General features: G+C 33.7%; 1 protein-coding gene across 1 annotated transcript; it reads right to left on the bottom strand.

Moving 5' to 3' along the window:
- Positions 1–33,213: 33,213 nt before the first annotated feature.
- On the bottom strand, positions 33,214–124,228 carry LOC145674794 (uncharacterized). Its single transcript, XM_081745010.1, has 3 exons — positions 123,262–124,228; positions 43,173–43,250; positions 33,214–35,359 (listed from the first exon to the last, which is right to left on the bottom strand). The coding sequence occupies exons 1-3, from the start codon at positions 123,445–123,447 to the stop codon at positions 34,118–34,120; spliced, it is 1,506 nt and encodes a 501-aa protein (XP_081601136.1). The 5' UTR covers positions 123,448–124,228; the 3' UTR covers positions 33,214–34,117.
- Positions 124,229–144,179: the final 19,951 nt, after the last annotated feature.

Below are 144,179 nucleotides of genomic sequence, written 5' to 3'. Positions count from 1 at the left end.
ATCTAGAATTCCAAAAATTTGCGCAATATAAGAAAAAGAAAGAACCAAATCATTATACAAGTATAATGTTAATTGCTTAATAAATAAATGGCTCGAGGCTAGAATGTGCTATAACACATTTGGATAGTTTCGAGATAAATAAAAATGTGTACAACGACTCACGAAAGGTAGTCGTCAACCCTGGTTCGGCTGATAATATAAGTATATCTTTAGTGGCAATAATTGTTTACACCTTAAAATATCTTCCGTAATTATATTCACTAGTATTATCACCTTTTATACTGAAATTACAAGTCCATGATAAGTATTAAATAATTTATTCGTTGATTCCCTTTTAACGTATATTCACACAAACTGACTTGCAATCAAAACATGTCCATTGAGTATCTATAAACAACTACATAGCAACCAACTATACAATAATAATGTATATTTCTTACATATATTAAAAACATTCTTCTTCTGTTATTTTTAAGTAACATTATATCAGGTATAGTGCTTGTGTAGAAGCACTTTCTGCCCAAGATACAAGTAATTATCAACCGATACAAAGTATCTCGTTGTATAAAATGTCGCCCGATAATGGGACTAAATATAAAAGTTACAAGGTAGCTTGATTTTTATATTTAAGAACCACTGGTCCGTTTATAATAATGGTATTATATTAATTGTGTCCTTTACATTTTGATCGCCCCTCGTATATAACTTCATTACGTTTCCTTTATATAAATACATTTATAATAAGTCTTTTATTTTATTAATATTTATCTTTTATTATAAAAACGTCGTCGCTTACTAATACAATCAACGAAGGGTGCGAAGTCAAAAACGTAAGAAATAATTTCATTTTAAAACACATTACAATGATCAACAGTTTCAATCACTATTAAAAACGGTGATGATAACAATGTTTGGTCTTTCTAGGGTAATTATATAGTAATTACTTTAGATGGTATTTTACAGTATACATCGTATCAATAAGGCGTCATAATACAGAAGAATCTTATTCGAGTAACATATAAGGTGGCGCATGTAGACAGTCGTCGAATAACTAGCTTAATAGAATGAACCTTATACTTAACATAATCCTTGATAATTAAGTTTCAACACAAATCAATATAATATAAATAACCTTTGCTTTTAATCAATTATAAATCGAACTATAATTCTTCACATTAACAAGAAAGAATTGAAATCATTTGAAAATTATCATTTATTGAAACAGAAGTAATAAAGTATCTACGGGTCCATTACCTACTCCTTTAATGTGTTGTACTTCAAAGTCATAAGGGTTGTTTTCATTATTGATATTAACACATAAATTTGAAGATAAATGTTCATAAGAATTTATAACTGATATGGGTTTAACCCTTACTACATCAACTGCAGTCAGTTTAAATTCGTACTTGCATATGATTCTAATAAAGTACATTGTACTGCACAATCGTGATTATGTTCCGCATTATTTTGTACATGAATTGCGTCATTGTTTTGATTTTGATACGAAGTGCCATCTCTTGAATTACGATTACGTTTATCCATGTAGTTTACTGTATTTCTGGAATTTCGCCATGTATTTCGTCTATTTTTGAATCTACTTCGATTAAGTGATCTGACATAATTATTGTCACGATTGGTTAGGTTAGGTGGATTACCATCATATCTTTGCCTATTTTGCTCGTTCTGATTGTTTAAATTTACTCGATTTAGGTTGTGTTCCGTATCGTTCACATTACGGATATTTAGATTTCGAACAGGTACAAGGTGATCTGAATTGTTTTTAATTTCGCCTAATCCCGCTTGATGATTCAGTGCCTGATATTGAGTTTCATAACATTGGACAAGCATTAATAAGTGATTAAAACTCATGCATTGCGTAGAAAACAGGATCTGTTGTAATTTAAACGGTAGTAAATTTCGAATAGATGCAATCACTCTAGATTCCGATTGCAACGGATTTACGACTTTTAATTCGTTATACGTATTTACAACAAAATCAACAACAGATTTGTGCAAGCGAGGATTAAAAGGTTGGTTTCTAATCGTGGCATCTCTGTTTGCAAGTAAAAAGTCGTTTTCGTAATTTGCAATCAGCGCGACTTTGAATTCCTCATATGTATTGACATGATCCCGTACTGCTTTAAACCATAAAGAACATGGTGGGAGTAATAAATGAGGGATTAGTTTCATATATTGCGATTTATCTATACACATTATACTGCACTCATCCTGAAATTTTTCTAGGAAAGAAGTAGCATTTTCATTACATTTACCACTAAACTTACTCATAGCACGTATTTCGCTCATCTTTACACTTAACTTTACATTCCTTTCACCGTTTCGTGTTCGTGTTGAGTGACAATTTCTACCTACTGCGTTATGCGTGCTTCCACCATCTCTTTTCCGCCCATCTGTATTCCTTGGATAAATTCTTTCCAAAATAATGTCCTCATCGGATGGATTACTTGAAGAAGAGATAACGTAAGGTCCACGTCGATCTGCTGCGGGTGAATGCGAGGGCATCTCTTGTGAACAAGGGAACTCCAAACGATCATTAACCATGTTGTTGTGGTATGCGTTGTCCTTAATCTGTAACGTCCTAATTTCCTCTTGTAAGGTAGATATCAATTGAGTATTTGCACGTATTTGGTTAGAATTATCAGTGACCTGAATCTTTTGCTGACAAACAGAAGATTCTATTACTTCCAAATCCTTTTTTACACAATTGACTTCTTGGATTACATGGTTGTAATTATCCTGGCAATCTTCAGATAATCTTTTTAGCTTTTCATCAAACTGTAATGTGATGTCTCTCACCGCCTGGATAACAGATTGTTTCGTCTCTTCTGATTTTTGCTCTATTTGCTCTAATCCTCTACTCAATTCTTCTGACTTTTGATCTATATGCTCTAATCTTCTACTCAATTCTTCTGACTTTTGATCTATGTGCTCTAATCCTTTACTCAATTCTTCTGACTTTTGATCTATGTGCTCCAATCGTCTACTTAATTCTTCATATTGTCTACTTGATTCTTTGGATTTTTGCTGGACCGTTTGTTTCAATTCGTTAGACATCTGCGTTAAATTTTGTTCCAGTCGTTGTTCTTGTCGCTGTAATGCTAGTATAATTCTGTCTTCTAACGTCAACATTCCAGGTGCAATAGGAGCTGTATTCTGCCTGTTGTCAACACTGTCAACAGTTTCATTCACTACTGTCTCATCAATCATGATTATTCTTGGGATTACTCTGCCACTTCTAAGAACGGTTGAGTTCGTATTCATGAACCTACTTACTGAGGTAAATTCACCCTTACTTTAGACTTCGGGATATGAATTTACAAGAATCCCGGGTGAGGTAAACCAAAAATTTTACAACGACTCACCAAAGGTAGTCGTTAACCCGGGTTCGGCTAATAATATATCTTTTAGTGGCAATAACCGTTTACACCTTAAAATATCTTCCGTAATTATATTCACTAGTATTATCACCTTTTATACTGAAATTACAAGTCCATGATAAGTATTAAATAATTTATTCGTTGATTCCCTTTTAACGTATATTCACACAAACTGACTTGCAATCAAAACATGTCCATTGAGTATCTATAAACAACTACATAGCAACCAACTATACAATAATAATGTATATTTCTTACATATATTAAAAACATTCTTCTGTTATTTTTAAGTAACATTATATCAGGTATAGTGCTTGTGTAGAAGCACTTTCTGCCCAAGATACAAGTAATTATCAACCGATACAAAGTATCTCGTTGTATGTGGAAGTTTTCAAACAATTCCATAAATAACAGTTTCATTCTCCTCTTGGAAAATGATGAAGGTTCCACATTTCTTTAACCAATAAAGTTAACCAATCTTAACCTGTTACTTAATAAATGAAAAAAAATATTAAGATTACAGTTGAAAATTCTGACATAGCACTTTATTACTCATGGGCTTTATTAAATACATGTATACGATGGACTCGGGGTGTGATAGAGATATGCCAAGATAATTTCTAGAAGAATATCGAGAATATCCAGAATATACAATAATTACCATTTTAAAGTTTTTTTTTGTTTATATGTTATTGGTAGGTACTTAAATTTGAAAGCCTAAGTGATATATATATATATTGTATATGTACCGACAAACTGTAAGAGGTGATTCCTTACATCAAAATAAGAGAAAAAGTTCATATGGACCTGTGGGGAAAAGTGCATAGTTTCACAGCAAGGGTTGTCCAAAATTGCGGAAAGGCCAAATTTCAACAAGCCTTATTTCGAATTTCAGAAGCTGTGGATGGTGGTCCTTATCAGCGTAAAGGAAGTCACGCATACGCAATCCAAAAACGCATATTTCATTAATGTTCAATGAGTGTACAGAGTTTTCGATACAAGGTGAAATTCCCAGACATGTCATCAACCGAATTTTGAGATATGCTCTGATTTTATGATTGGTCCAAAGTAGGAAAATGATAAGCCTTGATAGCAGTGAACACAGAATTCTTTGGCGCGATGTCGGAAGTGTTATGGATTGTTTCGGGAAAACAAATGCTGCAGTGTTTTCTTTCACGCTTATAAGTAAAGAAAACTTGAAATATACCATGACGAAATACATCGCATTACACATTATTCCGAACACACACACACACACACACACACACAAGACGAAGCTGCCTGTTCTAACACTTTCGGCTTTTCTCCGAAGCATTGGATGTTCACTGTTGTCAAGGCTTACCTTCTGCATACTTTGGACCCTCCTTGAAATCAGGGTATATCTGAAAACTCTATTGAGAGCATATCCGAGAATTACACCTGTAGGAAATACCTTGTATACCTATTGAAAATTGACGAAATATGCACTTTTGAATTATGTATGCATATCTCCCTTTACGCTGATAAGAACCACCATTCACAGTTTCTGGAATTCGAAATAGAGCCTCTCGAAATTTGGCTTTTTCGCGATTTTGGACAGCCCTAGCTGTGAAACTATGCACTTTTCGCCATAGATCCATATGAACTTTTTCTCTTATTTTGATGTGAGGAATCACCTCTTACAGTTTGTCGGTGTAGTTCATTAACACCCTATATATACAGGGTGTTTCATATAAAACGTCCAGTGCTTATAAAGACGAAACGGCTGAGATAGGAAAATGTCATAGGGCGCATCACATGGTGTTGTGGTGACCAACTTCAAATTTTCAAATGTATGGAACATGTATTGAATCATACCTCATTCAATAGTACTTAAAAAGCGAAACAACTTTTGTAGGAAACAATTTTCGATTTGGGCCACCGTTTTTAAGTGGCCGCAAAAAGTGGGTCCTATATCAGATAAAATGTCCAGTGCTTATAAATCCGAAATGGCTGAGAATAAAAAGATGAAACAAAAACTGAGATAGGAAAATGTCATAGGGCGCATCACATGGTGTTGTCGTGGTGACCCACAGGGCCCTCCTTCAAGGGGGCCCAGGGGCCAACTTCAAATTTTCAAATGGGAACATGTATGGAATCATACCTCAGTCAATAGTCCTTGAAAAACGAAACAACTTTTGTAGGAAACAATTTTCGATTTGGGCCACCGTTTTCAAAATGGCCGCAAAAAGTCCTGTATCAGTTTGAAGTTGGCATCTGGGCCCCCTTCACGGAGTTTCCTGAGGGTCACCACAACAACACCACTTGATATGCTTTATCATCGTTTCTATCTCGGTTTTTGTTTCATCTCTCTATTCTCAGCCGTTTCTGATTTAGGCCTATAAGCTCTGGACGTTTTATCTGATACAGACCCACTTTTTGTGGCCATTTTGAAAACGGTGGCCCAAATCGAAAATTGTTCCCTACAAAAGTTGTTTCGTTTTTCAAGTACTATTGAATGAGGTATGATTCAATACGTGTTACCATTTGAAAATTTGAAGTTGGTCCCTGGGCCTTCTTGAAAGAGGGCCCTGGGGGTCTCCACAACAACACCATGTGATGTGCCCTATGACATTTTCCTATCTCAGTTTTTGTTTCATCTTTTTATTCTCAGCCATTTCGGATTTATAAGCACTGGACGTTTTATCTGAAACACCCTGTATATATATATATATATATATATATATATATATATATATATATATATATATATATATATATATATATATATATACAGAGTGTTGATTAATTCGTGTGTCAATTTCATTTGTTCACTGCGCAAAAGTGGTATGAGGTAAATCCGTGGAATTTGGTATAACTTTAGACGAAGGACATAAGTTTTGTTTCGCCATAGAAGCATGTCACTTGTACTGAAGATTGAAGAGATATAGATTCAAAGATCAAATTTCGATTTTTTCCTTATGGGATTCCAATGTTAAATTCTGAAGGAGCCTGAAAAAAAGTAAATCGAAGTGATAACAAAGAAAAAGCTGTATGGTATGATTCTATGTTGCAAGCCAACCAAACATGCGTCAATTAAGTGCCATGGTGAGAGGTCACTATCAGATCAAGGTCACAGGTCACCTTGAGAACCCATTTGACATGATGAGGTACGGACATTTCGTTGTTTTCAGTGTATTCAAGTGGGTTCTCAAGATGAAGTGTGACCTTGATCTGACCGTGACTTTTGACCTTTACACTTGATAGACGCATATTTGGTCGGCTTGCGACATAGAATCATACCATACAGCTTTTTCTTTGTTATCACTTCGATTTACGTTTTTTCAGACTCTTTCAGAATTTAACATTGGAATCCCATAAGGAAAAAATCGAAATTTGATCTTTGAACCTGTATCTCTTCCATCTTTAGTACAAGTGACACGCTTCTATGGCGAAACAAAACTTATGTCCTTCGCCTAAAGTTACTCGAAATTGCACGGCTTTACTTCCTACCACTTTTGCACAGTGAAAAATGGAATTGACACACGAATTAATCAACACTCTGTATATATATATATATATATATATATATATATATATATATATATATATATATATATATATATATATATATATATGTATATATATATATATATATATGAAGGAAATACTATGAATACTAAACTTTTTATAAGTTAAAACCACAGTTTCTCTTCTATATAAATCCAGCAATACATTCAAAGCAAACTAATGTTTTCTGTAAACACTACAGAGTTATTTTTTCACATATCCTTAATACAAACTTAACTTGCATGTTTAAAAATTAATATTAGGATATTCATATCACACTTCTTATATGTAAGATTAATGTAATACTGAATTTCTTGAGTTAAGTTGAATTTAAGTTTAGTGTCCCTTTCAGCAACTATATATGAGGATTTATGAGATGTGGACCTACTGATTAACGTGGAATCCGAACCACATGAGCTCCCTCCTGAAATCGAACCCGGGTCTCCCCCACCAAAGGCGCGTACGGTAACCGCTTAGCTACGAAGGAGCTCAGCGAATTTCTTATACATAATTGAAATGATGTTTTAAACAATATATACTATGTTTTTCAAGGAATACTAAATCATAATATTTAACCATCTGTAATTCAGTTTAAGAGAAACTCAGTTATGTTTTTCTCTTAAATAATCTATTTTAATGAATTGAACTGAGTATTCTTTATACAAAGTATAAACTAGATTGGAGGAAATGACCTTAAGAGGGCTATCTCCAAATTTTGAACACATTGTATGTTGTTCATAGTTAACAAATTAAATCCCTGTGTGTTTTTCGATGTCATTCCTTCTGTGTACAACCAATGATTTTCCCACTGACGCTGTATTGTCTAAATCCTATTTTCTTCGAGGATGGTGTACGAACACCAATATAGTGTGAAACAAATCTTTTACATTTGTTGCTTTGAGTAACTTAGTTCTAAGCCCACATTATATTGCATTTACTTGTAATACCTGTCGTAATTAACTTGACATTGTTCATTGGTGCAAATAGCCTTTATAACCTTGGAAAGAGTCATCCAATTAAAAATTTACTTTATCATTTTAATAATTCATGTATAGTTAATTTTTAACATAGAAGAAGCATACGTTGAATTTGAGAAACCCAGTCCTAAGCCACATTATATTTAAAGAATGCTCCGCTTACCGTAAATTCGTTTTCTTCCAACAAATCATCTTCACTGGCATGGGAAACCTATTCCTCTTCACTGCTGTAAATTAAACCTTCAATATCACTTTCTTTGTCCATATAACATTTTCTTTGTGTGTATATATAACACAATCTTTTTCTTGCAAGCTTTCTGACACTTCTTGTACTAGCTTATGCCCAATTGCTTCGATACGTGGCATAGGCTCTTCATGTAGAAATGTTTATGGTCATACTTATGGGGTAACACAGATTTATGTAACTTGTGTTCTTATCTCTTATTTATTTTTTTTTTAATTTCTTACAGACTGTTAAAAGTACTACAGATGGAGACCCCTCAAGTAATTCTTAGTTTATTTTCGGTCAAAGTGTGACATAGCACTGTCTTGGCCCTAGGACTTCAAGTATAGGAACAAAGATAATGAAATATACTATAAATATGGTCAAATAATTAGAATGTACTATAAAACAAATTAACAGTGTTTCTAAGTCATTATTCATTGCTATATAATTTAACTGCACGTTCTATAACACAATCATTGACAGGTGGTCAAATTAGGGAGCAACAAAACAATGACTCAGACACATTGACTACTTTGGGATATTGTTTAATTAGCTGCGTGATTTGACCACTCGTTAATGAGTGACTTTTACATAGAACGGATGCAAAATTATGGTGCATGATTTCTATTTTCAAGAATTTTTGGCAGTTTTGACCTTTGTTTCCCAATCAAACCAACTTTTGGTCTCAACAACATCAATAGATATTACTATTGCCTACCTAAACCATCAGTGACTTTGAGGCCAAGTTTGGTTCAAATTGGTTAAGCCATTCCTTAGAACGTAAAGCTGTTGCTTTTGCCCTTTACTCACTGGAAAATCTCCCTGACTATATGGATAACGTACGCGCCTTTGGCACGGAAGATCCAGGTGCGATTCCCGAGAGCTCATGTGGTTCAGATCTCTTAAGCTGTAAGTCCATGTCTCATATAGATTCGGTGCTAAAAGGGACACCAAACTCCAAATTAACAGACCCTTTCCTCGCTTATCTTTGTCCCTGAACCTTACAAAATTATTTCCAGTGATTTGTCGATTTCGGCTTTGTGCCTTTATCCGATTTTGTATCTGTTCTTCAGTGATCTCAACGAAAGTGTCCAGTTATATAAGCTGCTATTAATGTCATTTCTACCAATTTTAATTTTAATCAATAAAGTGAATCTCGAAATAAAAATTTCACCTTAGTTTAGGGCTTTGGCAATAAGCAAAATATTGTATTGTATTGTATTTATTTATTTATTTTTGGATCATTGGATCATTGGATTTTGGTTTCCAAAAAGTGGCAAGAAACCAAAATCCAATGATCAATTACCTCCATATCAATTTTGTTCACATGGGTAAACTTATTCTTAAACGTTAATGTAGTTTCGAGTTTTCAACTTTCAACAAAATTTTACTTTTTTTTTTTTTTTGTACTATCTTCACCTTTGTCCACATTGAACTTCTATCTGTTTAGTATTACAGTTCTAATTCCATGTCAGTTGGCAGGTATTTCTTGGTTTTGGCATTTCATCTTACTGACTTTGGTAGATAATCTAAAATAACTGCACGAGATTTTTACACCGAAATGTGTAGAACCATTTCTCAAAAATAAAATTCAATTTGGTTTCGCACTTGGATTTGATCAAATGTACCTTTACCCACGATCGATCTGAAGGAATTTTGGAGGTCACATATGTTGGATTCAAAAATCATGCGGATTTTGCTCGATCAGAAGAAGGAATTTGGTATTTTCTCATCTTCGTCTACAGCCCTTAGAACTGGTGAGGCTTCTTATGATTTTCATTTCTCTTTTCATATCGTTTTCAGATATTTGTTGGTCTTGGACTTTCACATTGCCCAAACTTGAAGTTGGCTACTTCCACCTAATTGAGAACTGCACGAAAAGTATACTACAAATATATTTACAATAATCCTTGATCAAGTCTGTAAATCAGTTCTTAATGAAAATTTATGATGCCATTAACCTTGACAAATTTTGCCTAGCTTTTACAGCTTTCAGCTGAATATGGTAGGTTGTCAGTAACGATCGTACCGGTTTTGAGGCTAGTCGATTATTCAGTCTTTCCTTGATCAAATTTTGCATTTTGTGTAACGAACCAAATTTTAGATTTGTTTCATTACAGAAAAATAAACTCTGACATCTCTTTAAGTAGCTCCGTCCCGGAGAAGTAAGAAAAATGTTGAATTTAGTATTCCATGTCAGAGATTATTTATGCTAAGAAATACCATAATATGACCTTTTGTTTAATGTAAAATTTTAAATATTCGTACCATACTATATTTTATCTATACGATTTATTAATTATTATAATTGAAAGTATGTAATCCACTGAATGTTTACAAAATAGTCTTATAAAATTTATATCGTTAATTAGAATGATAACATATGCACAATATGTTCAATATGTATTGATTTTGACAGATTGTAAATCGGAAATCTAATTCACGTTAAGAAGAAAAAAAAGATATATAAAGATTGTCTTGATATACATTATTATAAAAAAGTTACAAGTTAAGTGATACTGCTTTCAGTGATTTCGCAATCTTATATGAGATATAGATGTGTTGTAAGTTAATTAAAGATAATTAAAACACTTCCCATAACGATTTTGAAGTTGTTGTGAAGAATTTAATGTATAATTTTGCAATGTGTACGATACAAAAGATGTACGACTAAACTAGTTCAGGGTCCCCTCAAATGATTCGATCTCACCTCACAAGATGCTATAATCTTTCTTTATTATTGCGATACTAAGTAATTTATTGAGCCAATGATACTTAATCCGCCTGAAATTACTGATGATGACGATATGCTTAATAGTTATTCTACTATAATTTGTTCACTAACAAAGTATGAGTAAATGTGCCTGATAAATTCGCATCTGTACACAACCAGGTAAATGTATAGTTAATATAGTCATAGTGATGCTATGGAGGGAAACCGCCTTGTGAATGGGTAGTTCGAGCGAAGTAAATGCCGAACCCTTTTATATGTAATTGTAAGTGCGTTGAATCCTTCATGAGTAATCACGCTTGTGGCGCCAGCGATAAATGTTACCTGTGTTGCTATGTGGAATCCTAGATGTCCTAGCGATTTTTGGTATTTCTCATACTCTAGTCTCCATTGTCTGTATAGCTGTCGTCCTCAGTTTAAGGTGAGATTATTTGTTCCTTGAAGTTCGAAATTAAGTCAGTCACAATTAGTTGTATGTATATATCTATGTAAGTATCAAAAGAAGGAAAGAAATTATGAAGCCAGTGATTACCGTTGACACTCAGGAAACCACATTAAGGGAATCTGGAAAAGCGATATCCTGAACATTAAAAAATTATGAGTCTGCACTTCATCATTCAAGACGTAATGCGTGAGGGAGTGACATTTGCTTTGATCATCATCAGTTAAAATTGCCACGGCATCTAAATGTGCAGTTGATGACTTTCATTTTAATGTAATTCTTCGAGAACTATAAATTCAAGCTCGTCTTGTCATTTAGTTTTGACCATATTTGGTCCTTGTTAACTAATTATCGTTTCTAATCTTTGCAAAAATCTGACAGTTTACTATAATAATTTCAATTTATACATTACAAGCAGTAGATGCGCAAAGAATATTGTGTCACCGGTAGAAAAAGAAGCAACAAAGGATGCCGTATGTTAGTCAATAGTGTGTTTTGCTACATATAAGCACATAAATAACAATTTCTTCCAGCAGAATAGTGCTGTGAGTTATAATTGGCAACAAACGACATACAAAAGTTCTTTTTTTTAAAAAAAAAAAAAAATCTCCGAAACTAAGCATAAGAATTATTTTATTCAGACAAAATTGTTATCTTGTTCAGCTCAATGTGATCTACCGACTGATACATGTCATATTTGGACAATGTTTCGTTAAACAGAAATTAAAATTTAAGAGTTAATGACAATTTTAAGCTATATCTAATTAACCATTAATTTAATAAATATATTCGCATCTTTTCAAAAATTTCATCTCAATATTTGGCATTGTTCTCATACAGCTTCAATTTTAGACTTCCAAACTACTATATGCATAAAAAGTGTCTGACGTCTTATAGAACAACTTTGCCCGTCAGTCCATCCGAACGTCTATCGACAGGAATCGGAGCAAAACCAGTAAGAGATATTGATATGTTGTTTTTTGCAATCAATTCAGCGTCTGAAATAGGTTCCATGTCCTGTATTAACTCTCTATCCAATCCGGAAGTAGTTCAAAATAGTAATTTCCGGTTTCAGCGTTTAACGCCATAGAACAAAAACGGTAACAGATAGTGAGAAGCGGTAGAATAGTAGCGTACTGATCATTATTGGATCGTGCTCAGCAATGACACAGTGTTGCATGCTTCGATAAATCACGATACTGTATTCATTACATCAATAGCTGTGTCAGAACCCATTGTCTTCCAGGGAAACAACTCTTCGAGATGTAATCAGTAAGACGACAACAGGCCTTGTGGCTCCATTGTGATTTTGGAATTGGGGTCATCCATGAGCCCAGTAGTTCATGTGGGGAATACTAATACGGCTCCTAGCTATCAACATGTCATTTCTGATCATGTACAACCATTCATATGGGACCATATTTCCAGCTACCAGTGGAATCTTTTAGGAGGACTGCGCTCCTTAACATAAGCACAACGATGTGCTGCAGGAATTTGAGGAGAATAATGGTGAATTTTCATTGCTCGAATACAGCCCATATTAACAATTCAATAGCCCAATAGTCCAATAACCTAAATTTACCAAATCTTAACCCAATTGAACTCTTTTTGAAGGCCATTGAAGATCAGATCCGAGATCATAGCTCCCCTCCGTGGGATTTAAGTAACTTGTGTATGCAGTTGTGGTACGCCATGCCTCCAGCCATCTACCACGGATGGTTTCATTGCTTCCATGTCAAATCGCATTGCTGTTATCCTGTTAGCCAAAGGTGGACATACTAGATATTATATAGGTGGCCTAATGTTTCTGCTGATCAGTGATTAAATAAAACAGTAACTCAACATAGAGTTCCTTTCAACGGCTGAAAACTTATCGAATAATTGTCTGCATCTTTGTTAATGGATAAATGTGAATGCGTCAAGGACGGGACAATGACAAACCATTTACGCCATATTGTACTTTTATTAATAAAATATTCAGTAGCGTACAAAGGAGGCTTAAGGAAGATACTATGGAAATATAAATATTTACTAAATACCACTCATTCTAGCTTTGGAACTTCTTGTATAAATTAAAAGACAAATTCTGACCAAAGCATATATTAACTAATAAATAATAACGCTATTATTTATTCGTTAATATATGCTTTGGTCAGAATTTGTCTTTTAAAATATTTATTATATTAAGATGGCTAGCCAAAAATCACACTTGTCTTGAAATTGTATGAGATTGATTGTATGAATCCCTTTTGATGAAATTATACGAACTCTACTGACATTTATAAAACGTAAGAATGGAAAAGTAATATACTAATATGATTTTTAAAAGATTTTTTTTTCCAAAAGAAGCTCCCGAAAGTAAATTATATCTTGTGAACTTTTCCGAATTAATTACTTTCGCCGTATTGTAGGGTTGTTAATAAACATTTGTTGAGGAAATACGAACAAAATCTCCATTTTCAAAGAATTCTATCTAGAACAAATATTCCGTCTCGTCTAGTTTCGTTTTATGAACGACTCTACTTTTCATTAACTTGCTCCATTTCTTTGTTGTTATACTAACTTTTGTGGCAAAAAGGGTTCAAATACTGCAACTTTTGAGATCTTTTCTAGATCGTAGTTCGCCTGAAGAATTCGCCTCTTCTGTTTAAATTTAAATTTTATTGTGTTGTATGTTTGTTTGTGTAATAATAATTTAATCCTCAGAAAGTTCTGAGTTAGTCGTTACCAATGTAAACAAATTTGAATTCCACAAGTACTTTTCAATACTGAAAACCAAAGTTATTGTTATTTTCAACTAGGTACTACAAACTAGATATTCAACTAGGTACATTTCAATTATCTTTTATTTGGTCCTCCTTTCCAAATTGCTGTAATGTTAACCACAAAATTTACCATATACGCTATTATTCCATCAACAAGGCTGTAACTGTGGTACATAAAACCTAAACTTGCACAGTATGTTTATAATTAGATAAAACATTTCCTCTTCCGTTCAAAGTCTATATCAATTGTTACTCAATATAACTGACGGGAATTTGATGTTCTTTTTTGAAGATCAGGGATCTATGTGATGGTATCTACTATTTAAATTAGAATCTGAATCAATACTTGGTATATATAAGAGCAAGTACACCCACCGAAAATCGAAACTGGGACCACGAGCACAGAAACTACGCGAGTAAGCCACTTACCTAGGAAGGAACACTTTCTACATTTCTGAGATATTGCAAATTTCAATACTCTTTCCCTTCTATTCACAGTTTCTTTCTTTCAGTAGGACCACTGTAGTTATGTTAGTAAGTCCGTTATTTCACATGATAACCCTTAAACGAAAGTGAAATTTTGAATTTTGTTTGTTTCACAAGGTAGATAGAATGATTATCTCAACCGACTTCGTTAATAGAATCAACCCATTAACATCTTCAGGGGTAATGGTGACTTTAACTGTGGCAATTTATTTCTCATTTTTTACTGTTGAAGCTAAGATGTAAGAGTGCAAGATGTTACACATCGAAACTTTGGATGACAACAAATATTCTCCAACGCTTGACACCTGCCTGATAAAATGATTTTCTGTGTGTGATCTTTTTCACACGGCTGTCAACTGTATGAGTTTCACCTGTGTTGTATGGATTTCAGAGTCTTCACTACAGCGAAATTAAACTACGGCTATTTTTTTTAGATTTTCTGTAATATTTTCAAAACAAATAAAAGATATTTGAAAAGCAACAACGTAGTGAACTATACAATACTATTTAGCATGTGATATTGTTATCACAACTCATCTATCTGCTTTCGACTTGCAACTGTCGATAGATTTATCAGTTTTTGCGGGTTCTGTAAATAGCGGCATACCAAAAGGAGATAGGTGAATTGTGGTAAAGGTATCACATGCAAAAGCGTATTATCTAGTTCACTTCGTTTATGCTTTTCGAAAATTTTTATTTGTTTTGTAGATATTACAGAAAAACTATAAAATTAGAGGCAGTTTAATTTCGCTATAGTGAAGACCCTTAACAACTCAGATATGGGTGGGTGTACAAGTTGTCATTCAAAATGTATGGGTAAACTAATAATTTTGACATTGTTTTTTTTTATATTGGTTAAAAGCAGCAATTCGATCGTTATTGTTATCATTTACCAAAATAAATAAATAAAATAAACAAATAGTCGTATTTGCCAACTCTACTCTGATCAGAATCACAAAGTCTGTTCAGAAATAAATGTTAATTACACTTTGAAATCAGCCTTATTTTGTTTCTCTAGGCTCTAATTTAACAAAATTGAATTTATAGGACTCAAGCTGTGAATGTACGGGTAAGCAGGTTTGAAAAGTTAGTAGCCTTGCTTTTTCACTGTCTTTAGTAGAATATATTTTTTACGCATTTTTTTATTCTAAGAGAAACAATGAATATATGAACACTATCCATTTCTTCTAAAATCAAATTTTAACGTAAAAATGTTATAGAGGTTCAACGATACGAAATTAGTTTAATAGAAAATAATCGTTCATGAATAGTACATTAAGTCTTCATTTTATGTTTTGATGTAACTTTATAAGTTGATTTGCTAAGTTTTCCACGAGTATGAACTTAGCAGGACCACTTTTGAAAATTATAAATATTTGCATACCATACGTTTGTACTGCAATGCCGGTTTGTACCGTAAAAATTTTCGTTTGTACCGGTCTCAAATTTAAAAAAAAATCGAAAAATAAAGTGGTCCTGCTAAGTTAACCTGAACATAGCAGGACTACTGATAAATTTCTACAAATTTGATTATTTTTCTGTACGAATCGTTTGTACTGCGTTTGTGCGTTTGTGTCGCAGTACTGTGTTTGTACTGCGTCCAAATTTCCCTTTGTATCGGTCTCAAATTTGAAAAAATCGAAAAATAAAGTGTTCCTGCTAATTTCACGTGAACTTAGCAGGACCAAAATACAAATTTCTACAAATCTGGAGATTTTTCTGTTCGAATCGTTTGTTCTGCGTTTGTACCGAATTGTACCGTAAAGTTTTCGTTTGTACTGGTCTCAAATTGAAAAAAAAAAAATCGAAAAGTAAATGGTTCTGCTAAGTTCACATGAACCTAGCAGGACCAGAATACAAATTTCTACAAATCTGAAGATTTTTCTATACGAATCGTTTGTTCTGCGTTTGTACCGTATTGTACCGTAAAAATTTTCATTTATACCGGTCCCAAATTGAAAAAAAAAAGAAACGTAAAGTGGTTCTGCTAAGTTCGCGTGAACATAGCAGGACCACTGATAAATTTCTACAAATCTGAAGATCTTTCTGTACGAATCGTATGTACCTCGTTTGTACCGGATTGTACTGTAAAAATTTTCGTTTCTACCAGTCTCAAGTTCGAAAAAATCGAAAAATGAAGTGGGCCTGCTAAGTTAGAGATAAGAGATGTAGAGATAAGATTAGAGATTAGAGATAAGATATATCCTAAAATTTCGATAACCATTTTTATAATTGTTGCAATACTCAACAATTGTTGTTATTATTTTGACATTAAAACGTGCGATCTGAAAATTATCGGTGCCATACAAATGAGAGAACTGCAATTTAATGTTTCTGTCCAGGATGGAAAGTAATAAAGATTCATTTTAATATATTCAAAACATCACTCGCAGAATTGATAAGGCAAATGCCGCTATGTAAAATTTCCACATTAGTTTTATAATTGAGACCGAATTTGTATCTGGAGTTACACTTTCAACTTGTTCCCTGAACTTCTCACTGTCACAATAGAGAGCACTAAATGCATGCAATAGAGAAAGAGTAGCACACATTCCGCCGTATGCTTAAATTAGTGGGCAATGGTGCAGTTGTGAGGTAGCTAATAAAAGGTATTTCGCAATTGGCACATCAACCCATTATCATCATCATCATAGATTTTCTACCATTATTGGCAGATCATCTACAGCAACTGAGAAGCTTCCATCCTGCACAGTCTTTGGCTAACCTCTTTGTCTTAACATACGATTTTTCTGTTTTGATACCGTTAATTAATTGTGGCTTCCTTCGTTCCCCCCCCCTGTCTTTCCTGCCACTATATCCTCTAGAACGTCCCTCATGGTAAATAAACTTCCTTCTAAGCCAATGTCACAATCAGTTTCTCTTCAGAGAGAAAATAATAATAATAGTAATAACTTATGCTCTTTCGCACTATCGTCGTTGAAAGTACCAATAGACGTATCTCAAAATTTGCGATTTTTAGTTAGTATTAGTACTTTATATGATTTTATGCTATCTGCCGATCGTTCCGCCTTCTCGGGGCCGCGGTGGCTCAGTGGTAGAGCGTTCACCTCTTTCGCATGGGGTCCTTGGTTCGATCCCTGCTCGCGCCAAGTGAACTGTGTAGTGGACAAACACCGTGTGCTTAGGATTTCTCGGGGTTCTCCCTTTTCTTCCCACTTTCTTCATTTCACCATTTCATTCATTTCTCATCATCACCGTCTCCTTTAGCGTATCCGGCATAAGTATGGGAGGTAAACCTTAAAGATCTCTAAAGATTTCGTTCCACCTTTTCGTCAACTCGATATCTCAGGAATGAAACCTTCGTCGCCTACGATTCTTGCTGGTTCTTGCAACGATCGGTAGATCTCGTAAAATCAAATAAGACACCGGTGTTAATGTCAAAAGGTAAATTTTAAGATATACCTATTGGTTATTAGTTTGACACTTTAGTCCTTTACATGATTTTCCTTTTAAAAAATCACAAATAACAGTATACACGCTGTCGATGGAGAGTAGGACGCATATGAAATATTATTATGTAAAGCAGGCTCGAAACCAAGTATTTGAGGGGTGAGGTTGATACTGGTACCCCTACATTTTCGTTCACTCCAGACCACAATATGCCGTTATGTGCTACATAATACAAAAAATGCAATTTAGATATCTACAAGAGATGTTTTATTTCAAGTTAATTTTAATTCCTTCAAGAAGATACCAGGTGAAAAAATATAGAAAACAGCTATATGAATGAGTGATACATATAGTACACATTTTCTAAACAAAATTTTCCACCAAATTTTTGGTAATTTCCAGTGGCGTATTTTGGGGTGGATATCGGGCTCAACACCCCATCCTCGAAATAAATTTCTAAGTTTTTCGCGTTCCACGTATAACAATAATCCTTCTTACCATTTCTAAGAATTTCATTGACTTTCCATTTTCTTATGCTCTTTGTGCAGAAATAATACTATATTTGTCAAATTTCATCCACGTAAGAACTGCGTTCTTTTTTCTTTCTTTCGTTCATTCAACTCTTCTGTTTCTTCTTCGTAGTTGTTACTTTCTTTCGTTTCTCCTATCATACTTTCGACCGTTGTTGTGATTCAAGCCGGCCGTCGTCAATAACACCAAAACTAAAAGGAGCTGATAAGCGAAACTGGTGTTCCACACCAACTTGAGTGGATATCAACATAACGGAACTTATAGCAAAGGAATATTTACATCGTTAAGTTATAAAGGTAAATGTTTGAATTAAAGAAAATCAAGAGGGGGGAATAAGTAGCCAGGGAAATCACTTAGGCCAAGAGGATGCTTCCTTTTTCTTCTATGAATAGAATAAAAGGTAAGATTCACAGCTAAATTTTTGGTGTGTCATATCGTATAAGATTCACCAGTTGCAATTCTTGGCATTAAAACTGCAATCAATATATTTAAGCTTCAATGTATCTCAACATTTTCTTTCAGGTAGAAACTTAAACAGATAGAACTGAATATTTTCATTTTTTTTTCTAAAATGAAATAAGTTAATCTGAAACTAAGGTGGGCAATTACCCCCTGCTTCCCCGTGTTGTTCATGCCCCCCCCCCAAAACAAAATCCTATGTACGCCACTTGTAATTTCTCAAAGACATCATAGATAAAATGCAGCGAGTGGAATTGAATGACCGTAATCGTAGTAAGCGGAATGGAGCTGAACACATACGGAAATAGAAAGTCCGATGCTGGGATATAAAACAAGTGTCAAAACACGTAAACTGCGACCAGTGGCGTAAGTCTGTCTTCAACATTTTAGGGGACAGATAAGACCATTCCCATAATCTTTTTTCTTTCTTTCTTTCTTTTTTAAGCGATGTTCAAACTATTTATGAAGTTGAAAAACAATGCTGTGGAGGATCAGGAGAGCGAACTTGTCTTCAACATTGAGAGGTGGGCAGATTTGAGGCTTATTCTTGGGGGGGGGGGCATAAATTTCATCTCACTTTCCTTTTTGGTAATCGAACACAAATTATCACATTAACTAACTAATTAACTAACTCTATGGCTTAGGGAACCCGGAGGTTCAATGCCGCGTTCACAAAAGCTCTCCACTGACTTCTATCCTTAGCCAATTGGATCCAGTTTCTCCCAGTTCTTTAATGTATTCACATTTTTTCTGAGAATATACAATTTTCTTTAGCATGTAATGGAATATAATCTTTTACATCTTTATTTTTTTTTTTTGCCACAACTACCAGTTATATTTGATTACATTTAAATATAACATTGTCAATTTGCATATGTAAAGTACATATTACTTGCTGGTTGCTACATATACTTTACAAAATAAATAATAAGGATAATGACAGTAACAATGATGGAAAATGCAACTAGTAATTTGTGTGTGTGTGTTTGTGTGTGAGTATGTGTACAGAACAAATTAACTTCATAACTAAAAATAGCGAATAAGTCCATCCTCCGCAAGTTTGGAAGTAACAGGAGAAAATATCACGGAGTTGACAAAATTTAGTTTACAAACTTTTCAGTCGAAAGTGTTCATAAATTCAGGTTCATCTCAAATAATAATAATAATAATAATAATAATAATAACTTCTTCCATTTTTCAAGAAGGGAAGGAACTTAAAATGCTGACCGCATTACCTCTCTGTATTGCTAAACTGATACGCTGAAGTAAAAATTGTGCACTTCTGATATCTCCCGTCTTGAGGCTTAAGTTCGACCCAATTTCCTTTAGGAACTCCCTAGCTTCCGGCTAAAAACTCCCATAGTTTCTGTAGCAAAGGCGATGAACATATGGTCTTCTTTTAATTTTGAATATTTGGTGTGTTTTCGTTTACAGGCTGTCTCAGCAGCATTCCCTGCCTCTTTACATGATGAAGGTAAATGAGAAGGTGCAAAAGTGTCAACACATGTAACGTCCCATACCAGTCGTTGCCCCATTTACCATGGGGTTAATGTTGCTCCATCTGGTCGTTTCCCATCATCTCGGGACATTCCAGATGGTTCTAAAATACTTGGGACGTCAATGCTGGCAAGAGCTCGTCTTATTATATTATTCAGTTCTTCATGACGAGAAATTCGATCTCTACTCCTAGAACATCTTAGTGCATGTAAGCCTTTTTCATCAACCTGTTCCTGACATGTGCATTTGAAACTATGACAGATATTTAAACCGAGACATAGAGCGACACAAATTTGAAACGTGTTGTTCTCCAAGAAAGTTCCAATATTTTTTGACGGTGTTGCCTGTAGCCATGCACCAGATTCTTTTCTTTGTAAGGATTTAAAACGGGCTATATCAGATGTATTTTCAGGGACCAATTCTTTATCAATTATTGCTGTTAATATAATTTTATCCCAATTCTGTTGTGAGTCCAACACGGCAGGAATCTCATTATTGTATATACCATTCCATATCTCCAATCCCTCCGTCAGGTGATGAATTTCCACTTTGTCAACTGGTATATTTAGTATGTTGGAGACAAGTGGATTCACTCCAAAAGATGAGGACAGGAAAGCTGGAAGGCTTAAATCAGAGACTTTTCTTACGCTTAAACCTCCTAAGCGAATTGGTAAGCTTGCTTGAGTCCATTGATTTTCATTCAAAGAATAATTGATGATAGACTGAAGTGCATATTTCAGGCAATTATCAAGCTGAAGTACTTTGGAAGGCATGGACCAAGTGGGAGTGGTGCGTAAAAAGTAGATAAGTTTCGGTATTCCCAGGCAATTCTTAAGTAGAAAAAAGGCAATATGCGCTGGTAAAGTCTTCAGACGCTGAGATATTGTTTTTAATCTATTTAAATGCTCATCAAAATTTTCCTCATATCCATCATGATCCCAAGAGAGTTAATTCACTTTTGAGTACCGTCTGTATCCCAGGTAGCAATTCTTGAAACTAGGATTCGACTTCTTTGTCTGGATTCCCAGATCCAGTTTCTACTTTGTATTCCTCTCTCTGCGAGATCCATCTTAATATTGTCCTCCCATCTGCGCCTAGGTCTTCCTAATGGTCGTTTTCCGATTGGTCTTCCAGTCAAGACTTTGAAAGCGTTTCTACTTTCTTCCATTCTAGCTATATGACCTGCCCACCTAAGCCTCCTAGACTTCATGACCCTAACAAGGTTGGGTAAACCGTATAAATTATGTAGTTCCTCGTTATGAAGTTTCCGCCATTCCCCATTCCCGTTCCTCCTGGGTCCGAATATTCGTCTCAGGATCTTGTTCTCAAATACTTTCAGTCTATGTTCTTCCCTCAGAGTAAGCGACCATGTTTCGCAACCGTACAGAACAACAGGCATGATTATCGTTTTGCATATTTTAAGCTTCAAGTTTCTTGACAGAATTCGCGACAAGATATTTTGAACCGAATAGTAACACGAATTCCCTGCTTTTAGTCGACATTTAATTTCTTCGTGAATATGATTTTCGTCTGTTTATATTGATCCTAGATATTTGAAAGTATCCACTTGACCAAAAATATTATTTAATATTTTAACGCATCCATAATTTGCCGTATTACGGTCCCGACGCACTTCCATGTATTTAGTTTTCTCTGCATTTACTTCTAAACCCATGTCCCTGCAAGCGTTTAATAAAATCTCTGCATTTCTTTCTATTGTTCTCCTATCATCCTCTATTAAATTTACATCATCAGCATATGCCATAACCTGGTGAATACCGTTCAACTCTAGGCCCTGGTTGCTATCTTTGATTTTCCTTATAGCGTATTCAAGAACAAAGTTAAATAATAATGGCGATACGCATCTCCTTGTTTCAAGCCATTTTCGACGTGAAAGCTTGTGGACAAAAATTTTTCTACTCGGACTTTACTTTGGGATTCATTTAAACATATCTTAATTAATCTAATTAGTTTTCTCGGTATTCCAAGTTCTGTAAGAACGATGTATAATGTTTCTCTCCTAACCGAGTCGTACGTCCTTCACATTTCTCTCCAAAAAGCACATTTCAAATCGGATTATTGGGGGGACAGTCCCACCAGTTCTAAGATTGGAGGAGACATGTTCCCCTCGTTCCCCCGGGATTTGCGCCAGTGACTGCGACTGAAGTTTGGACATTTTTTATGTGGCTGGGTATGTCTAGAAGCTAGCAGGTGAAAATGGTACTGACGATCCAATGAAGAGAACCTGGGATTTTGTTAAGACAGCGGTTTTTTTTAAGACTTCTCACAATTAAAGACCTAGGCTAGGAAGACAGTGATAATGAATTAAATTGTACAATGAGGAAGATGGGAGGAAGTGAGAAAACCATGAGAAGACACACAGATACACCATGGTTGTCGATCAAAAAGGCCATTTGGAAAAGGCTAGAATAGAGCCAGGGACTTCACCCACAAGGGACCCTCTTGCACTTTTTTTAAAAAAGAAAATTTCGTGACTCTTATTTTCTCCTTCTATCACTGTTCAGGACTAGTAGACTCGGCAGGGACACGAAGACAGAAACATCGAGGACAATTAAAATTCCAAAGGCTCTTCGAACTCGAATCGAACCCGGGACCACGTACGTCAAAAGCGCACGCGTTAGCAACTAGGTCAGTGTGAGGGGCAAAATACAATTTAGATATTTGTGAGATGTCTTGTTTCAAATTAATTTAAATTTCTTTAAAAGAAAGTACGAGACGAAAGAATATCGAAAACAGCTACAGCCCAAGAGTGAGTGATCCACTGAGCTACCGCGGATTCAAGACGCTGATAGTGTACTTGTGTTACTGCGCTGTAGTTGTACAGGTTAATTTGGTTAAAGAATGGATGTTTTCGAGAATGTCATACAAAATTGTGCTCCCCTTATTTTTGTAAAATTAATAACAGTGGACATTTTACATACTCTTTGTACTGTACATCCAATATTGTTTTATAAACTGTTTTATTTCTGTGTACTTTTACTTTTGAGCGACGATAAGAGAGCTGAAAGTGTTGAGGTCATGAAAATAATTGAATTCGAGAGTTCAACAGATTTAAATATTTCATGGACCCTATTACATGAAAAAAAAGAGTTTTTGTCTATTCGTCTACCTGTTCGTTTATCGCGATGTATGCACACACTCCAGAGACCATAGCGTTCAAGGTATCCAGACTGAATCTTAAGCTCATGGCTTTTATAGGATTTTTCAGAAGTGTTTTAGAAACTTTCTTCGTACCTCTCAAAATAAGGATGGTGTACAGAAGAGTGACCAAAATTTGCTATTTTCTAAAAAAAATAGTAATAAAATAAAATAAAATAAAAAATAAAAGATTATTTATATGTAATAAATCAAAATACTATTAACGTCCCTACACTATGTTATATGTCGTTTTACTAGGAAAAATCCAGAAGAAATAGTTTACAAATTGAAGTAAGTTCTCTTTGGACGATTGCCTCAAAAATGACTAGGTAAATTTGTTTATACTTCATATACATATTTCGTTTATTAATATATAATACAGCATAAGTCATTTCTTTGAATAATGGACAAGGGATAGTTTACTCTTGTAGGTAAGTCTTTTTATCTAGTTTTTCAGAAACTTTAGGACCATTTTGTTCATATTTCACAAATGCTGTATATAACATAAATGTTTTTTCATTCAAAGATCCACAAGAAATAGTTTACACTTAGAGGGTGAGTGTGTTCCGAACAATTTTCTTGAATACGTCGCCGGCAATTTTGTTCATATTTATCAAATAAATGCTTCATTAATTACCCTATAATATGATGTAAGCCATTTCCCCGAAGGGGTAGTCCAAATGATTCAAAATCTTAAACTTTCAAAGAGATTCATTAGGAGTAGTTTATTCTTGTATGTGAAAATTTTCGGACGATATTCTAAGAAATTTTCTCAGGTAATTTTGTTCATATTTCGTAAATGCATATTTCATTAGCGACTCTATAGTATTGCATAAGCCGTACCTCCTGAAAAAGTCACAATGTAGTTTACTGTTGAAAGTTAGTTTTGTTCAAAGGATTTTTTTCTACTCTTCAGCCGATTTTCTTCATACTTTATAAACAAATATTAACAACCTCCTGGAGTTATTTCTCCTGTGAAAACTCAGAAGGAGCAGTTTACTGCCGAATTTATTTTACCAGGCGCTTCTTCAAAAACAGCTCAGGCCATTTTGTTCATATTTCGTAAATACTTCATGAACAACCTTATAATGTGGTGTAATCTGTTTTTGCTGTAGATATCCACAAGGGGTAGTTTATTCTTAGGGGTAAGTTTTTTTCGGACGATTTTCCTGAAAACTGCTATTTTTGTAAATGTATCCGCAAGGCACAATTAATTCTCAGCAGTGTTTTCTCAGAGGGTTCACTAACATTTTGACATGTTTCATAAGTTAACAAAATAACAACCCTACAATATGTCCCATGTCATTTCAAATTAAAAATCAATAAGGAACAAGTTAGTCTTAGAATAACTTTCCTTTGAAGTTTTACGAAAAAAAACCTGTAATGATTTTGTTCGTATTTCATAAATAAATGTTTTAATAATAATTGCAGCATGTTTTGATATAATTTAATAAATTTGAGAGAGAAAGTGTAGTGCGATGACGCGCACCGTGTACTTTTTAAATATGCATTTACATACATTTCTGGGGTATCATTTAAATAGTAAAGAATATTAGATTATGCTTACTTCATTTAAAGTACTATATCTCCATTTTACTATCAGTTAATTAACAAGAGTCGGGTTAAGAGCCTCCATACTTACCTTGCCTAGGTTAAATAAATAGAGATGCAAAAAAGCCGGCTTTTTTGAATCGATGGTTTTTTGTACATAAAAAGCCGACTTTTTTTTTAAAAAAAAAAAACGAGAATTTTGGAAATTTTGGCTTTTTTCATTTTCATGATTTTTCTGTTTAAATAGCTTTCTTATAGTATACTCTAAAGTTAAATAAGATTCCATGACCTGAATGCCATATTTCGCTCTGGAATTCACCATAATGATGGATGGAGCACATGGTTTATGAATTAAAGTAAAAATAAAGTACGTAGTATTTGAGGGCAATTTTAGAAGCTATTTAACTTGATTTAAACTTCTAAATTATCGACATTTTTTCTACTCTAGATCATTTCTTTTTAGTCATCCGTGTTTCACTTCTTAAAGCTTAGTACTCTAGCTTCAAGCACATAATTAAACTTATGTTTTTCAATATATCCATCAGAGCGTACGTTTTTCAATATAACTGTCAGAGCGTACTTCTACATTTCCGTTATACTGTAGCTGTGCAATGATTTAACAATAATCTTCCAGACACAACCTTGAATACCGTTCGATAGAAATAATCAGTATCGGATTTAGAAAAATATTTGAGAGGGATTTTTTTGAATAATGTTTGGTTTTTCTAAGAATTTCTAACTTTTATTTAAAAGGAGCTGAAGTTTATGAGTACAGGCATAACAAAAATTTCGTTTCGTTTATATATTCAGCTATAATCTTCCAGATATAACCTTGAAGACCATTTTATACTGATAATCCGTGGCGGATTTAGAAAATTATTTTGAGAGGGTTTCTTATTAATGCTTAGTTTTTCTAAAAATTCCTAATTTTTTATTTGAGGAGAGCTTGAAGTTTATGAGTAAAGGCAAAACAAATATTTAGTTTGTTTTTAGAAATTCCGTAATTTCGGGGTAGAGGTTTCAATCCGAAAGACATCCCCACCCTAACCCTCTTCGTAAATTCATTATTGCTGGTAATTAATAATAACAAAAATTTAAAAACGATTAGAAAGTAAGTCGGTCAGGACTCACAGTACACGCACTATCTCTACATTTACAGATGGGATTAAGAAAATCTTTTGTCAAAATGGTCGAGTGCGGAGTTGAATCCCAGACTTCACGATAGAAGCGCAAAAGCTAACCACTCACTCATGTTTGTTGTGCAGTTGTGCTTAACTTAAATGTATTCACTCTCTCTCTTTCTCTATGATCACAAAAGCTCTCTATTGACTTCTGTCCTTATCCAATTCAATCCAGTTTCTACTCTGTATTTCTATTTCTGCTAGATCCATCTTAATATTGTCCTCCTATCTCGGCCTAGATTTTCCTAATGGACGTTTCTCGATTGGGTTTCCAGTTAAAACTTTGAAAGCGTTCCTACTATCTTCTATTCTGGCTACATGACCTGCTCACCTGAGCCTCTTAGACTTGATGACTCTAACGATGTTTGGTAAACCGTATAAATTATGTAGTTCCTCCTTATGAAGTTTTCGCCATTCCCATTCCCGTTCCTCTTGGGTGCAAATATTCGTCTCAGAATTTTATTCTCAAATAATTTCAGTAATCTTCCTTCAGCGTAAGCGACCATGTTTCACAACCATAAAGCATAACAGGCATAATTATCATTTTATATATTTTAAGCTTTAAGCTTCTTGACAGAATTCGCGACGACAAAATATTTTGAACTGAATAATAACAAAAATTTCCTGATTTTAGTCGACATTTAATTTCTTTGTGGGTATGATTTTGGTCTGGTAATACTGATCCAAGATATTTCAAAGTATCCACTATGTCGAAAGTATTAATTGATGTTAACACATTCATAATTTGCCGTAACTTCCTTGTATTTAGATTTTTCTGCATTTACTCATGTCCCTGCAAGCGTTTAATAAGGTCTCTGCATTTCTTTCGATCGGTCTATCAGATTTACATCATCAGCATACACCATAACCTGCTGAATACTATTCAACTCTAGGCCCTGGTTCCTATCTTTGATTTTTCTTATAGCGTACTTCGGAACAAAGCTGAATAATAACGGCGATAACGCATATCCTTGTTTCAGACCAATCTCGACGTGGAAGCTCGCATTTTTCTACTCGGACATTACTCTGGAATTTATTTAAACACTTAATAAATCTAGCTCTTTCGGAATTACAAATTCTGTAAGAATGTTGTACAACGTTTCCCTCCTTACCGAGTTGTAAGCCTTTCTAAAATCAATAAACATTTGATATACTGGGTAATATATGCCCATTTCTTTTCGAGTATTTGTCGAATGATAAATATCTGGTCGATTTCGGCTAAATTCAAACTGATAATCTCCAATAATTTCATCTGCTTATGGGGTCAATCTTATTAATAGAATGTTAAGAGAAATGCCTCGATAATTATTACAATCAATTTTGTCGTATTTCTTGTGAATTGGAACAGTGATTGATTCTTCCACTCTTTTTAAATGTATTCCATAGTTTTTTCTTTTTTGTAAAAAAAAAAAAAAAAAAAAAAGGTTTCGTAACTATATGTTGAATTTTCTTATTAAAAATTTAGAAACCTTCAGCATTGGGTAAACCGTAATGGTGGTTATACATTCTACAGCCTAGAAAACCATACGCTCAGATGAACCGTCTATTACGTATATGATCCATGAACAGAAAATTCGATACTTTCCCGATTCTGAACAAGCTTAAGGAGCAGTCAGTCCATTACAGAATTTGGAGCTTTACCGATTTTGCAAATCCGAAGCACCAGATAGGTGGTAACAGATTATTACGTATGTGATCAATCAGTGAAAAATTTGTTCGAATTATTCATACAATGTATATGAAAGTTAAAACTTAACTGAAAATTTCAAGAATGTACACAACCACCCGAAACGAAGCTCTTGATGTGCAGATTTCTCTCCTGTTTTTCTTTATTTTGCTTCAAAAAAGAGGATGTGTGATATTTTGAAGTAAAAATACTACAAAGTTGCTAGTTATTTGTGTATCATTTTTAAAGTACTTATTGTATATAAGAGGTTAAAATATTATTACATATATTGGTTAATCCCTTGGAATTCATAATGTAAAATATGTTAAGAATTAAAAAAAAATCTTTTTGAAATTCATGGTTTATTTTCGAGGTTTCATATTATTATCTGCATCAGTCACTATTTAAATGAGTTGTTTTGTTGTTGTTATTGTAGAGAAGCGAAAAAAAGTCTGCTTCATCAGTTTAAAGCAAAATTTTCAAAAAAGCCCAAAATTTCCCAAGGAAGAAAGCGAAGCAGAAAAACCGAGTTTTTTCCCAAAACAGCCGGGTTTTTTCCGAGCCCTTGCATCTCTATAAATAAATAAAAGTTTAACGATGTTTGGTGTGAAAGAAATTGTTACCAAAGGGAAAAAAATTAAAGATTGAAAATGGAAATTAATTGTTCCATTACTCTACCAAAACGTTGAACTTCTTACAATGTATTTTATTGAAGTACTTATCAATAAAATACATTAAAGAATCGATAAATGATGGTAAATAATTACTTATCACTGTACTATTATTCCACCATAAATAAGAGAATTTAGTCAAAGGAAGCCAATCAAGAATCCAATAACGAGGGCCGTTGAGGCTGTGTGATAAAACACTCACATCTGGCTGGTGACATTCTGGTTCAATCGCAGCCCACAAGTGAATTTTGTGGTACACAAACATTGTGAGGGTGGATTTTCCCAGGGTTCTCCCGTTTCTTCTCACTTTCTTTATCTTACCAGTATCGTCGATTTCATCCTCATCGTCTCCCTGAACCTTGATGCATAATCGTGGGACGTTAAGCTAAAACAATCCAATAAGAGTCTAAGACTTTGTACATTTTTATGTATACCGGTAACGGGTTAATACACATACTTGAAATATCTATTATTATTATTATTATTATTATTATTATTATTATTATTATTATTATTATTATTATTATTATTATTATTATTATTATTATTATTATTATTATTATTATTATTAAAATAGCTAGAAGTGAAGGGATAAATGAGAATTTTAATTACCACTCACATAAGATATGAGTAATTAATTATGTAGAGCCTTTTAGAATTTTTAAGGCTTGCACCTTCTAATATATTTATGCTCCCCTCCCTCCCAAATTTTGATGACTAGCTGCGGACCTGGTGTGAAGGGTATTTGATTCCCGAGTTCTTGGTCATATAACTTGGAATTTGGACGTAAAAAAATCTTAAAAAAGAAAAAAAAAACTCTAAGCGATCGATGAAATTCATCCGATCTTGATGAAACTTGGCATGAAATATTGTGGTAGATTTTAACAAGTTTCCCAAGCATATGAAATATTATGGTAGGTTTTGACAATTTTCTTACGCACATGAAGTATTATGGTAGGTTTTGACAATAAGTAGGTATGGTAGGTTTCGCATACGAAATGTTATGGTGTGTAATTAGGCCTTCGGTTTCCAAGTTTGCAGTTATCAAAATTGAGGTTTGGTTTGAATCAAATTTAATTTTAGAGGGGCAATAATCTTCTCTAATTACTTTTCACAAGAAAAAGTTTATGAAAGAAACATATTAAACGTCAATTTGAGCCAAAAGGAAGTAAATAATGAGATGGTTGATTAAGTATATTGTAAACAGTGTGTACTTACAATAAAAAAATCAACAAAGTACATTTTTTTCGCAGTACGATACCTACTAGTCATTGGTGTAAATATTTATTTGAAGACTTTATAGTGATACTCCCAAAATGATGATTTTTTTAAAAAATGTGAAACCAGCTTCTCTTTTTCTGCTAGAATACATAGCTCGACTGAAACATAAATTCGTCCAGCATACAAAATAAAAGAAAAAGTGGGATGTTTTATAAGAATATATTCATTGCTTATTTGACTCCAGCTGTTTAGAGCATTTCAATGATGATATGACTACAGAAACATGAGTGTTCCTCCAATTATAATACCTAGGTAGATCAACTTACAGTGATTTAAATTAACAACACAAGAAATCAAAAGAATACTTATAATTGGAGGAGAACATACATTTTATGTACACTTTGTACATAATGCATAAATAGTTTAATAATAATACATAATAATAAGGCAAGATAAATGATTTTCGATTTTTCGAAATAACGTCTTATAAAAGAAATATTTTTCATACAATGTTTAAATAAACAATGAAAAACACATACTTATTTATGTACAATTTTTCTCTTACCCATATTTTCATACTTTAAGAGGTAATGTCAAGATATCTAGGTAAAAAGAGATTCTCACAATTAACTATAAAACGTCTTTTATTCAAAGATTGAAGCACCATGAAGATGACTTACTTGAATACAAATCCAGCGTTTTTTTCTTTCTTTCCTTTTTATATTCTTTTGTAGCTGTCCATTTCTTAAAATAAGTCTATTTAACCACATCATTGTTTTATAACAGTGACAGTTTTTCGAATAATAATTATATCTTTACACAATATAAACTTTTAGAAAATAACAATAAAGCATTTTTTGTTGTTATGAATAGTACGTTTTTCTTAGAAGTATCGTAAACGCTGTATCAGTGGCGGAAACACAGTTTCAATTATTGTCTCTAAAAAAATTTTTTTTTTCTTTCTAAAATTACGTTGATCTAAAAGTAGGGCAGAATTGTCTGTAAAATTTGCTACTTTCCTTCAAAGTATATTGTGTTCTATTACGGGTAGGCATATGAAAAGTTATAAAGCAGTCGAATAAAGCAACGAAAAGATTGTTTGAAAGGAGTTGAAGACCACAGGGAAAAAGGAGGTAAGTCGAGAAATGGTCAAAAATAAGTTAACAACAGAATTATGTATCCTGAAAGGTAGGCCTATAGTTTGTATGGATTAAATCCCACAGTAAGAAGGTTAGCCACTATGAAACTTAATGCTAAATATTTCGATTACAGCGGGAAGGAGGAAAGTCAGTGGAAAACAGGGCAATTGAGTAAAGTTATATAAAAAAAACTGACTTGCCTCCTTTTTATCCTGTAGTCTTTATATAATTTATAATATTTATCTCCTATTAACAACCATTTTTTATTACAATATTGAGGTAGTTGACTAGGCGTTGTGTTTAAAGTTCTTTTCTTCTGCCCTATCCTTACAAATAATTCCCTCATTATAGCACTTCTAAATTCTTAATTTCTTGAATGATTAATATTTCCTAGGATAGTTAAAACATACAATATTTTAGTCAGATAAAGCTAAATGCTTAGTTCGATAGCTCTTTTTTTAAATTTCGATAACAGAATTATAGTTTAAAGTTACTTAATGACCTATTTAGTGAGTCTTATATTTTCATATTTTCTTTCTTTCTTTCTTTTTCTTTTTTTTTTCTAAAATGATGATCCGCCACTGTTTAACCAGTTAAGATTATTTTCAACTTCAAATGCACAGTCTTGATGCAAAATCTTGGCCCAATTTAATTAAGAAGATCATATTCTGGTAACCGTACATTGGAAATTCTAATGTTTTGTTTGGCTCTCAATCGGCCAAAAAAAAACTAGTTTTTTTTTTTTCACTTAATGCTAATTGGAATTAACAGAATAGGACTTTTGAACGACAAGTAGGTGGCCAAGTTTTCTTGAGCAAGACTGCATATTTCACGGTGTTGAATACCTTTTTATCTTCTTTATTTTGTAGTCCATTAATTTATATAAGGAATTATTTTTTTGCTTCTTTTGAAATACAGTGGAAATTTAATAGTTAGATTTTACTGACTTTTGAAAATCTATTTAAATGTCCCTCACACCTTGAAAAAAATCTCTCTCTGTCTCTCTCTCTCTCTCTCTCTCTCTCTCTCTCTATATATATATATATATATATATATATATATATATATATATATATATATATATATATATATAATCAACTTTAATTTTAGACATTTTAAATCTATATAATGCAAATTCATTTTTAAAGAACAAGGGACAATTAACATTGTAGGAAATGACAGAGGAGAGTGTAATTGGAAGGGAAGTTCTACAGAAATGCTGTATCTCCCCAATTATATTTAATGTCTATCTAGAAGAGAGAGTAAAAAAGAGCCTACAAAATTAAGACTGCATTTCAGCAGGAGGTAAAAAGATTAGGTGTATACGGTTTGCAAATGAAACGACACTTTTTCCGAAATCTGAAGAGAAAATCAGTAAGATGTTAGGAAATTTCAGGAAGGTCTGAAGAATATAGGATGAAAATAAATCGTAGAAAGACAAAAGCCATTGTTATTGCAACGAAGCGGTAGGCGTCAAGTAGGTGACTATAATAGGCGACTAGTTTTTGATACCTGGGTAGTATTATTAGTGAAAGTGAAATAAAAGAAATAATAGTAATGGCGAAAGAAGCCTTTAAATCAAACCAAACCACTTGGCTTAAAAGCCCATTTTGTGGGCTTGAGCCTGCTCCAGCGCCATCTGCTAGCGACTGGATGAACTACATCCAGCCTAGCGGCGAATACGTGATCAGTGCGCTGCGACGCCCAGTTCCTAACAGACGCATCAGGATCTTTCTAGACTTAGTACCCGTTACGTCTTGGACGCCGATAATTGGGGAGCACTGACCGGGAATCGAACCCGGGACCACACGGACTTGAACCCAACACTCTAACCAGTAGACTACGATGTCCCCCCACCAAGTGAACTTTGTGGTGGACAAACACCATGTGCGTGGGTTTTCCCGGGGTTCTCCCGTTTCCTCCCACTTTCTTCGTTCCACCATTTCATTCATTTCTCATTATCACCGTCTCCTTTAGCCTAGCCGGCATAACTGGGACGTAAAAATCATAGATTTAATTTAATTTTTTAACGTTTTCCCCCGAAAGAAGTCTTTAGGAGGAAGAAAAGATTATTTTGTGGGACCTTGAATAAAGAATTGAGAAAAAGACTCATAAATTGCTTTGTGTGTAGCATTGTATTATGGGGTCAGATACAGGACATTACGTAAAAATGATGAAAAGCGACTCTAAGCTTTCGAAATGTGGGTATGAAGAAGAATGGAGAGAATTCGCTGGGTCGAGCGGAAAACGAATGAGAGGGAGTTAAAATTGGTGAGGGAGAATAGACCAATTTTAGATATTAAATAAAAGGAAAAGAAACTGGTTGTTACATTGACTAAGAAGGAACTGTATCATGAGGTGCGTGCTAGAAGGTATGGTGGCAGGAAAGAGAGAGAGAAGACGAAGGAGACTACAATTAATGGACTACAATTAATTACACAAAAATCATACGCGAAGACGAAGAGATGGGCGGAATACCATGGAGCATAGAAGATTCTCAGCTGCGGCAAGTGACCTGCCATAGTGGCAGAATACTTATAATGATGTGGGACATTAAATCAGAAATATCGCGTCATTAAAATCCGAGTTCTTTTCAAAAGAAACACAAAAATAATTCCCCACACAAATGGGCTAAATACAAAGATAGCCGTTAATTAAAAACGTTTTATAACCACATACAATGATCAACAAAAGATAACCACAGCAGTTTGTTCTTGCGTAATTTCTTGAAGACATGGAAGATCTGATATTCATATTAAAACTGGACTTTTTCCTTCTCCAAAAGAAGCTTACATTCTCTTACGTGTATGATAAGATTTATTCAAGTACTACAGCCTACTCGTGTCTAAGAAAGCTATATGAATGGTAACGGTTACACCATTGACAACCACACTTGAAACAAAAATCATACACACCAACGAAAAAAAATGACAACCACTTGTACCACTTGTTTTTAAAACAAACAAAAAAATAAACATTTGTGCCTACTATTATTCTTTTGTATTTTATTAACCCATATTGCACACCCGACAAAGCTATATGTAAAAGAGTATAGGCCTTCAATTTCGTACATATGCCTCAAGTCTTTGTTGTCAAATCAAGTGGAGTGGAAGGTTTTACCTCTTTTCCTTCCACTTCGTCTTCCAATGAGTCTGACGAATCATCATCCTCATCACCAATAGCGTCTTCTTTGCCTTTTAGATTAGTATCACTGTCTTCCTCTTCATCACCTTCGTCTGAAAGATGATGCAAAGAACTGCTACTACCTTGGAGTTCTTGGTTAGCTTTTTCACGCATACCTTTTATAGAGAGGTCTATTGGTTTCTCCTGTACAGGACCTAAGATAGGTAATGACACTAAAGGTTTTGGACTTAAAGAAGACGGCCCTACTCCGGATGAGGGTTTTGGATGTTCTCGTAATACTGGTGGTTCTGAATAGCAATCTCTTTGTTCACATGAACTAGATGACGAGGAAGAGGAAGAAAGGCGGGGGAAAGATGCTGGTTGTTGACGTGTTGGTGACGATGCTGATGAGGTCGCTGCTGCCGCTGCCGCTGCTGAAAAATAAGGGAATAGAAGATTCCGTGGGTTTTGCACTCCTGCAAATCCTGCCATGAAAGGGTTAGGAAGAAACGGTGACAGTGGTACAGGTTGAAGAGCACTTAAGTCTGGAGGAACAGGCACTTGTAACGGTAGTAGAGGGTTTCTAGCTGCCCACAAAGAAGCAGCGTCTGCATTATAAGGAAAGTTTCTCACCAAAAAATTGTTATTATTGTGACTGTTGCTGTTATTGTTATTATTATTATTGTTATTATTACCACCACTTGTTATTGCATTGTTGGTTGACACGTTAACAACACTACGAGATCCTTGTGAGTGTTTGTCCACAGGACTTCCAGATATTGGTAATGGCACACAAGAAACACTTGCAGCAGCACCTCCATGTTTGTCACTGCCGTCAAACAATTCAGAGTGATGATGGTGTGGATGCTGAAGAACTGTCTTTTTGGCGACACCATTCCAAGGACCTTTAACCATTTTTTCAAGTCCTTCTCCGAAAACACCAATACCACTGCCTGCTCCCCCTCCTCCCCCTCCCCCAGACTGGCCACTATTTTGTTCTTGAAGAAGACAGTGGATTTTGAACCAGTTCGATCTGCGTCCATAACGAGAACCACTTTTGGACATCCCCACCATAAGGCACTTTCGAAGACGACAAGCTTTGCATGATGTCCTGTTCTTTTTGTTAATAACACACTGGCCATTGTTCTTGCAATCTTGTATTGTTGATAAGTTATTGTAGGTTCGCCCGAAGAACGACTGAAAGAAAATAGAATACAGTTAGAAAAGAAATGTTCCTGCATACATTAAGTATGCTTTTATACTTAAGGTATATCCTAAGTCATTACACCTTGGTAAATATATGAGTTGAAAATGTATGGAATTATATTATCTTGGGTACAAGAAACTTCTTTGCTGATAACATTTCCTAATAAACTATAATTACTTCAATTACGACTCAACTATGGCCTTCTAAAGTTCAAAGCAGTGTTAGGCTTAAAAATAAGATTAAGTTTAAAACTATACTGATGAACAAAGATGCACATACTTTTAAAAAAAAATATATGCAATGGTTATGACCAGCTACCAACTTAGCCTCTGTCAGAGGATATTTTAAAAATGAATTTATGAATTTGTTCGGTCACTATCATAGTTTAAATATGTAAATTAATGTTAATGGTCAACTTATAAAATTTTCGTTTCCTTTAGTATGGGCCATAGTTCTCAAACTATGCTCCTTGTTGCTTAGTATGATGTGACATGATTCCCTATTACGGAAAGGATGTAGTATTCATTAATATACAGTAGTTACGGACTTAGGTGGACAGACGTGAATTGAAGCTAAACACGCCTATGTGTTATTTTCTCCAGTACCTTTCTGTCTAGTATGAATTAGTACTTTAGTTCCTATAACGCCCTTAGATTCGCTGTCGTATGTGAATATGATTAACACTTTTTGCACAAAATTTCCTTGAACTAGGGATAAACTTTCTTTTTTCCTTTCTTAACAATTAAATCAAGCTAACCGGTCCCCTGGGTCTGTTAGGTACATAGGTAGTAGCCAGATGGGTTTTGGTTAATGTATAATTAGATCAACGTATTGTCTTTTCTTGACTTATTTTTGGCTTTCAGCCTAAAGTTCTCTAGCTACTAATTCAAGGTGCTTCTCAATTGTCTCTTGACGCTAGACAGCCACCGAAAAACTTGGAATCACTAGGATTCGTATCCGAGATAACAATCGTTAATCTTCAGTTATATGGGAATACTTCTATTGAATAATGGATAATTATATTTTTTTATAAAAATAAATCGTCAGAGTAGCATAATACAGTATACATTAAATTATGAGAAATTTAGTTCTTATTTCGAATTCCATAAGCTTGTATATTGATTATTTATATACTATCCCTACCTCTCTAAATTGCGTCTCTTGGCGTAACATTTAAAATGTTAACACTTGTAATTCAATATAAGAGCATAAGTACAAGATACAGATTTAAGTACTGGAGCTACAAATAAACTAATAAAAGACTATCTAATTATTTTCGTAAGTAACGAATATGCATAAAATGCCAATAACCTTATTTATAGATGGATATAATAGTATTTAGTACAGTGCTGCGAATGTGTATCTTTTAGAGCATCTGTCAATTACATAATTAGACGTAAAGTACCAGTCTCCTCTACACACAACACATTCAGTATATTCAGAATACTATAACAATTATTATTAACAAATATAACAATTGAGAAAAAAACGAACACTTTATTCTACAGCGGTTGGTTGGGTTGGTAGAAATGAACTTCAATATTCTTTCAGCTCCGAGGCTATATGAGACGTATATATATACAGCTTAACGTTGGATCCGAACCACATTAGCTCCCAATCAAACCTAGATTTGAGACCTGGAATCAAACCTAGGTCTCCTACACATTACACTCACCATACCTCTTCCACATGACAGCTTCGTATCATCTATTATATGTACCAATTTCACACTCAGTGGCGACTCTTAGGGAAGTCACATTAGTAACAATTTGAATATAATCGCTACAAGCAAAGAGAAGAAAGCTTCGTGTAGCTTCAGAAAACTGTATATAAGAATTTGATTCACTTGTAGCAGCGAAATTTAAATTATTTTTCATGTGACTACCTTCAAAAGCCGCCACTATTCAAACTGCTAAATATTATTATGATTTGGATTTTTTTAAAAATAATGTCTTTTAGTAATTTTTAACACGTCCAATGATGTCCTCAAGTGTTCTACAGTGAAAAAAACACATCTAGAATGCATCCTAACAGTAAAATGAAATGAAATGAAATCTTTAAGTTTTACATTCCACGGTTATGCCCGCTAGGCTAAAGGAGACGGTGATGATGAGAAATAAATGAAATGGTGGAATGAAAAAAGGGGGAGGAAACTGGAGAACCCCTAGAAAACCCACGCACACAGCGTTTGTCCACCACAAAGGTCACTCGGCGCGAGCTGGAATTGAACCAAGAACTCCATGCACCAGGGGTCCACGCTCTACCACTGAGCCACTAAGGCACCCCGCATTCTAACAGCAAAGAATAGGAACTGCCAAAAGAGTGTTTAAAATATATCTGAATTTCTGATGTGTTCAAGAATTATACGACTTGTAAATATGTAATTTCTAATGTATAAAATGCCGTAACACTGTTTAAAAGTCGTTTCGGTGCCCTTGTACTCATTGGACACATCTGAAGTTCAGGTACATTTTGAATACTCTTATAGCAATTCCTATTAACCACTGTTAGGAGGTATTCTAGACTTTTTTATTCACTGACAGAATACTTCGTGACACTTTTGGACATTTAAAGAATGTCAAAAATCGCTTCTACAAGTATTCAAGTCATGTTCAAACACTAACTTATTTGTTACTGTGTAAGAGACGATTACAGGAGAATTTTGTAGTCTAGTAAAATTTTTAGTTGCTAATTTGAAAAAGTTGACATATTCGCAAACGAATGCGAATGCTCCTGAGCGGTGCTGGAAAGCCCCGTGACACCGATATACACAAAACACTCCAGTAACAACACTGGGTATGCTGGTAGACCCCTACTCGCTTGGGTACGTTCCTCCACCAGGGGTCTATTTGACAGAACAACAAATCTTATAATAATGTGTTTTTTTTACAAGTCATAAAATATCATGAAGCAGAAATAACAGCGAATCATTTCTCATTTGTCATAATACAATAGTAAAATAATAGATTTTGAAAAATTTGATACCAGTATTTCAAAACTAGAGTTTTCAGAAATAGGTCCCAATATGTATAACTGAGGAATAGGCTTCAGTTGATATAAAAAAATGGGAATATTCCAATATCCTCTTAGGAAATGTATTAGCAACTGCTTTCAAAAGATGACGGGAGATATGTTGAGGGTAATAGTAGTGAGAAATAACAAATCATTTAAACCAGTGTGCAACTGGTAGGATGGCTTTCCACAAATCAGACATCTCTGGAGTCATGAATTGAAGGGGTGGATTCTAAAAGAGCCTAAGTCAATTTTTGTCAATTTTGAGATACCGGTTTCGTTAAGTTCCAGTTTAGTATCTTCGTATACTGAACTGGGTTCCATGCCAAAACTCCATAAATCAATTTAATTGTAGGCAAAATAAAACAAAATTTCATCGTTTTCCAAAATGTCCTTAGTCAACAGTATTTTCTGAAGTTATTTTCTGTCTCACGCCTAAAAACACTTATAAAACTATAGCTATAGATAATTTCACCGTTAAAATAGATTATTAATGTTTTCTTTTATTTAGATTACTTTCACTTCACAGAAATAGAATGATGGAAACACACACACACACACACACACACACACACACACAAAATCGTCTCCTGAAAAACTTACTGTTTTGACTTAGGCTTTTTTGGAATTGAGCTTTTCAATTATAAGGTACCATCCGTACTAAAGTCTGGAGAGAACTCAAAATACTCTGAGCAAAGATGGAATGGGTCAGTGGGTCGTGAGTCAAATGGTCAATATTTCTGAGTGGGTCAGTGGGTCATAAATCAACAGGACTTGATCCACTGCAACCAACTATCCACTGTGACCCACTCTGACCAACCGACCCACTCTGTTCAGTGCGTGCAAACAGCATCTTCTGAACACTTGTAAATTTATCTACGTTTTACTTTCAAGGCTTCCATTTTTCTACCCTTTTCACTTGTTTCTATTTATTACCTGAGATGAGTATATCTAAGTGAAAAAAGAACTTATTTGATTGGGTAATTGTAATAATAGCAATAGGACTTAGCACTTGGCAATTCGAGACGCAACCTGTACGTTTTTATAGGAGCTGACTATCGGAATAAATATATTTTGAATCACCTATAATATATAAATTATTGTATAAAAAGTTGAATGTAACTGCACGTGTGCGTAATCATCACGGCCAAATGGGAAAGCCAAATGAAATGACTATTGATGGATTGTTAGTCTATAATCCCAACTGCGATGTTATCATGTCACTTTCAATATAATACATACTCTAAGGAGGGAGTAGGGGTCCGAATTTTTGCGAAAAATTGAGTATCTCAGGAGCCGTTCAACTTTGGGAGCTGAAATTCAATATTAACTTTTTACTAAAAATAGACAGAATGTGTCCTAGCATTTCTCAAATTTCTCTTTTAGTGTGCGGGGGGAGGGTACACTTTCTATATATGGGAAGTTGGTAGTGGGTTGATATGTAAAAATCATCGAAAACGATCGATATTAGTTGACAATAAATTGAGAAACAAAAACTACAGTGCTTCGCATTTTATATCCATTGCTTTCTATTATATCTCTAAATATAATTGCTGATTTATTGTATGTATTGTATGGAGCGTTCAGAGCATAAGGCAATCAAACCATAACATTGTGAGAAAAATAGATATAATTTTTGCACTATAAGTTTAATTACATGGAAATTTTGTGTTTGTAGGTTCAGAGTGAGTTTGGGTAGTGGGTCAGAATGAGTCACGGTGGGTGAGGATCTGAGTGGATCACAGTAGGTCGTGGGTCACGATGGCTGGTAGGTCAGTGGGTCGTAGATCAACTTTTTATTGACCCACGCCATCTCTGACTGAGTTTGTTCATCATCTCAAACTTTCACAAATATCCATATTTAATTCATAACACAAGACTTCTTGAAAATAATGTTCTTCAAATGTCCTCAATCTCCATAAATACAACTATAGACAACTAGAGACAGCAACTGTGAACAATTTCAGGGAATTAATGAACTACACTGTTTAAAAAAAAACGTTAATTTATCTGCAAAACAGAAATGAAAAGCAAAAGATGTTTAAAGCTTAAAGATCTATTCAGACTACGCCATATTCATGAACACTTTTGTACACTCATATGTTGACGAAATGTTTATAAACTTTTAAGTGATATTAATAAATAATTTATATGTTTGTAATATTTTGACGTGTTTAGTGACTTAAAAATTGGCAAATGTTGGTGCTCGTAAGTTTATGAAAATGGATATTTTACTTGTTGATGAACTTCTGGGAATGATAATTGCGTTTGTGCATGATTCTCAACTTTCACCAGAATAGAAAGAAATAAAGAAAATGACTTGATGTGTCGAATATAATGAATAATTGTAGGAAATCTTAGTATGAGATGTGAATAAGAGAATTATGAATCAGAAATAAACGAACAAATTATACATAAAGAATATTGGGCATGAAACGACTTGTTGGGAAGGAAACAAAATAAACCGATTGAAGAAGAATAAATAAGAAACCTTTATGATAGAAGTGGAACAGAAATAGATACACGAGCAAATTATAGAAAAGGACAATATTCTCAATTACTAAGTGTGTATGCATTTAAAATTATTTTCTAAACTAATTCATATAGAAGTGACTAAACTTTTATTTCATCTCCACAAATTAAGAATACCCAGTAACAAACACATAATGATTATCAATACAGTGCATTTTACAAAAATCGTATCATAATGTCCAGTAGTTGCATCCTATGAGCGATTTTTTATATTTATTAGGTGGTTTGTAAAGGTTTCGAATAGCGAACCGTAAAGATAATAGCTACAAATATGAGTTTGATTTGGAAATGTTTTTTTTTCTATAAAATTGTCGTATTTTAGAGTATAATTGCTCTAGGCTAGGATAGCTTAGCGGAGAACATGACTAATTTTGTTATCTTAGGTCATTCTACATTATAATCAATTACAGTTATAGGCCAGGATGTAGGTAACCATAGATCACAATTGGAGAAATTTATTGCAATTTTAACTGACTAAAATCTAAAAGAATAATACTATGACAAAACGACCTGGCCCTGGCCCAAATTAATAAGAAAGAAAATACCGACTAATGTTTTAATCGTTGCGAATCTTTTATCACTTATCAATGAAATATTAACTCCTGGAAATTATAACTGAATAAATTAAAAATTAAAATTTTTCATTCTTTAGTTTAATCATTAATTTTAACGAATTAATTAAAAGCTTACACATAGGTAGAGCACTTCGACTATCTCACTATAGTCATGTATTGTTAAGGTGTAAAAAAAATTTGTATTTGCACGCGATTTCATTATACAGAACATATATTCATGTTCTTCTCAAAATGCCAAGTTTGTCCTAACAATTGTGGGAGAATTTTAACGCAATGCTCTTATCCGGTATAACTGTATCTCTTGAATGTAAAATATTCTAATAACTTTAGTAACTTACAAGAAGCATATGCGTAAAGTAGTATTTATGTTGTCGTTAAAGAAGGCAAACAACAGTAGATATAGGGGGGTACGTAACAATGTATTTTGTGTATATATAGTAAGTAGTAAGTCAGGAAACTTTTTTGTCCCTGGGTCCTTGGCTCAGAGGCATGATTTACGGTCCAGAGGTGCATAAGAGCACTATAAATTTTGGAAATCGATATGTTGGTCCATCCCGTCAAATCTCTGCAGTGGTGCATAGAACTACTTCTTAGAAATTAAACTAAAATTTTGATATTATAGTATAGGATCATGGAATGTATCTCTGTGAAATTAAGTGGTTCATATCGTTTCCTTTCATGGTAAAACATTTAAAATTTGAAGGCATTTGATCTAATTTAACTTCTTTAATGAGGATTTATCTCCTCAAATGGTTATATAGTTGAGTACAGGGACCCATGCTCTTTCATAACTCATAAGTACATTAACGCACCTGTCTAAAATTTCGGGGGGTGCATTGACCCACTGTTTTGACATCTGTCTCACAGTTTCAGTTTTCTGGGGGTGGCCATAGATTCTAGAATGACGTTTTTCTGATATTTTGACCGGCCGCCATTTTGCACAGGGTAATTTTAGAGAGCCAACACTTGTTCCATCTTCTTTCATTTTTCAACAGCTTTCCATCAATATCATACTTGATCCCCACTTACCATCTGAAATTTTTGAGTTGGACCCCACCTGGAGCCCTGCGGGTGGCCCTGGGATAACACCTTTTGCTTTGATACGCTGTACTTTTCAAAAGAGCAAACATATCTTTTCCTGTTTTTGCATCTGTCTCACCGTTTGAGATTTCAAGGGGTGGCAACGGACTTTGTGGACACCCTATATATTCACATAACTCGCACAGTATACGCATTCGGAAAAACTTTATTATAGTTTCTTTATAGGTGTCCTTAGTGTTTTTGATTGGTGTATAAACCATCTTCCACTTCGATATATAATCTCCCTCTCTTCCCTTGTAAGCTCTAATAGAATTTTTACTCTAATGAGTTAAGATAGTTGGAATGTGCATAAAAACTTGAAATATAACTCAATTGTCATATTGTGATTCTACTTTGTAGCTCAGTATATTCTTAAATATTCTACACATAGTACAGTTAAATAAAACACCTTTCATAGTAGATTAACTAATGTTGTATAGGTGATATAAGAGAATTCTGAGTAGTTGACTGTTTAGAACACGTAGTTGCTTTGGATTCAATTTTCGCTGAGGCAATTAAGAAGGCATCTTAACAAGAGTAAGCATACTACCGTCTATAAAGTCAAGTGTAAGGAAACTTAGAAAGAAACAGGAAAGAATTTTACCTTGCAACCTTCACATGTGAAAGCTCCAAAATGAAATCCAGCCGCTGGTTCTCCGCAAACTCTGCATAGCTGATTCATCTGAAATTAAAAGAAAAAAAAATCATTTCAATTTAATAAAGTTATCTGTATTATAACACCCGTAATCATCAAAATAAACAATTAAATTCAATATAAGATCATTTGTAAGAAGTATTAAAACTTTTTAGGGGTGAGAGCTACTTTCTGTTTCAGAAGTCACTTGCAGTGTACTTACCTATTCACCAGCCACTAAAGGGGATCATGAAACAATAATAGTGATCGATACAAACACTATGACGAAGACCACAGTGAACTACATCGTAGGACTTGCCGATCAACGTGTTGGCCAACCAAAATTTATAGAATGTACTCTGTCGGTGGAAGAAATAAATTAATGAATAATTATAATGTATATATTCGAAGTGTCTCTCAGTCTTTTCCTCAGTAATTCCAACTAACCTCGTGAGTATTTCCCATTCGAGCGAGTAGTAGTGACTGGGTGAATGATACAAAGATAAATATTCAGGACCTGGTTAACAACAAACCTGAATCTTGTTAAGCTAAAGACAGAATCCACGGTAAAGGGTATGTTGCATGAGGGAATGAACCTCTTAGTTTCATAAGACACAAAGATAGTATCTGTTTTATTTTTTCACTAATTACACGTTTCAAAATATTTTATTTATTTATTTATTAGCAAATGCACGCGGATGTGGCTGCAAACAATAATCCTCCCCCTCATTGCATGCAAGTAAGTCCAATCGTACTCTGAAACATAAACATTGACACACAATGTTTCGTAACTTTATGCCCAACAGTTCCAAACAAATTTGTGGTAATCGCATTTCTTCCGCTTTTCTTCTTCGCAGTTTGTAAAATATTTTAAATCTTTCCCTTCCTCCTGTGATTACTATCGTCATTCCTGAGATGATGCAAATCTAAAAATAGGCATTTGCTGTTGAGGTTATCAAAATTCTGAAAGCTAATAAATTCATTTCCATATAATCTTTTAGTCATTTAAAACTCCAGAATACATTAGGAAACTCATTTTAAAATAGTTTCTCTATTATGTTCAATGTTTCGTTCTAGAATTCGCGTAGTGGAACTGAAGAAAACCATGAAAAATGGTTTAGGATACCCGAAAACGAAATTATCTTTGAGTTTCTGTAACATTTGACTTCAAATAAGTAATAGGTAAAGTATTAAAGAAATACTTTACGTATTAAAGAAATAAGTAAAGTATTCAACAGAATGACAACTTTTACTTATGAAAACATATATCATAAGTAAATCTTCAGAAAAACATCTTGGCCACCCAATTTGCTTGAAAGATCACATTCTCGTAACCATGTATAGAAAATTCAAATCCTTTGGCTGTAAATAAAGATCTAAATTCACTTAAGTAAATTGTAATTTGTTTGATTTAATTTCGAATATGAGTTAGAATAGTGCACTTTTCAAAGGGAAGTGGTTGGCCAGATTATTTTGAAATAAGACGGTCTACATAAATCGCTAGTATGTTTTTTTTTTTTTTTTTTTTTTAAGCAATTTCAACTTTACTGTGCAAATTTGTTAAAACCACAGAATTAGCTATATGAAAGAAAACTGTTTCAGCATTGATTGTTTGCTTTATAAGAAATGGTATAAAATAAGGTTAGTTCACATAAATTTGATAGAGTCTACAATTCACCAAACCGTAACCAAATTATTTTCCCTCCCTCAGAAAATGAACCAAAGAAAGAGATGTACTAATGGACAGCTAGAAAGAGACTGGAAATATAAATCTACAAAAGACGATACTATAGTATTGCCAGTACGTACGCCTCTCATTATATAATGTTGACTTCGGATTAATTACTTTTCTACTATAACTGTTTAATATTCAGTATTGCTAAAAAATGAATCCATTGAAGACTGCAGTACAATTATGCGTAGGTAGGATTGCAATAATCATAGGGAGATATATAACTTGTCGCTTAGAAAGTTTTTTAATACAATCCGATCTCAGTATAAGACATTTTCTTAAATTATAGTGAATTACTGTCATAAAAATGATTAATTGTTGTTCATTCTTTATATTCTGCACTATAATTTATCAATATCATGACGCCATATTTATGAATAGAGATCAGAAAAGAATTAATGAAAATCTGAAGATTCTGCTGATGTATCAAACAGACTTCAAAAGGAACTGAGGTTCTCAAGCTGTCGTATTCCTCTACGATCTTTAAATGTAAAATGTGCGCTTAAATTAACCAGCTTCACAAAAGAAATTATTAGGACGTTTTAAAATGATATATCATGAGAAAGTATAACTGTATCATTTTTATTACTTTAGAAAATTTGAACTACAACCAATTATTTTTTACTTAATAAAAATACAAAAATTGATAAATTGTTTCCAAGGTATGGACAAATTAAGTAATATTCTCTAAGAAAACTAGTTTTGAAATTAATTCTTCTCTCCTTGTTCAAACTTTTGTTACCTGAATTTCGACTGAAAAATTTCTATAATACTCCTTTTATAAATATTGCGTGCAGTGCACTTATTTTGTACTGTATACGTAGTAAAGTGATTAGTACCACCGAGATGTTATCCATTTCATTAAGAAAAGTATTTTCAAATCACTAGTGACATCATAAATTTTGCCAAAGAACGTTCAACTCTTAACATTTCATATGCACAATTGATTTTTTCTTTACGAAAACTGCAAGTAATTTGTGTCATTTCATTTCATTTATTTGCTCCATCTAACCAGTACATGGTATTTGAAGGGTTCAGTTCACATGTACATAGTATTTATGTAAGATTATAAAAGAAACAATATGATTTACAGACGTGATTATACATATAGATAAAATATTTTTCATTGTTATACGTATACTTCTAGATATTCTTTAATACTATAAAATTCTTTCTCTATTAGATACGTGTTTAAGTTTTGTTTAAATTTATTTAGGTTTTTCTCTGTTTTTATGTGATTGGGCAAAGTATTGAATATTTTATTTGCCATATGTCTGGGGCCCTGTTGTTCCAGTGATAATCTAGTAAAGTAAGACATTTTGTTTTGATCTCTAGTATTATGATGATGATCTTTCACTTCATCTTCATTTTGCGTTAGACTGAAAACGGATGCTTCATATATATAAATAGATGGAACTGTTAATATCTTTAATTTTTTAAAGTATGATTTGTAGCTTGTAGTGTAATGTAAGTTTGCAATGGTACGGATGGCTGTTTTTGTTTAATAAATATAGATTTGCTTTCAGTTGCGTTACCTCAAAATAGGATGCCATACTTTATGATAGGGTATATGGATCTATAGTAGATTTGTATTAAGCCTTTTAGAGTTAAAGTGTCTTTTAGCACTGTTAGAGCATAAAGCCTCGAATTTAGTTTATGTGTAGTTGCTTCAATATGACTAATCCATCTAAAGTGCTTATCTATTATAATGCCTAAAAATTTTGTTTCGTTGACTAGCTGTATGGATGGATCGTTTAGATTTATTGTGGATTTATTGATATTTTTAGCGTGTGCTGAGTGGAAAAGTATATATTGTGTTTTCGTATTGTTTCAAACCAACTGATTACTATCAAACCAAAAGCGAAGTCTTTTTTTTTTATGTCATGTACATTGCTAACAAGATCTTTTGTCAAACCATTATGTCGTTAGACTGAGGCAATACATACATAACACAAACATGAAGTGAGGTGAAATCTCCAGTTTTATGTCTTATAGTTTAGGCTAAAGGCTAAGGATGATTAATGAAAATGAAGGATTAACAAGTAATTGGTAAAATGATATTTTGGGAGAAAACAGGCGAACTCACTGACACGAAGCACCAAAAACGTATGACCTGGTATCGAATCAGAGACTCCAGGCCCTAGAAATGTTACACAATAAAGACGATCAATATTAAATTAAAATTTGAAAAGAAGATAAAATAAATTGGTAAATAGATAAAATAAGTAAAACAAATTCTGTACTTTATATAGTATTATCTCAGTGGTAGACTGTTACTTCTGACGCATGGAGTTCCTGTTTCGATCAAGTTCCCTCCAAGTGGGCTTAGTGGTGTATAAACATGTGTTTTCTCGGGGTTCTTCCGTTTCCTCCACACTCATCATGACATTATTATCATCCATCACGTTATCACCATTTACCATTTCTTAGATGCATAAACATGGGATGTTGAAGTAAAAAATATTAGTATTAATATCAACTATTATTATTGTAAAATCAACCGTCATGCTTGTATTATAGTAATTCGGAAACTATAAGACACAGTACTTTTCTGTTAGTTTACTAAAAAAAGCCGTAACCGTAACCGTAACCGTTTTTTTAAACCGTAACTTAAGTATTTTACTGTTATATAGACTTTTTATTAGACAATTATTAGGTTATGATTAGACAATCACGAATATTGTACTATTATTCTTCATTTTAAAAAATAAAACACACTAAAAGGTTAGTGGGGTACTAATCAATAGTCTTTACTTTTACAACTACAAATAAACTAACTAAATTACCAATGTTATTTTCGGTTTACCTTATTTTACAAGTGAATAATTTATGCCAATTGTAATTCTCTTTTTGGCAACACTCAGGTAAAGTTGTTGTTTATGTCTCTAGTGTTTATGTTTTCCTTTCCCTCACGTCTTATTCCCCCTCCCCACCGTTGAATGCATAACACTTGCAATTCAAAGTAGCACAAAAAACCAGAAACAACGTGGTCGTTGGTGTGCAGAGGTGGAGGATTCACTTAGCAAGCACTTAATGGGCTTTTTCTCTTCTGCCTTTGTTAGAAACCTACAAGTGGATGAGGACACAAACCAAGATGTCCAGGCCATCACCTGACCTATCGTCTTCTCTATTCAATTTAAATCTTCTTTATACTATTTTATCTTTTTTTTTACGTAACACGATTTTTTTTATTTGTGTTTATTAGCATCTGACATACCACTGGCCTCACTTTCACTTTCTTTCACTGTCTTTCTTAAAGATTCGTTTTTATTTTTGCTTATTTGACCTAGTCCATCTTCTTTCGTACTTCTTTTCAGTGTAATAGTCTAGTGTATTATTTTTAGGTTCTGGTACAACACTGACTGTAATACGATTAATTTAACCAATTAAAACCAGGGTGCAGACAGAATTCAAGTTGAGTCAAATAGTAATTAGTAACATACGTGGAATGTGTAACAAGTGTTGAAACTTAAGGGTAAAAGACACCAATAATATTCAATCAACATTAAGTGGTATTTTAAGTGATTTTAAAGCCTTTAATACTATCCGATTTTATTATTATTATTATTATTATTATTATTATTATTATTATTATTATTATTATTATTATTATTATTATTATTATTATTATTATCATCGCTGGGTGGTCCCGGGTATAATTCCCGGCCAGTGCTTCCCAATTTCCGGCGTCCACCCAGCGTCGTGAGAAAAACTGGGGAGTAACGTGAAAACAAGACATGACGGCAACTAGGTCTAGAAAGCTTCTGATGCGCCTGTTAGAGACAGGACGTCGCAACGCGCTGGGAACGTGCTTGCCAGACTGGACGCCGTCATTTCAGCCGGTCGCTAGTGGATATCGCTGAACAAGTTTAGGCTCACAAAATGGGCTGTTACGCCAAGTGGCTTATTATTATTATTATTATTATTATTATTATTATTATTATTATTATTATTATTATTATTATTATTATTATTATTATTATTATTATTATTATTATTATTTGTAACTCTCTCAGCTCTGCACTGAGTATTCTGTTTAAGTATAGCCAACAGTATTGATGTAAGCAAATTAATATATTTTTGTGTGAAACAGTTTCGAATTGATTGGTCTGGTGGAGGTGAGGAGGGAAAAGGAATACACAAATTGTATAAATAAAACATGTAACATTAATTTGTCAGTCAAATTAAGCAGTTTTTCTACATAAAAGAGTAATGTGTGCGGAAAATGCAGCAAAAATAATAATTTAACATATTTTCTTTTAACATGTATCTTCATCCATTTCTTTGTGCATTATACTTGTCGCAAAAGTCGAAAACATATCCATGTGCACCTGTAATAAACAGAGTAGCTGCTACTCAAACACATTCTAAAGTTTCAAAGAATATTTGGTCAAACTATCAGGACAAATAATGTCTTTTAAAACAAATGATCTGACTTCTTAATCAAGACGTCTCAGGTCTATCGCCTATGTAGTTTATAACTTGGAGCACTTAAAAATAGTGTTTCTGGAGTTTTATGTTTAGGGGATTTGAAGAGTCATACGTTATGGAAAAATATCTCAGACATCTCTTAAATTAGATTTCTACTGTGTTTCAGGTTGCATACTCTTCTGTGCGAAGAATAGGCACCGAATTTCATCTGAAAATTAAAGTGATTGTGTTGACTTTTGCAAGAAAAATGACCTTGTAGAGTCAACGACAAAACTTCTTTCCGTTTGATAAAATTAGTTTCGTAAATAACTTCAGAATGGGAGGACAATTTGAATACAGTTTTCAGTAAATTAAAATGAAAGTAATTTTCTGTACGTTCCAGCCATACTACCGTTGTGCGTTCCAGCCATAGCACAGTTACTCCCAAAATAAATTTTACGATACGACAGGAAGTTTTGTGTCTGACTGTATGACCTAAATTATTTTTAAAATGAAAAATAGATCAATAACCAGATACTCGTAATTACTTTTTGTAGTGAATATAAACAATTGTTGCTTAGTTTACTCTCATTTTGTGTTAGCTTCACAAAATATGGTCATTTAGTGGAATTTAAAACAAATTCTATACCTATTGAGGGAAAAAGTATTAGTATATAATGACAAGAGATGTAAGGAAAATATCATATTTTTTAAAATTAACTCGCTTACTGTAAGCAGGAAAATTATGATCGAAATTCAGACACACACACCCGAATATATTCACGAGTGAATGTTAACTTCTTATAGTTAAAAATTTCTTATAGATGTGATAAAGTCCCGAAATTTTCAAAGCAACATTATTCGTTTTATTATTAATATTTCGTAGCTAGTGCGATTGGATTCTTCTTATTTAAATCTGCTGTTTATGTAGCTTGGTTTTGTTACCGACCAATATCCAACCCAGGCGAGTAAATGATTACTCTCTTTCTTTGGCGGGACTGTAATAAGAATTTTTGGATTAACTCATATACTCGTACATAGGTGGTCTAAGTGAACTTTTTATAATATAATCATATATGAAACAGAGACACCAAAGAAAGTTCAACAAAAGGTACGAGTCAACGCACTAAACTTCCTTGCTTCAACTTCTTGAACTGAATCACATCATACTGCAATTATTACGAATATATTTATTTTTGAAATATGAATAAAATTACAATAGGCGTTTTCCAAAAACTTTTTATCGCAGAACGTGATAATTTTCTTGCAAAATGATTTATGCTGGATTATAGGGTTATTACTAAAACATTTAGGTAAGAAATAAAAACAAATTTCTCAGAGTCGATTTCTGAGAAAATCGTGCGAAAAGAACTCACTCCCGAAGAGTAAAAGTTACCCCATTTTAAACTTGCTCATGAATAATGCATTATGAATAATACATTCATTTATGAAATACGAACAAAATCGCCTGAGTTATTTCAAAGAGAATCCTTCGAAAAGAAATCACCCCCATGAACAAACTAAACTAACTTCTTTTTAAGTTTAACAGCTCATAATTATGGGGTGAATCTAAAGGAGGCGGTGATAATGATAAAGAACGGAGAAAGTGTAAGGGAGCAGAAAAATCCCGAGGAAACCAGTGTTACGACTAAATATGTTAATTTCAGTTATTATTTACACTTCAATGTTAAGATTTTAATTAGAAAGAGCTTGTCGCTATTCTCTTACAAATCCCTAAGTCTTTGCCATTTGTTTCACAACTAAATTCCCAACATCTTTAAAGGCCACAGATTCAAAAAATGCCTGTTATCTGTATTTATCAAGGGTAACACTCGTTAATTTTGCAGGGGATAAATTAATAGAAAATACTTGCAAGATATGCATTTTTAAATGATACTTTTGATCAAACTCCATATTCACTCAAGTTCCGTGAACTCCTCATTATCACGTAATTCACTGCCATTAAGGTAAGTTCACTGGGATATTGCTGAGATATACCTTAGATAAAAATCCGAATGGTTGTTCAGATCTCGCTTTAAGCAAAAATTAAAATTTTGAAGTTCTTACAACTGACATTTTCAGAAATCTAATCAATGTCAGTAAACACTCAATGCTGCATTCCCTCTCCCCCTTAGGCCTCGAATTTCCCATAAGCCCATCGTAAGCACCAAGGATAACACATGTAAAAAAAGGGAAGAGCTCCCATGCACAACGATTTTGGAGATCCGAAAAAAGATAGCATTATATGCACAGTGTAGTCACTTTTTTTTTTTTTTTTTGTAGGCTGTAAGGATAGTAGAGATTTTTCTAATGGTTATTAATATCAATATTGTTTTGAGAAGCAAAGTTTCGTAGTTTCAGCTAAAATGGCGTCTATTTTTGTTTCTTTAATTAGACCATGGGACAGGGAGAGATTGGACACTGGAAGAAACTTTTACATATTTTATTAAAGCTTATAAGTTACAATGAGAAGTGAGTTTGCAGAAAAAGATAAGGGAAAAGTGGCAACGCTGTATACACTTCTGTCACTTTACTTTCTTTTTCACCCACTTTTTTCTACCAAGTCGCTCTCTCGGGCTATTTTTTTTTCGCAACCAAGATTTTTATGGATTAAGCAAAAATTATTATTATTATTATTATTATTATTATTATTATTATTATTATTATTATTATTATTATTATTATTATTATTATTATTATTATTATTATTATTATTATTATTACTTCATGAACTTTTAAACAACATGAATATCATGATATAATCCAAGAAAACATTTTATTCGTAAGGTGGTCAATACGCTCACTGATATTTCTTTCTGAAATACGGTGTAGGTATATCTTTAAAATATTCCTCTTTGTTTTGCATTTAGCCTATTCTATATTTATATTTTTAACATAGTATATTGCAGGAATATAATCCGGTTTCATCATTTGGGCCGCGGTGCCTCAGTGGTAGAGCGTTCACCTCTGGTGCTTGGGGTCTCGGGTTCAATCCCAGCCTCCGCCAAGTGAACTTTGTGGTGTACAAACACCGTGTGCATGGGTTTTCTCGGGGTTTTCCCGTTTCCTCCCACTTTCTGCATTCCACCATTTCATTCATTACTCATCACCGTCTCCTTTAGCCTAACCGGCATAAACGTGGGACGTAAAACTCAAATATTTCATTTCATTTCCGGTTTCATCATTTATAAAAGAATAGGCTATGTTAATAATTACAATATGATTCTGTTCTTTTATTTATTTATCGATTTATTTATTTATTTACTAAACAAACTAGCAGTTCCAGCCCGTAAAACAAATTTACAGTGGAACAATCAACAACCAACAACATCACAATAGTGCAAAAGGAAGTCGGCCAGGGTCTATGTTTACTGATATTGCTGTATTTGCCTGGTGGAACTAAGGAAAACTCTGAGAAAATCTCAGTCAGTATGCCGGACACCATATTTGAACTTGGAGTATTCCGATTGGGAAACAAGAAATCTAACCATTTTTTTTTAAATCCTCAACTGGGAGAAATTTGTTGCATGGTTTCTCTTCATTTTAATCACTTTTCTATTTAATCTATTCATTCACTTTCTACAGGGACTGAAGCACAGAAATTTCGAGAACCGTTAAAAGTCCACCCATGCTTTGTTGCGGGACTCGAACTTCCGACAGTTCTTTCCTCGATCGTTATTCTAACTCCTCACACTCTTCGACTACCGGTGCACTACATCACTTACCACTATCCTACGGTAGCTTGAGTTTTTGTTTCAACAAAGTTTAATACTTAATATTGTCAAATGAACAGTAGCTTACAGCTCAAAACGAATAAGAATTGATGTTGTATCCATCTACTAATTAGATTAATCGAATTGTTTCGAAGCGTGTCTGAATCGAGTTCAGCTTGTAAGTGAGTTAATTTTAAAATTGAGTTGAGTAAATTCTATAATACTGCCTAAATAGGTCTTGGATACTTTTAATACTTGATTGACATGTATTAACAATAAAGAACGTGTGATGCAAATTAAGAAGAAAACCTTAGATTTGTTAATAAGGCTTTAAGAAACAATGTGCTAAATTTTACTTCCATTTTAATTACCGTACTATTAAACATGCTTATTCCGGAAAATATTCGTTCTTCATTGATTATTTTTTAGCAAATCTTTTATATAACTACACTGCATTTAGGGTCTATAAGATACCCAATCAACCTTCTGAATTGTAAATAACATTTATTTTATTTTAATAATATTATTATTATTGCGAACCTTTTATTAACTACAAACTGCACAGTAGTATTGTCCACCCACGAGACGAGAAATTTCTCGTCTCGTCTCGAAAATAAGACGAAAGTCGAGACGAGAAGTATCATCTTAATTTCCAGACGAGATGAGAAATATGATAATTCTTGTCCCGTTTTTGAGACTAAAAATTTCATGAGTCTCGTAGGTAATACTAGTTATAATACTGATTTTCCTAAGTGATAGACTTTACACATGGCTACACGATTCATAGTATAAAATATAAATTGGTAATATGATTTCAGAAATACAGGGTGATTTTTTAAAACTCACGGATTTCATTTGGGTCTAGAATTTCTAACTGAAATCCGATTTTCAAGAGGTTTGTAGCAAATGATCAAGGAAGGATGGGAGATTTATGGAACTATTTTTACTGATTTAAATTTATCTGGGGGTAATATCGGTCACGCCTCAAGAAAAACAGCAAATATTCGCCAGAGTACCTTACAATTGAAACGAGTTGCTGTGCGGTGTGAAGATTTGAGTTTTCTTTGCTAGATGGCTACCTCACCACGGTCAATAAGAAACAAGAAACTAGGCCGTTGTATTGGGGTGCTACTGTGTGAGTATGATCAGGACATAGCGAGGATAGCATGCTGTTTGGAGCAACATGAGTTTATCGTTAAAACTTTTTGGAGAACGAAATCTGTTGTCGCTACGCAAAGGGAATTTAGAAACAAATTTGCCTCACATTCTGTCCCAGACAGGAACACAATATTGTCGCTAGTGAGTAAATTGGAAGAAACAGGATCGCTTCTGAGTGAGACAGGGAAGCATCGCACCCCGCAGGCTGGTGTTGTGGAAGATGTTAGTTATCGACTCCTTAGGTCGCCTAAGAAATCTCTCCTCTGTCATTAGTCGCAAGAAACCGGCTATAGCTATTCAACATGTGATTTATGGGTGTTACCAGTAACACTTAATTTGTATTTTCACCAACATTTAATTTGTATTCTGCAATTTCGCTTCAAAACTCCAAAACCTCATTCCAATTGTAAGGTACACTTATGAATATTTGCTGCTGATATATATTATCTCAAATGAATTTACACCAGTAAACATAGTCTCATAAATCTCACATCCTTCCTTGATCATTTACCACAAACTACATGAAAATCGGACTTAAGTTAGAAATTTTAGAGCCAAATGTAATCCGGTAGTTTTTAGAAAATCACCCTGTACAATGAAAAGCAATTTATCAACGTTTAAAGACACGCAAGCCATTACGCAATATACTTCAATAATAAATATGTTTTAAATGTTGTTATATTATTCCCTTCGTGTACCTGTCATGACTCGGAAGAATTCTAATAACTTATATTTGCAATTAAATAAAAGTCAGCGTCGCATAAATTTTGTGCATAATTTTATTAAAGAAGACTGTAAACTTTTGGAGACAAGACGAAACGAAAACACTTTTTTCGAGAATCGAAATAAGACACGAGAGAACTGTTCTAGAATCGAGGTTTCTACAAAATTTATGATACGTGGCAAGCAAACCTTATTTCTCGTCTCACATTATACGCAACACTAGTCCAAATTCCATTTTTGATGTTTCCTAACTCGAGAACTAAAGACCTGCACACTATAATACATACTAAACTAGTAACAATCTACCGGGATGTCAACTTTGGTTAAGATTGGGCGAGCTTCATCAATCGTGTACTACAGGCCCGCACCCACGTGAGTGTTCACCGGATCCGGACTTCCAAAACTTCCTAACATAACATACATGTGAACACTTTCTCAATAAAACTAAACTTGTTTAACACGGAAATGATTAAAATAGCATGAAAATTTGATCATACACTTCATCTGTCTTCTTTCTTTTATAAAAGCAATTTAATTCTATCATTTTTTTTTCTAAAAATATAGATGAAGGTATTTCACAATTACTTATCGTCTTTTCGGGTACAGAATAATACCCGTTCAACACTACAGATATAGTGGCTTGTTGTATTGCCTTTCCCCCGCAAAGGTTGAACTCCTCTCAACAAGTCTCTGAGTGCGTGATTTTTTAAAATTTTATTTAAAAGAATCAGAAGAAAATACTTCTCATATTTCGTGTACTCCCCAGTATATTGCCAAATTATTTCTCATCCCCTTTGCTTTCAATTTCTACAAAAGAAAGCTTGCATTATTGCAACATGATAAATACTTTTTAGTTATAAATACAGTTCTATCTGAGTAGGAAATATCCTTTTCTACAGAAACATATCCTTTATCATGATTGCAACATTAACACTATAAGTTACTCGTTACAAACTTCAAAATTAGTATTAGAATATAACCCTACACATAACAATATCGCTAATCCCGTAACTTGACAATGCATTATAGATGAGTGAGTAACTAAAAGGTCAACAGTATTTTAGCACATATTACTTCAGGAGAGACTATAAAAATAGAGAAAGCTAAAATAATTGGTAAGTCTATGGTATATTGTCTTCGAAATACATATATTTACAATATGCTGCTCCTCTTCTCATCAAACAACACGGATACAATAAGGAGCAAACACAAAACCAGTGGAAGGAAAAAGAATTTTGTAGGGCAAAGAAGAACGTTGATGGCAGTAGATTGTTTTGTAGATACAATATTCGTGGATTAATGATTAGTCATATTTTGGAAATACTTGTTTCATTCCATTTGACTGCTTGGTCCTCTACAATTTTTTGCTCAATGCATTTCTTACTGTCCTTTCGTCGACTGTTTAATCGTGAGCCTACATTATTCGACAGCTAGTTGGGAACGACCGCCAAAGATCATCCTTGCTTATTTAGTATAGATACACATTACAAAAATTCGATAGTTTACAGTAGGTGCAATCTTTGAGTTTAAGGTAAAATCATTGTACTTATTACAATAGTAAATTGAACAACTTAGATAAAGTAATTTAATTACTTATAAAGGAAGGATCTAATTTACGGAATATTTATTTACTGCATTTATTCACTCTTACAAAGAAGATTTATCGTTAGGAAACGAAAGAAACCGCTTTCTCGAACAAGAGATATGGTGAGTTAGCACTTACCATTTTATATCCCTTAAAAAAATGTTTTTCTTTCCGTTTGACCCATTCCGAGTTTACATGCTCCAGTGCAATCTTCATTTTTCAGCTGGTTATTGCATGGATAAAACTTGCACGAATTGTCTTTAGTCCAGTGTAAGTTATCACCACAGCTACGATTTATATGTAAATGCGTGTTTTTAGTTTGACAAATTATAACTGATATCTACACGAATGTTTGCAATCATTTAACACACTTTTTTTCATATTTCTATCTTTAATGCATATTTTTACATATAAGGAAAACTTACCCAACTTTATCTATATCAAGAGGTTTATTTTAAATATTGGTATTTCAATTCTCAACTCTGACACTAGTTCTTAGGAATTACATAAAATAAGGTTTCTTGTCACGCGTAATGCCACGTACAATGTTTCATTAAAACTTCGACGCTCTGATGAGTAGTAGCTAATAGCAGAAGGAAATAATATGTGTCTTATTGTTTGGCGACTATTGTTATTGTTGCGTGACGTAACAGTTGACTGTCTATACTCAAAAATAGAATTGTGATCTAATAGTCAAGGTATAATACGTTCTCAGGATATTTTATTTCTTCAAATCAGGAGTTGTAGTGGCTCAGTGGTAGTGTTCATCTTTGGTAAATAGGGTCCCTACTCCGATCACAACTCCCGCCAAGTGGGCTTTATGATGGACAAACACCGTGTGTGTGTGTGTGTGTGTGTGTGTTGTTGTTGTTTGTTTTTTTTTCTGGTTTGTCTTCCTCTCACATTCTTCACTCTATCATTTCATTCATTTCTCATCATCAATATCTAATTTAGCCTACACGGCAATACCGTGGGATGTAAACTGAAAGATTTCTCAAATCAGTGATAGTGGCAGCCGTACATTACTTGTAGTTTCAGTTTTTGGTACAGTTGAGACAGGGTTATTGGGAGAGAACAGTTAAAATGTCACCAAATCGTAAAACAACATCAGTTGAATTAAAATCTTATGTAACTGACTTTACGAACGAAAGCCTATCAACAAACGAAAAAATAATTTTCTGTAATGTTTGCCAGGCAACAGCATCAAGTTCCTAGTGATTTCTAGTACAGACATATTTTGACAACAAAACACCAAGCTAGGGAAAAGCAGTGTTTTGTTGTCAATATCCATTCAGATAAAAGAGACAAATTTAAAGGACTTCTGTCGAGTCCTCATAGGCGCAGACATACCATTCTATAAGCTGAACAAACCCGTGTTTGAAATAGTTTCCGGAGCAGTATACAGCACAGAATATACTAGAAGACTCAGTATTAAGGAAAAGTACACACAACATCTGCACGAAGAAACGTTGGTCATTATAAGACAGGAGAATCAAGAAAAAATCAATATTGGCCTAAATGTATGAAACTACAGATAAGAAGATAAATATTATAGTGAATGTCGTCATTGGTGTAATGAGTTGTGTGAGCCATGTAAACCTGTTCTTCTAGTGCGTGAGGTCATTCAAAAATGTAACAGCAAGATAACTGCCAAAGTATTCAATGATGCAATGTTTATTCCATGGCCTGAGGGAATCAAATGAGAAAATGTACCTCATGCTAAAGGCTGGAGAAGTGTTGAAAGTAATTTATCCGAAGATAATTCCCCTTATCTGTGCCGTTCATGCAGTTCATAGATGTACTTAAGTTACTCGTGCTAATTACCCCCAATGTGGACTTGTTAATATCCTGAATAAAGAAAATTTTTCTGAAGGTTCCCAGTAGGATTAAAAAATGAAATATTTCAGTTTAACGTCCCACGATTATGCCCGTTAGCTTAAGAAAGATGATGATTAAGGCAAGTGAATGATGATGGAAGAATTGGTGGAATGAGAAAGTGGTTGGAAAAGGGAGTACTTCGAGAAAACTCACGGACATGATGTTGCCCACCATGAACTTACTAGGCCAGGGATGGCACTAGGGACCCCACACACCAGAGGTGAGCGCTCTACTACTGAGCCGAGTAGGAAGTTGTTGTTGAAAGATATGTACTCTGACATATCACTCTCACCCAAACCTATTGTAACACGATGGGAAATGTGGTTGAAGGCAGTGAACCATTTTTGTTCACGTGTGGACTTTGTGGTGAACAAACACCGTGCTCGTGGGTTTTCTTGGGTTCTCCCGTTTCCTTACACTTTCTTCATTCCACCATTTCACTCACCTCTCATCATCACCATCTCCTTTAGCCTAACCGGCATAATCGTGGGACGTAAAACTTAAAGATTTAATTTTATTTTTCATTATTGTTCAGTGCTTTGTACTCTAAAAGTTCTGTTTCAGTTCAATCTGTTGTGTCTGTTGTTGGTGACAGGGTATTGAAAACTGAAATAGCGTACTTGATGCTAATTTCTCGTGCACTACACCTGCGTTTACAGCTCTCCAGAAACGAAGCGTTAAACTGAACTAGATCCTCGATATCCTGTGAAAAGTTGGCGAAACTCTAATATTGGAGAACTCGCAGAAACAGTGAGATGTAAGCTCAATGCAGTGTTGACCGAGAATCAAGGCTGCAGTAGAGTAAGTAGAATCAATGCAATCTTAAAAGGTAAATCAAATGTAGAACTAGATGCAGATTTAGCGCCTCAATATACAGGGTGTCTCAAAAGTCCCCGAACATAGGGTAACTGTTATTATCAGAGTTACAACAAAGTGTAAGAGGAAAAATCTACAAATATGATATTTTCAATCTAAAGTGAAAGATTTTTTTTAAATAGGACAAGTCGTTTGGATTGTTCACTCTTTATGTTAAATGAAAATGCAATGTTACCATTTATTTGGACCCACAACATAAGTGAGTGAAGTTACTGTCTTTTACGCTAACATGTCGATGATAAACCCTCATCTCAAACAGTAACTTCAGTCATTTATGTTGTAGATCTAGGTAAATAGCAACGTTGCATTTTCATTTAACATTGGGCACATAAACAGTGTATACCCCAAACGGCTCGTCCGATTAAAAAAAAAATCCTTCACTTTAGGTTGAAAACATCATATTTGGAAATATTTTTTCCTCTTACATTTTGTTGTAACTCTGATAATAACAGAGTTATCCTATATCAGGGGACTTTTGAGACAACCTGTATTGCTAGCTTTAAAAATATCCCTCTTACTGCTTGTGGTGTAGAGCGATCTTTCAGGCAGTACAAAGCACTATTAATAAATAATAGACAAAATTTTACATTCGAAAACTTAAAACAGTGTTTTGTAACCCCTGCTTGGGGAATAGTTTAGAATGTCAGTTATTCGATTAGGTTGGGTTTGACATATATAACTTGTCATTTTAAAGCGTTAATGTATTGCAATAATAAATTATTTAGTTTATTTGAATTCACACACGAATTAGGAAATCACTGTGAAAATCTCCTTGATGTATTATTTACACATACGTTAGCCCATATTTGGCCAAGTTTTAGTCCATATGTTGTACAGTCAGAAACCATGTCAATTGTAGATTGGAGGTATAAGAAAAGATAGCTTCAACCTATACTTAATATTGTTTCTGACCATACATATACTAAAATCTCTTGTTAACATGCAAATCCTAGACTTGGTTACCACGGTGTGCTAAAGTAAAATCAGCCATTTTTCTCATGTGTTATGTATTGTGTTTGAGACTATGTTAGATCCTAAATGTAAGGTTAAAAAAAAGAAAAACAGAAGCGAAGCACTATGAGAAAAATTAAGAACCCTCCTCTTCAGCAGGTCCACGAGTTAACTTCTAGGACTTTTCTTTCATTTATTATTACTTTTTCTAACTGTCAATTGTATTCATAAATGTACTGGTTACATCTTTGATCATTTCTACTTTTATTCAGTTGAATGTTGCTCCCATTCACTTTCATCGCCTTTCAATTTGAGTAGCAATATTTTACGTACAGACATTATTGAAAGGTTGCAAAATAAATTGGTACTAGATACAAGAATAGGGGAGAGTAGCCAAAATCGCACTACTTTTTACATAAATTCTTTTAATTCGAAACTTTTGAAGCAATTAAAAATGATCTTTTGGTCATATTGAACTTTATACTTTCCCTATTCTTTCACGGTAATTCCATAACGACATCTTATCATTATCAGGATAAAAACTATGATATTTTAGAAGCTAGCGATTGGTGCAATTTACGCAACAGGTTTTTCAAATCGCACTATATGAAGCCAAAATCACACGGTCATTTCAATGCATGCAAATGTTATAGTAACGTGTATGGATGAAACAAATTATCATTTCTATGGAATATCACATTATGTTATTAATGTTTTATTAAGATGGGGAATAATACATTTTTAAAGGGAAAAATACTGCAATGTAAATAACCAAGCAAAGAAATAACACATTAGAAATAAGCTAAGTAGAAATGCAACTACAAGTAAAACAAATTAATATTTCTATATCACATTCTTTTATCTCACTGTTATTAATACGAGGAAGAATACTATATCATGATAGAAATAATATCCTTATTGTTGATTAAATGTGCAATATTGTTCATAATCCTGTGAAACGTAAACGTATCTGTATTTATGGAATACACGGAGAGCTACACTTTATGTACACGAAAACCACATTGGAAAGCACCATTAATCTCCTGAAACACCCGCACAATACTCATGTATCCAGACTTTATACAGAATACAATGTACCATATCTTCGACTAAATTTTGTTGACGAAGGAAGCAAAACCAATCTTATTCATTGATTTCAATAGTTACATTTGAAACATTGCTAATATGTAGCTCGGTGCATTGTGATTTAGATCTATCTACTTTTTGAGTACAATTTTTGGTGTTCAGATACAATGCAGACCTAACGGACAGTCAGAAAAATTAGATATCTCCACCCGTTTGGATCTCTTGATTTCCTAGTTAAATAATTTCTCACGATTTACAGATACGTTTTCTGGTTGGCGTAGACTAAGGTATGGCTGACGCTTCATAAAAGCGTAATAGCATTTATTCCCTGTCATCTGTTATTCAGTGTTAAATGGATTTGGGAGATGAGGATTTTTCTCAGTTACGTGATACGCTAAACGACAAACATCAAACGCTGTAAGTCCAAACAACTATGATTCTAATTGTAAAATAAGGGTAGCCAATTCTTTTTCTGCTTCAGCAGGCAAGGCTGGTTTATTACCCCGGCACGTTCCACGTGCCACCTCACCGCGGTAATGTCGCAAAAATATTTTCTTTAGAATACAATACTTCCTTTCTATTTTATTTACAACAATTTAACTTTATTTTCTCTATACTCTTTCAAAGCTCGATTCATAGACTCTGGATACAATTTTCCATATTGTCGTGTACCCACCTTATGTGAACGAGAAAGAAACCAGGAAAAACAATTACATCCCAGGAGCCAAAATCACATTGGTGTGATTTTGGACACACAGAGTAGTGAGATTTGGGAAACTACCCCATTTTTTTAAAGAGTGATACTTTACATACCTCACAAATTAAGAAAAAAGAACAACTTGAGTTTGTCACTATAATATTAATGGTATTTTGTTTATTACTACTTAGTGAACATATGATAATTCTTTTACCTTAATTCCTATTTTATTGTGAAATACCCCGAAAATTAGTAAGAAAGTCCCAAAGTCTCGCAATGTTGCAAGATAGGAAAAAATTTATTTCCTCACCGAGAATCGAACCAAATGACCAGTACGAAAGACATGGCTATTCTGATACACAGAAGCAAGCTCATAATGGCATTTAAGCAAATATATGTGAAATATATAAACTATTGCAAAGAAATAAGAGTTATAACATGTCTTACATCTTACATTACAAAAAATAGGTTTGTAATTATATTTAAAGCTTAGAAAAGAAGAATCCAAAAGAATGGTGAGGAAAACGCGAGAAAATGTATTAGCGAAACTGTAAAAGGGCGGGGACTTAGTAGTTGGTAAAACACCCAGAAATCCTCTGCTATACATACAAACACAAGGAAACGAAACTCAACAGGTGATGAAATATTGAGCACGAGCGAATGACAAATGAGTAATGGAGTGGAAAAAAGAAGAGAATTCTTAACAAGAATGAGAAAAGAATACGCGTTTTTCCTGAATGAAAGGATCAAGAAATTCTCTATCGTCACATTTCTTAAAATGTCAACAAATGAAAGAAGAGCAAGAAAAGGAAACTTTTTCTGTAACCTGTTTATCTTTTTATTTAAGAGCAACAAGGTGATGCATGGATTGTACTTTGAGAGCTTCCATATATGTTACCACTGCGTATTCATGTCTGAAATATTTATTTGCTGTATAGGAAGCGGTTAACTAGTAAGAATATATGTACTTCTTTTATCCGTGCCTGTCTTCTTGCCATTCACGCATTGGTAATCCAATAAGTAAACTTAAAGGTGAAAGAAAGAATATGAGAAATAAGGAAAGGTCAACAACGGGGAATTACGCATAAATAATAAACAGGGTGTTTAAAAATCACTTCAAAACTTCAGAAATTGAGATATAGGAAATTAAAGCTAGTAATGGTAATATGAAATTATAAATGTTTGATTTGTGGGGATTACACGTTTTTGTCAATCGTATTTCGGAAATTTTAACTCTTTTACTACTAATTTAACTTTTTGATTATTTGCTGGCAAATTTTGCACTGTAATTGAACTGTAGGAAAAAGTTGAGATAGTACTAAGAATATTAATAATTATAGTATGAGTCATATTATCTGAATGATACACTATTATAGAAGTTTGACAAATGCGTTTCCATGTTGGGCATATGCCCCACTGGTATTACATAACATAAATTCTTAAGAATACCTATTTATTAAGAATTTACAAGTTTACAAAGTTATTTTGTACTGAATAAATATCTTTAAGATCTCAAATATCTATCACAACACTTTGCTGATCTTAAAATAGAAGAAATGGAATGGTGCTCTTCTCATTTCAAATACTGGCAAATATATTTCCGAGCAACAAGTGAAACTCAACTAAAATATGACCAAAAATATGATTTTATATCAGTACAAGTTCAAATGCTAAAATATGACAATTCTTGACCCAATGCTAAAATATGATTCAAATATGTATTTATATGACCAATATAAACCGTATTTTTATGTTCACACGAGTGAGCAATGTGCTTAAGCGTAATTAGATATGTAGAAAGATGCCAGGAAAAAATGTGGCATGCCATAGAAATTCTCGAGTCTTATTTATCACTATTTAGCATGAATGACAAGAAATACCAGTGTAGAGTTTCTTTGATTAGAATCAGCCTGCCGCTAACAAATGCCATATCCAAGTTTACACTCTACTGAAATCAGAAGTGGTATATAATTACTAAAACTTCTTGTTTCAATATTGATCCTCAAAGAGCAAATGGGGTAATATACGGCGACCAACTATTTTGTCTATGAACTGATGAATGGAATATTCCAAAAATAGGTTTAATTTCGACCGTGTCTTTATTGAAAGCGGAAGTGTTAGAAATATATCACATCAGTTTCTAATATTGCATCTTCACAGAACAAAAACAATTTAACAAAACTAGCAAGTAACTGTTTCTTGATATAGATTCAGGATTCTAGGAGTAGTTTTTATGTTTCCCTTTATCCATATATTGAAATCAAAAGTCATAAATCTATAACTTCTGGTTAGACTATTAGGCCCTTATAGTTTGAGCAGTTTGTTGTACTTGCACAATGCATAACGACATTCAATTGTTTATCAACTTTTTTACTCAATTGTTTATTAACTTTTTTAATTTCATTTACTACATTTACTAGAATTTCTCTTTTTCAAATTTGTTAAGTAAGATTTTATGTTGAATTTTGTCTTATTTATTTTACTTTAGTTTCCCTATAAGGACTTTTCTAATTAAACGATTAGCATATTCAAGAGCACATTGTTAGGTTCTGAAGAATATATTAGATTCCCAACATTAATGTATTTTGAATATATCAGCGACGGTTGACCATGGTTCATTTTCTAAGTTAATAATCTTCTGAGGGATTTAAATTATAACAATGTTCACTAAATAGAAAACTATTTTATTATTATTATTATTATTATTATTATTATTATTATTATTATTATTATTATTATTATTATTATTATTATTAGCTTCTTTTATTGTACAACCAAACACTAAAAACCTTTAAAATTAATTTTAGCTCTTACTTTTGTATTTGTGCATATTGAACTCAAAAATAGGTACAAAATGTGTGTAGGACCTACCGTTTTTCCGTGATTGGAAGTCACTTAGGTAACATTTTCTTCTTTGCTCCAGAAAACTGTACCACTGCAATACTAGTAATTAAATTACCTAGGTACTCATATACTGAACGAATCATCAATAAGATAATCTATAAGAATGCTTTTTGATTCCAAAGTGTAAAAAAGCTTCACTGAATTTGAACAGTCTAACTGAAATAGACAAAGTATGGAATTCTAAGCAACAATATGTGATTAGGAAGTAAGAAATATAGGCCTAGTATATTCAAAGTAAGTGACGCTAATGTTTGTGAAAACTTATATTCCTTGTTGTTATGGATGCTGATTAGAATAAAGGGAAACTAGCTAGCTTAGTCGAGAAAACTAAAGCTTTAGACTGGAGATGGTAAGACTTGTCTATAGTGAGTTCGAATACTGTTTAGGGCAGAGACGTTTTCCAGCACTGGTTTACCATCTCTCAGTTTCCACTGGTCAAAAGAATAAACTGGGCAGTAAACTCAAAACTAAAATAAATAAATACATAAGAGAAAATAATTTTCAATTTTTATAATACTGATCTTGTGACTTAAACGGCAATAGTGTCCGATAATGCGCATATATTAATGATTAAGGTTTATGCGGATAGTCATATGAAAACTTCGACGTTCTCGAAAACGTCGCCAGAAGATATGTGAAACAAATTCGGAAGGTATCAAGCAGAATATAACTGACACGATCACTTTATTAGAAAGCTCTAATAACCCTAATGCTGCGCAAATCACTTGTCACGCAACAAATATTTATTATTATTATTATTATTATTATTATTATTATTATTATTATTATTATTATTATTATTATTTACTAATTCCTCAAATACGGCACATACTATTTTTTTGATACATCATAAACAAATGTTTCACAAATAATCCTATTTTACCTTTGAAGATGAGTTTTGTTCGAACGAAGTTTTCTGAAAACATAATTTTGTTCTATTTCATAAGTAAATGTTTCAGTAATAACTGCAGTATGATATTATTTAGTTTAAGAGATTAGAGAGCGAAAGTTTCAGTGCAAGGCGAAACATTAGCACACATAAAGGCAAAGTCATGTAAATTCCTAATTTTTCCTAATTTTTCTTTTCTTATGAGTACTTTATTGGCACATTTCCTACAATCTGTAATTCTAATTCTACGGGTCAAAACCAATATTTTAACTGCAAATAATAATAATAATAATAATAATAATAATAATAATAATAATAATAATAATAATAATATTAATAATAATAATAATAATAATAATAACTTTACTATTTTAGGTGTTATGAACAGCTCATAGCCAATAACACAGAACTATGTTAAAACCATTATATAATAATTTTAAATATAGAGTGAATATTAGACCAGGTTAAGGCCCTTGTCAGAAGGTTAATATATACAAATTATAAGGTTCCAACTGATTTACAAAACAAGATTAAATAGTCAATTTCATAATATACCAATAATAGAACTATACAAATTAAGGTTTCATTCAACCACCATTTAAAAGAGTCAACTTTACTTAAAATTACATATCCGGCATGCAAAACTCTTGGTCACTTACTATCATATTTCAAAATAAAAGATTGGTTCTTTGAATAAAAGATCATAAAATAAAGATACACTAAAAATTAAGAATGACAACTAGATCCCTTGTCATAACGTTAAAACAGTTTAATTTTTGTAAGAATTGCTCTGTTACTTTACTTAACATATTTTAATTTTAAATTACTGTAAGGCATTGCCATTTTTCTCAATATTTCGCGTTTAGGATTTAGTGCTACCAATGTCAATCGATTTTTAACACTATAAATTGGCACTCTTACTCTTATAATTCCTAAGCAACATTTTCTACTATATCTGTTATTCAATACTATTTGAATAAAGAATTTATCATAAATTTCATCCTTTCCGATAGGGATTGAAGTCCCCAAAAAGTTAGCCAATACTCTTGACATGTGAATGGTAAACCTTTTTCATTTTATAACATACGTAGTAGCCTTATAAAACATTCCTGTACAGCTTCGATTTTATTAGCAAATGTGTTAGATTAACTGCTCCAGACAATTAACCAAATAGAAGTTTGGATGTAGTAAGCGTCTTATATAGATATACGTAAGAACATCCTTTTTAGGGATACGCTCGAGTGGAGTCGAGACAGAATTTTTCAGACAAAATTCGAGTCGAGATACAGCTCTTCCAATAGAAAAATATATATTTTTCGAGTCGAGACATCACTTTTACAGCACATTTTCGAGAGGAGATAGTCTCAAATCTTGTCTCGTGCACATCCCTAATCCTTTTATAAAATCAGGCAATTGATTAAATATAAAATCTATTGTGTTTTCTTGTTGATTGCACTATATCATTTATATGATTGCCAAATTTCAGTTCATGTAGTCTATGAACTGTGAGTTATTAGGTATAATGTTTTTACATTTTGAAACAGGACTTTCGGTTCGTTTTTAGTATGTACAAGTCTAGCCACCCTGAGAAAGTCTTGGGGCCCCTCAAGAAAAATGTTAGGTACACCACTGTTTATTACTATAAATTTGTTACATTATACATATATTTGTAATGTACGATAGGACGATACTAAGCGTTCAGAGATGTTGCAGAACTTTAAGTAAACATATTGATTTCGAAAGAAGGAAGAAAAACAACTCAAGAAAGTGGTTTTGCTCCATTACAAAGTGAAAAGTTACTGTTCAATCCACTCCTTAAACTCTCCAACGAAGAAAATATCAATTCTTGTTCTTATTAAAGCAGTGTTGTCACTTCGTGCGGTTTACTCCATTAATATGCTTTTTTTTATTCTACTCACATAAATAAACATTTCATCATACTTTAAAAGCCGTGTTGTTACATATATATATCACAACGCTAGAAGCATAACAAAGTTTGTCCTTTATATCAATTGATTTAATCCAATAATCAACATCCTTAATGACTTTCTAATAAGTTTATCAATTCGATTAAGGATGGTAAAACATTACATATTTCTTTTTTTATTGTTTCTGCATTCTTTCTTTTACCAGCCTGTTTATTTGAATCTGCATCTATCTTAATAACCTCCCGATCCTTAAGATGTCTGAATGAAGCTATTAGTGACGTTCAAGAAGATCAATTTATTAATTTCTTTCCGTTGATACTTTGGCATACCAATTAACTTTTTCTAGTATATAAAAAAATGGTGTTACTTTCCTGGTTGTATTACAAGATAGCACTAATAATAGTAATAATAATAAGGATTATAATAATATAATATATAAAAAGGAAAATTATAGGATGAAACCGGTAGATGGCGGGCAAGTAAGAAAGGAAGAATCTGGCAGAGAGCGCCATCATCGGCATATTTTAAGTTCTGCTACATAAACGTGTCACGTAAATGCAATTAAAACGTGCCTATAAGTGATGCTTTGGCATCAAGAAAACAACCCTCTTCTCCCTCCTACTATTGGGAAACGACTGGCTTCTGGCGGGTGTACTCGCTCTGTGTGTGTGCAAAGTAAGTGGTTCCTATTTTCTTCCCTCCCTAAGCACTTTGTTTTTTGTGTAATAGAACGTGTTTTCAGAGTCTCAGCACAAGAGGGCAGCATGTTCCTGTCAACTTGTTTTTTCTCTTTTAGCTTGTTCAGTAATTTTTCATTGCTCCTAATCTTATTCTTCTTGCAGGTACAATACAGATTTCTTGCAGTAGATACCTTCTAGATTAAGTAGAGTAGCTGCGAAGCCCATGTTATTTTAATTGAACCAGTGGGAAACTCGAATAAACGTATTAGTAGGACGTTGCACACCAGAAACTTACATTATCTGCAATCGAATCAAGATTCCAAATTTCTGGTATGAAGGTACCCTGGTTCGATTCTATGTTGACTTGATGTATGGGACAGTACCGTGTTCATATTATTTCTCGGGCGTCAATATTAGTTAAAAGTAAATTATTACTCATAAGTAGCCCATATTTATATAGCAAGGAAATAAGTAATTTGAATATCCATCGAGTCGCATTGTTTACTATAATGTATCAATTTCTGCAGTGATATACTCAGAGAAAATGGAAAGCGCATATTGGTAACATCTGCACGTGTCATACATTGAAGATATTTCTTGTCTTATTCTGCGCCATGGCAATATTTTTTAGGTAAATGGTTGCCTGTCAACGATGATTAAGAAGCTTTATAAATTAATGTTCTATTTTCATCTTCCCAATGGCCCGTTTTCATTTGAAACAGACATCACCATCCTAATCCTATGTCACTGAATTTGTGATAAACTTTGTGTTAGTAGGCTTTCACAAGGTTTGCCGTTCGATGTCACATTTCACCAATGCTTCCATAATAATTCAAGTATGTTAGGCCTACCACTTCTTTCCTTTAGCCTAGAGAGCATAATCGTATGACATTTAACTAATATTTTGTTTTATTTCCAAAATATCTAGCTACTGTCTAAAATTCGATATTTCTCTCTTAACTAAGTTATCTGAATAACATCTTTGATAATTATTATCAATTTTGAGTTGCATTTATGAGAATATGTTTCAATAGAAATCAAATTATAAGTTTCAACAGTTACAATTTGTTATATTTGTAAATCATTGAAAAATACACCAAAAATTCTTACCTAATGAAATTTTGCTTAACGCAATAACTCATATTGTTTAGATTTCACTTTTGATCTTTGTACCTAAGCAAATTTCAATTTCCTCGCAGTATAGTGTTTTAAAACATGAGTATCAGGTAGAAAAATAAAAATTTTGAAATTCATGGCGAATAAATCTTTAAATAGTCGATTTAAAAATGAGTATACTTATACGTATTACTGGATGAAATTTTTATAAAATTGCTTCAAATAAATGTTCTTCCAATGATAATAAAAATATTTTTAGAACACAATCATAGGCATGTGTGAGAAAAAGATATCATTGGTGAAATTACTACAAAATTACATCGAATTAGTTGTTTCAATATTTATGTAGAATTCAGTAGAAACAATACTAAGAATAGTATTTGAAACCAGTTTATAGCTAGTTTGGCTTTTGGTGGTAAAGTGAAGTTTGAAATCGTCCTGGAATACGTTCAAAGTTTCATGGAGAAATATCAGTTTTTAGACTTCCGAACTATGGCATGTATAAGAGTCGAAGTCTTATAGAACCCCCTTGTCGGTTAGTTCGTTCGTCTGTCGACAGCTATCAGAGCAAGAACAGTAACATATATCGAGATGTGTTTATTTGCAATCGATTCAGCGTCTCAAGGATAGGTTTCATCTCTTCCATTTATTCTTTATTCAAATCAGAAGTTGTCCATATTAGACATTTCAGCTTCCCACGTTTTATCGCCATAGAACGAAAACGGTAACAGATAGCGAGAAGCGATTTTTTTTTTTGCAACGATTCAGCGTCTCAAGGCAACATACTATGACTATCCAGAACTCTCTATCAAGACCAAAAGTGGTTCAAATTTACTATTACTGGTTTAAATACTGATTAAAGTAGAACAAAACCGGTAAATGTTATCAAGATATAATTTTCGGCAATCATTCAGCCCTAAGAATAAGTTTCAATTGCTGTGTTAACCCATTATTCAAACCGGAAGTAGTTAGAATTAACGATTTCCGGTTTAACGTTTATTGCCGTAGAACAAAAATTGTAACATATAGCGAGAAGTGGTTTCTTACAAATGATTCAGTATCTAAAGGTAACTTAATGTGACTATCCACAACATTCTACCATAACCATCTTTCTTCATTCGGAAATGGTTCGAATTTAGCATTAATTCAGCTTTCAAAACTGGTTTCAACGTTTATTGCCATAGAACGATAACGGCAATAGATAACGATTAGCGCTTTTTAATAAACGATTCAACGTCTCAAGACAACATATCATAACTATGCACAACACTTCACCGAAACCTAAAATGGTTCAAATTTAAAATTACTTCCGGTTTCAGTACTGATTCCCGTAGAACTTAAAAGTTAATCCTATCAAGTTGCTGTTTCTCAAATTGCTTTAGCGTTTCAAGAATAGGTTTCGTCTCAGTTGAAGCCCTATTGAAACCAGAAGTAGTTAAAAGTAGTAAGTCTGGTTTCAACTTTCATCGCCACATAATAAACATGATTATAGATAGCAAGGAGAGTTCTCTTGCAAATGATTCAGAGTCTCAAAACATCACATCATGACAATCAATAATACTCTACCAAAACTGGAAGTGGCTCAAATTTACTATTTCTGGTTTCAATACTGATTTCCGTATAGCAAAACGGTAAAAGATGCCAAGAATCGGCTTTATGTAATCGATTTAGCGATAGGTTGTATCTTTTTCTTTTGCCCTCTATTCAACTCGGAAGTTAGGGACCGCGTTGGCTCAGTAGTAGAGCGTTCACCTCTGGTGCTTGGAGTCCAGGGTTTAAACCCTGCTCCCACAAAGTGAACTTTGTGGTGGACAAACACCGTGTGCGTCGGTTTTCTCGGAGTTCTCCCACTTTCTTCATTCCACCATTTCACTCATCTCTCATCATCACCGTCTCCTTTGGGGTAACTGGCATAACCGTGGGACGTAAAAATTTCATTTCATTTCATTTTAAATTGGAAATCTTCGTCGCTAAGCAATTAGCATACTCGACTTTCGCGTTGGAGACGCAGGTTCGATTCCCCGCGAGAGTTAATGTGGTTCGGTTTCCACGTTAATCAGTGGTTCCACGTCTTACGTAGCCTCAGTGCTGAACGGAACGTTAAGCTCAAAATTAACTCAACTCAACTCAAACCGGAACTGGTTGAAACAAAAGATTTTGGGTTTCAACCTTTATCGCCATAGAACAAATACAGTAAGGGATAGCGAGTAATAGTTTTTTGACATGAATTAATCTTATGTTTGATCGTATTACTCTATTGCAACCAGTATATATAGATGTGCTTCTTCAAATTTTAGTATTGAATTTGCATAGTCTGGAAGGCTTAATTTCCCTTTCCATACAACCGACCACCACTCGTAAGAAGGTAGCTTAGAGACACGTGTAAAACCCGATATAGACTTCGACTTCGTACTGTTGTATTATTAAGGTACTGCGAGCTTTACTCGGGCTTATCACTGAAAATGCTAATTCAGTTACAACTAACTCTGCTAAAAATAGTAAAGGAGATAATGAGAAACTTACATTCATAAATGAATCAATGCTGTTAGTTGAAATGATAGATTATAGTGAAGAATTCAATGTATCAGTTAAAATTCATGTAAGTTCACATATTTTTATGATATTTAATGTTAACCAAAGTACCTAAGTACCTGTATTTCTATGTACGGATATGGATAGCCGTCGTTAAATTGACAGTTACCTGTAAAGATGTTAACGAAGCGACGCAATTAACGTCTCTTTCCTGCCACGCAATTAACGTCTCTTTCCTGCCACGCAATTAACCTCTAGCACGTCTCTCAGCCAGCGTTAAAATAATCGTTATCCAAGATGTTAAGGGATTTACTTCATTAATTAACTCCACCGAGATAATTACTCTAGCTACTAGGGCGCCCATCAGCGGGGGGCAAGGTGGGGGGCTCTCCCCCTCTCTAGAGGAAATTGTACTTCGGAAGAGCGAAAACCTAAGAGATTTTTTAGAACAGTTATAGCAGAATTTGAGACTACATTTGAAATGTCGCTTATATTTGCACTACCTGGAAACCACAATATGGGCGCCCTTGTCTAGCTATCTATTAAAAAGAAACAGAATATAAAAATTCGCTTTCATTCAAAAATATCATGTGGAGTCAGTCACAATTGTCCGAGAAGATATTCATGGATTGACTCCTTGAGATAAATGCTCTAACTATCTAGTGCACAAATCAGAATTCAAAAATTCACTTTCGTTCAAGAGTTATCATGTAGAGTAATAAACATCGTTACCCGTTCGCGTGTTATAGGATTGACCCATTAACGGACTCGGCCAAGGTGACCATAATAGCTATCTAATGCAAAAAATAGGATTGAAAAATTGGCTTTATTCAAGAGTTATCGTGTGGAGTAACAGAGACGTACTAACACTACAATATTATATTCCACTTGTGTAAAATGATCTTGTATCTGGAGTATTTTAACTAATTAATAGTATGTAAAAAAAACAATAAACAAAATTGTATTATAAGTCGCTTTCATTTCATACCATTATCAATTGTATAACATTACAGCTTTAACGAAAAAGAATGCCTCAAGGTAAGACACATATCAATGAACAAAAACCTGAAAAACATTATAGGGGTGAGTATAAAGCCTCATGTCAAGTTTTCCGCTTTGTAAAACCCCCTTCCCCGCAAAAAAAAAAGAAAACTATTTTTGTTTGAAAAACTAACATGTAGAGATATCAGGTGTACAGCGGGGGACACTTCTAAATGGTACAGCCATATGGAGATTTACGACTAAGGTAATGCCGTACCATTTAGAAGTGTCCCCCGCTGTACAACACATAAAGGAGTTTGGTTTATGTAGCGTGATATTTTCTTAATACCTACCAAGCCTAAATTGTCAACGTTGTTTACTAAGCTGGGGTCTTCTAGGGATTCCGAGTATTATTTTAATTTCTCAACATATTTTTTTGGTACTTTTTTTAACGAACGTATCATTGATCTAATTATGTACCAGATGTCCCAAAAGGATACAGGGCACATATTAGAATCGAGAATAAATTGGTTCTTATAGTTGCAACAGTATCACCAAATATCACCCTCTGGGATTCCTAGAAGACCCCACTTGGTGTATTAAGGGTTAACATTGTAACCAGAAACGGTAGTAGACTTCTATTAAATTCTGTTTAAGTAGAGAGATTGTAGTGAAGATCTAATATATTCTTGGGAAGCTTAATTAATTACTGAAAACCGCTTTTTGCTATTTACTACAGTTTTAACTCAATAGTGATCAATGTTAAAACTGGAAATGGTTGACTTCTACCACTTCTTTTTTGAATATCACCCCATCTCATTTGTAAGTTTTGACTCTGTCTATATGCTATTCAAAATTGATGATAATTTATCATAAAATTCCTGAGACTTGTCATCATTCATTTATCATAAAATTCCTTGTCATCCAAACAGACAGACATGTGGACATACGAAATAGATATAACAAGAAGTTTTGGTAAATGAACTTCTTAAAAATAATGCTGTTCATAACCACGGCCCTATTAATTTGGTGCGGATACTTAAAAATACAGTAATTGAGCTTTACATTATGATACTAGTAACACGGCAATATACAGTATCATTAATCAATTATAGCTCAAAATCATTATTAAGACTTAAAGTTTAGGTTTTGGTTCTCTATATAATTGTTTAAACGCGAGATATATAGCAACTCTAAAAAATAATAATAACTAAAATAAAGAACTGAATTAAATGACATGCTTGAGGTTAAATTCTCACAAACAGTTTTCAAGGAAATCGAGGAAAATGAACTTTTATGGCATTAAAATGTATCGTTATATTCACCATTGTATGAAAGATGCTCATCCAGTTCTCCAGAAACTTCTGGATTAGACTCCAGCCTTACTACGTTACGCTTATTCGCTAATCAACCACCTTCTTCCTAATCATGAACGTGAACAGGTCTTACCTTTCTATAACGCTCATCGTCTCAGTTATAGTCGTCATCCATAAATCTATAGCGCATCATTCCATTACTGGACACTTCTGTTTTCGTTAACAGGGCTCCAAGTGTCTACACCCTCTCTGAGTAGCCCCAGAACCGAAGATTAACACTCTGGTTCAAATTAACGCATCTCTTTGTTTTTTGTTCACTGTACTTACGTCGTCATTTACATCATATGCTCTGCCATAACGTTATTATGTCTGAGTAACAAGAATGTAAAAATAAATAAATATAATAAATCTTTGGCCCATCTCAAATTCCTTACCTATTATTAATTTGATGCCACTGGCCAAGAGAAAGCGTTATTTTCTGTGACCAGCCCATCTTGCGATGGGAATGAAACTGCATTTTGAAAAAAGTTAAGTGTCATTCGCTACGAATTTGATGCTGTTGTAGTTTCTTTTGATTTACTGCAATATATGGTTTATGTATTTCCTGTATTTGTAAAATATATCTTATTAAGTCACCTTACTGGTGACAAGCGGGCTACTACTTTTCCGATACAACGTATCAGCATAGCAGTTCAGCGAGGAAATGTGGCTTCCATTTTAGGTACATTACCTCCTGGAAAATTATTAGAAGAAGTTTTTCTTTTATAACTAACTGTTCAGAATTTGCTGTTTATCAGCCTGTAAAAAAATGTCAAATATGTTCCAATTTTAATTGTTACAGTGCTATGATTTTATATTTGAATACATAACAATAAAATAAAATCTTATTAAGTAGTAGATTTATCTTTCGTTATTTGATTTCTCTAACATTGACATACAAATTACTTGTAATAATAAATGTTCTTAAGTAATCAGCGACGCTAAATTGTTACTCTCGAGACAGCACTTACTAATTTAGTTTTTTGATGACAAAAACAGTAATTCATACGGTAACTGGTGGCAAGTCTGTTTATTGTGAGGTTTCATTTTTTCCTATTTTATTGATTGATTGAATTTTAATTATCAATACCGATTATTGATTGGCGACGTAGCTCAGTAGTACAACAGTCGTTTAAAGAATATTAATGAGATAATAATATTTCGTGAAGAAAATATAAATACGTTACAAGAAGTCAATTAACCTTGGGCTGAAAATTCTCCTTGCTCTTCTGCGTTATAGAAACAAATAGTGTAGCACTAAAGATTTTTCAGAGTTGCGGCCACTTCTTTCTTATAATAATAATAATAATAATAATAATAATAATAATAATAATAATAATAATAATAATAATAATAATAATAATAAATTATAAATGCATGCTGAGAGATTCATGTAAATGCATTATTTACAAGCTGAGAAAAGCTGATAGCAGAAATATAACACTTTGTCATATACTTCAATAACATTGTATCACTATAATGTAGAAAAAGAGACAAATCATAATTTGTTTTAACATGAATGAAAAAACTGTGAACTCCGACAACATAATTTGCGTTAATTCCTGTGGTAGACTTCTTTTTGTTCTCGAGGATCAAGACTTCCCTCACAGGAACCCGTTTTAGACCATTGAAGCGTTCTAAACCGCCTTGACAAAGGCTCTAAACGAGGTCCTCATCGAAGCAGGACAAACGCTGTATATACATCACGTGCGTAAAAATATTGTATACTCACATTGAATTGTCATAGAAACTTCATTTTCGAACCCAGAAGGTTAAATTTATAGGAAAAAGTAATTTTTCTTCAACACGTAGCAGCAGAATCGTCGGTCTAGCTATCCAACCCAGTTAGTAGTAATACAGTAATATCAACATGGCGGACAGATGTTTGTCTGTTTTAGATGGGCGAAGAAGGTTATTAAGCGGTAATATAAATTTTAGAATGTTGCTGCGGTTCAGAGACAGTGAAAGTGCGAGTATATGATTGGTTCACCTTGAAGGGTAACAGTTTCACGTATACGAGACAACTTCGAGGTTCATGGAACAATGTATGACTACAAGTACTGAATCATCAGTATACATTTTGACCCCAGCACTTTCCCCTCGAAACTTAAAAAGGCTTCGTACATGATTAGATCTAGCGAAGATCTATGTATGTACAATATTTGGTGGCTCTATATGACTTTTTCATACGAAAATCTGATAACATACACAGAGAAACACGTATTATTTTATATAAAGATATAGAAGTATATAAGAGCGCTCCCCATGTTTTCCCTTTTAGTCATAGATAATTGTTGTGTACATTTTAAGAGCAATTTGCTGAAAACATTTATTTCGTACATATGATAGTACGATTTTTTGTTTTTCACTTTTTGTTACTATATGTTTTTTTTAGGAAAGAAGCTTTTAAAATATATTTTATATTTTATCTTTTTAAAATAATTTACGTGAATATAATAATATTTAAGTTTGACAAAGTATTGTAATTTGTCGATAGCTGTTACTAGCATTATAACTTTATTATTATTATTATTATTATTATTATTATTATTATTATTATTATTATTATTATTATTATTATTATTATTATTATTATTATTATTATTATTATTATTATTGCGACAGTTGACAGAAATCATTTGAAATATTGCTTTTAATCTAACAGAAATTCAATCAACAAACAGAATTAACTAAGATTCTGTGATTAATGTGTTTAAATTGCTGGTGATAGGCCGAATGATTAACTTGCAGGATACAGTCATGATAATGGTTATTTTATTATTATTCATTTTCAGATATTTTTGTCTCCTTTTATGATGAAATCAAACTGATATCGTAACTATAGTCCTTGCTCACAAATAGGCTATTTCGTCCATCATAAAACTACATTGTCAGTTTAGTGCAAGTTGTGTTTCGTATTTTAAAGCAATTCTTTCTTTTCTATTCACAGTTTGATAGTCGAAGATGTATTCTACGTAAATATGAATAAACGTTTGTTAACTTCGATTTTTTGTATATGTCTCTGTATTTAGACATAGAGATACTTTGACAATGCTAATACATCGAAATGAAAATATTTGTTAGACACATTACATTGTATTGACTGTTTCAAAATAATTACAAGAATTTATGCTTGATATAGTTATAAGTGTAATGTCAGTAACAATAATCAATAATACTGTTATTTGCCTTCTTTGCACAAATGTTCCTTCCAAAATTACTTACCTGGTGCAATATAGTTGAAGAGCGGTACAATTTAAGGAATGGTTTCCTAAATTGTACCAACTAACATACATCTTCATGTAAATGAATATTTTGGTACTATAAGTGGTATTGCTTTCTCAACAATTTCATAAACTACCTAAGACAATACTTATAAGATTTTTGGTTTAAATTTTCATAATAACTAATTAACTAATTAACTAACTCTATGGCCTATGGAGCCCGGAGGTTCAATGCCGCGTTCACAAAAGCTCTCCACTGATTACTATCCTTAGCCAACTGGATCCAGTTTCTACTTTGTATACCTATTTCTGCGAGATTCATCTTAATATTGTCCTCCCACCTGCGCCCAGGTCTTCCTAATGGTCGTTTTCCGGTTGGTCTTCCAGTTAAAATTTTGAACGTTTCTACTTTCTTCCATCCTAGCTACATGGCCTGCCCACCTGAGCCTCCTAGACTTGATGACCCTAACAATGTTTGGTAAACCTATAAATTGTGTAGTTTCTCGTTATGAAGTTTAGGCCATTCCCCATTCCCATTTATCCTGGGTCCGAATATTCGTCTCAGAATATTGTTCTCAAATACTTTCAGTCTGCATTCTTCCTTCCGAGTAAGCGACCATGTTTCGCAACCATACAGAACAATAGGCATGATTGTCGTTTTATACATTTTAAGCTTCAAATTCCTCTACAGAAATAGCGACGACAAGGGACGTTGAACTGAGTAATAACACGAATTCCGTGCTTTTAGTCTACTTTTAATTTCTTCGTGAATATGGTTTTCGTATGTTAATATTGATCCTAGATATTTGAAAGTATCCACTTTATCAAAAGTATTATTCAATAATTTAACGCATCTATAATTTGACGCATTACGATCCCGACGCACTTCCATGTAGACCCCTATTTAGTTTTCTCTTAATTTACTTCTAAACCCAAGTCACTGCAAGCGTTCAATAAGACCTCTGCATTTCTTTCTATTGTTCTCCTATCATCCTCCATTAAATTTACATCATCAGTCTTTGCCATAACCTGGTGAACTCCATTCAGCTCTAGGCCCTGGTTACTATCTTTGATTTCCCTTATAGCGTATTGCAGGACAAAGTTGAATAATAACGGCGACAATGCATCTCCTTGTTTCAGGCCATTCTCGACGTGAAAGCTCGTGGACTAAAATTTTCCTATCCGGACTTCATTTTGGGATTCACTTAAACATATCTTAATTAATCTAATTAGCTTTATTAATTAATCATAATACTCAGAAAATAGAAGGCATTTCCCAGAAACATGGTACAGTGTAGGGAAATTTTCCCAAAATATCGCTAAAACAATAAAAGTCACCCTTTTTCTGACTGCAACGGAATTCTTTTACAAAGAAACAGAAGAAAAATACGTAATTGTTATATTGGTTGCTTCATATTTGCATTTCATTTCAACCTCTTTCCTTTTCTAGTTTTTCCTCCTATCGAGACATTCCCAACTATAATGAATGATAAAATTAGTGTATTGTTAAACAAGTGACTTATTCTGCAATTATAGACTTTATGTAGCAAGCAAATGGATACAGTATATAAGAAGTTGTTGTTTTTTTTTTCAAAATAAAAATAGAATTTGACTAAAGCATACAGTTATTATCAGTAAATTTGTGTTACACTGAGAAATATCCGTTCTCCGGACAGCGGTATACTGTACAAATATACGGTATTCTCTTGCTTACTACAGAAATCAGTACGGAGCATACGTTATCCATTTGCTACATAGGCACTCTCCTTAGATGTTACATCATGCCGTTGCAGGATTCTGACATCTAACAGTTTTCCGTATATCACATGGATATACTTACGTTAAATTCCTCAGCTATGTTATATACGTCCATTTGTATGGAGATCCTGACAGCCTATATTGTTTCATACGGAAAGTATGTACAGATGGAACACTTATACGGAAAGTATTACAAAACATTTTCAGTTATACGTCTGCTGTAAGTTAAGTCCAAAAACTATAGGAATTACGCATGTAACCTACCTTTTTAAGTACGTCACCAACAATTTTTTCTCAGTGTACCTTTCAGCAATATAATATTATCTTCGTCAGATACAATACATCTGTAAAACGGGCAAGACGCGCACCCAGAAATTGTTGTTGGGAGGGGTCCAAAGTCTTTTTGAAGGGGGGAGGAGGTCTACATAGTATTGAACCTGTGTTATTCTGCATCCGAAGAGACGGTAATTGTTAATTACTGCTACTACTCGTATAAACTCGTATATACGATAGAACTGGATTATTGTTATAAGAAAAGAAAGAGCACTGATATAGTGTAAAATCAAATTTTTAGATTACATGAATTATAATATCTATTAAACAACTATAGTTGTGTTAAGAAGTATATAAATGTTAGTTGAGTTACGAAGTTTTGGAGAGGGAAGTCCGGATCCGGTGTACCCCAGCGTGGATGTGTCTCTAAAACAGATCAGTAATAGTAAGTGTAACATCTCTGTAATTCAAGCTCAGGTTAGTGATAAGAAGTACTTACTTTGGTTAGATGTTATTAAGATCACGCAGGTGGGACTTGTAATATTAGTACTACGCACGTATGAAATTACGTTACTTTACACGATAACTCTTGAACAAAAGTTAATTTTTAAATTCTGTTTTTGGCAATAGATAGCCAGAGCAATTATCTCCGCTGTATTCGTTAATGGACTAACATCTTAATGGGCAATGGTTTCATTGCGTCCATCCATTACTCTACACGATAACTCTTGAATTAAAGTGGCTTTCTAAATTCTATTTTATGCAATAGATAACTAGACGATTCCTTCGACCGAGTCCTAAATAGAATCAAATTCTTTAATATCTTTACTGGTGACGGTGTATTACGTCCGCTCGTTACTCTCCGCGATAACTCTTGAATGACTGAATGCGAAATTTTAAATTCTATTTTCTGCTAGAGAGAGAGAGAGAGAGAGAGAGAGAGAGAGAGAGAGAGAGAGAGAGAGAAAGAGAGAGAGAGAGCAATTATCTCGGCCGATATGTAATGCCATCAATCTGTTAAGATATTCACGAGTAATAGTGATAATAACTAACTATCCGTATCCCATTTTCTATTATTGAATATAATATTGAAAGAATAGTAGAAAAGTTACACATATCGCTATTAGATGGCAGCAGCAACAAACTTCCTCTAACAATTGATAGCTAGCGGACGAAATTGAAACTTCTAGTGCATGATCTTTTCTAGTGTATCTCAGAGTTCATTTTTACCAGAGGCGAATGCAGGAGGGCGATCGGGGCAATTGCCCTCCAGAAGAGGAAACTTTCTTATTTTATATATAAATAAAACCCATCCCAGAACCTGGAGCTCTTGAAAGTAGCTCTAAGTAGCAGTATTACAACTCACCGCCCACCCCAGAAGTCCGTTCTGGATCCGCCTCTGATTTTTACTTAGGTTATGTGCAGTTCCAAAGCTAGAATGAACAGTATTCTATCATTTTTTTCTGATAATTATGTTAAATTGTTAAAAGCTTAGTAGTTCAATCTTACTTTGCCATACTTGCAAACAATTTAGCTGTTGAAAGATATTTTGATGTTGTTGTTAAATATTCAGTTTGGCAGAGAGGTGATTTAAATGGAGTTGTTTATTGTCTCTCTCTTTCTCACTTTGAAGTTGTCGATTTAACTTGAAACACATAACACGTACATAATACCATATACCGGTACCGTTTCTAAGACACACTTCGTGAAGAAAATTATAGGTAGTGATAACACATTTCTACAAATTTCAACTTTAAAAAATGTGCAAAGATAAAAGTATTAATCCTTTCTAAATCAAACATCCTGAAATCGAAAATGCAATCAGTATTTTCGTGTCACCCATAGATTGTCTGTTATGATGATGATGTTGATTATCTACATCACCAAATTTGAGACGTAAAATATAAAGTGCTTATAAGGGCAAATTATAAGTTTTAATGAAAGGAAGTTCTAATATATATAATAGCCTACTAAACATTCCAAACAAAGCATTTATCAAACTTACGTATATCTCGTTATAACATATGTGTTTACATGTAGGCTTGACGAAGAAAAACGATTTACAGCAAAGACCATTTCAAAACTCTTCTTCTTTTGCATGTTGAGTTCTCTTCCATGAGGAACCAACAACAATCACTCATCATAGGCGGATCCCATTTCCCTTATAACGTTGCTCCATTTGCAAAATATCCTGGTGGAAACGCTCACTCTGTCCATTGCTCATAATAGCTAAATTTAAAGGGAAGAAACTCAAATGGGAATATAGATAGTGAATTTTAAGAGACATCTTGCACCCTTGTGCCTCGTAACTTTGAAGAAGTTTCTGTATCAGCATTTCATAGTTTTCTTCTCTTCGTTTACCAAGTAAGCCATTCATAAAATTTTCGAAATATTTCCGTGCTTGCTAGTTCACTTGGACTCAATTTACAAGCAAACAAATCATCGTTCAGTAATTTCCTTATCTGAGATCCAATAAACACGTCTTCTTTTAATCCTGCATCACTCAAACCTAGGAAAATCGTTCGCACATAATGAAAACCCTCACCCTGTGTATCCATACTTTGCACAAAATTCTTCATTGGTTCGAGTTTTATATGTAGAGATGACAGAAGCACCTTTTTTGGATTAAATAATAATACACATTTTACATTGTGTTGCACTGGAGTTAATTCATCCCTTTTGGACATTCTTTAACAACGCAGTGTTTCTCTGTTGCACGAATGTCCCATAGGCACAAGAAACATAGATTTAGAGAAACAACTTTCCAGGCCAAAAAAAAGCCCTTTAAGAGGCCTTATCACTGTGAAATTAAAATACCGCTAATTTTACAGTAATTATCTGATATCTTCAAATAGATAAAAGATAATCATAATGTGGAACAAGATCGCCCTAGACAATATTATTTTGCATGAGGTACCGTTATCATGAGTCCCCTAATAGCAGCACGGTAACTTAGATCTTTTCCTGGGGGGGAAAGCATTAATACGCGTATTTAGGCCCCCTACGAAAAATTGTTTTTTTCTAATTCTTGGGCCCCATCTTTCTCTTACTGTTTATGGGCCCCCCGGAGCCTGTACGCTCTCCCGCACGGCAAGGTCTGCGGGACCATTAGTTGCGCCTCTGAGCTTGTTTCATACATGAAAAATTAATTAAGGAGACAATATTGACAAATCTCAAAGACATACTAATACATAATATTTCTAGGGCACCTAATAGTAGACTTTTTTTTTTTTTTTACTGAAATGGACCCACAACTCACTCTTGTTTTATTTACCTTTTGTGTGCTGTCTCGTTTATGTAATGTAGTGAACCTGTTTGATGTTTCATTTATAATTTCATGTTCCTATCGTATATGGAGTAAAAAAAATATGCCTCAAAGTGAGCCCACCTCGAACGTCGGGGAGATTCCCTGGGGTGGCAATTGCCCCCTGCCAACCCACAAGCTACGGCCCTGCCTAATAGCTTTCCGTTTGCAGTCATTTAGAAACGCGAAAATAAATGCCGATTTTCTAAATGGCTGGAAAGCGAAAGCAGATAAGTGAGTCGTGATAACAGTATCTCATGTAAAATAATATTGTCTAGGCCGACCTTGTTCCACATTTTAGTTATCTTTTATCTACTTGAGAATATCACAGAATTACTCAAAAATTAGCGTTATTGTAATTTCGCCGTGACAACATTATCTTTCCCATTTTGATTAAATGCGATAGATGGGCTTGGGGGCCGGTGACAACATTTCCAAATAATATTCAGTTTTTATTGAGTTTCTCAATATCTCTTCAGCTGGACTTGTGTGGTTATGGAAGTCACGGCTTCAATTCACTACTTTTGTTTATAAACATGGTCACCTTTGTTACTCGATCCAGGAAGTTCCATAGTTGCAGAAGAGAAGCCAAAAGTTCGACTTGCTGCTAAGATAAGTACAGATCTCGAACTAGATCGTTCAGTTCCTGTTCTGTTACCAAGTGAGGATTGTCCTCTTCTTCAGGAAAGTAGGAATCGCCTGATATCGGTGTTCTTGTTTCGTCCAGAAACAGTGAATTGTCTTCAGAAAACCCTTCCCTTGCAGATAGTGGAACTGGGATAGGCAAATCTGCTCCATGAGGAATTTGTCATATAGCTGAAGGGAGATTAGGGTATTGGATGTTTTTCTTGTTTCTTGAAGTAAACCCTGTCACGTTTATTAAGCAGAAGTGATAATCTTCTACGTGATTAGTTGGTTCACGACATACCATTGGTACACCGAAGGACAAGTCTTTACCCTTCAGCGATTGAGTCAGCCTTACGGTAATATGGGGTGCCGACTTTCGATCCTGATCACCATGAGGAGATCCAAAATATCTGTATACTGCTTTTAGAACATCAGAAAAATATCTTCTCCACGATTTTGGAGTAAATTCGCCATAAACGTAACAAACTATGTCTGGTGAGTTGTTACAACTACACTTTAATTTCTTTTTCATCTCTTCAATCACCACGAAAAGAAGATAAACATGTATAACTCAAGAGAAAACTCTCTCAAACTATTTAGAGAAATTTTCAAAAACGGAAAACCAGTATTTGAATTGTAAGAAAGATAGGAGCAATTTTCACAAACGGCCTTTCTTCTTCATCTTCATAAACCATGTTATTTTTACTCTCACTTCCATATTTCTTGCTTCATGCAAAAAAAAAAAAAAAGTACATTTGTGTCAATGCAGCCTAGTAATAATGCACCAAAACATGTATGACCTGTGCTTGTTAGTAAGTTAAGAAATCGCAAATAACTCGAAAGCCTGACGTGACTTTAAAAAAAAAAAAAAGAACTGCATTATTGTAATCAGCGTATTAAGCTTAGTACAAATCAATTACTTCCTTTTATGCACAAAATGTATGTAGATATGTGTAATTATGAGAAAATCATGTCATAAAAATAATTTGTTCAATATTCTTCCATTTTTAAAATTCAGAAATACGATAAACACACGTAAGCTGTTCATTACTAGTTCATAACGTAGCTGATATTTTGTACAAACTTCGCACATGTAATAGTTCAGACTCTAATATTTCAGATACAATAATTGGATGATTTTCACAATTGAATACATGCTAATTACTGTGAATTTATTAAATAAACAAACTATTTATTATAATGTGCATAATATAGTATGTGCACACGTATGTTGAAAAATCCATACACAACGTGTAGAGTCTATTATGCTAAAGACAAGGTTATTGAATAAAATTATGGGTGTGAGCATACTTAGAGGCGAAAATATTTGCATTGCTTGAACACTTCATTTGTATCGCATCAACCACCTACGTTGTAAGACTAATGGCTGTCGACATCATCTAACAGTGACCGGCCTCTCCACAGAGTGATGTTAACCAGGGCTCTCCTACTGACTGGGCAGCCCACATAACACAATACAAGAAAATTGTAAACTTGCTTTCGGAGAGTCAAATCGAGAAGAGTAAATGTCTACAATTTATGAACAGATCTTTGTTGATTAACTTTTTATACTTTTTAAAAATTATTTAGTTTCCTCTTCTTTCTTCAACAAAATAAATAAATGCCTGAGTTCAGCCACGTTTAATCAATTGTTAGATAATACTTTCTTCGTAGGCTCCTACTTCTATCCTTTTGTGTGGGAAGAGGACGGGAAGTAAGAATCAGTCCAAAAATTATGAAGTTATAAGCGTTATAACAAGGGTCTCGTTAACTGTATTAACTTATGTTGATGCTGTGATATACATGATAGATAACGCTGATGGTTCTTTTCAACTTGAGGGCAAATTTCGAAAGTCATTGGCTTCCAAAAATTATGGAAAATCGAGAAATCCGTATAAAATAATTTTCTTTGTATATTCGACAATTATATTTTATGGAAAAGTGGACTGGCTTCATACGAAAAACGCTTAAATCCACTGTATCTTGAATATTGAATAACCTTTTTCATTTAAGCGGCTAAGCTTTATTTTATTAACGGGGTAAGTCCGTTATTAGGTAGTGCTAACCCCGTTATTTTTGAATTGAATATTTTAGCTTCTTTTTCAGCAGCAAAGCCATAAGAGAGATGAATTTACAGCTTAACAATGATCTGAACCACATGAGCTCCCACTGAGAATCGAACCCAGGTTTTCTGCTCCAAACATGTGTGCGCTTATCATATAGCCACGAGGGAGCTCTCCCACATTATTGCGAGTTCTTAACATCTTTGTCTTCTTCCTACATAATTTGAAACATGAAATAGGAGGGTATCGATCTAACATTTTGCTAAACTCCTCTCCAAATGTCACACTGTCACATTGGATCTTAACCTTGAGTCTTCAATACCTACTTCAAATACATTACATAATCAAAAAATCTGTTGGATTTCCAAACTAAATCTTATTGGTTAAGCACAGTAAATCTCTTAAGAAAGGTAAGTTTCAGTTCGAGGACTACTATTTATTTAAAAAAAAATACAATTACCTGAAACGTAGTCCTTCAATTATATGAAACGTAAATACCTCTTCAAACCCAAGGCACATTAGTACCAGGATGTCCTATTAGGTATTAGGATGTCCCATTAGATATTAGGATGTCCTATTATTCCATGTAGACGTCCCATAGAAATTCTGCGGAAATTCAGTCCGCTTATGTCACAGAAGTAAAACCTCGTGTGAGATTCCTATCAGATATCTCTGAACTATTTCGGATTAGTTGCAGGACATCACTTGGACAACCAAATATTGTTACATGACAGGCAAATCCCACTGATATAACCCATGGATTTCAATAAAGTGTACATGTGAAAATTCCTCCTGTTCTTATGAAAATTTTTACTGCAAGTCTGAACTTTATCATTGAACTTGAACTGTGGGGCGTCCAATAATCTTGTAATACATTAGCTACTTTATTTACAGCTCAAGTAATCTTTATTTACTCACGTTAAGACACATGTTTTGAGATTCGCTTTATTATACTAAAGAATTAGCTTACTATCTTTGCATTTCTACTCATCACTAACACAATTAAATTGGTGATTGCAGAAAAGGGCTGAGTCAATTTTGTACAGCTTCGAGATATTAAACAAAAACTATTTAAACGCAGTATTACAGACCTTCCTTGGACTTACTCTATAGTTCAGTGTTACGTTTATACCATTATAAGATCTTCTACACCTGCTTTGTCTATGCACAAAGTTGCTTTTTTCGTTAGAAAATTGGAAAACGTCCATAAACCAGATTTCAGAAAAACATGACTTGAAATCTTTCTGCAATCATCGATTCATTTGAGGTCTCATACATGCGATTACTGGTTTCGCTCTACCAATATCCTATAGTAAATATGAGAATATAACCTATACATAAACGTTTTTAACTCTTCGTTTGTCACTTCTTCGTACCAAATTCTATTTCACTTTCAGGCTGTTTCATCTCCCAACGCTTATGATGAAATACCATTTAGAAATGAGTTGCGTTGTAAATAATTTGTCTTAATAATATGCACGCTTTTACATATCAAACCACATTGCCAAAACTATTTGGAGATCTAGTTCTGATTTGTTTGTGGTTGGTTAACGCACATCTGCAGCTTTAAGTGTGTTCCCATTGGAAATTGAACTCCGACCCGAAAGTGTGCATGTTAACGTATAGTCACAAGGAAAGTCTTCCAATTTTGTGAACGGTCCATTAACGGCTGGGCTCAAACAGGCAAAGGGTTACAGAAAACTTAGTTCTCCAGCATGATAAATTATGAAATATCTAATTTTGTCTAAAGAAAAACAGCTTTCTTACAAGGCTGGCTAGAATATTTATTATAAAAAATAAACTAGAAAAGTAACGGTTTCGGAAGTATAGCACTTCCTTCCTCAGACTACACTTTCTGGCTATGGCCTTGAACACACAAGGCACAAGGCACAAGGTCATATTATCATAATATCTAATTTTGTCAAATCTGTTGAAGCAGCTCTAATAATGCTCTTCGTTAGCAAGCATCTGTGCTCATACTTTCCGTGTACTTGGTCCAAGCTTGTTGTCTGACATAAACAGTAGCCTCAGACAAATGATATGCTTTCCGTTTTATGCAGTAAGTTTCGTTTCGGTAGTTTAAAAGGATTGAAATTTCAATCAATCAAATCAACGTCGATTCTCCTGCAACTATAAGTTATTTCTTTTCTGTACTAAAAAAGGGGGATTTACCCGGTGGCTCAGTGGTAGAGCGTTCACCTCCGGAGCTTGGGGTCCCTGGTTCGATCCCAGCTCCCACCGTGTGGACTTTGTGATGTACGAACACCGTGCTCGTGGGTTTTCTCGGGGTTCTCTCGTTTTCTCCCACTTTCTTCATTCCACCATTTCATTAATTCCTCATCATCACCGTCTCCTTTAGCCTAACCAGCATAACTGTGGAACGTAAAACTTAAAGATTTCATTTCACTGTCATTTTTTATTCTCTAGTAATGAGAAGAAATTTCATATCATCCATATCTATTCTTCAAATCTTCATCTTATTAGGATCACGCAAGAAATACTTACTAGATTGTAATGTTAGTTTGTACATCTGTTACTTTAATGATAACTCGTGAACATAAACGAATTTTTGAATTCTGTTTTCTTTAGTAGACATGTAGAGTGATTATCTCGGTCGAGTTGGTTAATGCAGTTAATCCGTTAACATCTTCACATTGGCTATCCATTCCTATTTTCTACTATGGAAACAAAGTTGTCTGCTTATTCACCGGGACCACGGAAGTGTAATACAGATCCCTCATTTTCTCTAATGAATTCCTTTCTTACCATCTATTGCTACATATCAGACTTCTCCATTGTACATTTTCAGCACACGTAGCTCCAACAGTGTGCAATACTGTACCACTACACTTCACTGTTATGTTTAGTGATGATAGTGCATTTTAAATCTGTGCACACTTGTATATGGTGCTATTTCAAACAGAATATTTTGTGTTGAGTTGGCAACATTGCTTCACCTATTGCTACACTGTTTGTGGTTTTCGATCGGTCATTTTGTTTTCATTATATTTTGCAACTTCTGTTTGGATTGCTTTAACGATTTTCAAGATATTTACTTTAAACGTACACAATTCCATAATATAATTTTTTGATATTCAAATTTTGAAGCCACGTTGCTCCTACTATTCTGGTTCTTAGTACCTTAAGTTTTGCTTATTTTCATTTCTCATGGTGCTCTATCAGATGTGCTATGTGCCAATCAGATTTGAGCAACAACTTGTGGGACCTTTTCTTGTAAGCTAGCGCGAGTCTTATTAAGTTTAGTGAGTGTGAGTTTCATTTTAGGATAGTGCGTCTAAACCCGCTCGAGCCTCAATAAGCCCCGATTGCAAAACGTCTATGTCTGGCTCTTAAGTGCGTAGATTCTAACAACAAGGAGTTTAGTATGAACAGCTTAAACTAGAAGATAGAATGGTGAATAATGTTAATGAAACGCAAAGTTTAGTTAATCCAGTTTTAAATACAGCATATAGAAATTTAGGAGGAGATGCAAAGGAAACCGTAACAACAGAACAACAGAACAACAAGATCCAAAGAAAATAATATATTAAAGCATTTAGATTAAAATTGAAATAAGGATGTGAGTTCAAATGCATAAATAGATCACAGAATTACGCTGGGATGAATTAATTGTAAAATTATATCAGGTATTTTTCGTGACAAAATGATAAGTGTCAAGGTGAAAGGGAAGTGAGACTAGCGATACTGTACAACAGAAACTTGAGGAATCTAGAAGGAACAAGAGAAGAGACTAGACATAGCCGAAATGAAAACGCTCACGTGAATATGCGGTGATATCAGGTTCAAAAAGATCAGAAACAAAAGAATAAGAGAGCGTTAAAGTGCTCTGAAAAAATACAAGAGATAATATTACAGTAATATGATCATGGTATGAGAAGAAATACGAATTACGTCGGCAAGAGAGAAGGAAAGATAGAAATAGAAGATAAAAGAGGAAGAGGAAATCGCAAAAGAAGATAGATAAATTGTATGACTACGAAGTTAGAAGAAAAGGGGTTAATAGAGAATAATGTTTGGAACCAAGCAAGATAGTAGCGAATCATCAAAAATGTCGACCCTACACAGGCAGAAAAGGATAGGGTGAAACCAGATTTATCTAATTGAAGTCTTATATTGCGTAAAACAGCAAACGTTTTAGAATATAATAGTTCCATTAGGTCTTTACGCCTACCATTTCTGCTTTCAAGAACAGAAATTACTATGTCAATGCTGATCGGCATCAAGAAAGAATGCTTTCGCTACCTCCATAAGTTAAGGTTAAGTAAGTAACTAAGCCTTGTTCTTAGGAGAGTTTTTAACCAAGGGCAATGTATAAATCTTGCTATGGAGTCTTTGAGAAAATTTCATCATTGCAAATGAATAATAATGAGTTGGCATACGTTACATCGGAACAGGAGAGAAGGAAAATTTATGACTTCAGGAAAAAAGTACAAAGGAAAACGAACGCATATTTTCCACACCCTAAACATAAGCAATTGCCTATTCTATTCGGTCTACCTGCAAGTTTCCTTTCGGAGACGGTTTGGAAAACAATCTATTATTCTATATGTACAGTGTAAGTGAATAAATGTGAAAGAATACAAGATACAAAGTAAGATAGACCATGTAGCTGCCCAACGTATGATAATAATAATTTGTTCAATGTTTTCACATGAATATGAGGTATATTATACTTTGACTGATATTGCTAATTTAACATTGTTCAATATTAGTACTTGGGTGTACAACCAATGTACGTACTCATCACAACGAATGTTTCAAACCAGATGTTCGAAACTATAGTTTCTCTTGATATTCAGTTATGCTTGTTCTATGTTGTAGTTGTTCAATGATAGTTTAATGACAATTGTTCAATGCTACGGTTTATCGATGGTAACTCAATGATGAGGGTTCAATTGTAGTTCAAGGATTTGCACATGAACGTGAATACACTCTGAATGCTATTTATTACAAGTGGGATGTGAATCACTGTTAGGAATGGGCTATGTATATCACCATTGCGAGATTAAATAAAAATAAATTATGCAGTAAGAAAAATAAATATATGTGCTAGTTAATAGAGTATATACCGTAAATATCTCTCCAAGAAGACTAAAACCTATCAATTATTATTAACAGCACACAACATACTTTTAAGTGACATAAAAGTTCATTTTTCACGAAACCTTTATATAAGATGTTACCCTCAATCATGTAATTTAGTTAGTCTCAATATCATCTATCTAATATATGTATCACCTTTGCACAATAATATAATTAAGTAAAAATTAAAATTTAAGAGTTAATCATAGTTGTTTGTTATATCTCACGAATCATATTATATATTGTCATCTTGTTAATGTCAAAATCAAGTACTTAGTAAGGGTATATTTACGCATCAGTTTTAGCCCAATAAGTTGCATAGTTCTCGTACAGCATAACTTTTTAAGTTTACAGACGAATTAGTTTTTCTTCATTTTTCAAAAATTACACATGAACTTTTACATTCGTTCATATAACTTTGATCAGTTCATTAAATTTTTGATTAGGTATATCACTGATCTTGCAATAGTCTTTCTCCGTAAACGCCAATAGTGGTTTAGAAATTTCCCTGTACATATATGCAGATTTGGCAAAACTGTAGTACAAATCACATATTTACCATAATGACTTTTCCTATTTAATAGACATTCAAATAGTTCAAACGTGGTATTTCTTTTAGTAATTTTATATTTTGTACATGACTACTTTGCTGTACGTCTATTTAGCTGATATTACTAATTTTATCTTTTCCATTATCCGTATAATTTTGTTTAAGATTAACATGAATCGTGAACTCATCACTGTAAGGCAGCGTTGGATTTCCGACCTGGCAAGCAAGGTAACCTAGGATCAAAAAATTCAGAGAGGCCGCAAAACAAAAAAAAAAATCAACATTTGGATCATTCTTTTTCTAAATTATTATGTAACATTTTACGTTTCGTTTGGTTGTGTACATTTCATTATTATTCTAAAATAGCAAACCTAGATCCTGTCAAAATGACTTCATAGTTCACACTTAACACCAGTCAGAAAACGTAGAGTGATGTCATCTATTTATATTAATCTACGGACCCAACGTTCACTACAACTGAACTGTGAGTGAACAGTCAGGTAAGTAGTGGCAGGCGAGTGGCCTCTAGCCATAAAATCCCCATAACCGTAAGATGCCTAAATCCGCAACTGTTATAAGATGTACTTTGTCTCACACGTAGAATTCTAATATCTTCTTCCAAATGTGTGTGGTTAGATACCGTATGAAATAAACTACGGACAACATATTCTCTATTTATTTACTCGAAGAATGTTTTGCCTTCTATTCTCTTCAGGAGACCGATCATCATTCACTAATGTCTTCCGTTTTCTTCACTTACAGGTAAATAAAAGTTTGAAGTTAAACTGATGATTTGATTTCATTCCATTACTGAAATTAATGAGAGAGTGTTAGAAATGGTGGGTGAGAAAAGAACACTTTTAGATATTATTAGGAAGAGGAAGAGAAACTGGTTGGGACATTGCCTAAGAAGAGATTGTATCATGAGGGACGTGCTAAAGGGTATGATGGCGGGAAAAAGAGGGAGGGGGCGAAGGAGACTACAATTAATGGATGATATTAAAACAGAAAGATCATACGCGAAGACGAAAAGGTTAGCGGAGGACCGTGGAGTATGGAAGCTTCTCAGCTGCGGCAAGTGACCTGCCAATAAAGGCAGAATACCTATGATGATGATGATGATGACTGAAATTAAAATCAAGAGGTATTTTCTAATAAAAAAAATTTTGAACCTAAAGTAATTGGAAAATTTAAACTTCAAGTAACAGCCTAATCAGATATGAAGTTAAATGTAACAAATTAACGCAGTAACTGCAAAGAGACTTGAAACTAACTATCTTGTTATAAGTAAATAAATATAAATAACTAAATGTCTATCCAATAGGCTATATGGATTCGGTTTGGTTTCACAGCTTTGATTTCAGGAAGGAGCTCATGTGGTTCAGATCCCACGTTAAGCTGTAGGTTACGCCTCGTGTAGCCTCCGTGCTGGAACTGATTAACTCAATCAAACCTTCATAATTGCGTGTCACATAACGACCTAAAGTACAGTATAATCAATTACTTAACAAATTAATATAAACAACTTTACTAACAATATATATTAGATTCAGATTCTTCCTAACTCAATGCTCTGCTAGCTACAGACTAACGAGAAAGCAAAACTATTGTGTTAATAGTGGCTTTTCATCATCATTGATACAAGGAAAAGTAGCAATATGAGAAAGTATTTTCTTTTCCTTATAAACTACGTCCAATAGAAGTAATGATATAAATGTGCATGTGTATGTAAGTCTCAAACCTTGACTTTCTATTTCCGAAACGGTACTTCCTTATGAAAAGTGAACAAGAAACAAAATTATCGGAATTAGCGTAACACAAAATCAAGGATATTGTTAAGAGGGTAAAAGCTGATGGCTACATGGAAAGAAGAGAGTATAAGTGTGTAAAAATAGTATTTTCTTTCAACTTTTCTTCTCGTTTGGAGTTTCATCCACGTATCTTCCTGAACACGTTTGAGGTACTCACAACCTTTGTAATTGGAATAGCAAAATCCAATCTCGAAAAGAAAATGGGAAAGATTTGTTTAAACCTTCTATTTTATTTCGTGTAATCTTAAGAATTTCTAGGGAAGAGGTTTTCATCCCATATCCCTCCTTCCTGAGTTTCACCTTGTAATCTGGGAAGTGTGACAAGAGGGACAGCTTATCACAGTGCCTTGAGTTCATATTGTTTAATCAACTTATCTGTGCTCTGTAAATATTACAAAACCATTTTAGAAAAATCCTAACTTGGTGCCGTATATTTGAATTTTCCCAAGGTATGTTGACAAAGTTTGACATTAACCTCCTCTTCCATACACTGTGGGACAGATTTGATGAACACTGTTATATTCAACTTGTATTAATAAAATAAAGTGACCAAAACATCAAATGTATTAAAAATACTTGCATAACAGTTTCGGCAATGTAATTAACATTTATGGTGTTTTGGGCAGTTTTGATTTATTAATGCATGATGAATATTTCAAAAGCTGCAATGAACAATATACATGCTTGTATTCTCTTTCTTGTGAAAATTTTCTATCTGATCGCCTAGAATGGGCTATTCTTGCCGTTTCCTCTTCCACTTTTTTTCGCTTTCTCTGGAGTCTTCTAAGGTAAAGTCTTAGTATACACCTTGCTTCTCTTTACGATATTCCCTTACACTTCAGTTGTTCCACAAAGATTGCGGTTGACTGCAAAATGTTTCCAGTAGTATTAGCTTCATTAAACATCGTTCTCTCGAATTTCAATCACTTTGTAATTAAACTTATCTTCCATCACAAAAACAAATTGTCAAAAAAAGTCTAATGATTAGCATTATTTAAAAAAAAATCTTAGCAATAAGCAAAACTCATGAAAGAAGGGTATTTTTGTAGCGGTAAATTAAAACATTTATACCAGTGTCACAATTTACATTAACTTTAAATTGAATTTTGAAATTATGAACAAATTACATTTCGCCAAATAATATTTATTTTTAAAAAAGTCTCAATTATTTAGGATATTCAAGTCAGATTTAATAGAAGAGATTTGTAACCATAAAACGCTATAATTATGAGTATGAGTTACAAGATTGCAGGAAAAATTGTCATTCAATGATTCTAGTTGATAAATGTATTAAAATAGAACTAACACAAAGTCTCTGATCAAAGGACAACGTTTTTTATTAAAGTATTGATGTTAATAGTTTTGCTAACTAAACCTTAGGCTTCATCAGATACATAATAATACAAGAGAGAGTTTCATATAAGTTCAAGAGATAGTTGAACTACGCAGCTAATATTACTTATATGTACACATTGATTTACTTAACATTTAATAAAAATACCATTTAACAGGTTTATTCCATGCCTTTCCCTCTAAATCTTGTTTTAAATAGCAAATTGTATTTTTTTATAGAAATGTTTTGTTAAATCCAAATTCCAACTTTGTTAACAAGTGCCAAAGGTCTACATAGGAAACTTATTCATCTACGTACGAAATATATTCAGGTCTACCACAATGTCAAAGTTAAGAATCACCGGATGAGTCTGTACGTCATATGTGTTTATATACTATTCTTGGTATAGTTATATCCTATATAGAAAAAGTAGCACTGTGACGGGTGAAGGGGTTTGCATTTTATGGCATGATATTTAATATTGAAACCGGAAGTGGTAGAGACTGGAGACAAAATATATATTTTAGGGAGGTTACTTGATAGCAGAAAACCACTTTTCGCTATCTATTATAGTTTTTACTCTATAGCAATCAACATTATAGACGAAAGTGGTTCATTTGTCACTTTAATTTTAAATCGAGAGTTAAAAGAGACATTGGTACTTATTTTTAGAAAATAAATCGATTTCAGAAAACCGCTTCTCGGTATCTCCTATCTGTTTTCCTCTATGTAGATCTATGTAGATCGATAGAGGTCGATTGTAGTTGATCTCTACCACTTATGGATTTAGTAGAGAGTTCACGATGAGTAAAAGCTATTCCTAAGATGCTTAATCGAATGCACAAAACCGCTTCTCGATATTTATTACCGTTTATCAACATATAGTAATCAACGTATAAACCGAAAATGGTTGATTTCTTCCACTTCTGATGGATGGATCACTCCTATCAACGAATTCAATTCGACTTTCCATACCCTGAACAAAATTGATGATAACTCAATAAGTAGTTCTTCAGACTTTTGATCTCCCAGACGAAGGGCACTGTTTATGTATAGTAAGCATATAAAGGGGTTTTGAAAAACTAAACTCCTTAGAAAGCAAATGAAGAACGAGAATAGCTGTTTCAACAAATTTTTCGTTGGTAAGCAGAGTGCCTCCAAAGGCCATTACGTCACAACTAACGTACAGTGCAACTAGGAGAACTTTCCCTGCGGTTGTAGGCTAATGGTTAACATTCTTGATTTGCAATTAGGAGGTCTCGGCTTCGAATCCGGTAGGTATAATATGATGACTCTTCCTGTTATGCATGGAGTTAAAAAAAATGAACTATATTTCTTATACACAGTCCTGATGAAACTTAGTCGTGAGTCTCCATTTGCCCTTCATGAAGTACAGGACGTAAATTAATTTAAACATACATTATATCGGAGCTGAAGTTCCCCTTTATCTCCAATCAATCAATATAAATAGTTGTGGCCAGTAAAATCTTTTAGCGACTGTTGAAAGAATAGATCACAAGAATAAAATTAACAAAAGAAGAAAGAATAAAATCAAGAAATGAAGAAAACTTTTTAAGGGGAAGGGAGTGGGATCGATGAATACAATTAAGAAAGTTTATTGAATATTTTACTATACGCAGAATATTGCGAAAACTCGAGAAAAACTTTGATTTAAGAAATGTGAATGTAAAGAAATAAACAGAACAGAACGAAAAATCAATGAGGAAACATAAATATAGTTAGTTACAAAAAAGAAAACAATTGGTTAGAAAATTATTTGAGAAAGAAATTATAAACGTTATAATGGAGAATAAAGGGTATCATAGAATCAGAATAGTAGGTGTGATAGAACATAAAAGATGTAAAAGAAAAAGAATTACATGTAGACTGTAGTTGGTGGATGATGCTAAAGTAGGGAAAAATCGTACGTAGAAGCCAAAAGATTATTGGAGAACTGAAGGAGGTTGGAGTTTGTTCATTCGCTGCAAGAAGCCTATCAGCGTGATGGCAGAATATCTATGAAGATGATCAAGGAAATTTCATGTCGATGATGATTTCCTGAATTTTCCGAAATTTCCTGATGAATTTTCCTGTCGCAACATATGAATTTGGAACAAGGACACAAACTCGAAGAGGAGAGTCTTAGAATTCACAAAAACATTTTTGATGTGGAAGTAAATCGATGAATAGAGAAAGTTAAACAATGCGGAATTTTACAATTGACACCTGTGCTAGGAACTCATACCAATAACAGGCTAAAATCGAGATTACTAAGATGAATGAAATGCTTTCTAGGTATTCTAATTTCTAGTTATGTAGTGAAGGATAAGAGTCATTTAGATAGACCAAGAAGAAGGTCGAAGGATATAAAATCAGGATCTTAATGAGATGATACAACAATCTTGATTCAATTGGCTTGTGACGGATAGTACCCCATTACCCAGCTTTCGTTTCTGCAGTAATGAATCCTTTGCGTATCTCATTTCATAGAATTATTTAATCATGGATTTAGTAAGTTATTTTGAAGACGAGTATCCAAATTGTAGAAAAATCATCCTTCATTGATATCATATCTTTACTATAAGTACACAGTCAATTTATTTACATGTTAATAGGTTAATAATAATCAACCTCAGATTAATCTTTAACTCTTCTTCTACCGTGCGACGTAACTCAGTTACCCTAACGTCTGTTTCTCTGAAAATTTTTAATAAAAATATTTTAGGAGAAAGTGGATTTCCTGTATGTTGTTTAAGCTAAAAAAAATCGAACACCTTAGTAAGCTTATTGACATACTAAGTATTGTTTATTTTAGTCTATGTTACGTTTTCTATGTTTCCTGCAAAACGTGCATAGAGTAACTGAGTTACCGACCTTGGTAGATAGTGATCTACTTTAACTAATGTGAATGCAAAGATTATCAAATTTTTTCATGTATTTTTCAATAATTCTTATTCTAGACAGCAATTAGTATTTTCTGAAAAACAAAACCAGAGTTTCAGTAAGTCCCAACTGAAACTCTAACTTTGATGGTTTGTAACCCAGGTGCAAATGCCTACTAAGAGATTCAAGGTCTATGCCAAGTTTGGTAAAGATCTGATGAGTTATTTATATTGTGTACGATATACACTGTCGTTATAATTGATTTTTTTTAGAAATATGAATTAAATGATAAGAAAAATTAAAAAGAAGAAAAAAGCAAAATCTTTGATTTTAATGTCCCACGATTATGCCTGAAAAAAGACGAAAGTCTGCATCTATATCTGAAGTATGGTTTTATAACCATTTTGCAACCAATATTTAACTTCACACTCTTATCTTGAAATCATGTTCCGTGCGCATAATCTGATGCTATTTGGCGCCATTTCAACTAAGTGGTGTGATTTCTTGGAATTTTAATATGTTTGCCAAGAACGTAAAACCATCTTACGCTTTTATTCTTATGGCTACTAAAAGAAGATCAACGATATAAAGTGTACCTCGTACTTAGAAATTGAAGAGCTTTATATTTATAAACTACAACCATATAATTTAATGAATTACGTAAGTCGACGAATTAACTAACCTACCTTGAAAATCACAATAGTATTCTCTTATATACGAGCTTATTGCTTTGTAAAGATGTGTAAAATATAATCTTCTTCACATCATTACTCAGTGAATTTAGACCATTTGTTAAAAGCAAAGCTTGTGAGTAATATATTTTAGTTTATTTGCCTTCTGGAGCTGAATAGATTTATAGTGCTGTTTATTCTTCCCTTGCAATTATTCGTGATTACACACTGTATTATTATTTTTCTACTTGACATTATAGATATTCGTATGAGCATAAAAAATATTCATATAGTGAAACATGTATGTAACGAAACATGTTTTAAATACTAACTTCTGTTTAACTGAATTTTTTCCTTATATATCATATATGTGAATCCTATATCAACTTGTTAAATATAATCTATCCAACACTATTACAAAGAATTATTCTGATTCTAAAAGACGAGAATAGTTTAACTACAATCACATGGTTTCCTCTTAAATTTTCCATCGCTAGAACCGAAACTTCTGCAGTGGCGATAGTCTGTTATAAAATATGTACAATATATGATAATCATCAATAAAAAAAAAGTACAATTATACAGCGAAAGAATGTTAAAATTAACGACCCTTTACTTTACTAAGGTTGGATGAGACTTGAACCTATAGCTTAATATGGTTTCCCAATTACTCCACCAAGAATCAAATCAGATCTTTAAGATTTAGAAAATTTTACGAAATTATTGTTGCTTACAAGACGAGATATACCTTTCTAAATTCAAGATGAGATGAGATACAAGATAATTCTTTTCCGGATCGAGACAAGAAATTTATCACGAGTTTCGTGGGCAACAATAGTTCATTCAAGTCTGACATCTCAAATACTGTTTTAGTGTTACATAATTAATAGTACCTAGGTATAAAAACACTATACTGATTAAATATAATAAAAGAGCATCCATCAACATTTTCGGGAAGTTTAGTATATTTTTTTTTGTTATGGAAATTATTTCCATATTAGGAATAAGGCAGCCCTGATTTCTACATAAAATAATTTTAATGGAGCGTCTTTTCTAATATTTCATTAATTGTACACTATTATTACTGTTACTTATACCTATCAGTCAAAAGTGTTGTGCATCGAACGACTTTTATGTTCGTTTATACATGAAAATTAATTAAGAATCCTAATGATATGTAACGTTTTGTTTTAAACTAACTCTATTACTAATGGAACGGGAAAATTCAATGCCGCTTTCTCAAAAGTTCTCCATTGACTTCTGTTCTTAGTCAACTGGATCCAGTTTCCACTTTGTACTCCTATTTCTGCGTAATTCATCTTATCTTTCCAATTGCTCCTAGTTCTTGTTGATGGATGTATTCCGATTGGATTTTCAGTAAAAGCTTTGAAAGCATTCCTATTTTCTTCCACTCTGACTATATGACGTGCTCGCCTGAGCCTCCTAGACTTGATGACCCTAACAATGTTTGGTAAATGGTATAGATTACGCAGTTCCTCATTATGAAGTTTCTGCCATTCCCTATTCCCGTTTCTCTTGGGTTCGAATATTCGTCTCAGGATTTTGTTTTCAAATATTTCAGTCTGCATTCTTCCCTCAGATTTTTCGCAACTCCCTCATACTATGTCTCGCAACCACACAGCACAACAGGTATGAGTGTTATTTTATGTATTTTAAGCTTCAAATTCCTCGACAGAATTTGCGACGGCAAAAGATTTTGAACTGAATAATAACAGGAATTCCCTGCTTTCAGCCGACATTTAATTTCTTTGTGGGTATGATTTTGGTCTGTTAATATTGATCCTAGATATTTGGAAGTGTCCACTTTGTCGAAATTATTATATGATATTTTAACGCATCCTTAATTTGCAGTATTACGATTCCGGCAAATTTTACATATCTTCTCTGCGTTTACTTCTAAACCCATGTCCCTGCAAGCGTTTAATTAAACCCCAGTACTTCTTTCTATTATTTTCCTATCATCCCCTATTTTTACATCATCAGTATAGGCTATAACCTGGTGAATATCATTCAGCTCGGCTCTGGTTATTGTTTTTGATTTTTTTTATAGCGTACTCCAAAACAAGGTAGAGTAGTAATGGCGATAATGCATCACGTTGTTTCAGACCATTCTCGAATTTCGAACTAATGTTAATTATTCAATAGTTATTCGTATATAACATCTGAATCTCCTATTACCAAGTGCAAAATACTACCAAGATTACTTTCAAAAGGATCAAATACTTAAATTTACAAAACGAAACGAGAAGAGAAAGCTTTCCGATAATATAGAAGAGCCGAGAAAGAATCCTTCTGGAACCGAGACGAGGCCTCTACAATATTTGTGGGAAAAGACAAGAAAACCTTAATTCTCATTTCATGGGCAACACAATACGAAGAACACTGGAAAAATTTCCTTACATGGAATAGTATTAATTAGAGCCTAAAGCAGCTTTTAGGCACAGAAGCTATGTGTGGTGTGACTTGCTGTTTAAAGTAGAATTCAAACATTAGTTGAATTCTTATCGGTGTTATGTACTCCTGTCAGACATCAAACTAAAGAAATGAAATGAAATGAAATCTTTGAGTTTTACGTAACACTCTTATGCCGACTAGGCTAAAGGAGAAGGTGATGATGAGAAAGGAATGAAATGGTGGAATGAAGAAAGTGGGAGGAAACGGAGAACCCCGAGAAAACCCACGCACACGGTGTTTGTCCGCCAGAAAGTTCACTTGGTGTGGGCTGGGATCGAACCAGGGACTCCACGCACCAGAGGTGGACTCTCCACCACTGATCAAAAAAAAAAACGCACAGAAAGCGTGTTGGTTACGAGTGACTACTACAAACTTCATTTGTTAGATAACATTTTGATCTTGATATATATCAGTTCATGTTATGACATCTTAGTGATATCAATGCCTTCCAATGCTATATATTTGTACTTAAAAAATTGATATAATCATAGTATCACTAAATCTGCTTGTTAAGCTATATGAATGTAAGCTAATTGTAGCGTTGTACGTCTTGATGACGTATTGCCCAATCTTAAAAGCCTTATCATTTCATTCAGTATTTTGCCTAATATTATCTTACAATTAGTGGTAGCTTGAAAAATGTTAAAATAGAAGTATAGCTTCGTAAGTAGCCCATCTATAACTCTAATTCCATTTTTAATCTTCCGAACAAACTGTAAGTACAAAGAACATATTGTGATTTTGAAGGTGTGGTATGGATTTGATTAAAAATAATTAGGAACAACAGATACAATATTTGTTAATGATATCAATGTAAATTAATCTTTCATGCTGCATATGAAGGTATGTAAAATAAATTGAAAGTTGAAACAATTTTATCTGCTGTACATGAACAAACTGGTGCAAAATCATGGTGCTGTTGTACTTGATTTATATGTGTAAAATGAAGATTTTGCCGAAAAAGATGAGTACAATAGAAAGAGAAATATGTAAGTAACTATCACACAAAAGACCAAACGTAAAAGAAGGAACGCATTGTGCTTTTCAAAAATCTGTTTGTTTTTTTTTACTTAAAATATACAATAAGAACAACAAATAACAGATAAAATATAAAACTATTTTTAAGTTGCATGAGTTTAGTAAATAATACACTAAAAAGTAAAATAAATAAATAAAAAGCGAGGGAGAGAGAGAAACACCTAATAATAAGAAAAGGTAAGGACTACCGCACTAAAGTTCCTCGATTGCTTTTCTAAAATTGAATAATGTCATGTCATCTTGTAGGAAGCAATTATTTACTACATATGAACGAAATTGTAATAGGCATTTTCGAAAAACTTCGTCGTCGAAAATCACGTGTGTAATTTGCTTTTCTTTCTGTAAGCGCGGAGGTGAAGCACCATAACCAATATTTCTTTGGTTACTTAGAAGTAAGAGAGGACAGAGAGTAGACTTTTGCACGATACTTGAATTTCAAGAATACTTGTAATATTATACAGGGTGTTTCAAAACAACACCGACAACGTTTGGGAGGTGATTCCTCATACCAAGATAAGACAAAAAGTATAGAAAAACCTGGGTGCACAAATGCTTCCTTTCGGAGTTATAGGCTGCCGAAAACATGAAAAAAGGTTAGAGGTTCATAGCTCCAAAACTATGGGACCTACCGTAGTCGGGTCAAGACTTCACTTAGGAACTAATATCTGCCCTATCTAGAAATCCATGTTTCACAATCCTAAGGTACTCACGCAACAATTTTTATAGAGGGAGTTTGGCTACGGGTATATAACTAGAAGTACTCACCAACTACGTCTATAAACGTTGTTGCGAAAGTAGAGCAGGATTCTGAAACTTGGATATTTGGATACGGCACCTATTTGTTTCTAAGTGAAGTCTTGACGACTACGGTAAATCCCATAGTATTGGAGCTATGGACCTTTAAAGTTCATTTTTCCATGTTTTCGGCAGCCTATAACTCCGAAAGGAAGCATTTGTGCACCCAAGTTAGTCTATACTTTTTGTCTTATCTTGGCGTGAGGAATCACCTCCCAAACGTTGTCGGTGTTGTTTTGAAACACCCTGTATAATGTGTAATATACTTTATATTGATTTTTTACAATTTCGTTCATGCTTCATGCTGACGACTGAAGCTTAAGCATAGACAAAAAGATATTCAAAAATAGAGGGAAAGAACACTAATGCTGTTCATCCACGTAAGAATTGAGTGTTTAATATCAAGTATGGCTGAGAAAAAAATCAATTTTTTATAATAAACTATGATTGAAGAATTGTTTTTAGAAAACAAAACTATAACAGAAATAAATAAACCTATTACGAATATTGCTCCAATGAAGACATCAAAATTATAACAGGCAAATGAACAGGAGTAAAGTATTATTTTGATGGCATTGTTTGTGAGATCAGTTCCAGAGACACTTTAAGGCGATTGCCAAGGCTCTCATCTGAGTTCATAAAATCTGTTTTATTAATATTTCGTTGCTTTTCCGATCATTTACTTGTTTAATTTTCTAATGTCTGAAAAACTGGTCTGATGTTCAAGTAAGGTTAATTTCCAGGCTTCTAGTATCTCACAAGTGTGTAGTATGTCGTAAGTTGAAAACTAATCATATCTGTAATTCAATATGAAAATAATGTCTCTCTACCCGGCTAAGAATGTAATATTTTAGTCGGTCTGGACATTTGTTTTTGGTTAATATTCTCTAACGTAATGAAATATCCAGTGGTTTAAGAGTATAGATCTAGCTTCCTTATAAATTGTACTCTGTTTGTGGTGTCAGGACTCAGTTTATAATTAAATTCACCCAATCCTATAAATAAAATGTTTATTCATTTAGACCTCATCAACTAAATTATATATAATAGACAGTAATAATTTCCTCGTTGGTTGGTTAAATCGAGGATTAGCGTTCCTTTCAGTGTCAGGGCCATATGAGAGGTGGAGCTACAGCTTAACGTGTTATCTGAAGCACGTGAACTTCCGCTCGGAATTGAACCAGAGTCTCCCGCGCCAAAGATGAGGAATGAAATTCAAATCAACACTAAGCTTTGGTTTACATTTTGTACTTTCTATGTTTAATGATTTGCTGAACTCCAATTTTTACCTCTAGTATATATATATATACAATATGGCGCTAAGTTCGTTATACAAAAGCAGAGGGGTGATTCCTGAAAGCAAAACAAACAAAAAAGTTCTAATAAACATAGGGCGAAAATCGCGTAGTTTACGTGTTATAAGCTGCCGAAAGCGTGGGAAAACAAACGTTTACAGTTAAATATTGCACAAACTACTGAGCTTAGACGTGATGCGGCATGATATCATCAAAGAATCCTAACCTGCTCTATCCAAATTTGCAGTTTTCAGATTTGTGCAAAGGCGGCGCATGGGTTCCCCAAAGAACGTTAGGGATTCCAGGATATTTTATGACGTAAATTGAGTTGACAAGAGTATGTAAAAGACGTCTCACTACCTGGAAACAATACCACATAGCAGGCCAATACACATACACGAAAATAAAGATGGCAAATAAGATAATGAACACTGTGCGTGCTTGCATACCTCCTCAAAAAGTACTAGTAAAGACGTTGTGCAAGATTTCACTGTAAACGTCACGTAGCTACAATGTGAAAATACGTACAATACAAGCCGATATTATTATTATTATTATTATTATTATTATTATTATTATTATTATTATTATTATTATTATTATTATTATTATTATTATTATTATTATTATTATTATCGTGTCCTTTAACCAAAGTGACACGATAAAACCGAAGCTTCATGAAGGTAACACTGCTTTGTTTCAAAATTCATTTCAACTGACAAGCCTTTCTCCCGTGATGCTGTCACAAAAATATATAACAAAAAATATTTTTAAATAATACCCTCTTTCCTCCACATTTAAAAAGGGAATTTTCAAACATGTTGGTACAGGTGAGAAGTTTATATACGAGTTTCATAGTTATCACTTTAGGAACTCAAAGTAAAAAAGAATCCAGGCGGCTAGCAACTGTGCTGTTAAATTATAACATTATTGAAGAATTTTGATTGTATAACATGAAACAACTATAAGTTTTATAAGAAAATTATCTAAAATTTCCCTACTTCACATGGGGAGAATAGATTTATGAACATTCCGATTTTAATCAAAGCATCATGATTTAAAAAAAAATAAAAATAAAACTAGTTCGACGTAGGTAATAATTATATTCCAAAGTTGATTAAAAACAGTTTAGTTAGTTTCAAGTGATGCGATCCTACACAAGATAACTTCAATTTTTATGTACTATACTGTATTAGATGAAAAATATAAAAATATTGCAGTATAGCAAAATACCGAAATATCAAAATATTGAAAATATCAAAATATCGAAAAATATAAAATTCGAGATATCGTCAGAAAAATTCAATACCGATGTTTGAAAATATCGATAAATCGATCGAAATTTCGTACATCCCTACCTGTAAGACACAAAAATCTGCATGTTGTAATATTAAAAGAAACATTTAACTAGAGTTTAATTTAAGTCTGGTATTTTAATAACGTCAAGCTCCTCCTGCTCACTACAAGATGCTGAGTGGGGATTTAAAATGTAAGTAGCTTAATAACCAACTATGACAAGATAAAAAATAGCATACTTTACAACTTTGCGTAATTGAAATTACTTTCGTTTTTTTTTTAAAGAGAAGAGCCAATATTTCAACAAGACAAACTCGTTTTCTTTCACTTTATGCATCTATGATAGATTTCCAAACTATGCGAATTCAATGCTCGAACTTAAAGTAATATATCTATAACTACTGGTTGCAATAGAGTAATAAAATCAAAGATAAAACCTTTTCTCGGACACTCAATAAATATCAAGAAATTATTACTCGTTATCACTTACTGTTTTTTTTTTTCTATGGTGATAAATGTTGAAGCGGGATATCGCTAATTTGAACAACTTCCAGTTTGGATAGAGGTTTAAGGAAGGAAATAGAACTCATTCCTGGGACGCTGAAAAGATCGCAAGAAACCATTTCACAATATCATTTACAGTTTTTGCTCTTTGGAAATCAGATTTGATACCAGGAGCAGAAGTGAATTTCAACCACTCCCGGTTTTGGTAGAGTGTTGCCAATTGTGATAATATATGCTCTTTAGACGCTAAATAGATTGCAGGAAACCGTTTATCGCTATCTATAAATATTATTGTTTCTGTTCTGTGGTGACAAATGCTGAAACCGGAAATCGTTAATTTGAATCACTTTTGGTCTGCACAGAGGGTTAATGGAGGAAATCGAACCTATTCTTCGCAACCTAAATCGACTGCAAGAAACCGTATCTCGATATCTCTTCCCGGTTTTGTTCTGTGGACATCAATGTTAAAACCGGAAGTACTAGTAAATATAAACCTCACCTGGTTTTGTTTGAGTGCTGAGGGTTATGATAATACATTTTATTGAGACGCTAAATCGATTGTAGAAAAACATTTGTCGTTATCTATTACCATTACTTTTCTATGCAGGTAAATGTTAAGACCAGAAATGTTTATTTGAACTATTCCTGGTTTGAATAAATTTGTAACGGAAAAGATTAAACCAATTGTTGGGACACTGAAATGCAAAAAACTGCTTCTTCTAGTGCTTTCGTTCTATGGAAATCAGTTTTGAAACCAGAAGTAGTAATAAATTTCAACCTTCTGGTTTTGACGGAGTGTTGCGATTTGTGGCGATGTGGTCTAGTGAGACTCTGAATCGATTGCAGAAAACTGTTTGTCGCTATATATTACCATTTTTGATCTATGGCGATGAATGTTAAAACCAGAAATGTTTAATTTAAACCACTTCCAGTTTGAACAGAGGGTTAACGGACAAGACAGAAATTATTTTTGGAAAGTTGAATTGATTGCAAGAAACAACTTCTGACTGTCTGTTACCTTGTTCTGTAGTGATAAACACTGAAACCGGAAATTGAATATTTAAATTACTTTCAGTTTGTATAAAGAGTTAAACGCAGAAGAAGAAATATATTCTTGGTATGCTGAATCGATTGCTAGAAAACATCTCGTTATCTCTTACTGGTTTTGCTATGATATTTATCAAAAGACGAACGAACGGACTGACAAAACAATTCCATAAGGCTTCCGACACTTGTGCATAGCATAGTTTGGGCGTCTAAAACCGAAGTAGTAGCTTAACTTTCGATTGTAATGGAAGGATAACTCAAAGAAATATTCTTGAGTTGCTGAAACCAGTGTTTCGTTAACGGGAATGACTGGAAAGTGATAATAACCCTAGACTTCGAGATTTATCCCCACCTATGGAAAATTGTTAAAGCTATCACTTTCGCAATAAAAGAAGACGTGTGGAAGAGGAATAATGTTTGAAATAGTTGCTAAATTTACCAACACAGTAATAAAATAATGACAGAAGACGTTCAATCTCCTTGTCTTCCTTCTTTGAAACTTTGATCATACTCAATTGATAAACAAGTATTTTGTTCCATAGTATGAAACTATGATAAACTGGCGAACTATGAGACTTTAATATTTAAACTTAAAGTGGTTCTCTGCTGTTACTGGTTGCAATAAAGTTAGATAAAAGATAGAATATGTTCCTTGGACTTTGAATTCAGATCAAAAAACGATTACTCACTATCCTTTATTGCATTTGCTCTAGGGAAATAAAGGTTGAAACCAAAAATCGTTAATTTATACCACTTCCAGTGCGAATAGAGAATTGAAAGAGAAGATAGAACGTATTTCTGGGACGCTGAATCGACTGTTAAAATCCGCTCCTCGATATCTCTTACAGTTTTTGCTCTATCAAAATCAGTATTGATACCAGAAGTACTATTAAAGTCGTCAACCCCTTCTGTTTTCAATATAATGATGCGGGTTGTAATATTATATACATACTCTTAAAACGCTGTATCGATTGCAAAAAAAAAGTGTCGTTATCTTTTACCATTTCTGTTCTCTGGAATAAATATTGAAACCAGAAATAGATTTTGAATCACTTCCGGTTTGAATAAAGGGTTAATATAAAACATGGAATCTATTCAAGATAATATGAATCGATTGCAAAAAAACCTCATGTAGATTTCTCGTACCATATTTGCTCAACGAAAATCCGTTTTCAACAGGACGTATTAGTAAATTTCAACCAATTTCGGTTTTGGTAGATTGTTGCAAGTTGTGATTATATGTTCTCTTGAGAGGTTGAACCGATTGGAAAATCAGTTTGCAATCATAATTTTTGGTCTATTGCAATAAAAATTGGAACGACTTCCAGTTTGAGTAGAGATTAAGGGGCAAGATGGAACATATTGTTGACAAGATGAATCGATTGCAGAAAAACCGCACCTCAATATCTCTCACCGTTTTTGCTCTATGGAATCAGTATCAAGTCGGAAGTGATAGCAAATTTGAACAACTTTTAGTTTTGATAGTGTTGTGAGTTCTGTGTATGTGTTTTTTTAAGACCGTGAATTGATTACATAAAAATATTTGTCGCTATCTATTACCATTTTTGTTTTATGGTAATAAATGTTGAAACTTGGAAATTGTTAATTTCCGCCACTTTCGGTTTGAATATAGAGTTAACGGAAAAGTTGAAACCTATTCTTGGCAACCTCAGTCATCTGGAAAAAAAAAAAGCAGCATCTCGATATTTCTCACCAGTTTTGCTCTATGAAAATCAGTATTGAAACCAGAAGTACTAGTAAATTTAAATCACTTCCAGTTTCGGTAGAGTGTTGTGGACAGTCATGTTAAGTCGTCTTGAGACGCTGAGTCGTTTGCGAGAAATCGCTTCTCGTTTTCGGTTATTTTTTTCGTTCTATGGGTATGTTTGTTATGGGTATGGGTTTCTATTGATATGTTTTGTTTGTTATATGTTTTGAGACTGATTCAATTGCAAAAATAATAAAAAAAAAACTTCTTGCTACTTTTTACCGTTTTCGCTCCGATACTTGTTGATTTGTTGATTGTTTGGTTAAACGTAATGTGGTCGTTAGCAACAAGACAAATTATTTCCGTCACAAAGATACATCTTGATAGACGGACAGATGGACATAGTAGTTCCATAAGATTTTCCATATTTATCATGACATAATTTGGAAATCTATCTTGTGTTTCTAATACAAATAAATGTACATCACAACTAATTTCCTTGCGATATTTTCCCCGTTATTAGGTAATTGCATGTTAGGTGGATCAGAATTATGCTGTCATGAAATTGCGAATCTTAATTTGAAAACGCAACAACAACTTTGGATAGAGACCAAGGATACGTTCTAAGAATAAATTAACACATAATGTTATTTGCAAAATTGTTTTGGTCATTTCAAACTGAGAAATATATTGTTTGAAATTATATATTATTTTGTTTACAAAATTTGCTATTAGTAGGAACGTGAATGATATTGTTGTGCCACCTTCGTGCTGTTACAGACCACCAATACTTAGGTGGGAACTTCAGCAGAAAATTATCCATTTTAAACATGGAACTCAATCATTATTGTTGATGAATAATAATGAAACTAATTCTATAATACTAGCGTGTAACGGAAAAGAAGTCCAAAGATTTTATATATATATATATATATATATATATATATATATATATATATATATATATATATATATACTAATCGATGGATTTCAGGATCTCATTGAGCTGAATAAAATGGTAAAGGTTGGGTGTAAATTCTCATAATTAGTTTTCAAGAAAATCTAGAAAAATATTTTTTGTTAAACTAAAAATTGATGCTATATAATAATCTCGCCGCCAATTACGATGGTACGGATTCTGAAGTATACCTTCCATTAAGTTTTTCATTATGTCAGTACACATTATAGTTAATGAGATTTACCCAAAAATTACTTTATGTTTAACTCTTTCAAACCTGATTTCTTGTAATCATTAAAAATGTTTCCGTATTTCAGAAAATCTATTAATATACAGGGTGGCGCCGTGCCAACTGACACATTTCAAACTTGAATATTGCTCAGGGGCGTAGTAACTTATATTAGTTGGCTGGGTGGGAACAGAAAGAGGAAAGAACGCTACATTATATGGGTAGTTGTAATGGAGCATTGGAGTAGAGCATTGTGTTATCTCAGTTCGTAGTTATTACGAAACTAAGTCTATGCCAGAAGTTCAACGTTTTTTTAAGACAAAACTTTAATGTTGGTCTCTTTACGTTCTCAGGAATTCCCACTGTTCTTAAAGCTCCATGTTACACATCCAACTCACTACCAGTTTCTTGAAACTTCTTCACCCAAGCCACGGAACTTTACCATGTCGACTAACATTAAAGTTTCGTCTAAAAAATCGTTGCAATTCAGGCATAGACTTCATTTCGCAGTAACCACGAACTGAGATAGCATAATGCTCCATTGTTCCATTGCAACTGACCATAAAACGTGGCGTCCTTTCCTCTTTAGATTCCACCCCGTCAACCAAGAAATTATTCCGCCTGCGCAATATTCAAGTTTGAAATGTCAGTCGGCTCGGCGCCATCCCGTATTAATGTCCCAGGATTATGCTCCCATTATAAAGAAGACGGTTATCCTATTAATAGTACAATTTGGTATCCATATAAGGTACTAAATATTCTCAACTAAAGCATTTCATTATGAAAATAAGAAATAAGAGGATAAACTTCACGTCCATTAGAATGGGCATAGAAACTAAAAGAGGTAAGTATGTTGTTGTCCAAAGAGAAAACTTTAAGCTGAACAAAACGAAAAGATTGACGATAAATTCTCGTGCGTACTTTTCGAATAATTCAAGAACAACAAATTTTCATGGCCGTAATATGTATGTTGTTTGTTGCCAATAATAATAATTTACCTACTATTTTTTATTCTGCTGAAACAAATTGTTTATTTATTTATGTATTGTATAATTTAAAAAAAAAACATTGTTAAGAATAGGTTGTATCTACTGTTGTTTGTCTTCCCCTAACAATGACATACATATTTCTAACAGCAACGCATTTACTACTTGTAATATTTTCTGTAAAACGTAACAATAGAGAAATTCATGTCAATTGATGTAATTAATTTAAATATACTTATTGTTTACTTTAAAAAACTACTGCTCATGCTAGAAATGGTAGAAAGTTCCCACACTTAAATACATTTCTAATCCTCCTTCTTAAACGAATTTGAGGACAATGAATCTAATAGAATTACTTTTTAAACATATTAACCCATGAGTCCACGACCATAAATTACGTCGCGTAATGAAATATAAGACATCTTTATGATGCAAATAATATATAATACATTCCATTTAACCGAATCCCGATTAACCAAATTTCCAGGTTAATCCAATCGCTAGAAAAAGCCTTTACTACAAAGAAGCCAAAACATTTCTTTTCACAATGTGAATTTTTTACAGCTCTTCTTTAGCAATGTTCACTTTTGAGGGAACTATATATTGTCAATAATGTGTTTTATGTTGAAAATATATCAAAAATATGTTAAAATATACAGTACAGTGCGTCAAGGAAAATTTTCGTTCCGGTTAAATTGATTTTTTTCGTTCAACCGGAGCTCCATCAGCTCCACCAAATTCGGTTAAACAGGGCTCAAATGTATAATTATTCTTATCATACTTGATGTTATAATGACGACGAGAAAGTTTCATCCAATCGAAATTGAAAGAGCTTTCAACTAACATTAGTCCCATTCCAACCAATATTTATACTTAGCTCCATAATCTAAACCGTTTTAAAACTGATTTTATTATTATTATTATTATTATTATTATTATTATTATTATTATTATTATTATTATTATTATTATTATTATTATTATTATTATTATTATTTGTAGTAGTGGTATGTGCAGTAGTGATATCAATTAAAAATGTTTACCGCAATAACAGGTACGATTATCAAAGACTTTAACAAAAGATAAATAAGATTTTTAAAAAAGTTTGGGAAACACCGTTTTAAGTAAATAATCATACAGATTGTAATATGTCAGATTGTAAGAGCTGGATAGAGATAGTCTATTGTCCTCCTAGAATTTATATTCGGGTTAAATTTGATAAATATGTTTTATACAAGAAACTAATTCAGTACTACTCAAATACTACTGTGTTAGTCACATAAGTGGCCAAATGGTGTTAAATTTTACGACATGTTTTATTTTATGAACGTTTGATATTCAGTTTCACAGACCTCTTCATAAGAAAGTGTTGTAATACGATTTTGAGACCATTCGCCAAAAATCGAGAAAGTCAGTGCGCAATACCTGATTTTTGCCAGTTTTACAAATAAAATTTTACAGTAAGATTTCAACCCAATGTTAGAAAAAAACATAAAATTCCGTGTCTGTTAAACTAGAGCCCATGTAACATGGATTTGTATCACCACGGCAATATAAGATGTCTATATAAGTCAGAAATAAAATTCCGCAGCGATCGAGTTAGAGGAATATGGAATGGACCTGGTAGGAATTCGGTAAATTAGATGGATAAGAATGGGAGCGTGTAAACTGGAAATGCTGTGTATTACGTATTTTTATAGGGAAGGAAATGAAAATTATCAACTAGGAACAGGTTTTCTCGTTCTCACACTAATAATATCAGAAATTAAACGTGTTGAATTTATTAATGATAAACTTCCTTTTATAATTACTTCTAATGGTCGATAATGTGGTATTCTTTTTCTAAAAGTACATGCAACAATAGAAAATAAGGATGATTATATAAAAGACAGTTTTCAGATAATAAAACGCGTATTTGACCAACTTCTATGACACTATATGAATATTCTATTAGGGAATTTCAATGCAAAAGTAAGACGAGAAGCTATTTTCAAACCGATTCTAAGGAATGAAAGTCCTAAAATATTTCCTCTGTAATACTCGTTTAAGATCTATATTATATTTTAAAGCAATAATTTCTTTTTAGCAAATATTTACATTGTGCTAACACTATTGTTTGCATACATCTGTATTAAAATTCGACTTTTAGACCTGTTTAATTTAACAGCAATAGAAATCGAATCATAAGTGCCGTTGTTTACCAGGGGCCGACTAGAAAAACGTTCAGTGTACATAAACACTAAATAACTACTTCTAATATGCAATAGCTTTCCTGTTGATATAAGTGAAAAAGAATTACTCTCTTGTGATATCAAAGGAACAAAGTTTAATTTACTGTCAGTTAGCATTTTTTAGTTAGAATTTTGAACAACTTTTAGACCGAAATATCCCACTGTGCGTCCGTTAGTCTGAATGTCTGTCTGTCAACAGATATCAGGCAAGAAACATTAAGAGAAAGTGAATATTTAGGTATAGGTATGTACTGTAAGTGGACACTTGTTTATAAGTCGTTATGTAAGACTTATGCGCAGCCAAAGTTACATCGATCCGAGCTGACATTAGCAATCCCTCCCGTTTCTATTTTTTAAAAATACTATCGATTACCGCTCTTCATCTTGCTGTTTCTATTTTTGAAATTTACATTTTTTTTTTAGAATTTACATTTTTAATTGCCGGAATTTACCTATTACACGTTCTTTCGGAATCTCTTCGTAGACAAGACTCTCCCTCCAATTTCTATATTTCTTCTCTGCCCTTTCTTCAGATACTGACACTTAGATCTTCACCATTCTACCGACTGTGCCATTTCATTTAATTTTTTAAATCTGTGGCCAAGTATTTAAATGTAACTTAAACTTTATATACCTCAACAATACTGTAACTTGGTTATCACGTTATGTCTGTTTATTACTGTTACGTACATGTCAAAACCCTATATTTATTCAATAACTTGTTTAGGAAAAAAGTATATTAAATGTTACGAATTTATTCATTATTTCTTCTTTACAAATAATCTATGCTAGTAATTTTGACAATAATATTTGACAATTTTTATTCTCCTGTAGCAAATTATACAGATTCTTCTTTCACTTTTCCTAGCCGTGACAAACACAGTCCTGATAGTCACACAAATATTCTTATCAGTTATGAATATATTTCTTGTAATTAGAAAAGGACCTATAAAATGTCAATTAGATTCAATTCACGTTGAAAAGTTAAAGTAAAAATTGATGTATAAAAATACATATACTGGATAGTTTGTTTACATGCTTATTTTTGTCATATTTCAGCACTTGTTTTAAAACTGTATCATTGAATGAGTCTTAATAAGTAAAGTAAATCATTCAACAAACATATACCCTTGCCTCAAATTATTATCTTCAATATTTTTTCTTCCTTTTAGGAAGCACCTTCATTTCAATTATCACGCGTTCTTCATGCCCATAAAATGAAATTATTAAAAAGCCCTTCCTAAAGGGACAGACTAAAACATTGTTATCTTCACCCGGAACGGTCGAAAGGAAAAAAATAATAACGCATTCTTCTCCTGCAATTGAGCAGCATTCTCCATCCGATTATGCCTCCAGCCACCGCGCAGACGGAAGGATCTACACGCTGTCTACAACTCGGCTCCTGCCCTACCCAGTTTTTTCTATTCAATCTACATTGTTTTCATTTTTTTCCTTAATGATGACCAATAAAGCGCAACTGAAACCGATAAAGTTCTTGTTTCCTAATCGGTAGATATTAGGCCTAGATTAAAAGCGGTCATCTTGAGTGTTAGGATAATTTAATTACGTCTTTTTACAACACCAAAATCATGAAAAGTGGGATGTAGTATTAAGGGTGTCAGGATTATGTTTTCAACTTGGATGAATCTCATACAATATACACCAAAACAGTGACTATTCTATACATAAGACTAAGAGGCAAGTCCCCAGTAAGTACGAGGTGGTCAGGAGTTCTCAGCCCGGCTGAAATTTTCAGTTGTTTGTTTAAATAAATAAATGTTTAAAAATTAAAAAGCCAAAAAATCTTAGAGCTTATTTTCAAAAACTTTAAATGTTTGTAGGATAGAATAGATATTCATTTTTTTAAATAGTATTTCCGCTTCATTGTTTTAATCAGAGGCGAAAGACTTTCATTTAAAAATTGACCACTTTGTTACCATAGTTTCTGACCCTATTGACTTAACAGCGATTCCTTATATCACTAAAGGAAGAATAGATTTGTCATTTCTTGTTTCCAGAAATTAAAATATTTAGGTGAAGGCAGTTTCATTTATAGTGCTCATCTGGCTCCTTCCGTATTTTCCTTGCTCTTTTTATGAAACTTTCAGATGATCCAAACTCTCCTCTAGAGACGGACATGTTTTATATTCTCTTGGTGGAATTCTATATTCATTTAGTGATCAATTATCAATCTTTGAAAGCTGTTAAAATCACACTAAACTGTGTTAAATGTTGAAAGCATTTGAAATGTTTTTGTTTCTACAAGCTCATGAAGGAAAGTCGTGTATAATAATAGCAGCAGTTATATACTAAGAAGCTATGAATGAATGTAACATGAAATTAGCCCATCAAAAAGTTATCTCGGCTTCCTCTGTCTTATAGTGTTCTGGCAACAGATCTGCTGGAGGGGTTTCCATTTTGTTACTTTTTTCTATTCAAATAATCGAATAATGGAATCAGCTGTATATGGTCAAAATTTTCATTCTCATCTATCATTAATAATGTTATCAGACACGTTGTCAAGTGGGTTCATAGGGTCTAGTCCCTCCGAAAATTAAGGAGAAAGAGAAATATGGAAGTTTACGGTAAATATATTTTTTCTATATCTTAGTATCATAAAAACTGTGTTTTAAATTTTTTCTAGAGTATGAAATACCAGCATATTAAACGTATTAAATAAATGATTGAAATTTTAAAAAAAGTAAGTTGCGTTTCACAGTTTGAAACTACGGTAGACTTCCAAACTATGAAATTTAATACTAAAACTTAAAGTAATATACCTATAACTACTGGTTGTAATTGAGTAATAAGAACAAAGATACAACCTGTTCCTCGGACGCTGAATCAATACCAACAAGCCATTACTCGCTATCCCTTAATATTTTTGTTCTATGGCCACAAAGGTTAAAACAAAAAAAAACGTTAATTTCAACCACATCCGGTTTAAAGAAAGGGTGAAGGGAGGAGAAAGAGCCTATTCTTGAGACGCTGAATAGATTACAAGTAAAAGCAGCTTCTCGATCTCTTATAGGTTTTGTTGTATGAAAATTAGTATTGAAACCAGAAGTACTAATAAACTCAACCATTTCTGGTTTCGATATAGTGATTGGGTTGTGAGGATATAAATACTTTTGAGATGCTGTATCGGTTGCTAAAACCATTTGTCTCTATCTATTATCATTTCTTTTCTATGATGATGGGTGTTGAAACCGGAAATGGTTAATTTGAACCACTTCCAATTTGAATGGAATGTTAACGGAAAGGATCTAACTTATTCATGGCAAGCTAAATCAATTGCAGGAAACCTCATTTCCACATCTTTTACCGTTTTTGCTCTATGGAATTCAATATTGAAATCAGACGTAGCAGTAGATTTCAATGATTTCTGTTTTGAAGAGAGTGTTTCGAATTGTGATCATGTGCTCCCGTGAAGCCCTTAATCGATTGAAGTAAACCGTTTATCGCTGTCTAATACCATTTCTCTTCTAGGGTTTTAAACGTTGAAACTGGAAATGGTTAATTTGAACCACTTCCGATTTACATAGACCTCTAACGGAGGAGATGGAACCTATTCATGGGACGCTAAATAGAATGAAAAAGGAACGCTTCTTGATATCTTTTACCGTTTTTGCTCTAGGAAATCGGTATTAAAACCGGAAGTAATAGTAAACTTAACCACTTCCAATCCAGCGTTGTGGATAGTTACGTTGTCTTGACACGCTGAATTATTTGTAAAAAAAATCGTTTCTCGCTGTTCTATTTTCGATTTATAGTGTTAAATGTTAAAATTGAAAATGGGTAGTTTGAGACACTTCTGGTTCGAATAGAAGGTTAACGAAAGAGATGGAACTCATTCTGATGTTGAATCGATTGCCACAAACCGCTTTCCGATATATTTTAGAGTTTTTCTGTTGGTCCTGTCGTCAGATCGACGGACGAACGGACAAAACTGTTCCGTAAGACTTCCGATACTTATGCCATGCATAGTTTGGAAACCTAAAAACGTGTCCGTGCACTCTACCATTATTTCACATACAGTACTTTAAAAATATCACCTATTAATGGCATTGTTCTTGCTTCTTTGGTAGGACAAGAAAAATACTACCCATTTAAAATTAAAAATAATTTTCACTTTAACTTTCAAAAGTGTCTAATGTCACCACTCTACCTCGAAATGAAATTGATCGAATGAATTAATGTCGAAACCCTAAATGCTATCCTTTTAAGATGGCCTCATGACGGATGTATGTGAAAATTTATTGACAAATGTGAAATACCGGAAAAGAAATATGAAGTATAAAATTATATTTTCGAGAAACTCATTTTCTTTCTGCCATTCTCATCTTTATTGTCAACATGGTGTAGAAAACCTTTAAACAGTTATTTCTTTAGCAATTTAACTCCATGGTAAAGTTTTCAGTAACATTACAAAGAACCATTGACAAATTTGCTGGTAGCACAACGTGGTTAAATGGTTAAATTACTTCACGTTACAAAAAGTATATAGTTGTTATCAAAATACTGAAATAGTTGACTAGTACTATTATTGTTGATTGTTATTTAGAAATGAATAGAATTATTTTGCAAGTAATTTATTGTGATAATATGGTCCAAAGCTTAAAATGAGTACTATGTAAATCGTCATTTGTAAACATTTGTCATTTTCGTACAAGTCAAAAGTATATTCTCATATTTTTTCTTTAAGCACAAAACTAAATATTTTGATCATCTACAAATTTTTACCTATTCTACTTCATGGAACAACTCATGCATCTTTACAATTTCCATTTGTTCTGTTCCTTTTCCTCGCAATTTTAAAAAAGATCATATAGGTCACTTCAATACATTTCATTAACACTTTTAACTTCTCTCATTTTAAAATTGACGTTACCGATTCGTAATGATTACTATCCATCGCATAATGTAATAACTTTTGAGAAAAGACAAAAGTATGAGAAATTTTCGTTCATTACAGGTAAACATAATTACAGATTAACAGATAAACATAATTACAATTAAAATTATAATTATTGATATTAAAATGGCTGATCATTGTAAGTTACGTATTCTTCACAGTTTGGAGTACGTCTGTCGTAGTTAGCAGTATGTTAATCAAAGTTCAGGATATTTTAGTCATCGTTAGTAAAAGATAGGAACAACAGCCATAATCTGTTATTTTAAAAATGTATCTTTTTTGCATATCCAGTATATAAAGAAGTAAATGATTCCTACCAGCTGAATGAAAACAATCAATTATTATTAGCAAAGAAGAACATAGTTTCTAGCACTATATTTTTTTCGATTTTCTCCAAATACTCGGACAATATTATAATTAAACAAACATACGTTTAAAAGTTAATTAAGAGCTATATCTCATTAGCCATACTTTAGTGTCAGCTTCATCTTAATAAGTGGTGTAATTATCACACAATCTCTAGTTTTTAGGTTTACAAAACTCATATATTTCTCAAAAACTACACATGAGGATTTCCATTTGTCCATGTCACTCTGTTCAGCATAACGAAATACATAGATTGGTACATATCTCGTCTCTGAACATTTTTCTGGTATACGTGGTTGTATTGCACAATTTAAGTCTCAACTTATTTTCCGCTATAAACATAGCTATAAAACGATGAAATATTTGTAGTATCACGTTTAAATGAAACATCATAACTTTATGAACTCTATAAATGAGATGTGTTTAAAAATCACTTGCGCTTTTTTAAATTTATTATTATTAATTCACTTTCTAACATATACATGTATGAGTATTTCCTGATAGAACACCTTTGTATGTGAAGAGCGAAGTGTAATGTTATTTTTCGCGTAAATCTTTTAAACGTGCAGGTGTAGTTTCTAAGAAATACGCAGATTTAATTTGGCCTTGAATGCTTGAGATTCTGATTTCCGCTAGTATAAGCGGAAGATGAGAAGTAAGTTCCTTGTTATGGTTATCAGATAAATATCAACATCATCAATATGATATTTAAATAATGGTTTATTATTTTATCGTAAATTTTCAATTAAGATGGCGTTTCGTAGCCATGAATTTTGAAAGAAATGTTCATACCGAAAGAAATCCCAAACATACCGACTCCTATAAAATCGAGCTCGGGTTGCATATAAAATCATAATCAATATGGTTTAAGTTTTGTTTTCCACTTCTACTGTTTTAAAAAAGTAGTAATTATCACTTTTTGTGTGTGTGATACGTATCTCTGATTCTACCCAACGTTTCTCTTTCTAAAAGCTAAGGCTTCTACATAGAGAAGTAATGTATAATGATAATGTTACCAAGCGCTTAACTATTGGTATGAAGAGGTAATCACTGCTTTTACTTGGAAAATAAAGTTTGATTGCTCCTAACTGATTCATTAACTAGTTCCTTTTGTGTTTGAAGTCAGATCATAAGAAAATTCTAGCATGAATACTGATTTCTGAAGTTTTATTTAAATGTTTTTCACATGTAGGCCTAAACTTATTTTCAAGACAAACAAAATCGTAAAAAAAAATGCTTTTGTAATAATTTAATATTGTCTGAATAATAATAACAATGATGATAACAATGGAACTAATAAGTATGTGTTTCAGTGACTTTTCTATAATATTAAAAAATGAAAATACTAATTTTAAACATTGTTCTACTATGTATCCTTCTCATTTACTAAATTACTTACAACTTCAACACAAGAAACTTCAACAAACTTAGAATTTGTCAGTAAACATATACTTGGAATGGAGATGAAGGTTTGTTTCTCAAATTGTCCAACAATCATTTTATGAGGACGTGTACGTTTTGTATAATTATATTCCAATGTAAATTACTGTATTGTATGAATTTCCAACTTCAAAAAGCATTTCAGAATGAAAAAGAAAGGCTTGGTTAGGATTTCTTATTGTTTATTTGTTGAAATTCAGCTGCCCAGTTTAAGGAGAAATTTGAACAATTCGTTCAGTGTTCGAACTCATGGCTCTGTCCACTTCGAAACGAAGCCTGTTATATTATTATTATTATTATTATTATTATTATTATTATTATTATTATTATTATTATTATTATTATATTTACAACTTTAACGGGTATTCTAGTTTTTTGATACTTCCGTTTTATATTACTATGGATTTTGATATTTTGATAAATTTTAATGAAGTAAGATTACCTGATAATTGAAAGGCATACTGCGTTGCTTTCCATTGGATGCGAATACTAAAGTTTACTTAGAAAGGAGATAATATGACCCTCGCTAATCCCTCCCCCCATCAAAACTAAGTTTAAATTTAATAAATATTATACTCACCTCTAGAGCAAGAGGGTTCCTGGTTCTATTACAGATAAGAAAAATTCGTAGTGAATAACATTGTGCCTACGGTTCTTCGGATTCTTCGTTTCCTTCTGAGATTCTCATTCCAACATCTAATTCTTAATCATCCACATGCATTTATATCTGTCTCTTTTAGCTTAAAAGAGTAAATGTGAGACACTATACTAAATATTTCAATTAATTATTTTTCGTAATTTAATTCAACTTTTACACTTGCTACTAATCAAACTTTACATTAGGATTATAAACTGGTTAATCCAGGTCTCATTTAGGTTAATTAGAAAACAACACATGAAAGGCGATGGCTGTCAAATGTTTTCTGGTTGGATGATATGTGTAGTCAGTACATCGATTTCAATTTAAAGTAGTCTTGGCATTCTACATTGCTATCCGCTCGGGTTGCACACGAGACGAGTCGAGTCAGAGTTTTTCAATAGAAAATTATATTTTTCGATACTTGATATCACTTTGAGGATACCTTCTAGAGACAAGACTAATTTTTAAGGTTGTTTAGCATGATCTTTACTTCTATTTAATTGCTGTTAGTTACACTTTATCATTGAACCTGAAGACAATGTTTGAAAGTATGTAGTTTAGCATTACATTTATAAAATCCTATAGGTGGGCACTGTAGCTCAATGGTAGAGCGCTCACCTCTGGTAAGTGGTGTGCCTGCTTCGCAACCTATAAAGGAATCTTCCGTTTCCTTCTATTTTCATCATTCCATCATTATTATCCATCTCAATATTACCGTCTCGACGCATAATCATGGAACGTCAAATTTATATATATATATATATATATATACAGGCGCGGATCCAAGGGGAGGGTTGTAGGGGCTATACCTTCCCTTGACACTCAGGTATACACTAGATAAAATGGGTTTCAATTCTATTTTCTTTACATGGGATAAAGTGGGATACATGGGATATTGTTTAGTACCTCCCTTGATCATATCCTGGATTCGCGGCTACATATATATATATATATATATATATATATATATATATATATATATATATATAGTAAAATGAAATTTCATGTGCTATTAATTGTTTTCAAGAAACTTATGCTCCACTGTTATAATTTTATTAATTGAATGTAGAGATATTAGAAATATTAATCTGAATTATTAACAATTCGTCTTTGCTTATATGTTATTATGATTCAAACAATACATTGAAATTACTTTAGTAATACTAAAACTAATCGCTGACAAAATCATGTCATTTTTCGGCTTTAAACTGTTTATCACTTCCATGAATATTGCTCAAACTTCATAAAATATTGTGAAACTGAAAGAACAGTCTTAAACTTTCTCTGCATTTCAGTACTTAACGAAACAATTTGTGTTGTCCATGCTGGTTATATTTCCGATTGATAAGAGAATAAGTCTTCGACTTATTTATGAAGTGAGTCTTCAAGTCACTCATTCTTCAACTCGAGTAGTATTTAGTTTACTTGAAAATTTACTCAGAAAAAATTTAAAGTATTCTCTAATTCTCTGGTATTTGCAGCATAAAAAGAAACGTGAAAAAGAAGGGAATTAATTGACGAGTTCCATTAGTTTCTAACGATGACCCACACAAAAAATGTTTTTATATTAAATATTGATCGTTATTATTAACAACTATTTTATATCATACTTTAATACCAATTATACTCCTTTCATTATGATGCATTGCAATTAAGTAACAATGGTGTAGCAGTATTTTGCCAATAGTTCGTTCTGATGTTACTGAAACTTTTACACTCTGACAAAATTAATATAATACCCAATAATGAAAAGAAATATTTCAGTTTTACGTCCCACGATTATGCCGGTTAGGCTAAAGGAAACGGTGATTATGAGAAATGAATGAAATGGTGGTGAAGAAAGTGGGAGGAAACGGGAGAGCCCAGAGAAAACACACGAGCACGGTGTTTGTCCACCACAAAGTCCACACGGCGCGAAATTTAATACCCAATTGCCTCATGATAACAAAATATAGTATGTCTGCAAGATCAAATAAAAAATGGGTATTTTGTGAAATTAAGAACTCCAAAAGAAGGTTGAGGAAATTACCGAAACTTAGGATGAGCTGGTTATATTATTTTTTTCTACTTTTCTATGTGAACGTGTAATCAAATGCGAAAAGTCTGGTAACAATATAAAATTCCGAATCAGTACCTGAAATGATGAATGAATTAACTACAATGTTGTGTTCATCAAATGCAGTAATTTGAATGATATCTTGTCATAATTATCATAGAGTTCTAAATTAGCTATATTCAAACATGATAAAAGCATTCTATTTTAAGAACTTCAATGCTACAAATATATTGGATTTAATTATAGTTTTGAATGAATTAGGAAATATTATTTCTTTTTAGTTTTGTATTGGAGGCGTAAAATATCCTCTAAGAGAACTTGGCATTTCTTTTATTAAGCTCTGTACTCTTTTTAAAGACATACTACGTGATAAACTATAGAATTCATGGTCCTTTAAATAATAATAATAATAATAATAATAATAATAATAATAATAATAATAATAATAATTAACATTATTATTATTATTATTATTATTATTATTATTATTATTATTATTATTATTATTATTATTATTATTATTATCGAACAACACAATAGTAGCATATGTTTGCCTGTGTTTGAAGGCTCTGTGAATTGTACAAGGTCATTGTAAATTTGTTCAACATTTAAAAATATAAAACTACGTTTTTGTAATAATACTCAGTTAAATACAGAAAGTATGTTGTTAAGGCATAAGCACAAGCGTTAGCGATGTATTTAATAATTTACTGATTGTTATTATGTTATGGTATGTACCTTAATTTTTTTACGAATTAGTACTGTTTCCTTAAGTATAATTTATGTACGTACATTATGCATAGGTAAAACTTCAGTTCGCACAACTATTATTATTATTATTGATTTTCTGTAATTTAACATTCTTTTTCAGCTTCCAGGCTATATAGGATAGAACATATTGGGTTTACAAAAATCCGCCCACTATTCGAATTGCATCCGATGAAAGTCTCCTGGGCAGTGGATTGAACCCGGAACCATACGAATTATTATTATTATTTATGGTTGGTATTTGTGTGTATTATTTTTATTGTTATTATTGTATTTTACCATAAGTTCCACATTTTCTGGCGTACGAAATACAAAACAGTTGTTACTCGTTACAGTAATATATTGACAATAATCAATAGTGGAATTCGATTGATACCAATAGCGTTGCTGATATTATTTAAATTAATGATCGATTAGTTACGTTACGATTTTGTGATTGGTTTCAATACAATCATTTTCTGCGTTAAATATTAGTTGCGTTAAATGAGATATTTTGGAATTATAATATTGGTACTTACCACGTCCGTAGAGCCACTGGCATCCCACTTCCTAATGTTACCCCACCATAGTAGGTCTGGCTTCGGAAATGATTCTTCAGCATAGCATTTTCGACTATCGAGGAAATTATTATTATTGTTGTTATTGAAAGCTACACTAATGTGATGTCTGTCTGGAGCTCCGTCGGTTTCGGCTATGTCGTCCATCAGACAAGATGGAACCACGGCTTTTCCCAATATTTCTTTATAATGTAAATCCTCTCAACAGATTAACAAATCGTAGATGAAATTAAATGTAGAAAGATAATGACAAGATTTGTTAATCATTAAATTAACAAACAATAACATTAATTCCATATAGATATGTTGGAGGTAGCTATCCACAAATCACATACACTGCAATGACATTAATTTATTTTGTTATTAGGTCACTAACCACTAATATATTAACATTAGCACACACGATGTTTGTAGTAATAATTCCAAAAATAGCACAATATTTGGCAATTTCCAAAACTGTCGGATATCCATGAAAGTCATAGTTGACAATGTGTTTTTCTGTCTCTTTTTTTTTTCTCGTGTTTTTCTCTTTATGTTGTTTGTGTGTGGTACCACTTCTTCTTCTTCGTAGAGTTGTTCCTTTTTTGTCACACTAATGGGTGTCGTTTGTTTTGTTTTCCGGGTTATCTCGCCGCACTACGTTTTTTTTCGTCGCCGAACGGAACGCTGAGCCACCGTGCCGCATTCGTAAAGGATTTACCGAATGAAAAGCCCCGTGTTGGGATGGATGGATGTTGCGTGTGGGTTTTTTTGTGTATGTGGTATAGCTTCACCTGTTTTGCCTCTACAGTCGGTCTTCTGGGACGCAGGAAGATTCTTCAGTTAACATTACTTCTTAGTTCTTGCTAGTTGCGTCAGAGAGCGCGCACGTAGGACACCAACAAGTGATGAGCATCTTCTTCCTCCTCCTCCATTCTCTTTGCCGTTGTTGTGTTGTTGTTAGTGGTGATGGTGGAAGGTGGCCGCGGGCTATCCAACAGCCATAGCGGGTTTAGCACACGGTCTCTTCTTCCTTTTTCCTCATATAAAAAAACTGCTATGTATCTATCGAGACAGCAGAAGAAATAAATGGAAGGACATCCTCCGGATACCTTTTGGACAGAGAGCCATAGAGTCTACCCAAAGAAACAAAAAGAACTTCATACAGACAGAACGATATCTTTTCCTGATAAAAATATCTTTAGCATAATCCATTTCATCACGTGTATATGATGTTGATAATTGTCAGGAACAGTGGATATAATTTGCATATATGTGTACTGTGAGACTTACAGTACACTTACTTGGAAATCTCGACAAGCTTCCTGTTAACTTCATCGCTGTAAATTCTACTGATGTGTAATGCAATTAGTATATAAATTCCTAGTCAATAGTGATTAAATAAAAATCTGTTGCAGCACAATAAGCAGTATCAATTCCTATTTTCAATAAACGATATATCCTTTAGCGCCATAAAAGCCCTTTTCTTTCATTTTGTTCAGTCCAATCTCGTCTATTAATTAATATACATCTCTGGACAATATTATACTGTTATCTAATACTTTAATTTTTGATAGGTATAGTAAAATTAGTCGATTATTTTTGAAAATATAGTGGCTACCTATCCCCATTTACACTTGTTCTTTCGTAAATTCAAGGTGAATGTACACAGTAGAGACCTGCACGGGCCGAATTTTTCGGCCCGAGCCCAATCCAGCCCGAATGTACCTAGGCCCGGCCCAGCCCGGGCCCGAAAATTTTTAGAGATTTTCGGCCCGAACCCGGCCCGGCCCGATAAGTTTTTTAAAATTCTTGGCCCAAGCCCGGCCCGAGTCCGATAAATTTTAAAAGTTTCATTTTGTAACACTTTTCACGGGCACACTTCTTCAACGTTTGCCTTTATTATAATTATCGTTTAACGAAAGTCAATAATTATTAAAGAATTGCAATTAATCGGCCCCAGCCCGGTCTGACCTGAAGAGAAATCAGTGTCGGCCCGCCCAAGCCCGACCCGGCCCAAAGAAATAACAGAGTCGGCCCGCCCAAGCCCGGCCCATGCAGGTCTCTAGTACACAGGACCTTTAAAATCTTAGGTGAGTATACGCCCTCCCATATAAGCCCTATTACATTCCTCATATTGTAGTTGAACAAAAATTAAGAGTTAATAATAATATTTTGCTATATTTCATTAATCATGTGCCTTCATTTTGCAAGTATTGTAATGAGAAGCTTGACATAAGTAAATATGCTCTAGTGTCAGTTTTATCTAGTTGTCATGGTTACCGTGCAGAATCAATTTATAGGTTTACAACAGAATTGTTTCTGTCGATTTTCTCGAATACCATTCATAAGTATTTACACTCAGCATACCATTGTGTTCAGCTCAATGAGATCGTTATGTTTTATCTTTAAACTTTCTTTTCCTATATTTTTCTGTAGCTTAAAATGATTTAACCGTGTCCTGAAATCTTCTAATATTAATTAAGATCATTTCCTGACTTAATATCATGATAAAATATTGCACAGTAACATTAATCGGGTGACAATGCAATATTCCATTGTTGCTTTTATATATAACAAGTTCTTAAATTTAGATCTCTACTTTGATTTTAGAAATTCATTTCAGTTTGACGCCAAGCAACCAGCTTTACTGGTATGTAAAGCGGGATTATCTAGTACACAGGGGATAATATCACACAAACAAAATTCCAGATTTTCATGACATTTTATAACACATTTGAGTATCATAAAATATTTTTTTTCTTAAAAAGTGCGCTTTCTTTAAAAAAATAACAAACAAAACAACTTGTATTAAAAACTAGAAAGATAATTCTATTTTCAAGAATATTACATTGTGCAACGATAAACAATATTAAGTATAGGTTGGAGGTATAAGAAATGAAGCTCTTCCCTACAACAGAATTTGTTTTACTGTACGCCTGGTAGTTGGACAATCAACATGAGAGTACAGATATATCCCAAAACGTGAGATGCCAGGATATTCCTCCATTTGGAGCAAGAAAGATTAGCATCATTTAGAGAAACACAAGATAGACAGAAATTCCATTCACGTTAAGTTGTAAGAGGTAGGAATTAATGCAAAGAAAAGGAGAATAATAATGTGCATCATGCAGAGGCAGAGAAAGCATGGGAAGAGCGAAACAAAATGGAAAAAAGAAAAGAGGGAAAGAAGAAAGCTAAAGACATGGAAATAAATGTAATTTTAACGATTAAGGCTATACAGTTTGCACCCCCTCCTTTTGTATTATGTTTTTTTTCTCTTCATGGAATAAATCGCTTTCAGTAGTAATCGCGAATATCATTTTCAATGCTTAATTCCTTAAAAAAAAAATTGGAAATCCAGGCATGAAATTGAACCAAGAACCTTTAAAATGAGAGTCTCAAACTCTGTCCACTTAGCTATACAGATCAAATTTGTTCTTAAATCAGGCATTAAATCCACTTTATCAAACGTGTTGTTAAATCAGCCATTGTCGGCTAGCTACCCCGTTCCATTTGAAGTTTGAATTGAGTTGATTTTGAGTTTAACGTCCCTTTCAGCAGCGCGGCTATATGAGACGGGACCTACTGATTAATGAGGAATCCAAACCACATGAGATCCTGCCGGAATCATTTGAAGTTTGAATTTTATTTACGGCCTTTAGTCATTTATCACAAGCAGGCTCCTTGTTTTCATTAAAATCAAAAATGAATTAATGTATACTCTTGTGAACTTACTATTGCACCAACAAATATCTTGGATTAATTGAGGATTAAAAGAGCGATTTCGTAAATGTACGAAAGATTCCTAGTTTTTCAAGAAGGTGGTCGTACCAGTAATGATATCTCGTAGCTTGTTACGTAGTACACGTGCAGTATAAATAAAGCTTCGAAAATGGAACTTGCAAACTCTGCCGTGGACAAGTTGGTAAGGTGTCAACTTGTTGTGTGGACCAACCCGGATTCAAAACTCGGCTTTAATTTTTTTTTCTTTCAAACTACATTTCTAATTGTTCATATTTGTTATTAATAATTTATTTCTTGCATTTTTAGTAACTAGATAGCGGTGGTTAGGGTTAGACAAAGTTCGCAGAAAAGATAAAACTACGCCATAGCACGTTATATGCAGTGCAATGCGTTATTTTTTTTCTCTGATACAGAAAGTTACTGCCTGTTTTTGTGAAGTCAGTTCTGTAATCCACGCTTGCACCGGGTGAGGTCCAACCCTACTTTACTGCTATGACTGCCAAATGGATTGGCACAGTAGAGGCGTGCAGAGATGGAGTGGGTCAGTGGGCCGTGGATCAACAACATGTGGCCCACTGTGACCCACCACCCACCGTGAAACACTGCGACCCACCACCCACCATTACCCACTGTGACTCAACCCACCGTGACCGACTGCGACCCATCACCCACCGTGACCCACTGTGACCCACCACCCACCGTGACACACTGCGACCCACCACCCACCATGACCCACTGTGACCCACCACCCACCGTGACCCACTGCAACCCACCACCCACTGCGACCCACCGATTCAGTATGATCTACCGACTCTCTCTGTTCACTGCATTGTAGAGAGTATCTTCTGAAAACTCGTAAATTTGTCTCCGTTTTACTTTCAAAACCTTCATTTCCCTTCCTTTTCCACTTGTTCCTGTCTACTTACCTGAGGTGAGTATATTTAACCAAGTGAAGAAAGAACTTCAGGTACTTTTGGATATTGATATTTTTAATAGTAATAATAGCAATAGGACTTACACTACAACTTGGCTTACGAGACCTGTGGGTTTTTAGAGCTAACTACTGGAAAAAATACATTTTTGAATCACTGTAATATATAAATTATTTATAAAAAATGAATGTAACAATATGTACTTGATCATCACGGTCAAATTGCAAAGTCAAATGAAATTACTTTTGGTATATAGTTAGGCCTTAATCCAAATTGGGATGTTATACTGCTTTTATTATAATGCGTAATATCCTTAAGGAGGTAGTGAGGATCCGAATTTTTGCGAAAAAAAAATGAGTATCTCGCAAGCCGTTAAACTTACGGACCTGAAATTCAGTCTACTAACTCTTTTTTGAAAACAAACAGAATGTGTCCTACCACTTTTTAAAATTCTCCTTTATGTGGGGGAAGGCACTTTCTATATATGGAAAATTGGTAGTGAGTTGGTTTGTAAAAATGATCGAAAACGATCGATGTTATTTAAGAAAAAAAATCAGAAACAAAAAATACAGTGCTTGGCTTCATATATCCATTGCTTTCTGCTATAATAATTGCTGAAGCTTATGTTTATTATATGGAGCGCTCACAGCACAAGGCAATCAACCCATAAAGTTGTGAGAAAAATAGGCATAAAATTTGTACTGTGAGCTTAATTACACGGAAATTTGAAGTTTGGATTGTAGGCATAATTGTATTGAAAATTTTACACTTTTTCTCCCTTTACGTTGGTCCACTTACTTTGATTTGGAACTTTGAAATTTCATCCTTTTTCCCACTGAAAAGTATTGATAATTCCACAAGGAAATAATTATACTATGATAACAGAAATTCATCGTAATTTGGCACATGGCAAACAGCAGTGTGGTAATTGAAGTTGAAGAAGGAGGGAAATTCCCATTTACCTCTGAATACTTTCCAGAAACCTCGTTCCCTTTCGCTTTCTAGACGGGAGAGGGAATTTGGTAATGGTATCAAACCTTCATGTGTAATTACAAAAATTAAATTTATAAACAAATAAGAAATCATCAGTTTATTAGGCTTTAATTGATAATAATTTATTCACAAGATTCCCTATCAAAGGCTGGTAGATGAAGTTTCTGTTCTACATGGGTCGACATTGCCAACTGACGTGGTCGATATGGAAAAGATGTTGTATGGTGATAGAGAGGTGATACTTCTTGCTGAGTATTTCAAACCTGGCCAAGAAAAATCGTTATCAGACTTAAGTCTAACAAGTAGATTGTCGATGAGAAGTTGCAGAAATCGGGTAGAAGTATTATCAATTTCCACGACAGAGTGCGAAGGGTAATTTCTCCTTATGAATTTACAGATGACTGATATTAGAAATAGATTAAGTGCTCAAACATTGTCTCACTTGTTCATCAATGTTAATGGCTTACCGCTAGACAAGCTCAAAGTAAACGAGCTAGTCATTTCTTAGCTGAAGGATGGACATCATTCCGCTGCGGATGATTTACCACGAAAAAGTTTTAGAGGCCAACAGGAAATAAACCCGATTTCAGATTTGTTTTAAGATGGAAAATTACGAGCTATGGAAAATGTGTACTTGTATTACTAATGGCTTATTTGTGTTATTCAACTTTGTACCTACTTTTTAGTAACTCTCTTCTTTGCTTTAGGTAAACTACTTTTGAATAAATATTCATAATAATAGCAATTATGCATATTTGTATCTTAAATTTAACATGGTGTTTTAGTGATTACACAAATTACAATTATGAGCATACTTTATGGAGATGCTCTCACATAAGGTATCCGAACACCTTTATACTCTATGAACAACTGATTTTTCAAGTCTTTGGTGAGAAAAATACTGTGAACTGAGAAACCATAACCTTTTCCATATTGTACAGGGGTATTTTCCTGTGAATAGAAGTTTCTTTTGGAATACGTTCAGAAATTAACACTTGCAATTATACTCTCTTAGTACAAGTATATTTTAGGCACACACTAATTTCCCCCCACCTCGAACTGTTTCAATCTCCTCACTGACAAACACTTTGCCATTTTATGTCGTAAAGGTCAGATCCACCGTTTTGTAACAGAGTGTTGCTTGAGCGATTGACTAGAAATTCAAACTCCGATTAGTGACAATTTCACAGTCTTGTTTTATTATAAGTGTAAACTCTTTAGTCAGTTCAGAGGAGGCCGTGAATCGTGTTCAGAGTTGATGACGATGGATTTTGGTGAGTCATTGTAGGTCAAAGTGGATGAGAGTGGTTCATGGTGGGTGGTGGGTCAGAGTGGGTCACCGTGGGTGGTGGGTCACGGTGGGTGGTGGGTCATGGTGGGTGGTGGGTCAGAGTTGGTCAGGGTGGGTCGTGGGTCATGGTGGGTGGTGGATCACGGTGGGTGGTGGGTCAGTGGGTCGTGGGTCAAATTTTCATTGACCCACGCAACTCTGTAGCTTCGAAAATGGAACTTGCAAACTCTGCCGTGGATAAGTTGGTAAGGTGTCAACTTGTTGTGTGGACCAACCCGGATTCAAAACTCGGCTGGTACGAATTGTTTTTTTTTTTTTTCTTTCCACTGATCCAAAATTTTCTCGGAATTTCCCGAAAATGATATTTGATTTTCAAATAAATGTTCTTGACATATCTTTTAGCCTATTCTTTCCTCTTCAAAATGGTATATTAGTTTTCTGAGACGACGATTTTTTTTTTCTGAAAATTTGGTTGATTTCACATGGAATGGCCCCACTGGCAGTGCTAGAGGCATCAGCTTTCTGGATGTAAACACTATCAAATCATATGTTCAAACACTCATAGTATGTCAGCAGCTGTGTGAAAAATGACTTATGCATTATTATCCCTGAGAAAATAGAAAACATTTGTATTAAAATTTATATTGGTTTTACCTTAACACCAACAAATCTGTTCACTACCTATTATGTGAAAGCGGGCATACCAAGTTTTTTCGAATCTGGCATAGCTCGGCTGATCTTTTGAACTATACACATAAGTCTTTTCGGTATGTTATTATTCATAATGTTTATGAAACCAAAGACAAGTTTGTAAACTTTTAAACTATAGTGAGCTATGTGACGGTAGTCTTATAGAACGGCTTTGTCCGTCAACAGCTGTCACAGCAAAAAGATATCGAGAAGCTGCGTTTCCAATCAGTTAAGGGTCCAATAAATAGGTTCCATCTCCTCAGTTAACTCTCTATTCTAACTGGAAGTACACTGTATTTCAAATTTGCAATCTTCAATTTAAGCATATATCATCATTGAACGTGAACGGTAATATAGCAAGAAGCGATTCTTTGCAAACAATTCAGCGTGTAAAGACAATATATCATCACTATCCGCAACACTCTACCAAAACCAAAAGTGGTTCAAACAAACATTTGTTGTTCAAATTTATTATCACACCCGGTTTCAATATATCTTTCAACGTTTATCACCATTGAATGAAAACGGTAACAGATAGCGAGAAGCGTTTAAAAAAAAAAAACTGTTCAGCATCTTAAGACAACATTCAAAAATATCCCGAATACTCTACCGAAACCGAAAGTAGTTGAAATCAAAACTGATTTCAACTACTTCAAATCTGGTTTGAAAAATGATTTCTGTAGAGCAGAAACAATAAATGCTATCAAGATACGGTTGTTCGCAATCATTTCATCATCCCAAGAATAGGTTCCATTATTTCCGTAACCCTCTACTCAAACCAAAAGTAATTAAAATTATCAATTTCCGGTTTCAACGTTTAACGCCATAGAACAAAAACGGTAAAATATAGCGAGAAGCAGTTTCTCTCAAACGAATCAGCATCTTTAGACATATCACGACTATCCAAAATGTTCTACCGAAAGCAAAAGTGGTTCAAATTTATTTTACTTTCGGTTTCAATAGTGATTTCCGTAGAGCAAAAACGATAAATGTTTTCGAGATGCGGTTTCTTGAAATTATTTCAGAGTTTCGAAAATAGGTTCAATTTCCTCTGTTAGGTCTAACTCTCTCCTCAAACCAGAAGTTGTACAAATTAGCTATTTCCTCTTTCAACCTTTATTTCCATAGAACGAAACGGTAATAGATAGCAAGTAGTGATTGTTTGCAAACGATTCAGTATCTACGGACGACATATCATGCCTATCTAAAACACTCTGTCAAAACGGCTATTGTTCAACTGAACAACCCCAGACGGGCACACCCGTTCTATAAGACTTCCGATACTAACACAAACCTCAGTTCTGAAGTCTAATAACTAATTGATGTAGTAATATTTTGTTGAATGCAGAATGCATTTTTCCCCAAGACAAGCCTTTCTTGAATTTACCTTTACTATAATCGACTGGAAGCCTTAGAAATGTGGGTGTGGAGAAGAATGGAAAGAATTAGTTGGGTCGAGCGCAAAACGAATGAGAGTGTGTTAGAAATGGTGGGTGAGAAAAGAACACTTTTAGATATTATTAGGAAGAGGAAGAGAAACTGGTTGGGACATTGCCTAAGAAGAGATTGTATCATGAGGGACGTCCTAGAGGGTATGGTGTCGGGAAAGAGAGGGAGGGGGCGAAGGAGACTACAATTAGTGGATGATATAAAAACAGAAAGATCATACGCGAAGACGAAGAAGTTAGCGGAGGACCGTGGAGCATGGAAGATTCTCAGCTGCGGCAAGTGACCTGCCAATGAAGGCAGAATACCTATGATGATGATGATGATGATGATGATGATAAGGAACGCCTCATTTTCCCTTTTAGATGCTGTACACTCTCCACTTCCCAATTAATCATAATTTCGTACTTCACTAAGAAAAATTGATATTCCGAAATTTATTTTTTTTTTTTAAATGAAAAGAAGTGCCTCATGTGTTACTATCTGACGTCGTTAGACCTGTATTGAAATATTACGAAAGTCTATTGTACAGTACACTGAATGGTAAAGCAACATATGTTTTATTTTTCATTTACAATTCTAAAGAGAAAAAAGGTATTCTTCAAGTAAGTAGAATGCAGTTACCGTTATTGGTGAGAATAAGTTACTTTCACATATGTTTTAGAACTAATACAAAATATATCTATGTAGTATAAACACTGTATATTTCTTTTTCTACATAAAATTACCTTGTTATTACTTTCTTTTCATTTAAATTTCAAAAAGAAAAACATAATATGCGTTTCTTAGATTATAAATCCGCTGAAAATAAACAATTACTTGCTTGTCATGTTGATTAAGTCTCTATAATAAGAAATCCAATTTGTCCATCATTTTTGACAACTCCCAATCTACAATGGCATAAAGCTCTTTTCAAACTGTAAACAAACTGCTGTTCATTCATTTACTTTCAAACTACAAACATATTAAGTCTAAACAAATGTGTGGAAATTTACCGAAAAGAAATCCTCTTTTTGTTCTCCTAACTCCAATGATTGATTTCGCCTTGTTCTCCTAAAAATACCAATGATTGAGATTTCGCCTTGAGAATTACTTATCTTATTCCATCATGTTCAGTTTATAACGCTTGCTACTTTGTTAAGTAAATTTGTAACTTTCTTTGTCTATCTAACGTAAGAGTCCTTTTGTTTCACTTTAGTTAATGATGAATTAACTTTTGTAACAGCATCACCTGCTGACATACAAAAAGCCTGACTAGTGTATTGCGACGTATCGCGTAGTCCCATATACAGTATGCCGCGAAATTTTAGGATTTAAATTCATGAACCATTTAATAATAATTAGTGAAAATCAATTTTGAGTCAGGATGTAACACTCAACGGCTCCAGCGGCAGCTACAATGCCCAATGTTACATTGAGTCATTACGTCATGGGAACTTAGTCTAATACAATTATAATTTATATTAATAAGAAATCAAGTTGTAGTCAAAGAAGGTTGGGAATCATTGAACTCTAAAGTATATAGCTCAAGGTACCCTTATATTCAACACCCCAGAAACATTAGCCATGCGCAAGCATCCAATTATTATTACCCATTGCTTTCAGTTTTGTTTTATATTATCCCTTGCTCTTTTCGCCCTATCAAAAGGTTTTATTTGTTATAACGTTTTTCTTGTGTCCAACCCAGCTTAGATATCTTGATATAATCTTATTGTCCATAATGAATTGAAGACTAATAAATATGTATCATATCAATATCGTTACGAGTTGAGTTGAACTTGAGTCTAACGTCCCTTTCAGCAGCGAGGCTATATGAGACGTGGGTGGACCCACTGAGTAACAAGGAATTCGAACCGCATGAGCTCCCGCAATATCATTAAGACTCACAAGGAACATCACCTTACTGATCCAAGTCTACTTCGACCAAATTTTGCAGGTAGATACCATACGGAAAATACTTCTAAAATTTTATTTTCTAGGTTCTTGGAACAAAAGTTTGCACCCAAAAATTTGAAGATATACGAGAAGAGTGCAAGAAGTAAATCGAAACAGTGAAATTGTGCACATGTATATAATAGACATAAATAAGGGAATACCTGTTTAGTACTTTCCTTGACAAAACTGTTGAGTGAGATAGAGGTCCCTCCAAACTTATTTCTATGAAATGTCGAAATTTGTAATGAAAGTAGTTGCTTCCAAGTGTGCGTGCTTCCAGGGGTGTAGCCATGGGGGGCCCATCGGGGCCAGGCCCCCCAAATGATTTCGTGCCCCTTCCCAAATGACCAGCTTTAAAAACGTCATAGTGAGATTACCTCGCTTCAATCATTTAAAAATAAAGTTTACATATAATTAATAGTTTACGGCAAAATAGTATGGAAAAATGGTATTTTACCATACCGATCGAAAAATAGTATCGTATCTCTTCCTTATCGGAAAAGGTATACTTTTTCTGACAACAGATTACACAATTTACGGCGATTTGTATTTGACAGTTTGAAGACAAGCGTTCTAACAAATACCGTAAAACAATGGTACTAAACTAAGGGCATGGATGGATAAGTATAGTGAAATGGCCCCAGATGAATCTAGGAACGACAAGTGAGTAGTATGTAGGTACTCCCAAGATACATTAATCCCTCACGTTTCAAACCTCAACTCTCATTGGTTCATGACAAATGGGGCAAAATCGGAAAAGTGCAATTAATTTATTGCTCAAGAATGGCTCGATCGACTGTGCCCAAACTTAGATGTATGTATAGGTGTATACAATTGGTTTGTCTGAAAAAATTAACAGCTCCCCTCCAAAAAAAAAATTCGATTCAATATTTTGAGCGTCTTTTGACCTATGATGGTCTGCGAGCACAATTATGAAAAAAAATATTAAATGTGGCTTTAACCCTACAATCACATTTTTTTTTTTAATTGTTTCACGGGTACGCCATGGTCAAAATTAGCCGAAACCAAGCATATCACATCTATAAGGGAGCAATTGCAAAAAGAGCAGCTTTTGATGTAGCTTTAGCATATTTGTTAAGTGAATGAATGAGAAATCACATATGAAAAGCGCCAAACTCACTGAGGCCCCATTTGATGGTTTGTGGCGTCCCCATCCCGATTTGAGCCAAAGTGAAACTGTTGATATTGGTGTTTATTACATATCATCATAGTGAGAAGCTGCAACATTTGAATAAAATGTACATTTCATCTAAGAAATAGAAGAAAATATAATGGAAATGGAAAGTAAGTTGTATGTAAGAAATACAAGTATTTCAATGTGTGAAATAAATAGGGATGAAAAGAACATTGCAGTACGTACTTCAGTCCTTGTCACTGTTTTCATTTATCAGTACACAAATGTTGTTGTGATCGAATATTTTGCTCAATATTTGTGCTGATTTTCAGATCCTCGACAAATATCTTCCATAACTAGGTAACAAATAATGGCTGCAACATGGCCGCGACAAAGGTGTTCATTCCATAATAAATTGTTAAATATGAACAGTTTCACTTTGCCTCAAATGGGGATGGGGACGCCACAGGCGATCAACCGTGAGTTTGGCACTCAGGTGTGATTTCTCATTCATTCACTTAACAAATATGCTAAAGCTACATCAAAAGCTGCAAAGAGACCATCATAGGTCAAAAGAGGCTCAAAATATTGAATTGGATTTTTTGAGGGGGAAAATGGTCGGGGGAGCTGTTAATTTTTTTCAGACAAAGCCCTTGTATACACCTATACATACATCCAAGTTCGAACAAAATCGATCGAGTCATTCTTGAGAAATAAATTAATTGCACTTTTCCGATTTTGCGCCATTTCTCATGAACCAATATGAGTTGAGGTTTGAAACGTGAGGGATTAATGTATCTTGAGGGTACCTACAAACCACCCACTTGCCGTTCCTAGATTCATTTGGGGCCATTTCAGTTTACTCATCCATCCACGCCCTTTGTAAGTAGGTCTACATTATATATTTTATATCCTGTAACTAGTGTTTTAAAAAATATTTTTTTATCACGAAAAATTTGGTGAAAAACAACGTTTATATTCAGTTTCTCAGTTTGGATTTCATTCGCTTTCTTTAAATGCTACTTGGTGTAAAACAGAAAGTGAGATATAGCCGTTAATAAAATAACTATGTTTTTTAAGTCATGAATAATAAATAAATATTTTTGTCAGGATATCTTAAAGAAATTAAGTGCAATTTCAAAGAAAATCAGTCTTATGTATAAAGGTAACCAAGAAAGTTCTGTCGCTTTCTTTGGAGCTCTCACAAGTTCAATTGGCACTCACACCGTGAGTTGAATGCGAATGGAGATAAGGCGAAGGTCAGTTGTTGGTGTGCGTATATCCAACATATTACCTGGTTGTGGCAGTTAACTTACACCGAAAACTTGCGTAAGGATAGAATAAGCATGGAACCTCCACAGTGGATCATAAGGCGTGATTTCTGTACGAGTTCAACCTAAGGTCAAACGCCGCTGCAGCGTGCGGAAGATATTCCAGGCCTTTGGTAAGGGTGTCGTGATTACGCGGACAATGCAGCGGTGGTTTAACAAGTTTAAGAACGGTGACGAACGCTCGAAGACGCACCACGTGTCAGAAGACCGACACATGTACAATATGAAGATCTTCAGGCAGCAATTGAGGCGAACAGTGGCCAGACATGTCAGAAACTAGGACTACAATTCAGTGTGAGTGGAGAAACCATTCGGCAGAACCTCCTTTAACTGGGTAAACGCTACAAATTGGGTCGATGAGTCCTACATGATTTGCACCGGGTCAGAAAGCAACGCGAGCAGACATCTGTGTTTCTTTGCTGTCTCGTCTGAAATAGGAGTCGTTTCTGGACAGGGTGTAGACATGTGAACAGAAGTGGGTCCACAGCGCGGTCATCATAGGTCAGCATCCCATGGACCGGTTCCAAAACAGCCGAAACCAGCACCCACCAGAAGAAGGTCCTCCTGTGTGTTTGGTGGACTCCTCGCGGCATCGTGCATCAAGAACTGCTGCTACTAGCTGGTCAGAACATCAATGCAGCTGTGTACTGTCAGCAGTTGAGTCGTGTTCAAGAAAAACTCAAAACTTTGGCGCCAGCACTTCTGAATCCCAAAGGGGTCCATCTGTTACAGGACAACGCTAAGCCCCACGTGGCTAGGATGACCCGGGACACCATTCTTCGCCTTGGATAGGAAACACTTGCAACTGCCACATTCCCTGGATATTGCACCGTCCGATTATCACCTGTTCCATGCCTTGGACAATCACCTTAGAGGACGCCAGTTAAAATCCCTAAAGTAGAGGTTCAAAACGCACTTGATACCTTCTTCGCTTCACGGTCCACTAAGTTCTACCGCGATGGAATCCATGGTCTTGCAGAACATTGGCAGAAGATCGTCGATGGTGATGGGTGAGAAAGCGATAAAACTTTCTTAGTTACCTTATAGATAGGTTCTGTGTACAAGGGCTTAAATTGAAATAGTTATGCACAAATGTAATAATGTTTGGTCCGGGGCAGTAGTTCTTAATTAAACATAATAAAAAAATACCAGGAATATAATTTATGAAGAAAAAGAGTAAATAAATAAAATTAATAATAATAATAATAATAATAATAATAATAATAAGCTAAAAAATGTTTTTACTTTTCCGGAAGGAAACCAAAATTTTCCGGTTTTTCAGGCCTCAGAAACACTAGCTGCAACTTTTTTTTTTAAATTTTGTACATTGCAGCTGGCCCCCCTTCAAAAACGACGCCCCCCCCCTACCAAAACCTGCTGGCTACACCCCTGCGTGCTTCTCTACAAACTACGTATGTGCTTCTTTTTCCTTTAATCTCTATCTACACATTTATATTAGCTTTTTTGTTCCTCTCTTCTCCTTTTTGGCGCTCACTGACACATTTCTTTGATGAGGTTCCCTTTTTCCGTCGAAAATTAAGAAAAAAAGTAATCTTTGGGCAGTTTCGTTACAATTCTGCATATATTTTAGATACTTCTGAAGTATATCTTCATTACCACTTCCATATTTCTTAGTCATAAGGTTTGAGTCCCACCCAGCAATTTTGTCAAGGATGTGCAAAACTCGTACTTCCTTATTTTATTTCTTCTATATCTCTGCGCAAATTCATTCGCATCTGTCTACTCCTTTCCCTGCTCTTTGTGTCTATTTTGAAAATTTTCGGGAGCTCCCTCGCGGCTAAGAGGTTAGCAAACGCGCTTTTGGCGTGGGAGACCAGGATTCAATTCCCGTTGGGAGCTCATGTGATTTGGTCCAGGTTAGGTTGTAGTTCACGTCTCATAGCCTCGCTGCTGCAAGGGACGCTAAACCCAAAATCAAATCAGATCAATTTGTTCGGAGGAGGCTTTTGGCCCCAAGGACCATTTCTCCCAGAAAATTAAAAAAAAAGAAAAAAGAAAAAGACTGTATTCGCTTATTTCACGTGCAGTTTCTACATGGCAAATTTGGACAAAATCGGCTTCAATCACTAAAATGATGTCCCTGATACTACTGATTTTTCTTTCAAAATATCTAAACTCATTATTCATTAGAAATTTCAAAAATTTAATTCCGAGGGACAGAATTGAACGCACTACGGTGGTTTGAATTCCGCTATTTTTTTTTTTTTTTCTATAGCGTCGGTGCTGAAAAGGGAAGTTAAACTTCAACAAACTAATTTGGAGAATAGCATCATTTGGCAGTACATTATCTGCAAGACTCTGATAAAATTTGAGGATACTACTTTTCACAGAGAACAACAATGTTCTGTTATCGCTGTCAGTTCAGTAGACTCTAAACATTTATCTTCATTCATTTTGTTCTTGCTGCTTGTATGATCCTATGTATATGACTATCATTTTATTTTGTGTCTATACTGCTATCGATATGAAGACACTACAGCAGCGTTTCCCAACCGGTGTGCCGCGGCACACTGGTGTGCCGTGAATGGTCCGCTGGTGTGCCGCGAAGAAATCGAAACAAATTATTAATTCTATAGCAAGCAAATTGCAAGACAGAGGAAAATGCATATTTGTATTTCACATTACTATGAACCTTTACTATGAATCTTCAACTTTAAGTTTCATACCGTGTTACTTTTCTGTATATTTTTAATGTTGAAAAAAATATTTGTTATCATTGTTATGACCATTATTGCTTCTTTATTGCTGCAGACTATTTCGTAACTTGAAATTTTTGAAATATCATTCAATCCTTTCGACAAAGCAAACATGCATACAAATTATTTACATTTGTGTTAAAACAGAGATTTGTTTGTTCGTTCGTTATTTAGTGATCTTTCTTCTTACCCTGTTAGTGAAAGGTTGGATACAGTTTTCGAAAAAGGGAGCTTAGTTTTAAAAAACCTGAATCCAATATTTCATTGCAATTGTTTTCTATTTTTAAATTAGAATGAAAAATAAGCACAATGACTTACCACGAAGAAAAACCAGTGATCGAGATTTCTTCTCTGTGAGAAGGAGATAAGTAATCACAGAAAAAATACCACGGTATTTTATATTTACAAATAATAGACCTAATATCTATGAGTGTGCCGCGAGAATTCAAGTTACACCCGTAGTGTGCCGCAAGTTGAAAAAGGTTGGGAAACGCTGCACTACAGTAACTTGAATTTAGAATTGCTCACAAGACGTGAGAGAATATTCGTGAGTAGGTACAAAACAAGATAGAACTCTTCCAATAGAAACAGATACATTTTCTGAGACGAGACATCGCTTTAAAGACACTTTTCTGAGAGGAGTCGGCATCAACTTTTGTCTCGTAAGCAACCTTACTTGAATTGTCTTTACATTTCTTACAACATTGTTTTAACAATTCAAATTACCAATATCATTTGGTGAGAGATGAAGTTAAATTTGTTCATGAGTGTACAATAGCTAAAGAGTAACATTTTATCATTGAACATAACACTTACGTGTGTTTCCATTCGGGACCACACTTTGAGGTTGAGGTAAGGCTCCACATTTTTCTCTGCTTGAAAAGGTTATTTCGATACAACACACTCCGGCTAGCTTTCTTTATCTCTAGGTCTCACTGCGCACAGTATCTACTGGGTGAACCCCATAAGAGCATTGAATTGAGGTTACAAGAAGAAATTCTACAATAGTGTTACCGTTAAACCTCTTAAAAGAATTGTTCAAAGAGGAGAGGATTCATCGGGCCGGAGGCCCCAAAACTTCATAACTCTACAACATTTGTTCACTTTTTCAATAAAACTATACTTGTTTAACAGGGAAACAATCGATGTAGCATGGAAATTTGTTCTTAGACTTCATCTATATTATTTCTCCTATAAAAACAACCTAGTTTTTCATTCTTTTTCTGAAAATATAGGTGAAAGTATTTTACAATTACTTATCGTCTTTTTTTTGTGCAGAATAATACCCGTTCAATACAACATAGGCATAGTGTCTTGTAGTATTGGACCTTCCCCCCTAACAAAAAATTCTGGGTGCGCGCCTCACATACACTAATCGATAGAACTTTTGAAGTAAACAAAATGATATAGATTAATGTAACTGCTCATGATTACTTTTAAAGGAAATAAAGAAATACGATTGTTTTGCTTTTGTTTTTGTAAAATTAAAAATTGATACTGTGCAATAACCGCACACTTTCTTAAGACGAAACTGTCACTGAAGTATATATCAAATAATCTTTTCATTATAATACTAGCAAGAGGATAATATTGTGAGGATCCCCACATCATAACATAAGCCCATGTTTACAGCAGACACGTGCTATTAGAGCTCCCTCGTGGCTAAGCGGTTAGCATACGCGCCTTTGGCGTGGGATTCAATTCCTGGCGGGAGCTCATGTGGTTCGGATTCCACGTTAATCAGTAGGTCCACGTCTCATATATCCTCGCTGCTGAAAGGGTCACTAATCTAAAATCAACTCAACAACACGTGCTATTATTTATAAACAAGCAGACGATACACTGAACAGGAAGACACGAAGATCAACACGATGGGAACCGAAAGAGAACGAGCCACCTGAAGAGGACCTATAAAAGAGGAACCACAGGGGAAGAGACATCAGTTGACTACTGATCGCTAACCTACAATAGCTCTGGAGGTTGCACTGGACTAAAGGGCTCTATCTATCCTAATATCCCTGGAGGCTGCTTTAAAGCGAAGGGGATTCCTAAACACAAACCATACCTCAGGAAGCTGCCATGAGCCGAGGAAGTTTCCTAGGAGCATAACCTGGAGTCGCTACAAGACACCCCAGTAGCTGCTATGAGCGAAGGGGTTCCCGTATAAAACGTTACTTCCTTCACCCTAGGTCATAAGGGAGATCCTGATATAAATTTGTAGAATACAAGGACTATTTTGTATTTTTATAAATAAATCAGTGAAGGGCTAGATTCCTGTCCATTAATGACTCTATCTACACAAAATATTACAATATACGGCATGATCCATGAAATATAGTTCAAAGTTATGATTAACTCTTAAACTTTAATTTTTGTTTAAATATAATATTGTTCATACTTATAACATATTTCAGTTGATACATCAAATCGAGTTGAAAGAAGGATATGCATGAAATAAATTCTAGTCTGCTATTTTCTAATAAATCAAGAAAAAGTAATTGTTGTGGCATTAAAAAACATATTGTTCATTCGATCTTAAACAGTTGATACTTTTTGTTTTGTTGGGATAGATTGTATATCCTACTTACTTATTTAGGTTCTGAATATGGAAAATTTGAATTTTGATTTTTACAATAGATAGCTAGAGCAATTATCTCGGTGAGTTCATCAATGAAGTCAAATCTTTAACATAGTCAAGGGGAGGCGTGCACCCATAACTTTTTGTTGGATACGCACTATGTCTATGTAATATTGAACCGGTGTTATTCTACACCCGAAAAAAATATAAGTAATTGTCAAGTATTGCCACCTATGTCCTCAACAAAAATGATAGAACTAGATTGCCCTGTAAGAAAAGAAAGAGTACAAATGAAGTGTAAGATCAAAATCTTCAGACATCAATCTTTTCTCTACTAAACAACTGTAGTTTTATTTAGAAAGTGTATAAATATACGTCGAGTTACCAAGTTTGGGTGAGGTCCGGACCCGGTGGACCCCAGTGGGTGCGCCCCTGGCCAAGAGTACCGATGAATTTAACGACAGCTGTCCATATTCTATTCCTTCATAAATCTTTCACCTAAATGTTTGTGCAACCCGCAAAGCACTAAAGAGTTGCAAGTTGCATAAGCATCTTGGCGAAAATATTTAGACATTCTTAGTTCTTAATTATGAAGACAGCCTATTCATTCATAAATGTACGGTATATTTGAGGGGAATGCGGCGTAGAAATAAAAGATTCAGTTCAAAACCTGTTTGGATCCTACGCAGTTTGGATCCTACGCTGTTGCCCTGAAATAATGTAAGTTCTAATCATGCGCTCTAAAAAATATATTTTTTAAATTATCTCTAATTTGTTTAACTTGTGCAGCTATCAATTAGCTAGGGTTATATTCATGGACTCCGTATGACCGAAACTGCATATAGTCAAAACTGCGTAGGATCCAAGCTGCGTAGGATCAAAAGTGCGTAGGATCCACACTGCGTATGATCCAAACTGAGTAGGATTCACACTGCGTAGGATCCACACTGCGTAGGATCCACACTGCATACGAAAAGGGGCGTCAATAAAGGGGAAAGAGGGGAGCCTCCACTCCTAAAGTTACTGACTTCTGATCGAGTTGGCATTTTCTTAGTTACCCAGTTGTGAATTATCAATTCTTTTACGGACTTGGCAGTTGGCACCATTGAAGATTTATGTAATTAGTCTATTATGTAATAATTTCATACTTTTTTCAACACGTTTATCGTTCAATTGTATTATTGTTCATGTTTATTTGTTACGCTTGTTAACTATTCTAGCATCAAGTCTTTTCGGAGAACATTGTACAGTTGTTGTTACGGATGTTGGTTGAGCATAAATAGGGGCGATGAATGTTTTCAAAGTTGGCACTAATCGTAGAAGAGAAGGAAGAAGACAGTATATTGCAATTTTTTGTTTGGAACGTACAAGTTATGTATCATTAGTCAAATATAGGGTGTTATTCTTAGTGTAGTAAGAGTAAAGAGTACATTCACAGCAATCTTATTTATGTATTTTATTCTTGTGAACTGAGAGGAATTGTTGCATTACCATTTTTTCATTATTCATTCATTCCATAGTTCATTTTTTTTTTGTGTGTTATAATCGTTTCCTTTATGTAACATACAATTGGAAAACAATTATTATTTTAATGCCACGATGCAATATAGGCAGAAGAAAAGTAAAATAAATGATAGATATAAATAAATGACAGATAGTCATAGGTATATATCAGAAACAATAGAAATAAGAATATATATCTTCCCAATCTTGTAAAGTTTATGCAGGGGCGTAGCGAAGGAGAGGGCCCAGAAGGGACGGCCCCCCCAAAAGATTTTCGACCCCAAATACTTTGGTACTTTGAAGTTGGTAATTTTTTCTCGGAATAAACACCAATTGCCTTTCATGTGCTATATTTCGAACCAAAATATGTCACTAAACAGTTCCTAGACAAGCCGTGTTCGGAAAAGTCATTCTTTAAAAATGTTTGCATCTTGGGGTACGGAAATCGAATTATCCAAGAAATTTCTTCAATTTACTACTAGTTTACCCTAAGATCTCCTTTGACAAGCACATGCAAACACAAACACAAACACAAACACACACACACACACACACACATATATATATATATATATATATATATATATATATATATATATATA

The sequence above is a fragment of the Thermobia domestica genome, chromosome 18 (genome assembly GCF_964235325.1).
Source record: "Thermobia domestica chromosome 18, izTheDome1.hap1.1, whole genome shotgun sequence".
Classification (NCBI taxonomy): domain Eukaryota; kingdom Metazoa; phylum Arthropoda; class Insecta; order Zygentoma; family Lepismatidae; genus Thermobia; species Thermobia domestica.
Note: the sequence above shows the minus strand (reverse complement) of the source record. Positions and strands in the feature narration are given on the sequence as shown.

Excerpts from the sequence above, each read along its gene's own strand:
- LOC145674794 (XM_081745010.1), bottom strand. The coding sequence starts at position 123,447 with ATGGACGACATAGCCGAAACCGACGGAGCTCCAGACAGACATCACATT. Across the intron at positions 43,251-123,261 it reads CCAGTGGCTCTACGGACGTG|ATGAATCAGCTATGCAGAGT; the intron begins GTAAGTACCAAT and ends TTTTAATTTCAG. Across the intron at positions 35,360-43,172 it reads TCACATGTGAAGGTTGCAAG|TCGTTCTTCGGGCGAACCTA; the intron begins GTAAAATTCTTT and ends ATTTTCTTTCAG.